Source organism: Narcine bancroftii, chromosome 3 (genome assembly GCF_036971445.1).
Source record: "Narcine bancroftii isolate sNarBan1 chromosome 3, sNarBan1.hap1, whole genome shotgun sequence".
NCBI classification, from domain to species: Eukaryota; Metazoa; Chordata; class Chondrichthyes; order Torpediniformes; family Narcinidae; genus Narcine; species Narcine bancroftii.
In genome coordinates this window covers 253,230,072-253,374,250 of record NC_091471.1, presented here as the reverse complement: position 1 = coordinate 253,374,250, position 144,179 = coordinate 253,230,072, and the positions used below count along the sequence as shown (strand labels likewise).

General features: G+C 36.6%; 1 long non-coding RNA gene across 1 annotated transcript; it reads left to right on the top strand.

Annotated features, from left to right (window-relative positions):
• The first annotated feature begins 64,829 nt into the window (after nucleotides 1-64,829).
• LOC138758552 (uncharacterized) lies at nucleotides 64,830-142,293 on the top strand. Its single transcript, XR_011354333.1, has 3 exons — nucleotides 64,830-64,893; nucleotides 65,216-65,346; nucleotides 141,869-142,293. It is a non-coding gene; the product is annotated as an uncharacterized lncRNA (long non-coding RNA).
• The last annotated feature ends 1,886 nt before the right edge of the window (nucleotides 142,294-144,179 follow it).

Sequence of the window (144,179 nt, the reverse complement as noted above, 5' to 3'; positions counted from 1 at the left end):
TTTATTAGTGGATTTTGCGTCATTAGTAATTCTGGTATTTGATAATTCATTTTTCTTTCTTTCTCAGTGGATCTTCTTCCATGTATTAAGAAAATGATGCAGTATTGCTGAGTTTTTATATTGCACCAGCTTTCATTCCACTTATAAACTAACCTTTCCGGTACATTTTGCCTTATTTATTCTCGTTCTATCTTAGTCCTTTCTGGTTTTTCCCTTTTCTGGTAAAAATTGATAAATACCTTAATTGTGCGGTTCTATAATATTTTCTAAAATGTGGTAACTTTAAACCAGCTTGATTATACTCTCTGCTAATGTATCCAACGCTACCCTTGGATTCCTCCCTTTACTCAAGAATTCCCCAATTATTCTATTTAGTTCCTTAAAGAATTGTTCTGTTAAGGGAATTGGTGATGTTTGAAATAAATATTTTATTCTTTGTAACACGTTCATTTTATGCAGTTTACCCTCCCTATCAACGTTAGCAGTAATTATTTCCAGTGTTCTAAGTCTTGTTGCAATTTCTTTATTAGTGGCTGATAAGTTAGTTTGTATCAGTGGATTAAGTTATTATCTAACCTGATCCCGAGGTATCGGATTGCTTGTGCTTGCCATTTAGATGCTGATTCATCTTAAAAATTCTGTATAGGCTGCATTACTCGTTGGCATCTCTTCACTTTTATTTGCATTGATCATGTACGCAGATATTTCTCCATATTCCTTCAATTTCTTATGTAATCATGTTACTGATACCTCTGGTACGATTAGGTATACTATAATGTAATCTGCAAATAAACTGATATTATACTCCTTCTTTAAAGTAAATCCATTTACTTTTAACTTCGCCAATGGTCCAGTATACAATGCTTTAATCAAATTTAAACATTTTCATGGTAGATTGAACTTCTGTAATATTTTAATTGGTTAATACCACTCTACACTGTCAAAGGCTTTTTCTGCATCTGGAGGAACAGCAACTGTTTGTTTCTTATTTCCTTGAACTGTATCGATTTGATTAATAAGTTTATAGACATTGTCCGCTGTTCGTCTTTTCTTAATAAATCCAGTTTGATCTTGTTTCACTATTTCAGGTAAACAATCGGCTAAGCTGTGCTAATCATTTTGCGATTATCTTATATTCAGAGATAAGAAGAGATACTGGTTTATATGATGCTGGTGTTAATGGATCCTTCCCCACATTTGGTATTACTATAATTATTGCAGTATTACATGAATATGGGAAGATTTGTGTTTCTTCTATCTGGTTCATTACTTCCAGGAGAGGAGGAATTAATAACTCTTAAATGTTTTAAAGTATTGAAAATCCATTTTCTCCTTGTGTTTTATTGTTTAGCAGCTTTTTTCAATACATCCTTTACTTTCCCTATTTCAAATGGTTTTATTAGTTTGTTTTGTTCCTCGCAATTTTGGCAGTTCAATTTAGCTCAAAATTCATCTATTTTATCATATTGCCTCTCGTACTGAGTTTGCTACAATTGTTCATAAAATTCTTTAAAGTACTCAATAATCTCTGATGGATTATATGTAATATGTTTGTCCCTTTCCATTGAAGCCAGTATCGTGCTTTTAGCTTGTTCTGTTTTAAGTTGCCAGGCTAATATTACATGTGTTCTTCCCCAATTTTGTAATACTTTTGCTTTGTTTTCATTATGTTCTTCTCTAACTTGTACGATTGTAATATTTTGTATTTTATCTTAATTTAATTGTAATTCTCTCCTTTTCGTTATGTCATTCCATTTTACTAATTCCTTTTCTCTACTTACTATTTCCCATTCCAACTACTCTGTTTCCTGTTATAATCCTTTTTCATCTGAGTCACATAACATATTAGCTGCCTCTAATGAAGGCTTTCATTGCATCCCGTAATATAAATTTGTCTCTCAATGATCCTGCGCTTATTTCAAAATATATTTTAATTTGGCAATTCCCTGAACTCCCATCTTCTAAGTAGCATGGAGTATAACTATCTATTTGTTCTTGGTGGGATATCCTCCTGTTCTATTGCTAATAATAGGGTGAATGATGTGATAGGGGTCTGGCTTTATACACAGTTTTCCTTCCTGTCCCATTAATATGGGCTGACAAACAAAAACATATCAACTCTTCATTTAAGTTTTTTGCCTATTCAAATAATCTGAACACTTCTTCTCTCTTGGGTGTTGCCTCCTCCATATATCCACAAGTTTCATTTCCTGCATTAATCTTTATTCGTCTTACTTGTTTTTGTCCAGATGTGTCTCACACTGGGTCCCCATACAAACTGATGGAGATAAGGTTCCAATATCACAGACAACTCCATCCTCACCCAACAAGGAAATGTGTGAAATATCTAACATACTACTAATAAATCTTAATTGATATGCTTCATAATAATTTTAAATTTTAGGTAGTTGCAAACCTCCCAAAGCCTACTTCCAGGTCCACTCTTGTTAATGTTACTTTCCATAACAATTCTTAAAATACTTTATTTAAATCTTGAAAAAAGAATTCCAGTAGAGAACAAGGAATCAATTGAAACAAATTTGATGGATGAGCCATCATCTTTATTGAATCTGTATGCATCTAACGTTGACAATGAACAGCTTGTGTCTGAGGCTTTCTTAGCTTTAGGTCAAGATAAGGAGAATATTTTGATTGGGGGAGACTTCAATTGTGTTTTAGACCCATTATTGGATAAATTTCTGAAAGTTTTGAGAAATTTTAAAGCAGCAGTTCAATTGGTTTCTTTGATGAAAGAAGTGAATGCGATAGAGGTCTGGAGAAGATTAAATGCTACTTCGAAATCATTTTCATTTTATTCTTCACGTCATGATTCATGTTCTAGGACTGACTTTTTTAGCCTCAATACATTTGCAAGCAAGTTTCACTCAAGCTGAATATAAGAGTCGTATAATTTCTGAGCATTCTTTGCTTTTTATTTCTTTGGTGGAGCCGGATGTTAATCAATCTATCTTTCACTGGATATTTAAACAAATGATATTGAAAGAAATGGAATTTGTAAAATTTATTAAGGATCAAATTGCTATATATTTAGACTTGAATAAGAATACAGTCCGTAGTAATTTTATTGTATGGGATGATTTCAATGCATTTCCATGTCGTCAAATGAAAGGAAAATGAGAAATTTCTGGGAGAGTTTCAGTTGTTCGATAAACAAATAGCACAGTTGCAAAAGGAATTTCAGAGGAATTCTACAGAATAATAAGTCTCTTTTTGACAAAATTGAAGCTAAAATATAATATATTGCAAACTAACCTATTTGACCATTTGATTGAAAGATCGAAGCAATGTTATTATGAGTTAGGAGACAGAGCGCATAAAGTCTTGGCATGGCACTTGAAAACTGTACAAGATCCAAGGATTATTAAACCTGTGAGGAAGGATAATTCAGTTGATTTAAACCCTCAGGAAATTAATGAACAATTTTGTCATTTTATCAGAAATTAAATACTTGTGAGGGAGTGTGAGACGATGGTTCTATTGAAGAATTTTTGCCAGAGTTAAACTTACCAATAATGAAGGAGGAGGATGTGAGGAAGATGTATTCTCCATACACGGATTTTGAAATAAAGTATGTTATTCAAAAAATGCCTAATGGGAAGTCACCAGGATATGATGGATGTTCTTAATCACGTAACTCAGGAAAAAGCTTTCCCAGACTCATGTTTGAGTGCAATAATAAATGTTATACAAAAAAAAACTGAGAGCCTTTGAAGGTTTCTTCTTCTCTCCCAATTTCTTTATTAAATTCAATTTATTTATTATTTAATATTTATTTTAAAATATTTATTTATTGTGGATTATAAAACAATAGCGAAATTATTAGCAAATAGTGTAGGAAAGTATTTTCCTCAATTAGTACATTCTGACCAGCCTGGTTTTATTAAAGATAGGTATGCTTCGGATAATATTCTTCGAGTCGTTTCATTGAAAAATGCTTCACGTCAGCAACCCAACTTACCAATGATAGTGTCAGTAGTTGCTGAAAAAGCTTTCGATAGGGTCAAATGGAATTTGTTATTTAAAATTTTGTTGAAATATAAATTTGGAACCTAATTAATTGGTTGGGTGAAGGCATTATATAATACTCCTGCAGCAAGGGTGGCGTCAAAATGTGAATCTTCTTTTTTTATATGAGCACGTTCAACTCATCAAGGTTGTTCTTTGTCGCCAGCACTCTTTGCATTGGACATTGAACTGATAGCTCTGGATATCAGACAGAATGAGAATATTACAGGTATAAGGATTGGACAGGATGAATATAAGATTAATTTATTTTCTAATGATTTTTTGATATATTTAAATAATCTGAAACAATCTTTAATTTATTTTCAAAATTGTTTTGAATTATACGGTAAATTTTCTAGACATTAAGTGAATTGGGAGAAAAGCTACCAATTTGTGAAGGAAATTATGATCAATTACGATCAATCTATGCAAATTAGTAAATTTTGATCGACTGATAAAATTGAGTAATTAGGGATTATGATAGATGTAAATTTGCAATCATTCTATAATTTATATTATGTACCATTGATGAGAAAGATTAAAGTGCATTTGATTAAATTGAAAGATTTACCTTTATCTTTAATAGGTCGCTAAATTGTATACAGGTGAATATTTTTCCACGAATTCAATTTTGTTTAATACCTGAATAAAGTTTATGGTATAGAAATCCGCCATGTCTGAAACAAGTATTCGTAAATACTTAACCACATTGCTAGACCATATGAACTAAATATCCAGTTTACATTGTGAAAACTCACCTTGTACTAATTCCATATCTTCAGGTTTATCCCAATTTATTTTACAACCAGAAACTTTTTCATAATCTATCAGTTGATTTCAAAGTCCAGATAATGAGAGTTGTGTCTGAGCCAAACATACAAAAACATCATCTGCAAATAATCTTATTCTCAGTTGATTTATCATAAACACTTTTAACTGTTCATCAATACAAATAAATTGTTCAACAAGTTCTATATTCAATGCACTGTACACGTCTGAAACAAGAATAAATGACTAACTAGCCTACTTGTCCTATGGAACTTAAATGATTTAGATATTTGCCTATTAGTTAATATTTTAGCTTGAGGACTTCTGTAAAGTGCTTTAATCCAATTTACAAAATTAAATCCAACACAAAATTTACCTAAAACTTTAAATAAATAATTTTTTCGAAGATTTCAAAAGCTTTTTATTTCACCTAATACAACTTTAGTCGCCTATTTGTGCCTTAAACAATAATCTTACTATATCCTCAGATGTTTGTCTTGTTTTTAAGAAAACTGTTGATCAATATATATTAAATCACAAACGGAATATTTATTCTATTTTCTGAGATCTTCGCTATAACTTTATAAACAATGTTATACAATAAAATTGGTCGACATTAAGGTGATCTTAAAGGATATCTGACTTTGTTAGGAATAACCATAATTCTCGCCGTTGAAAAGGTTTCTGGAAGAAGGTATGAACTCCACGGAGAAACACCAAGGGGCACCTTTGTTTGCGAAGATGTTGGCACTGAGCTACAATACTAGCATAAATAAAGTAATTATTAAGTCTTTAATTCCTTAACAAACTTCCACAGGAAATCCATGCTCTCATGGAGACGTATGTTCTGTAAACATTTAAGTGCTTTCTTAACTTCTTGTTCACTAAATGGTCTATCAAAATTGTCTTTATCTTGGTCATTCATAAAGTTGCATTAAATTTTGAACAGTGGCGGCTAAAATCCAAGTTTTGTCCAGATAACTGCCGGAAGAAATCACCTCTTTCAAATTCAGGTGCAATCACTTACCCGGGACCCCGAACATAGCCACAATCGGGTAGTAAATCATAATTGTCTGTAACATTGGAGGCAACGATGAAAATGGATAGGCAGTGAGTGGAGCCCTCATCTTGACGATGATGGGGAGTGTGAAAGAGACAGCTCTGTGCAAGAAAGTAGCAGAGAGCGGCGAGATGTACTGCCTTCATCTATCCCAGGATCATCAATAAAAGGTCATTGATATTACCTCCTGAGAAATGAGCGTCGCAGAAACAGAGCCAACATTCTTGTTTGTGCCCAACGATGCAGATGCAAGAATTTAAATGAACCTTTGGGAATAACAAACCGCGGTACAGTCAGCAGAGAGAGAGCACAGCGCCACCCGTTGCCCAATACGTGACGCCCCCTTTCTTTTTCACCCTCGTCCGACCCACCATGTTCATCAAACTTCCGATTATCTCCATGACAATGTTATGATAACCGTTATCAATTCAGGAGGGGACAGTGGAAGGGAAATTCTAAACTCCACTGATTCGCTTCAGCACGAAAACCAAGGTCACAGATTTCCGTCATGTTTCTGCAGTCGGACGCGAACCTCTCCGTCAGTAGTTGCGCTGGATTTTTTATTTTAAAAATTTAATAATTAGGTTTTAAAATAGTGCAATTCAGCACAGTTCAGGCATCCCAGCCCCCACATCAGCGCCGACGCAATGAACAATTGAAACTTCGTATCTTGTCCAAGAGATTTTCCCATTCGCGTGTCCTGCAGACCTGACCATGACCAATATGTAAGTCTTGTCTGCATTAATTGAAATGTGATGCAAAAGTGACTGCGCAGGCACTTGTGATAAGTAGTGAGAATTTAAAAATTATTTGTGATTCTTCATTATCTGTGGGGAGGCGTGAGAGTATCCTGAAAAGCTGTTCCAACAATAGCCCCCGCCCTCTCCCACATCTCTAGTTTTGTGAAGTGCTGCTCAGAAGGACACTTTCTGCACACAGGAGCCCACGAAGTGGCCATTGGATCTACTACAGCATGTTGACACCGACTATCATATCCGGATAGAAATACCATTTATGATTTATATCCCCACCGCTCCACGCCAACCCTCACACCCCGCGAAATATTCGAGGGCCTGTTAAATGTCTCTCGAAATTAACTCGGGGATCTACTTCCACCACCTTTAGCCCACTGACATCCTTTCGCCTCCCATTTCAGATTCGTGATACACTTTCACCCAGTTCTTAAGCAACTCTCCAGAAGTACATTGTTAATGACTTAGCATTGATTTGTAGAGTTTCCACATGCCCACTGGACTACTCAACTCAATCCACATATTAATTAAGCCTAACATCCATGAATCCTCTTCTCGTCTTGGTGGTTTGACATTCCAAATTGCATCACTGCGCACTTATCACGTTCAAATCCATTCATCTAGTTCAGTGCAAGAATTGTTGTGGGAAAAATGGATTGGCATGTGAAATTCTGACAGTGTTAGTATTAGAATGTAGTTTGCTCTTCAGTTTAAATCATGTGATTTTGCAAGCAGAGATAGTAAAACGGGCTTTTCAAAGAGAGAGCGAGATAGACAGAGAAGAATTCTGTTCCACTGTTCATCGGCAGGAGCTGGGACTGGAACATGACAAGCTGGCAAGCTTATAGAAAACCCCATTTTGAAGAAAGGTTGTGAGTTCTTAGTTCTTAGCTCAGTCTAATCCAAGTTTTCTTTGCAAATACAAAAGGAGATGCTACATTTGATATAAGGGAAACAAAATGAACTCTGTCGTGATATGAATGAATGAGGTTATCAACCCTTTAGGGTTATCAACCCTTTATGGGCACGTTTCTTTACAAGACACAGAAGTGGTTCATAGAAAGAAGTCCGTTTGAGTCTAGTGAGAAACAAATCTCTCTGTGAAAAATGTCAACAAACTTCCTGAGTGGCAACTACTGACCTTTTCAGCACCAAAGCCTGGTGAAATTCATAAATGTTCAATTCTGTGCACAGAATAAGAATTCACTGGAAACAGTGAACTTGGCGGAATGAGAAGTGAGATTGGACAGTGAATCAAAGAACCTTTCTGAACTTGTACACACATTATATACCAATCTGTTAGAATTAGAAGATGGCTAAATTGGGATAAGTTACCTTAAGAGTAATAAGATAAATTTGATACTGTTTTCATGTTTAAATACAATTAAAAGCAACTTTTGTTTAAGTATCCATTTGTCTTGGTGAATTTCTATTGCTGCTGGGATGTGGATTCCTCTGGCACATTACGATATCGTTAACGAAATGGTGGTCGGATCGAGTCAAGATCCTGCGTCCGGTCTCTGCAGCTGATACCAACCCCTCAGAGTGTCTCAAGCAGCCCGATTTTTGCAGGTAAAATTATACCATAATTATCCATTCGTAAATGTCGCATGAAGAACAATAAACGCCTTCAATTTAATATATGTGTTTGACAAGAATTAATTTCCATGACCACCTAGTCCCTCAGCATTTCTCCAAGAATCAACATTCAATCTCGTTCAATTAATCAAAATACTGAATTACGGAAGATTTGCTGGATGTTGCCAGGGATGTATCAGCCTAACGTGGGGTCTGAATGTTAACTTCTCGCTCAATGTCACCAATATGAAGGAGCTGCACGATGATTTCCACTATATGGGTAAACTACACTCTTCTGTTACTATCATCGGAAATCAGTGGGTGAGAGTGGACAGCAAAGTTTAAAGGAAAGCATTTATCCAATAAAGTCGCCTTATTGACATAGAAGATTAGGCATGCACACATGCATCTCACCTTCTTCAGTCATGCCAAATTACCCATGTCATCTGTGACAGAATAGCTCGTGCTTTATATGTGCTATTATATATCATAATAGATATGATTTTAGGAGATAAAGTGATCAGATAATAATCTTGCTTTATATTCCATTTTTAACTCTGCCTTGGATCTGTGCCAATAAGAGAAAAAAAGAGAAAACTATCTTGACTTTCTGCTAATTCCTTTTCAATGATTGTTATCTCTTTTTCCAACTGTTCTCCCTCCTGATTATATTCCTTTATAATTTTATCACATACAAACACTTCGAAACTATCTCATTTAAAATACTGGAACTCAGCTAAAGAGACTTAGAAAACAGATTGTTGTTTTGAAAAGCAAACGATGAAAGAAATTGGAGGATTAGGTTTGGACAACTGTCTGTTTGAATGGTAGTTGCTTTTCGAAGAGTGTCCTGAGGTTTTGTAAGCAGGGAGAGTAAAATGGGCTTTTCTCTGACAGACTGGATTCAGTTCTGCAGTTTTCTTACAGTTCAGAAGCAGTAGCTGTCTAGAATAGGACAAGCTGGTAAACTTCTGTAAAACAATTGATGACGGGTTGTGATGTTTCATATTTTAACATTTTTTCTGCCAGATTTCTCTTTTTTTCTCTGTATCTTGACTTTCTGATAATTCCTTTTCAATGATTGTTATCTCTTTTTCCAACTGTTCTCCCTCCTGATTATATTCCTTTATAATTTTATTCATATAGCTAATTCTTTTTACTCTAATAAAAAGCCTTCATGGCATCCCATCAAATCAATTAGTACTTTCCTGATTCCATATTTATCTCGAAGTATATTTTAATTTGCTGTTCAATATATCATTCGAATATTTTTATTCTTACAATGTAGGATTTAGTCTCCATCTACATGTTTTTTTTTTCTCTGGCGCATCCTTTTATTCAATTGTTAATAATAGGTGAGAGTGATCAGATAATAATCTTGCTTTATACTCCATTTTTAAGTCTGCCTTGGATCTGTGCCGATAACAAAAACATGTCTATTCTTGAATAGGTCTATTGTATACTTGAGTTGTGTGAATATTGTCCCTCATTTTGGAGTTGTTTCCTCCACTTATCGATTAGTTTCATATCCTGCATTTCTTTTAGAGTAAATTTAGTTAATGTATTCTTATTGTTAATTGTCTTCCAGTTTTGTCTATCATTGGGTCCAGGTTGAAGTTGCAAGATATGTCCCCATGTATCTGCCATTTTTCTGCAGGTGTGTTGCATATATTGCTGGTCTTCTTTGTTAAAAGCATAGATGTTTAGTAAATTCCAAAATTCAGAATATATCTGGCACTTTGTCATTACATATCTACCTGCTGGATCAGTTATTATTCCTTTTATATTGATTGGTAGATTTTTGTTGAGTAATATAGCTTCTCCCCTGGATTTTGAATTGTATTATTATTCTACTACATGGCCTACACCATCTCTATTCATTGTATTGTGTCCTATCTCCGTTAAGTGTGTTTCATGCACAAAAGCAATCTTGAGTCCAGACGTGTAATCTCGACCTCTCTGACCAGACCTTTAATAACCCGTTTTAAACTCTTTTTTTTCAGGTTTAATTTTTTTAAACTTAGTTTAAAGTATCAAGGAATTGTTATACCTATTAATGGTAAAAATATTAAACATTAAGTTCAGAAGAAACTACATTTTCGGAGTGTTGAAGATTTAGAGCCTTAACATTCTGCTACGACTTCAGATTTTCTTTCTTTCAAGCCTAAACCACAGAGATTGCTTGTGGGAGCTTGAACAATGACCACTACTCACCAGGAGAAGGTCATCGCTGGAATTACCCGTTCTCAGGAGGAAGGTCCGTGCGCCCCCGATGTGGATCCCGATCCTGGCAGCCTGCCGACTTTAACGGAGGGGGCACGCAAGAAGACGATTCCATTGCTTGAAATGCCCCAGGAAGTGTTCCAACCTGAATATCTTGATCTTTTCCGTGAGTTTTGGAAGCAACAACAGGTTGCGGGGGTAGAACAGCGTCGGTCCCCTGAGGAAGTCAGGGTGCCGTCGCTGGAATCCAGACCCGCAGGAAAACTGTTAAACTGCCTGTTGTTGAGATGCAGCAGGAGCTGCAATTACCTGGTTCTGAGACTACGCAAGAGAAAGCAGGGCTGAGCATTTCTGAATTACAATGTAAACAGCTAAGTCTTATCATTCAGCCTATGCTAAATGAAATGTCTCAAAGGCTCAGTTTGGAACTGGATACAGTTAAAATACGTGTGGAAGCATCTTGTGCGGATTTTAAACAATTTCAGGCTTGTCTTTTGAAATGTCAACAGCAAGTGGCTTCTAATACAGAAAAAAGTGTTGAAGGTGGATAAATCCGTTAAAGAATTGCAAGAACTTGAGAGAGAGTTAGAGATGAAAGTAGATTATTTGGAGAATCAAAGTAGAAGGAATAATGTGAAGATTATTGGTTTGCCAGAAGGTATGGAAGAACAAGATACTCTTTGTTTTTTTACCAAATGGATTCCACAAATACTGGGGCAGGAATTATTCTCTGCCGGTCTGGTATTGGAAAGAGCTCATTGAAACTTAAGAAGAAGACTTCTGCCTTCTCACCCACTGAGACCCGTGATAATTCGATGTTTGAATTATTTGGACAGAGAAATGAGACTTATTTTTGCAGTGCAAAATGCGAGACAACGACAAGCTCAATTAATGATTCAGAATAGTAGAGTTTTTTCTATCCTGATTTGAGTCAAGAGGTTATTCAGCATCAGTGTCGATTTAATCCAGTTAAATAAGTTTTGTGGCTTAAAGGTTATAAGTCTACTTTTCGCTATCTGGCAGTGTTGAAAGTGTTTTGTGGGGACATTCAATCTCGGTTTTTTGAGAATGAGTGTGAAGCAATGAGTTTTGCTGATTCGTTGCCAAATGTAAGAGGACAAAGACGTAGTCCACCATTGTCTCCTAAAGAAAATCTGGTTGTTCTGGAAATGGAAGAAACAGCAGAAACGGGAGAAATGGGAATAGAAAGAGTCCATTTCCTTGAAATGGGGTCGCCGAGTCATGAATTTCTTGGATGAATTGAAGAACTTTTTTATTTTTACTTTATTATTATGTCATTATGATATCTTGTTGTTATTCTTTGTTTGGTTGGGGAGGGAGACATTTGCTCTATGTTCTACTAGTCAGCAGTTACTGGTGGCTGATCGACACCCAACTTTTGTTGAGGGATTACGACCTTTTGGTAGTTTTTTTGGGTTTATTTTTCTTTTTATCTTTTTTTATTTTCATTTTACTTTGACTTTAATTTGAGGTTTATTTTTCTCCTATTGGAGGGCCTATTTACGTTGAGCTGAGTCTTTATATATATAAATATTATTAGTTTTTAGTAATATTAGTGGATATATCAAAGTTGAAGTTTGCTACTTTTAAATGTTCAGGGTTTAAACAGTTCGATTACGCGTAAGAGTATTTTTATCAAGTTCGTCTATGGTAAAACATGTGTTTGGTAGAGATATTATTTTACCTGAAATGATAAAATTTGAGACTTTTGGCATAATGAGATGAAATATTGTTTACTAATGGAAAACATTACATATGTTTCGTGAATAACGATAGCTTTTTAAAATTAATATGTGGTTGTTATATTCAGAATATTTACATTTTTATTTATTTTGACTAGATTTTAATATGTATGCTTTACTTTTCTTTATTTTTTTCTCTTTTCTTTATGGCTCTCCTTAGGGGAATTGGCTGAAAGAGGTGGGATTTCTTCCTTTTTTTTCTTTCTTTTTTTTAATATATATATATAAAATATAACTTTCATGCTTTGTTTATTGTTATATATGTTACTTATTATCTGTATTTTGAACGAATAAATAAAGTATAAAAAAAAACAAAAACGATAAACTGGGAAATAGCTTGAAATTCCGAAAAAGTAGCAACTATGAATATTTAATCACAGACACAATGATAATTTAACAAATTATTGCCAACATGTATATCATATTGCAAAAAACGAAGAGGATTAAATAAAGTATAAAACGAAATAATGTTGGTGAAAAAAGATTTTAACACAGAGATAAAGAAGGAAACAAGGGAGACGTTATGTACAGAAACAATGTGAAACACAAAAAAATACTAAATAATGTATAATGCAATATAACTGGCAACGTAGATTATATATTAATCCTCAGAAATTAAAATAATGATACCCAACAGCAACAGATAGATGCTTCCCTTGTGAACAAGAGACTGGATCAACATTACATACAATTTGGACATGTTCAAAAGTTAAAAAATAATATACCAAATAATCCAAAGAACTTCTGTTAACTAATATGAGACAAAGCGTTAGGTCGAAAATTAGACAGATACCAAATAAAATTTATTATGATATCACAACCAGGAGCCAAAAAAATGTATTATGACAACCTGAAAAGTGGATACAATCATTAAAATACAAAAGTGGTATGCAGAACTTAACAAGAGAATTCCATTAGAAAACAAAAATACATACAATCTGAAAGACTGGTGTACATTATGCGAACAAATTTGGAAACCATAAATAAAATGTGTCTGAGAATGCTGACCTCAAACTTCCATCTCTTAAAACAACATAATTATCAGAACAATAGATTTAAATATGTGAAAGGTGTCGGTACTACTTTTTTCTTTTTTTGCTTTTTGTTATTTCTTTGTTTTATGTGTTTTATTATTTATTGATTTTAAAGATGTGTGGGGAAGTGGAGAGGGATGAAGAGGGGAAAAAAGTAGAAATTTCACAATGTATATATTAAAGATGATCATTTGTGAATGTTGTTATTGATATGACACATAATGCAAGAAATAAAAAGAAGACAGGTAGTGAGTGCATTTTTTAGCCTGGGTAAAGCCCTTGTGGCCAATACAAGAGAACAGGACTTGTGGCCTATTGTTTCACTTGAAATAAGAGAAACAAAAAGGAACTCTGTGTTGACCTTAAAAAAATGTTTTAATCTGGAATGCAAAGATTGGAAAAATATGTTCAGCAAGACAATGATATGGCAGATTAGAAGGGTGCAGATTGCATCCATATAACAACAAATCTCTCCCTGAAAACCGACATGAGCCTTCCTGAGTGGTAACCATTTACCTTTCAAGCACCAATGTCTGGTGAAATTCATCAGTATGAGATTCTGTGCACAGTATAAGGATTGCCAGCATCCAGTGAATTTGAGGACTGGTAACGTGAGATCGGACTATGAATTAAACAACTGTTCTAAACTTTTGCACACATACATACATGTCATCTCACAATTAGAAGGGGGTCAAGTCAGGAAGATCAGTTAAATGTTTATACTATTTTCATGTTAAAATATAATTCAAAGCAACTTTTAATAATAACCATTTGTCTGGTTGAATATCGAATGCTTATGGTTTGTTTTGGGTCCTCTGGGCTCGTAACAAACTGTTGTCTTGAGCATCATACAAAGTATCCTATTGGAGGCCATGCTACCTGGTTCAGGAAATATCCACTCAAGACCGAAAGAAAATACAGAAGTTCGAGAAATGAACTGTTATCCTATCTCAGACCTTCCTTTCTATCAATTCCATCCGAAATTACTGCTCCCGCGGAGAAGCAGGGGATATATTAAACGGCTTACCCTACGCTGCTAGCACTTCGCGCAACCTCCATCGTTGGGAAAATAAACCAAACGGTTGCAAGATCACCATCTGATTCAATTACAAATGATTTTCCACCGTAATAAGAATGTTCAAGGAATCACACACTGAAAGAATAGATTTGACTTTGCTCTGTTTCAACTGAAATTTACCAGCCAATACGCATTGCGCTCCGCTTATTTTCTTCCAGCATTCCATGGGATAATAGGTTGGCGTTGGCAGAAAGGAAACTATCTGGTTTAAATGCTGGTGGAATCCGATATCCAGAAAGCCGAACTTATTTTCCTCCAATTAAACATTTCACTAGTATTTTTACCGGATATTTCATCACGTTGATCAGCTCCTCCCTGAATTTAAACTGAGTCGCTGCATAAATGCAAGTATTTGTGAAGTAACTCAGAAGCAAGAGCATGTAACTGGTTTGGTCCGCGATTAACATTGGGTCCTTCGCACTGGTCAGGACAAACTGTTGTGTTATTTGCATCCAGAGGAAAAATATTAAATAGGTCATCCAAAGCAATATGAAGCTTCCTGATACTGCAAAGAATAAGATGATGGACTTCCTTCGACTTTTAACCTCGGAATCATTCTCATCCGCATAATTGTTGCTGCCTCTCAGAACCTTGCGGGCGCTGGTGGCTGCAACAATACGCGCGACCGTCAGAGCATTAAGAAGTGATATCATTAACATTGGGAACAGAGGAGTCAACACTCGATGAATCCACGTGAATAATATCCATCCAGGATGGGTCCAAGCCTGACTTCTAAAAACACAGAACCAATCTGTTTTACTCACAGTAAACATGGGTTCAAATACAAAGAACCAAGGGATGTTTTTACAGACGAACAGCGGACACACTATTGTTATCACTTTGCGGGCTGTTATTTCGGAGCAAACTTTCGTCCTCAGTTTGTGGCAACAAATCATTACATATCGGTCAAATGTAAACGCGAGAGTCAACCACACGGAAATATCCGTGGCGGCTGTCAGAAATAAAACTTCTCACACATGAGTCTCTTTAAAACTGATGACACGACAAGCTTTATTTACAAGTCTGCAGAGTTGGACTCAACTGGTTTCTCACCAGTTAAGCCCCGATACATACAGTGCATTGATTTTTATACCTTTATTATTTGCCCTTCCCCTTCTTATTAATACTGTTTTAATTGGTTAGTATTACAAAAACATTCTAAGTATAACTGCATTATTAATTATCACGTTCGTTACGTACGCTGTGAACTCTACATTCACTGAATTCTGTTTCTCACACTTCTTATCAATCCTTTGTCTCCTGCATGTCTCTCACTATGACCATGAAAAGATAGGTTTAAAAAAACATATTCAGCAGCTCCTTCTGTCCTTGACTGCTAGTAAACTCTCTGTCCATTCTGGCTTCCCTGTTTATGATTAATCATCACATTTTAACTTAAGTCTTTTTAACCTAAATTCTCTATATCACAATCCACCCCTTTCTCTCTTTAAAATGTGTTGAATATATGTATAGATATGAATGGGGATTCTAAGCTAGGGAAGAGAAATGTTTTATGATACATTAATCTCACGCTGAAATAAAAGTCTTACAGGGTCTCCCATCCCCCCTGGTTGCATAGCTTGTTCGACCATGGAAATCACCAGGCTGCGTAGACAGGGAATAATACAGGGCAAAATAAGTAGGAGGAATAAAATACCTCCAATGACCCACAAGAAGGTACGCCACCAGGTTCCTCCAAACCATTTGTCCATCCAATTAAATTGTGGGAAAGGATGCCAGGTTTGAACTGGTACATGGGACAATGTACGAATATTATCAGCGATTTTACGAATGGCTTTGCCATTATCATCAATCTGTAAGCAGCAGTTAGTCAAATTAAGTTTGCCACATACACCTCCTTCCGTGGCTAGGAGATAGTCTAGGGCTAGACGGTTCTGATATATAGCAGAGCGCATTTGACCTTGCTGGGATGCAAGTAATTGCAGGGCTATAGCTGTTTGATTTGTAACAATTTCAAGCACTGCTTGTAAGCGAATTATGCGATTTAACATATATATAGGAGTACGATAACCCCAAGATCCATCTTGAGCCCATGTAGCGGGACCATAATATTGAATTATGCGCTCTGGAGGCCAATCATCTCTCCATTCTCCCAAATGTACCGTGGTAGAGCGGGGTTCACGATGTAATGTATCAAAGACCTTCACGCCTAATTTATGACCGTGATCGTGGGGTAGAAGGAAAAATTCTGGGCGGATTATTCCTAGGAAACAAGTTCCACTCCACTGTGAGGGAAGACGAGTATAAGCTTTATTACCACATACCCAGAATAATCCATTTGGGGATACTCCATACCCCCTTTCCCAAACTCTTTTAAGAACAGGATTTGATTGGTATGGTCCTGTGATGGTGGAAGTGGTACAATTCCAAAACTGAATACTGCTATTAGACAGGGGTAGGCAATTAGTTTTAAAAACAGTGGATAAGAACCAAGTCTGAGGTTTAGGAAACCAAGTGAAAACACCAGGCGAAATGCGAATCCATACAGCCTTGCAGGGACTTTCTCCTACTGGGTATTTGCCGGCTCGTGAGAGACAATAAAAACCAGAGGGGACATTAGAGAGAGACCAGGTTTCTCTTGATCTCGTTCGGTTAGTTGTCCAAATGCGGGAAATCATGGTCAATGAATTGAGAGGTTCTCCCCACCAAGGCCATTGTTCTGACATCCGTGGACCCCCGCAGACCCAACAATTAGTTACATTAAAAGTTCCTGCAATTTTAGTTGCCAGATCTACAAAAAGGTTATCTCCCCCAATTACATTACCGAAACTTACATGGTTATTTGGATGGACTCGAACTAAGTCCGGCTGTCTTAAAGGGACAGGCAATTTCGAGTGTGGAGTGTAACTTCTCATTGGAACAGTACGTTGGTGTATGCAAAACCAGAGTCCATCAGGGCATGGTGGGCTTGAGTCACCTTTCCAACCGTTAAGAGGGAAAGGAGTGGTATTAGGAATCTGTATATAATGACCCATATTATTTCCTTCTTTTTCCACACAAGGGGTATATGGATGTTTGGTGGTATTTTCTGCCCAGCATTTCTCAGGAACTGAGGTATGGGAAATGAAATTACCTTCCTTTCTTCCCCAAATGTGGTCCTGAAACAGGACCACTGTATCTCTGCATTTCTTACATTTCACACCTGATAAAGACATAGGCAAACTAAGAAAAATCAAAGAACATAACAATAACATTGTGAATTAAGTCTTTTTGCGAAATCGTAAGGTAAGAGGTTTTTCTCCAGGAATACAAGTCCAATCTGAGTTCGTATCAGGGTCCTGTGGCGCCTCTACAGGTCCCTTAAATCTGGATGCGTGTGTCCACCCCTTCTCTCTTGTTCGTGCTGCAGCTTCTGTAGTTAAGAGAACTTGGTATGGACCTTCCCACTGGGGCTGGAGTTTTTCAGTCTTCCAGGTCTTGATAAGAATCCAGTCTCCTGGTTCCACTTTGTGTAAAGAAAAGTCTAGAGGCGGTGTTTGTGCCAATAGTCCTCTCTTTCGTAAATCTGTAAGAGAGCGTGACAGTGCCTGTAAATAGTTCCTAACAAATATATCCCCTTCCCCCAAGGTGGGACACCCCTCAACTGTACTCCAGAAGGGAAGCCCAAACATCATTTCATAAGGGGACAGCCCTACATCTTTTCGTGGGGCAGTACGAATTCTCAATAAGGCTAGGGGCAGACATTTTATCCAAGGCATTTTAGTTTCCACCATTAACTTTGTCAATTGGATTTTTAGTGTTCCATTCATACGCTCGACCTTCCCTGAGCTTTGTGGATGCCAAGGGGTATGTAATTTCCAAGAGACCTGTAATGCATCACAAATCAATTGCTGGATTTTTGAAGAAAAATGTGGACCCCTGTCTGAGTCTATAGAATCCATTATACCATATCTGGGGATTATCTGCTCTAGGAGGAGGCGAGCTACTGTAGAGGCTGTAGTATTTATTGTTGGGAAGGCTTCTACCCATCGGGTAAAGTGATCTATTATCACCAACAGATATTTCCATCTTTGAACTTGAGGTAACTCTGTGAAGTCGATCTGGACACGTTGAAAAGGGCGTATGGCTAATGGTTGACCTCCCATGGTCCCTGTCCTCATTATCTTCTTATTAATTTTTGTGCATAGGTAACAATTTTGCACCTCTTGTTGGGCCAAGGTGTAGATTCCCTTACACACATATTCTCGAAGCACTGTGTCACATAAGGCTTGAGTGCCCCAGTGGCTCTGTTGATGCAGGTGTTTTAAAATGTTGCGAGTTATTTCTTTATTTAGAACAGTTCTTCCATCTGGTGTTTTCCATGTTCCATCAGGTAATTGGCTTGCGCCCAGCTGATCCATGTTCTTTTCTTCCTTAGCAGTGAAAATGGGAGCTGTCTTTATGCCTTGCCTTATTGGGATTAAAGTCAGCAAACGGACTTCTTGTTGCATGGCTGCTCTTTTGGCTTCTTCATCAGCCAGTCTGTTTCCAATTGCTGTCGGGTTATCTCCCCTTTGATGGCTTGGTATGTAGACCACTGCTATTTCTTGGGGTAATGTTAAGGCTTCTAAAGTCAGAGTAATCATCTGTTCGTGTGCCAATTCCTTTCCTCTTGATGTAATTAGACCACGCTCCTTCCAGATCTTACCAAAGGTATGCACTACCCCGTATGCGTATTTGGAATCTGTGTAAATCGTTCCAATTTTCTTTGCCAGTATTCTGAGGGCTCTCTGCAAGGCATATAGTTCACAGGATTGTGCTGACCAGCTTCCGGGTAGTCTCGTGGATTCTACTACTTTCCAAGTATTTCCTTCTATTATAGCATACCCATTTCTTCTCATTCCGTCAACACATCTGGCGGAGCCATCAATGTAGAATTCATATCCTTCTCCCAGCGGAGTATCGCAAAGGTCTTCTCGGGTCTTGGTCTGAAGATCTGTCAACTCGACACAGTCATGCTCCACCTCTTTCTCTGTTTCACTGCCGTATAAAAATTGAGCTGGGTTGCAGCTATTAATTTTTGCAAACTGTAAATCTTCTCCAACCATTAAAATGGTTTCATACTTTAATATGCGAGAATCAGTCAGCCATCGATGGGCAGTTTGTGTTAATAAAACACTCACAGAATGGGAGGTGTACACAGTCATCTTTCCTCCAAAAGTAAGTTTACGTGCTTCCTCTACCAACAGAGCAGCAGCCGCTACTCCCTGGAGACACGTCGGCCATCCGCGAGACACTGGGTCCATCATTTTGGAAAGGAAAGCCACTGGGTGTCGCTGACCGCCTTTTTCTTGTGTTAAAACTCCCACAGCTGTTCCTTGGTTATGAGTGACAAATAGCTGGAAGGGCTGTTTTAAAGAGGGCAGAGTGAGCACTGGGGCTCGTGTTAGGCGATGTTTCAAGTCCTCGAACCATCCCTCCTCCTCCTGGGTCCATTTCAATGGATAGTCATTTTCATTTGTCAGTTTATCATACATAAACTTCACCAAAACTGAGTAGTCCTCTATCCATAACCTACAGTATCCTAAGAGTCCCAGGAATTGTCTTATTTCCTTCTTATTACGGGGTAAAGGCATTCTAGTGATTCCCGCAATTCGTTCAGGGGTAATCCGTTTCTGTCCTTTACTTATCTGGTGTCCCAGATATATTACAGTTTTCTCAACAAACTGTAACTTGTTTCTGGACACTCGTAGACCCTTTTTCCCCAGATAATTCAAGAGTCTAATGGTCTCTCTCCTCATTTCTTGTTCCTTGGGTCCTGATAATAGTAAATCATCCACATACTGCATTAGTTGGGAATCATCAGATTGTGGATAGTCCATCAGGATTTGTTCTAGCATTTGTCCAAACAGGTTTGGAGATTCAGTGAACCCTTGGGGCAATACAGTCCACCGAAACTGTCTCCGTCTACCTGTCCATGGATTTTCCCATTCAAACGCAAACATATCTTTACTTTCCTCTTCTAACGGACAAGTCCAGAAGGCATCCTTCAAGTCGATAACACTAAACCACTCATGGTCTGGGGGAATCCGACTCATAATAGTATAGGGCTTAGGTACCACTGGATGGCGGGTCTGAACAATAGCATTCAAACTTCTTAGATCCTGAACTAGGCGATAGGATCCATCTGACTTTTTTACTGGGAGTATAGGGGTGTTATAAGGTGACATGCATTCTTCTAATAGTCCGTCTCGTATTAAAGTCTCAATTACCGGTTGTAGCCCTTTTCTCCCTTCCAAAGAAATAGGATACTGACGTTTCCTTACCGGCTGATGACCTGGTATTAATGTGACATGTAAAGGTGGGATGTCCAGACCTCCTCGATTTCCCTCCTTATACCAGACTCTCTCGTCAATCTGCCGTTCATCCTCTTCCTTTAAAGCGCAGAGGTGGACTCGCACTTCTCCGTCCACAGGGAGAGCACCCAAACCTAGGAGAGCCTGTAAGTCCCTTCCTAGGAGGTTAAATCCAGCTGAAGGTAATTACAAGACGTCTTGTACCCCTTCTCTTTCTTCCAGTTTCACTGTTACTTGGGGAATTATTGATACCATTCTGGGAGCCCCTTCTATCCCAGAAATTGTCAAATTACTTTTTATAGGCTCAGTTCCGATTGGCACAGTTATTACACTACTTCGTTCCGCTCCTGTGTCCACCATAAACACCACCTCTTCTCCCTTGGGACCAATTTTTAGTTTTACCAGGGGTTCCCTCTTATATTTGGTCCCTAACATTTGGAACCCCTGACACCCCTAATCTTCTTCCATAAGTTCGAGGGCACGCAATTCCCTCTTGTATCGGGGGCATTCCCTCTTAAAGTGTCCTTCCTCATTGCAGTAATAGCATTTAACAAATCTCCGGGGTCTTCCCTCTCTTGGATATTTTGGATTGTTTAGAGGAAGGTTTTGTTTTCTTTCCCCTCTGGATTCAGCATTCATCTGTCGGATAGTCTGTACCATAACCTTTGTCGCCTTCTTTTGATCTTCTTCTTCTCTCTGCACATATACTTTTTGTGCCTTTTTTAACAGTTCACTTAGGGGTTTTTCACTCCAGTCCTCCTCCTTTTCTAGTTTCTTTCTAATGTCTTGCCATGATTTGGAAACAAATTCAATTCGAATAAGCTGTTCACCCATTGGTGTACTAGGGTCCACACCAGCATACTGTTGGACATTCTTTCTCACCCTCTCCAAAAAATCAGTAGGGGACTCGTCTTTCCCCTGGTGGTTCCCAAATGCCTTGGTAAAATTGTGACCCTTTGGCACAGCCTCCCGTATCCCTTTAATTGTCCACTCTCTATATTGTCTCATACTTGCCAATCCCTCGGGTGTTCGTTTGTCCCACCTGGGTTCATTTAAGGGATATTTTTGTTCATGGGGTCTAGGGTCCCCAGGTTGTTCATATTCCCACATGAGGAGGGCAGCCCGTCGAATCATCTGCCTCTCCTGGGGTGAAAATAATGTTCCCATTATTGCCTGCATCTCTTCCCACGTATATGTGTTTGGTCCCAAGAATTGGTCAAGCTCTTCAGCCAGTCCTATAGGATCTTCCAATAACTTTTTCATTTCTTTCTTAAATCCCCGCACCTCTGTACTAGTTAGGGGAACATTCACATATCCCGTTCCCCCTCCCGGTCCTCTCATAGGAACTTCTCTCAGGGGATTTAGGTTTATTGAAAACTTTGATGGTCCTGGACCAGTCTGGGATCTTGTCCAGGGTTGGTTTACCGGTGGAAGTTTAGGGTCCGACTCCCTTAATTCATCCTTTTTATCCCGGCCCCCTTCGGGGCAATCAGATTCATCACCTTTCCCCTCCGGTAATAAGCTTTCCTCGGGCGCAGTAGGCACCGGGGGAATATAAGGAGGGGGAAGGTTGTCCAGAGGTTCCCATTTCTTTTCTCCTGCCACTCTCAATTTAAAACATTCTGTTAAGGATCCTGGGCAGGGAACCCAACAAAATGCATATGCTGACTCTTCTTGATTCACCTTTGGTCTCGAATTTACATATATGTTTAATGCTTGTCTAACCCAATCCTCATCAGATCCAAATTTCGGCCACCAGACCGAGGAACCTTTAATAGGTTGTTTTGACCAAAGGAGACAATATTGGACCATCTTTTTCTTGTTTTTGTCCCGATATCTTTTACTATCCCAATTTTCAAACATTCTCCCCAAAGGGCTGTCAAGGGGTACTCCCAGGAATTGTCCTGAATTTTCAGACGAGCCCTTAGATTTTGATCCTCCCATTTTCCCACCTAGATCTGTTTATCGTTGCTGAGGACCCTCTCGCTCTGGACCCTACTCCCTTCCTCTCAAACGCCTCGTCGGAGGGGCTGTCCCTCCTTCGGTTACCGCTGAGGTTTTCCTGGGGTTGACCCCTCTCTTCTCTGCACTTCGTCGGAGGTGCTGTCCCTCCTTCGGTTACCGCCGAGGTTTCCCTGGGGTCTATCCTAGAGTCCCGCAACAGGGTTCTCACACAACGACAAAAGATCTATACTTAATCTATTCCGTTAGGTTTTTATCTAAACAGGTGTATCCCGTTACACCTGTTACCCAATCCCCACACCACAATCGTAAGTCGTCACTTACCGGTGTCTTCCCGGGGATTGAACCGTCACCCTTCTCCTCTCCGTCTTGTCGTGTCACCCTGTCCGGATACCACTCGCTCAAGCCGCCCGAAGCGACGAGCAAGGGACTAGGAGCCGCTGAACTCAGCGGGGTGCACCGCCTCCGATGTCCCTCTTCTCGCCTCCCCTCACGGCCGGAGTGTAGATCCCGGACGAGCCCCCATTTGTCAGAAATAAAACTTCTCACACATGAGTCTCTTTAAAACTGATGACACGACAAGCTTTATTTACAAGTCTGCAGAGTTGGACTCAACTGGTTTCTCACCAGTTAAGCCCCGATACATACAGTGCATTGATTTTTATACCTTTATTATTTGCCCTTCCCCTTCTTATTAATACTGTTTTAATTGGTTAGTATTACAAAAACATTCTAAGTATAACTGCATTATTAATTATCACGTTCGTTACGTACGCTGTGAACTCTACATTCACTGAATTCTGTTTCTCACACTTCTTATCAATCCTTTGTCTCCTGCATGTCTCTCACTATGACCATGAAAAGATAGGTTTAAAAAAACATATTCAGCAGCTCCTTCTGTCCTTGACTGCTAGTCAACTCTCTGTCCATTCTGGCTTCCCTGTTTATGATTAATCATCACATTTTAACTTAAGTCTTTTTAACCTAAATTCTCTATATCACAGCGGCGTGTATCAGTGTAACCTGGAAATCGCACACATGAGTTATGAACAGGAACGTCGTTGGAAAATAATATTCATTCACACGAGACAGTATCACGTCAACGACAAGGAACAACAGATCCCCCGTTGCCATGGCCACGAGGTAGCGAGAGACACACCTGGACAGACCGCAATTCCCCCGCGAAAGGATCACAATGGACATCACGTTAGCTGTTAAATAAGGAAAGTCACGAATGAATAGTCAGTATATATCAATTAAGTCCTTTATTCACGTTCCGAGATTTCTTAGTGTGATGAGTTGAGTATCGGCGTTGACTCTACTGAAGTAAACTTAACTGTGGTAAAATTAACAATTGACCCAACATTTCCCACAGCATTCACATCCGATCTCCAATGTTGCAGAACTGCACTAAAATGTCAAACTTTACAGACCAATCATCCGCCCTCTAAAGTTCCTTTGACAATTTTTGAACCCTGATTTACACTCCACTATCCCCAACCTTGCTAACTTTGCAGATCGTATTAATGATATTATTTCCTCGTTATTTATTAATTTACTAGTTCTGCCCAGCTTTTACAATCTGTAGTAAAATCATGGTAACAGAAATCCAAAAATGTTTAAGGTTTGAACAAGACCAAATAGAATGAAGAAAATTCCATTATCTTCACCACATCTAAAGCATTGCTCGGATATATCTAATTTCCATCTATTCAATTATTGAGTGGCAATATATAATTCTTTTTTAAAATCTTTTACATTGAGTATCATATCAACCAAAATGTGTACAAACGTATCTCATTAAATTTACATACTGGTCTTTTGCCCCTTTATCCCCCCATTTCCCTCCCTTCCCTCCACTCACCCCCTCCAACACCCATAAATATTCAACATATACAATACCATAAAACATTATTTTCACAGAAAGGAAAATAAACAAGAAAAACGTGCCATCTATTTATTACACACTGAATCTAGTCTTTTTGTCTTCTTATCATTTTCATTCTCATTTCAGGGGATGGATTCGTAAGCAAGCTCACTCTGTTATGTTCCATGTATGTTTCGCAAATTTGTTCAAACATTGTGACTTTATTTTTTAAATTATGTTATTTTTCCCAATTGAATACATTTATTCATTTCCATGTACCATTGCTGTATACTCATGCTCTGTTCCATTTTCCAAGTTGACATTATACATTTTTTTGCTATTGCTAAATTTATCATAATGATTTCTTTTCCACTTTATCCAATTTGAGGCCTTATTCTCTACTTCTTATGTTACTTTGAAAAAATCTGGGTTTTTTTTGGTATGCTTTTTTATAATTTTATTTAGTCTCTGATTTAATTCGTTCCCTTATCGTATTTACTTTCAAAGACGCCCATGTTGCAAGTAATGTTGTTCCCATTTTCTTCATATAGTGAAAACAGCTATTCTATAATGTTGAATCACATTTTTTATATTTTAGATGAGTACTATATACCCTGTGAAACCAATTATCATGTATCATGCATAACCTTGTGTTTATTGTCTTCTTGATCGTTAAAGAACATAAATTTTCCCATACTTCATTTTTTTATCTTTATGTTTAGTTCCTTTTCCCACTTCTGCTTAGGTTGATAGTTTATTTCATTTTACTTATCTTGCATCTTAGTGTACATAATGGTTATAAATCTTTTGATTATCATTTCTTCTGTAATAACCCATTCAAAGCTGCTTCCTTCAGGTAATCTCAAGCTGTTTCCAAATTTATCCTTAAAGTAAGCTTTCAATTGATGAGATGCAAAGATTGTACCATGAGTTACTGGATATCTACACTTAAATTGTTCAAATGTTAATAAATTATTTCACAAAAAAACGATTTTCTATTCTTTTGATTAGTGGATTTTGCGTCAATAGTAATTCTGGTATTTGGTCATTCGTTTTTTTTCCTTTCTAAGTGGATCTTCTTCCATGTATTAAGTAAATGATGCAGTACTGCTGAGTTTTTATATTTCACCAGCTTTCATCCCACATATAAAGTATAAGTTCCAGGACTTTTTCCCCTATTTATTCTCGTTCAACTTAGTCCAGTCTGGTTTTCCCCTTTTCTGGTAAAAACTGACAAATACCTTAATTGTGCGGTTCTATAATAATTTCTACGATGTGGTAACTTTAAACCAGCTTGATTATACTCTCTGCTAATTTATCTAATGCTACCCTTGGATTCCTCCCTTCACTCAAGAATTTCCCAATTATTCTCTTTCGTTCTGTAAAGAATTTTGCTGTTACTGGAATTGTTAATGTTTGAAATAATTATTGTATCCTTTGCAATTTACCCTCCCTATCAATGTTAGTGGTAATTCTTTCCAATGTTCTATGTCATCGTGCAATTTCTTCATTAGTGGCTGATAATTTAGTTTGTATAAGTGACTTAAGTTATTATCTAACCTGATCACGAGGTATCGGATTGCTTGTGCTTCCACATAAATGGTGATTCATTTTTATTTAATACCGAATAGTCTGCATTGGCATCTCTTCACTTTTATTTGTGTTGATCATGTAGACAGATATTTCTCCATGTTCCTTCAATTTCTTATGAAATCCTTTTACGGATGTCTCTGGTTCTGTTAGGTATACTATGATGTCATCTGCAATTAAGATGATTTTATACTCCTCCTTTATTTTAATGCGGGGGATAGTGGACATCCCTGTCTTGATGATCTACTTAATTTAAAGTGACTCGATACATATCCATTTACTGTTACCTTCACCAATGGTCCACTATGAAATGCTTTAATCCAATCTATATATTTACATGGTAGATTGAATTTCTGTACTATTTTAAATGGGTAATACAACTCTACTCTGTCAAAAGCTTTTTCTGCATCTAGCGCAACAGCCACTCTTGGTTTCCAATTTCCTAGAACTTCATGGATTTGATTAATAAGTTTACAGGTATTGTCCGCTCTTCATCTTTTCTTCATTAATCCACTTTGATCTTGTTTCACTATTTCAGATACACAATCGGCCAATCTGTTTGATAATGATTTTGCTATTATCTTATAGTCTTAGATAAGTAGAGATACTGGATTATATGATGCTAGTGTTAATGGATCCTTCCCCATCTTTGGTATTACTGCAATTATTGCAGTCTTACATGAATCTGGCAAGTTTTGTGTTTCTTCTATCTGTTTCATTACTTCCACAACATAACATAACAATTGCAGCACAGAAACAGGCCATTAGGCCCTTCTAGTCCACACCGAACCAAACACCCCTTTCTAGTCCCACCTCCCTGCACAATGCCCATAACCCTCCATCTTCTTCTCATCCATATACCTGTCCAACCTTTTCTTAAATAATACAATTGACTCCGCCGCCACTATTTCTCCCGGAAGCTCATTCCACACGGCTACCACTCTCTGAGTAAAGAAGTTCCCCCTCATGTTACCTCTAAACCTCTGCCCCTTAATTCTTAACTCATGTCCTCTTGTTTTAATCTTTCCTCCTCTTAACGGAAATAGTCTATCCACATCCACTCTGTCTATCCCTTTCATAATCTTAAATACTTCTATCAAATCCCCTCTCAACCTTCTACGCTCCAAAGAATAAAGACCTAATCTGCCCAATCTCTCCCTATACTCTAGATTCTTAAACCCAGGTAACATTCTGGTAAACCTTCTCTGCACTCTCTCCACTCTGTTTATATCCTTCCTATAATTAGGCGACAAGAACTGCACACAGAACTCCAAATTAGGCCGCACCAACGTCTTATACAATCTCAACATCACCTCCCAACTCCTATATTCCATGCAATGATTGATAAAGGCCAGCATACTAAAAGCCTTCTTCACCACCCTATTCACGTGAGTTTCTACCTTCAGGGAACGATGTACCGTCACTCCTAAATCTTTCTGCTCTTCTGTATTCCTCAATGCTCTCCCATTTACCACGTATGTCCTATTCTGATTCTTCTTACCAAAATGAAGCACCTCACACTTATCAGCATTAAATTCCATCTGCCATTTTTCAGCCCACTTTTCTAAGCAGCCCAAATCCCTCTGCAATCCTTGAAAACCTTCTTCATTATCTACTATTCCACCTATCTTAGTATCGTCTGCATATTTACTAATCCAATTCACCACCCAATCATCTAGATCATTAATGTATATAACGAACAACAATGGGCCCAATACAGATCCTTGAGGCACACCACTGGTCACCGGTCTCCAACCTGACAGACAATTATCCACTACCACTCTCTGGCCTCTCCCTCTCAGCCAATGTTCAACCCATTTGACTATCTTAAAATTTATACCTAAAGACTGTACCTTCCTAACTAACCTTCCTTTCTTTTTCAATCTTTTTATTATTATTGTAATTTATAAACACATACAGTTCAAAGAGATATAAAAATATACATAGTAAGTAATGAATTAATACAGAGATATTAAACAATAATATTACAGAATAAAAATATATCATATAAAAAAAATTTAGATCAGTTTAGGGTGTGAACTATCTCTAAAAAAAAGATATAATTAATAACAACATATGAAAAAAGAGAAAAAAAAACCCAAAAAAGAAGAAAAAACAAATCTGAATTTAAAAAAACTTTTAAAAAATCCTACAGATATAGCTAAACCACGCCGATCACTCCGATCTCATCTTACAGACCAATTATCATACATAATCATAGAAAGAAAACAGAGCCAGATCAACTCACCACAAATGAAAATACTGAATAAATGGTCGCCAGGTTAACTCATACTTAGAAGGGGATTCATAGACAGAGTTTCTAATTTTCTCTAAATTTAAACATAGTATAGTTTGCAATCTATTTTTCGCTGGATGTTTAACATAATGATATTTAAAAAAATTGAATTTGTAAACTTTATTGAGGATCAAATTGCTATATATTTAGATTTGAATAAGTATACAGTCAAGAGTAATTTTATTCTATAGTATGATTTCAATGCAATTCTATGTCGTCAAATTATTAGTTATGCATCAAAGGAAAAGAAGAAATTTGTGGGAGAGTCTCAGTTTTTGGATAAACAACTAGCAGAGTTGCAAAAGGAATTTCAGAGGAATTCTACAGAAGATAATAAGGCTTTCTGACAAAATAGAAGCTAAAATATACAATATTGCAAACTGCCCTATTTGACTATTTGATTGAAAGATTTAAGCAACATTATTGCGTGTTAGGAGACAGAGCACAAAAAGTCTTGTCATGGCAATTGAAAACTGTACAAGTTTCAAGGATTATTAATGCTGTGAAGAAGGACAATACATTGACTTTTAAACCTCAGGAAATTAATGACCAATTTTTTGTCATTTCATCAGAAATTAAATGCTTGTGAGGGAGTGTGAGACGATGGTTCTATTGAAGCATATTTCCCAGAGTTAAACTTACCAATATTGAAGGAGGAGGATGTGAGAAAGATGGATACTCATTTTAAGGATTTAGAAATGAAGGATGTTATTCAACAAATGTCTAATGGGAAGTCACCAGGATATGATAGGTTTTTTATGCTGATCTGATTCATGTATGTTCTTAATCAGTTAAATCAGGAAAAAGCTTTCCCAGATCCGTGTTTGAATACAATAATAAATATTATACCAAAAAAAAAGGCTTAGAGCCTTTGAAGGTTTCTTCTTATCTCCCAATTTCTTTGTTAAAATAAATTTATTTTTTATTTAATATTTATTTAAAAATATTTATTTAATGTAGATTATAAAACAATAGCGAAATTATTAACAAATAGTTTAGGAAAGTATTTACCTCAATTAGTACATTCTGACCAGCACAGTTTTATTAAAGATAGGTATGCTTTGGATAATACTCTTCGAGTGGTTTTGTTGATCAATGCTTAACGTCAGAAACCCAACCGACCAATGGTAGTATCATTAGATGCTGAAAGAGCTTTTGATAGGGCCGAATGGAACTTTTTATTTAAAATTTTATAGAAATATACATTTGGACACATATTAATTGGTTGGGTGAAAGTTGTCCTTTGTCCCCAGCACTATTTGCATTGGTCATTGATCCGTTAGCTCTGGATATCAGGCAGAATTAAAATATTACACGTATAATGATTGGACAGGATGAATATAAGATTAATTTATGTGCTGATGATCTTTTGATATATTTAAATAATCCGGATCAATCTTTAATTTATTTGGAAAATTTTTTCGAATTCTATGGTAAATTTTCTGGACATTAAGTGAATTGGGAGAAAAGTAAAATGTTACCAATTTCTTCAGAAAATGATATAAATTACGATCAATCTAGGCAAATTATTAAATTTTGATGTACTGATATAATTGAAAAGATAGGGATTATGATTAATGTAAATTTTCAATCGTTGTATAATTTATATTTTGTAGAATTATTGAGAAAGATTAAAGCACATTTGATTAAATAGAAAGATTTACCTTTATCTTTTATCGGTCACTAAATTATATAAAGGTGAATATTTTTCCGCTAATTCAATTTTATTTAATTCGTGAATAAAGTTTTTGTAATAGAAATTGGCCACGTCTGAAAGAAGTATCGAATTCTCAGAAAAAAAATTAATTTAATACAATCAACACCTCCAAATAATGTTTTAGGAAAATGTATCCTTCTTTCAACTCCTCATTTACTTTCTTATGTAATGGAATATAATGTAATTTATATATTGTTCAAGTTATTATCTGTACGTATTTGTAAATAGTTAATCACTTTGCTAAACAATATAAACTAAATATCAAATTGACAATGCGAATAATCACCTTGTACTAATTCCACATTTTTAGTTTTATCCCAATTCATTTTATAACCAGAAATTTTTGATAATCTATTAGTTGCTCTTAAAGTCCAGATAATGAGAGTTGAGTCTGTGCCAAACATATAAAAAATCATAATCTGCAAATAATCTTCTACTCAATTGATTTATCTTTTAACTGTTCATCAAGAGCAATAAATTGTGCAAGATGTTCTATAGCCAATGCAAACAAAGTAGAAATTGGGCACGTCTGAAACAAGGATAAAGGACGAACTTGCCAACATGATCTATTCAAATTAAATGATTTAGATATTTGCCTATTAGTTATTACTTTAGCTTGAGGACTTCTGTAAAGTGTTTTAATTCAATTTACAAAATTAAATCCAACATAAAATTTACCTAAAACTTTAAATAAATTATCTTTTTCGAATATATCAAAAGCTTTTTTTTGCATCTAATACAACATTAGACGCCTCTTTTTGTATTAAACTTAATAATCTTACTGTATATTCACGTATTTTTTTCAGAAAATTTTTATCTATATATATATATTAAATGAAAAAGGGAACGTTTATTCTCTTTGCTAAGATCTTCACTATAACTTTATAATCCATGTTGTACAATTAAATTGGTCGACATTAAGGTGATCATAATAGATATCTGAATTTGTTAAAAATAACCATAATTCTCACCGTTGAAAAGGTTTCTGCAATAGGGTATTCACTCGACGGTGAAACACAAAGGGGCGTATTGGTTTGCGGAGACGTTGCCACTGAGCTCTAATACTAGCATAAATAAAGTAATTATTAAGTCTTTAATTCGTTACCAAACTTCGACAGGAAATCCATGCTCTCATGGAAACTTGTTATTCTGTAAACATTTAAGTGTTTCCTTAACTTCTTATTCACTAAATGGTCTATCCAAATTGTCTTTATCTTGGTCATTCAGAAAGTTGCATTAAATTTTGAACAGTGGCGGCTAAATTCCATGTTTTGTCCAGATAACTGCCGGAAGAAATCAACTCTTTCAAATTCAGGCGCATTCACTTACCCGGGACCCCGAACACAGCCACAATCGGGTAGTAAATCATAATTGTCTGCAACATTGGAGGCAACAAGGAAAATGGATAGATAGTGAGTGGAGCTCGCATCTTGACCATGATGGGGAGTCTGAAAGAGACAGCTCTGTGCAAGAAAGCAGCAGAGAACGGCGAGATGTATAGCCTTCATCTATCCTAGGATCATCAATAAACGGAAATTGATGTTACCTCCAGAGAAATGAGCGTCGCATAAACACAGCGAACATTCTTGTTTGTGCCCAACGATGCAGATGCAAGAATTTAAATGAACCTTTGGGAATATCAAACGGCGGTGCAATCAGCAGAGAGAGAGCACAGCGCCAGACGTTGCCCAATACGTGACGCCGCTTTGTTTTTCACCCTCGTCCGACCCACCATGTTCATAATTCCTTCAATTTTCAGCATCTAAAGTGTTGATTATCTGCATGAAAATGTTTCGATAATCTGTGACCATTACATGAGGAGACAGTGGAAGGGAAATGCCAACTTCCACGGATTCGCTTTTGCACGAAAACCAAGGTCACAGATTTCCGTCAGGTTCCTGCAGTCGGACGCTAACCTCTCGGTCAACAGTAGCGCAGGATCGTTTAATATTGAAAGATTGATCATTAGGTTTTAAAATAGTGGAGTTCAGCACAGGTTCAGGCACCTCAAACCTCACATCAGCGCCGACACAATGAACAGTTGAAACATAGTAACTTGTCCGAGAGGTTTTCCCATCCGCGTGTCCTGCAGACCTGACCATGACCAATATATAAGTCTTGTCTGCATGAACTGCAGTTTGATACTTCAGTGACTGCGAAGGCACTTATGATCAATAGCGAGAATTTGAAAATTATTTGTGATTCTTCATTATCTTGGGGAGGCGGGAGAGTCTCCTGAACAACTGTTCCAACAATAGACCACGTCTTCTCTCTCTCTCTCTCTCTTTCTCTCTCTCTCACACACACACACACACACACACACACATACACATACACACACACACACACACATCTCTAGGTTTGTTACATGCTGCTGAGAAGGACACATTCTGCACAAAGGAGCACAGGAACTGGCCATTGGATCCACTACATTATGTTGACATCGACTATGATATCCAGTTAGAAATACCAAATCTCTCCACATGATTTGTATCCCCATCCCACTATCCTCCCACGCCGCACATTGACGGGCCTCTTAAATGTCTCTGGAAATTCCCTCGTGGATCTACTTCCACCACATACAGCGCACAGGCATCCTCTCGACTCCCAGTTCAGATTCGTGATACCTTTTCACCCAGTTCTTGAGCAACTCTCCAGCCGTCCTTTGTGAATATCTCACCCGCAGTCGTAATCAGCCAGTGGCCTCCGTCGGTTCCTTACCCCGACACACCAAGTCCGCTGAATGTGCGTTTCTTCAGCCGCAGAGCCCTTCATTGGTCCAGTGTCGTGGTCACCAACTCAATTCTCATTTTCAAACGTGTGTTGTTCTTCCACATTTCTGGTGTCCTGTGATATTCTACTGCTTCCATGTCGTCTGCAGCACCCCGGGGCTGCTGCCCAACACATGTGTCACAAAGAACAGAACACTGCACATAAAACTTTATTTTTTATGGCGACACAAACATTTATTCATAAATGCCCAGGACGGATGAAAATACATCCATCTTCCCATTTGATTAGATACTAAAATGCGAAGATAGTATGTCTAAGATTGTGAATGTCTAAGATTGCGCAAATTGGGATTGTTTCTTTTTCTTTGGCTTGGCTTCGCGGACGAAGATTTATGGAGGGGGTAAAAAGTCCACGTCAGCTGCAGGCTCGTTTGTGGCTGACCAGTCCGATGCGGGACAGGCAGACACGATTGCAGCGGTTGCAAGGGAAAATTGGTTGGTTGGGGTTGGGTGTTGGGTTTTTCCTCCTTTGCCTTTTGTCAGTGAGGTGGGCTCTGCGGTCTTCTTCAAAGGAGGCTGCTGCCCGCCAAACTGTGAGGCGCCAAGATGCACGGTTTGAGGCGTTATCAGCCCACTGGCGGTGGTCAATGTGGTAGGCACCAAGAGATTTCTTTAGGCAGTCCTTGTACCTTTTCTTTGGTGCACCTCTGTCGCGGTGGCCAGTGGAGAGCTCGCCATATAATACGATCTTGGGAAGGCGATGGTCCTCCATTCTGGAGACGTGACCCATCCAGCGCAGCTGGATCTTCAGCAGCGTGGACTCGATGCTGTCGACCTCTGCCATCTCGAGTACCTCGACGTTAGGGGTGTGAGCGCTCCAATGGATGTTGAGGATGGAGCGGAGACAACGCTGGTGGAAGCGTTCTAGGAGCCGTAGGTGGTGCCGGTAGAGGACCCATGATTCGGAGCCGAACAGAAGTGTGGGTATGACAACGGCTCTGTATACGCTTATCTTTGTGAGGTTTTTCAGTTGGTTGTTTTTCCAGACTCTTTTGTGTAGTCTTCCAAAGGCACTATTTGCCTTGGCGAGTCTTTTGTCTATCTCATTGTCGATCCTTGCATCTGATGAAATGGTGCAGCCGAGATAGGTAAACTGGTTGACCGTTTTGAGTTTTGTGTGCCCGATGGAGATGTGGGGGGGCTGGTAGTCATGGTGGGGAGCTGGCTGATGGAGGACCTCAGTTTTCTTCAGGCTGACTTCCAGGCCAAACATTTTGGCAGTTTCCGCAAAGCAGGACGTCAAGCGCTGAAGAGCTGGCTCTGAATGGGCAACTAAAGCGGCATCATCTGCAAAGAGTAGTTCACGGACAAGTTTCTCTTGTGTCTTGGTGTGAGCTTGCAGGCGCCTCAGATTGAAGAGACTGCCATCCGTGCGGTACCGGATGTAAACAGCGTCTTCATTGTTGGGGTCTTTCATGGCTTGGTTCAGCATCATGCTGAAGAAGATTGAAAAGAGGGTTGGTGCGAGAACACAGCCTTGCTTCACGCCATTGTTAATGGAGAAGGGTTCAGAGAGCTCATTGCTGTATCTGACCCGACCTTGTTGGTTTTCGTGCAGTTGGATAATCATGTTGAGGAACTTTGGGGGACATCCGATGCGCTCTAGTATTTGCCAAAGTTCTTTCCTGCTCTCGGTGTCGAAGGCTTTGGTGAGGTCGACAAAGGTGATGTAGAGTCCTTTGTTTTGTTCTCTGCACTTTTCTTGGAGCTGTCTGAGGGCAAAGACCATGTCAGTGGTTCCTCTGTTTGCGCGAAAGCCGCACTGTGATTCTGGGAGAATATTCTCAGCGACACTAGGTATTATTCTATTTAGTAGAATCCTAGCGAAGATTTTGCCTGCAATGGAGAGCAACGTGATTCCCCTGTAGTTTGAGCAGTCTGATTTCTCGCCTTTGTTTTTGTACAGGGTGATGATGGTGGCATCACGAAGATCCTGAGGCAGTTTACCTTGGTCCCAACAAAGCTTGAAAAACTCATGCAGTTTGGCATGCAGAGTTTTGCCGCCAGCCTTCCAGACTTCTGGGGGGATTCCATCCATACCTGCTGCTTTGCCACTTTTCAGTTGTTCGATTGCCTTATATGTCTCATCCAGGGTGGGAACCTCATCCAGCTCTAGCCTTAGGGGCTGTTGAGGGAGCTGGAGCAGGGCGGAATCTTGGACTGAGCGGTTGGTACTGAAAAGAGATTGGAAGTGTTCTGACCATCGGTTGAGGATGGAGATCTTGTCGCTGAGGAGGACTTTGCCGTCTGAGCTGCGCAGCGGGCTTTGGACTTGGGGTGAGGGGCCGTACACAGCCTTTAGAGCCTCGTAGAAACCCCTGAAGTCGCCAATGTCCGCGCTGAGCTGTGTTCGTTTGGCGAGGCTAGTCCACCACTCATTTTGGATCTCCCGGAGTTTGCGCTGAAGATGGCTGCATGCGCGACGGAAGGCTTGTTTCTTCTCTGGACAGGACGGCTTTGTAAGGTGAGCCTGGTGGGCAGCTCGCTTCTTTGCCAGCAGCTCCTGGATTTCCTGGCTGTTTTCGTCAAACCAGTCCTTGTTTTTCCTGGAGGAGAAGCCCAGTACCTCTTCAGTGGATTGCAGTATGGTAGTCTTCAACTGATCCCAGATGGTTTCAGGGGACGGGTCCGTGAGGTGGGTTGCAACGTCGAGCTTTGCTTTGAGGTTTGCCTGGAAGTTTCCTCTCGCTTCGTCTGACTGCAGTTTTCCAACATTGAACCTCTTTCTGGGGGCTTTATTGTTCCTGGGCTTTGGCTTGAAGTGAAGGTTGAGCTTGCAGCGAACCAGCCGGTGGTCAGTGTGGCATTCCGCGCTAGGCATGACCCTGGTGTGGAGCACATCTTGTTTGTCACTTTCTCGCACCAGGATGTAGTCCAGGAGGTGCCAGTGTTTGGATCGGGGATGCATCCAGGTGGTCTTAAGGCTGTCCCTCTGCTGAAAAAGGGTGTTTGTAATGACAAGCTGCTGTTCTGCGCAGAGCTCCAACAGGAGGCGCCCATTGTCGTTGCACTTGCCGACGCCATGCTTGCCCAGGATTCCTGGCCAGGTTTCTGAGTCTTTGCCGACACGAGCGTTGAAGTCGCCCAGTCTGCCCTCATTGCACATGAACTCCTCAGACTTGACATCGACATAGCCGCTCTCAGTGAAGTCCGCCTGGCAGATGTAGGCAGCCTCCAAGAACGCGGCGCGGGCTACACACTCTACTGGTCTGGCAAGCCTTCGGATGAACGACGCCTATCTGGTGTAGGCTTCATGGTCAAGAGCTTCATTGCCTCCAAACTCAAAAACCTTCCGACAGGCCTCTCGGACCGAATCATGTCCATGCGACTCCCACTTCAAAACAAGCGTCACATCACCCTCATCAGTGTCTATGCTCCAACCCTCCAGGCGGAACCAGCAGAAAAGAACAAGTTCTACACCGACCTGCGCAACCTCATCCAACGCAAATTGGGATTGTACTCGCTGGAGTTTAGATGTTTGAGAGGGGATCTCATGAAGATATATAAAATTCAGGCAGGACTGGACAGAATAGATGCAGAAGGGGTGTTTCCGATGGTGGGGGAGTCCAGAACCCGGTGCCATGTTCCGAGGATAATAGACAAACCATTTAGAACCGAGATGAGGTGGAATTTCTTTTTCCAAAGGGTGGTAAATCTGTGGAATTCATTGCCACAATGAGCAGTAGAAGCAGATTAATTGAATATATTCAAAAGGGAATTAGATATATTTCTTCAGTATAAGGGTATTAGGGGTTATGGAGAGAAGGCAGAAAAGGGGTACTGGACTTTAAGAACAGCCACGATCTTATTGAAATGCTGGAGCAGGCTCGAAAGGCCGAATGACCTACTCATGCTCCTATCTTCTATGTTCCTACGTTTCTATTCAGATTGATTCATTATAATTTTATTCATCAATTATATTTAACACGGTGAAGAAAGTTTAATATGTCACTTCATATTTTTGTTTTAGATGTCATATGGAAGTAGGAACTTTCTTACGTTTGGTTGGAAATGTGAGACGGTTTAACAGTTTTTGGATAATATTAAAGAACTTTAGAAAGTTATATTTAAATTTGAAATTCAATTTTACCCAATAATATTTTCATTGGATAATACTAAACAATTATGTTTAGAGTTAAAGTTAAACAATTTCATATTGCTAGGAAAGGCCTTGCATTTACATGGAAGAATGATATTGAATTGAATATTCAACGTTGGCATGCAGAGATGAGGTCATGTATTCCATTAGAGAAGATAACATATAATCTAAAAATAATTATCTATGTGTTAATGTTTGGAGCCCGTACATGGATTGAATGTGTTCAAATTGTTAAAATATTTCCCATGAAGGGATAGGGTTTTCCCGAACTGCGACCCATACTGCATGTGATGGTTTAGTTCATGTGCTCAATTATTGATACCATTTATTTTATTTTTTTGTGACGTTTAATTGTAGATTGGGTGGGTTTGGATGAATAGCCATGGGTGTGTGGTTTTTGTGGGAGAAAATAAATATTATATTGTTTGTTTATAAATCATATTTTCAAAAAATGCACTAAATCATTCCTACCTCATAACTCCCTATTTTATATTCATCCATCTATCTATCCAAGTGTCTCCTAAGTGACACAGATGAATCATGCTCTTCCTCAATTCCTGGTAAGTCATTCCATTACAGGCAGCCACAAATCTGTGTACAAACCTACTTGGGATGTCTACCTTCATCTTTCCACCTGTCACTTTCCACATATGTACTCTGGTATTCATTGTCCCTGCTCTGTGATAAAGGCATTCGCAGTCTACCCGCTCTGTGCTTCTCAGAATATTGTAGTCTCATTCATCTATGCTACAAAAAATGAAAAAGTTCCAGATCTGAAAACCTTGCCTCATAAGACTTATTTTTCAAACAATGCAACATGCTGCCAAATCTCCCCTGCCCCGTCCCATAGCATGCACACCATTCATGCAATGAGGTGTCCAGATGGAACACAATACCACGTGTGAACTCAGAATACACTTGTCGAGTTGTCACATTCCCCTTGGACAATTGAACTCAATCCCCATAATAATGAAACCCAACATCCATTAATCCTCTTCTCATCCTTCTGGTTTCACCTTCCAGATTGCATCACCGCCGACTTATCATGTTGAAATCCACATGCCCAACTTTTCTTCTCAACTTTGCATCCTGCCTCTCTCTGTGAACTACGACAACGTTCAACACCATAAAGAAGTCTCCAATATTTATTTCATTTGCATGCATTTCTGGTACATCCTTCCTCCCCTTCATCTCGATCATTTCTCAAAACACAATGACCAGGAGTTCCAGAACAGGTCATTGCAGAAATTCACTAATCACTGTCCTCCAGGCAGAATATAATTCTTCTGCTATCACTATCTACATTCTACAGGCAATACAGATTTCAGACACGCAGCTACGATTTCATGGATCCCCTCCATTATGACATTCTGAACTAATCTCTCAAAGAGGATCTAAATCCATATAAACTACATCAACATGCTTAATGTTATTAATGTTGTTTGTGATCCTCTCAAATGTTATGACTCTTCATTCAGACATACACATTGACTAACCTTCATTCGAAATTTCTTCTCCAAATGCTCATAGATTCTATCCTTACGAATCTTCTCAAATATTTGATACACCTCTGATGCAAGACTCTCTGTTCAAAAATTCCAAGTATTTTCCATATTCTTTTTTTTAAAATAAACAAAGAGTCCACCATTGTAATTCTCAAATCCTCTGGCAATTCCCCTGTTGGCAAATAAGACACAAAGATCATAGCCACGGCTTATGATACCTCCACCCTCACTTACCCCAATAACTTGAGGTAGATCACGTCCAGCCCCAGGAAGTTCTCAATTACTTAGATTTAAGAAGATCCAACACTTCCCCTTCCTTAATAACAACATAATTCAGCACTCATCCTTGCTCTATTCATAACGCAAAATGATCAAGTTCCTTATCACTTGTGAATAATTAAGCAATGTTTCCATTTATGACAATCCTAACATCCTCTACCATTAGGCACGTTTCCTTCTTTATAACTTACCACCCCACAATCTTTGTGGTTGACCCCGCAGTCACATAATATTTAAATAAGTCCACCATCAGCTCCATTCAGTTCTGCAGTTTTATTTTGCAGTGCAGCAGCAGTAGCCGAGGCTGGAATAGGACAAGCTGGCAAGCTTGTGAAAAGCAATTGAAGACAAGATGTGATGTTTCATATCTAAAATGTTTCCCTGCCACATTTCTCTTTTTCTCTGTATCTTCTCTTTCTGCTAATTCCTTTTCTTTGATTGTTATCTCTTTACTGCACTGTTCAACGTCCTGATTATATTTATTTTTTTTTAATTTTAGTCATTTTGCTAATTATTTGTACTCCAATAAAAGTCTTCATTGCATCCCATAAGATTAATTAGTCTTTTACTGATTCCATATTTATCTCAAAGTATACTTTAATTTGCTGTCACATATATCCTTTAAAATCTTTTCTTTTTAACAATGGAGGATTTAGTCGCCATCTACATGTCTTTAGTGATGCATCCCCTTATTCAATTGTCAATAATAGGTGAGAGTGATCAGATAATAATCTTGCTATATGTTCCAATTTTAACTCTCCCTTGGACCTGTGCCGATCTCAAAATAATGTCTATTCTTGAGTATGGCTTCTGTCTATTTGAGCAGTGTGAATATTGTCTCTCTTATTGTTGTTGTCTCCTCCATATATCAATTCGATTCATATCCTGCAATGCTTTTAGTATAAATTTAGTTACTTTATTCTTATTGTTAATTGTCTTCCAGTTTTGACTATCATTGGGTCCAGGTTGAAGTTGAACTCCCCTCCAAGCATGATATGTCCCCATGTTTCTGCTATTTTCTCGGAAGATTGTTTGCATAAATTGCTGGTCTTCTTTGTTAAATGCATAGATGTTTAGTAAATTCCAAAATTCAGAATTTATCTGGCACTTAGTCATTATATATCTACCTGCTGGATCTGTTATTATAACTTTTATATTGATTGTTAGATATTTGTTGACTAATATACCTGCTCCCCAGGTTTTTGAATTGTATTAGGACTCCGCTACGTGGCCTACACAGTCTCCTTTCAATTTACTGTGTCCTATCTCAGTTAAGTGTGTTTATGGCACAGAAGCGATGTCGATTTTTCTTCTTCTAGTTGTCAGCAACTCTTCCTTTTAATTTGATTGAGTTTTCCGTTAATATTTACAGTCATTAAATTTAACGTATCCATCTTTACCTTCTTTTTTTCCAATTCTATCTCATCTCCTGAACTCTTTCATATCTTCTTCCTCAATATTTTTTAAAATAATTTTTGCACATCTTAATACACACCGACACTGTTAGAAAAAGCAACTTATCCTGAAAACCCTACTAAAATTAACAAATAAAATATTCCTACCCAGAATAATGAAAGTCCCGAAACATCCACGTATTGGGTTGTCTATGACTCCTTGTGAGACAACTCCAATTCCCTTATCTATTTGGGTTGAGGTAATAACTGCAAGCATCAACAGATTTTGAAATAGCAGTTATTTTTCTCTCCTTCGCCTTCCCCCAGAGAAACACTATATATTTTCAAAAAATATTACAAAGCGTTTTTCACACTATTTTCTTATCTTTATTTTTGTCCTATTTTTCAAACTTAAACTTTATATTTACATTATTATCTTTACAATTTATTTATATACATTGTTTTGATCGTGGTTTTTGGTTTTAATAAGCCTTTCGTGCCCATGTTCTATGTGCTCTTTCATTTCAATCTTGTCTTGTAGATCTTCTCCCTCCAAGACTTGTGGGATTCATCTTTTTATGAATCCCTTTATGTCTGATCCTTGTACGCATTTTTCTACACCTACTATTTTTATATTGTTCCATTTGCTATAATTCTCTAACAGATCAATATTTTGAATTAACAGATCTCTTTAATTTCTTTGTCTCTATCATTCAGAATTTCTTTTACTTCATTCATTTCTAATTTCACAGCTTTCTGACTTTCTTTCACTTCATTTGTTCGTTTTCATGTATATGCTATGGCCAGCTCTAGTTTTTGCATTATATGTTCTGCTTTATTTGCATTTTTATTTTTATTGTGTTAAATTCAGTTGTAAAAATGTCTTTTAAAGTTTTTATTTCTTCATCAAAATATTCAATGTCTGTTAACTGTTTATCTTTTTTACCTTCCTCATTTCCGTGTGTCATCTTCTTTGTCTTCACTCTCTAGCTCCTTGTCTTCTTTTCAACTCTTATTGCTGCGATGCCATCTCCCCAATTTATCTATCCGTTTAACGTTGTCTCATTGCTGGACTTGCCATCCTTCAGTGTTTTTCTTTTTTGTTATGGGCAGTTGTGCAATATTTTGTGGCTTATTAAGCCAACTTTGTACATAGTTCGAAAGAGGGACTTTGCCAAGTGGTGCGCCCATCAGCTTTAGGGGTCGGATGTAATTTTTAAGGTAAGGCCTACCTCTTTTCTTTCTGCTGTTTTTCTGTCTTCTTATTTATCTGTCTCTCTGGTCTTCTCCTTTTTTGATGCCATCTCTTCGGTATTCGTGATTTCTTTATCTTTCAGGACTTCTGTGATTTTTCTGTCCGGCATTGTTTCTTTTTTTTTTCTTTTCTCTTCGGAGGGCAATTCCTCTGCAGCCACTACTCCATTGGCGTGATATCACCATTAAAATTATGACAGGGTAGCACAGTTAAGGTATTTATCAGACTTGTATCACAGAGAAGAAAAAACAGATTGTACTAAGATAGAATTAGACAATTTGAGAGAAAATATCAAGGAACAAATACTATAAAATGGGATGAAAATTTGGTGCAATGTAACAATTCACATGTACTACAATATATACTTAAATTATGGAAAAGAATACACCTGGAAGAATAAAGGATAAATTATCAAATACCAAAAATAATATTAACAGAAAACTCATTAATCCCCTTTACAATGGATAATTTATTTTTCAAGGAATGGGATAGAAAAGGAATCAAGGAAATTGAAGATTGCATTTTGGCAAATAATTTCTTAACATTTGAACAATTAAAAGATGAATATTGAATAACACAAGGTACAATGTTTCCATATTACAAATTGAAAACTTATTTAAAAAATAATCTAGGAAATACCTTGAGATTATAAAAGGTAGAAATTATGAATATTTAATCATAGACACAATGATAATTTAAAAGATTATGACCAAAATGTATATCAAATTGCAATAAAAGGAAGAGAATGAAATAAAGTATAAAATGAAACAAAGTTGGCAAAAAGATTTTAACACAGTGTTAAAGAATGAAAGATGGGAGAAGTTAAGTATACAAACAATGAAAAACGCGAAAAATACTAGACCATGTATGATACAATATAACTGGCTACATAGATTAGAAATTAATCCTCAGAAATTAAAATAGTGATACTCAACAGCATCAGATATATGCTTCCGTTGTTAACAAGAGACTGGAGCAACATTACATACAATTTGGACATGTTCAAAATTTAAAACTATCTGCAAAGATCTCAACCTAATATTAAACAAAATCACAAAATAAATAAACCAAATAATCCAAAGAATCTCTATTAAGTAATATAAGAGACAAAATTTAGGACTAAAATTAGACAGAGCCCAAATAACATTTATTATAATAGCGCAACCAGTAGCAAAATAAAATTATATTATGACAACCTGGAAAATGGAAACACTCTTTAAAATATAAAAGTGGTATACAAAAATTAGCAAGTGTATTCCATTAGAAAAATCTCCATTCAATCTGAAAGAAAAGTGTATGTTATTCGAACGAATTGAGAACCAGAAATTGAACATGTCGGGGAATGCCGACCAAAAACTTCCATCCCTTAAAACAACATAATTATGAGAACAATAGATTTAAATATGTGAAAGTGGATGATCCTACATTTTTTTCTTTTTTGCTTTTTGTTATTTCTTTGTTTTATGTGTTTTATTATTTTTTGAATTTTGAAGAGGCGTGGGGAAGGGGAGAGGGATGAAAAGGGCGAAGAAGAAGAAATGTCACGATGTATATATTGATGATCATCATTTGTGGATGTTGTTGTTGATATGAAAGTGCAAGAAATTTTTAAAAATTAAAAACCGGTTGTGAGAGCTTATCAAAGCCTGGTTAAAGCCCATGCGACCCACACAAGCGGACAGGACTGGCTGCCTAAGGTTTCACTTGAAATAAGAGAAACAAAAAGGAACTCTTTGGTGAACTTAAAGAAATAAGGGAAATGCTGATGGGGCAAATCTGTTCAGCAAGACACTCACGTGGCTTATTAGAAGAGATCAGTTTGCGTCCAACTAACAGCAAATCTCTCTCTGAAAACCGATATGAAGTTCCTGAGCAGTAACCATTAAACATTCAAGCACAAAAGTCTGGTGAAATACATCAATGTGAGGTGATTCTGTGCACAGTATAAGAATTGCTAGCAACCAGTGAACTTGGAGGAGTGGAAAAGTGAGATTGGACTGTGAATTAAAGTACTATTCTATACTTAAGTACACATACATACACATCCGCTTACAATAAGAAGGGTGTTATGTCAGGGAGATAAACTAAAGTTTTATCCTATTTTGTTGTTTAAAGATAATTAAAAGCAACTTTTTTATAGTAACTATTTGTGTTGGTGAGTATCTGTTGCTACTGGGTTTTGGAGTCCTCAGGGCTCATAACAAACTGTTATCTTGAACTATATTTACAGGGGCATCATAGAAAGTATTCTGTTGGAGGCCATGCTACCTGCTTCAGGAAATCTCCACTCAAGACCGAAAGAAAATGCAGAAGTTCGTGAAATGAATGTTTACCCTATCTCAGATCTTCCTTTCCATCAATTCCATCCGCAATTACTGCACCCTCGGAAAAGCAGGGATATATTGAAAGGCAAACACCACGCCGCTGCTTCGCTCAAACTGCATTGTTCGGAAAATAAACCAAATGGTTGCGAGATCACCACCTGATTCAATAACAAATGATTTCCCACTGTTATAAGAATATTCAGGGAATCTCACACTGAAATAATAGATTTGACTTTGCTCTGTTCCAACTGAAATTTACCGGCAAATACGCACTGCGTTGCGCTTATTTTCTTCCATCTTTCCATGGGATAATAGGTTGGTGTCGGCAGAAGGGAAACTCTTGGGTATTTAATGCTGATGGAATCCAATATCCAGAATCCTAACTTATTTTCCTCCTATTAAACATTTCAATAGTATTTTAACAGATATTTCATCACGTTGATCAGCTCCTCCCTGAATTTGGACAAAAATGCAAGTGTTTGGCAGCAACTCAGAACCAAGACCATGTAACTGGTTTGGTCTGCTTAAAAATTGGGTCCTTCACACTGTTCATGACAAACTGTTGTGTGATTTGCATCCAAAGGAAAAATATTAAATAGGTCATCCAAAGCAATATGAAGTTTCCTGATACTGCAAAGTGTAAGATGATGGACTTCGGCTTTTAGCATCAGAATGATTCTCATCCGCACAATTGTTGCTGCCTCTCAGAACCTTCCACCCTCTGGTGGCTGCAACAATATGCGCGACCGTCAGAGCATGAAGCAGTGATAGCAGAAACATTGGGAACAGAGGTGTTAACACTCGATGAAGCCACGTGAATAATATCCATCTAGGGTGGGCATTTTTGTTTGTAATTTTATTTAGTCTCTGTTTTAATTCTACCCCTAAACGTAATTATTTTCAAACATGCCCAACTTGCATGTAATGTTGTTCCAATTTTCTTATAGCGAGAACACCTATTCGATATTGTTGAATCCCATTTTTTAAATTTTAGACGAGTACTATATATCCTGTGTAACCAGTTATCCTGTATCATGCATAACCTTTTGTTTATTGTCTTGTTGATCGTTCAAGAACATAAATTTTCCCATACTTCATTTTTTCTCTTTATGTTTAGATCCTTTTCCCATTTCTGCTTAGGTTCATAGTTTATTTCATTTTTCTTATCTTGCAGGTTAATATACATTATGGTTACAAATCTTTTGATTATCATTTTGTCTGTAATAACATATTCAAAGCTGCTTCCTTCAGGTAATCTCAAGCTGTTTCTCAATTAATCCTTTAAATAAGCTTTCAATTGATGATATGCAAACATTGTACCATGAATTATTCCAGATTCATACTTCGATTGTTCAAATGTTAATAAATTATCCAACAAAAAATGGTTTTCTATTTTTTTTGATTAGTGGATTTTGCATCAATAATAATTCTAAAATTGATCATTCATTTTTTTTTCTTTCAAAGTGTATCTTCTTCCATGTATTCAGTAAATAATGTGGTACTGCTGAGTTCTTGTATTGCACCAGATTTCATCCCACTTATAAACTATATGTTCCGCTACCTTTTCCCCTATTTATTCTCGTTCTATCTTAGTCCAGTCTGGTTTTTCCATTTTCTGGTAAAAACTGATAAAACCTTAATTGTGTGGTTCTATAATAATTCTAAATTGTGGTAACTTTAAAACAGCTTGATTATACTCTCCGCTAATTTATCTAATGCTACACTTGGAATCCTCCCTTCACTCAAGAATTTCCCAATTATTCTCTTTAGTTCCACAAAGAATTTTGCTGTTACGGGAATTGGTATTGTTTGAAATAATTATTGTATCCTTTGCAACACGTTAATTGTAATGCAATTTACCCTCCCTATCAATGTCAGTGGTAATTCTTTCCAATGTTCTCCGTCATCGTGCAATTTCTTCATTAGTGGCTGATAATTTAGTTTGTATAAGTGAATTAAGTTATTATCTAACCTGAATCCGAGGTATGAGATTGCTTGTGCTTGCACTTAAATGGTGAATCATTTTTATTTAATTCTGAATAGTCTGCATTAACCATTGGCATCTCTTCACATTTATTTCCATTGATCGTGTAGACAGATATTTCGCCATATTCCTTCAATTTCTTATGTAATTCTTTACTGATACCTCTGGTCTGGTTCTGTTAGGTATACTATGATGTCATCTGCAAATAAGATGATTTTATACTCCTTCTCCTTTATTTTAATGAGGGGGATAGTGTACGTCACTGTCTAGATGACCTACTTAATTTAAAGTGACTCAATACATATCCATTTACTGTTACTTTCGCCAATGGTCCATTATATAATACATTAATGCAATTTATATATTTTTTATGGTAGATTGAACTTCTGTAATATTTTAAATGAGTAATACCACTCTACTCTGTCAAAGGCTTTTTCTGTGTCTAGAGCAACAGCAACTCTTGGTTTCTTATTTCCTTGAACTGCTTGGATTTGATTAATACATTTACAGCAATTGTCCGCTGTTCGTCTTTTCTTAATAAATGCAGTTTGATCTTGTTTCACTATTTCAGGTAAACAGTCGGCCAATCTGTTTGCTAATGTTTTCACTATTATCTTATCGTTTGAGATAAGTAGAGATATAAGATGATGGTGTTAATGGATCGCTCCCCATCTGTGGTATTACTGTAATTATTGCTCTCTTACATGAATCTGGCAAGTTTTATGTTTCTTCTATCTGGTTCATTACTTCCAGGAGAGGTGGAATTAATAACTCTTAAATATTTTACTGAATTGGAAATCCATTTTCACCTTGTGTTTTATTCTTTAGCAGCTTTTGTTACAAAATATATCCTTTTCTTCCCCTATTTCAAATTGTTTTATTAGTTTGTTTCGTTCCTCTTCTTGCAATTTTGGCAGTTCAATTGTAGCTCCAAATTCATCTATTTTATCATCTTTCCCCTCGTTTGGAGTTTGCAACAATTGTTCATAAAATTCCTTAAAGTTTTCATTAATCTCTGTTGGATTATATGTAATTTGTTTGTCCCTTTTCCTTAAAGTCAGTATCGTGTTTTTAGGCTGTTCTGTTTTATGTTGCCAGGCTAATATTACATGTGTCTTTCTCCCAGTTCATAATACTTTTGCTTTGTTTGCATTATGTACTTCTCTACTTTGTACGTTTGTAATTTTTTCTATTTTATTTTAATTTAATTGTAATTCTCTCATTTTCGTATATCACTCCTTTTTACTAATTCCTTTTCTCTACTTATTATCTCCCTTTCCAATTGCTCTTTCCTGTTGTACTCCATTTTCATCTGAGTCTCATAACATATTATCTGCTCTCTAATGAAGGCTTTCATTGCATCCCTTAATATAAATTTGTCTTTCACTGATCCTGCAGTTATTTCAAAATTTGTTTTAATTTGTTGTAATTTGGTGTTCAATAAATTCTCTGAATTCCCGTCTTTTATGTAGCATGGAGGTTAACTATATATATATGTTCTTGGTGGGATTTCCTCCAGTTATAATGCTAATAATAGATCTTTATACAGAGTTTTTCTAACTCTCCCTTAAATATGGGCTGACAAACAAAAACATATCAATCCTTGATTAAGTTTGGCCTATCCGAATAATCTGAAGATTCCTTCTGTCCTGGGAGTTGCACCTCTATATATTCATAAGTTTCATTTCCTACATTGATCTAACCATACATATGGCTACTTTATTCGTCTTACTTGTTTTTGTCCAGATGTATTTCACATTGTGTCCAAATTAAGATTAAAATCCCCTCCTATCAATATATTCCCTTCTGTGAGTGCAAACATCAAAAATATTCCTACATAAACTTATGATCCTCCTCGTTAGGTGCATATATATTGAGAAATTTCCAAAATTATGAGTATATCTGACACTTTATCATTTGATACCTCCCTGCTGGAACTATTATTTCCTCCTCTATTTTGATTGGTACATTTTTGTTGACTAGTAGGCTACATCTCTAGATTTGAATTATAGGATGATGCCATTATGTGCCCTACCCACTCTCTCTTTTGTTTGTTATGTTCCACTTCAGTTAAATGCATTTCCTGCACAAATGCTATATCTATTTTTTGTTTCTTCAATAAATTTAGTTGCCTCTTCCATTTAATTTGGTTGTGTATTTCAATAATGTTTATAGTCATATGATTCAACATAACCAACTCAAACCTTGCATAAATCTCTTTTCTAACTCTTTGCCACCTCCATCCCACTTTTCCCCATTTTCATCTTAGTTTTCTCTTATTACACTTAATGTATGACGACACAATTAAGACTTAAAGTGCCCCCGCAGTTCCCTCAATCACTAATACCTGAACCCCAAAAGTTACCCCCTTTCTGAGTTGCCGCATACCATTTGGCGGGCAACCACAACTCTCCTATTCATTTGGATTGCGATCTTGTTCGCAGTGTCAACTGATTTTGCAGTGACTGTTATTCCCCCTCCTCCCAGACCTCACCAGAACACATTATTACCACATATATCAAATCTCTCTTCTTTCCCTTCTTACTCCCTTTCTTCCATTCTCTTTTCCCTCTTTAGATCTTTACATATACATTGTTTTTATATCTTTATATATACTTTATCGCCGTTCTTCATTCTTGTTCCATTTCTTCATCTCTTCTCCTGTCCTGCAAACGTACTGTGAAATCATTAGCTTTCTCTGGATCCAAGAACACTCTGTTTTGCTCCACGGTTATAAATATTGTAAGCACAGCTGGATATCGTCATATGAATTGTTACCTTTTTTCCACAAAGTTGATTTCTCTGTATTAAATTCCCTCCTCCACTTGAAGAGTTCAAAATTTATGTCTGCGTTAAAAATATTTTTGACCATTGTATTCCAATGGTTAATTATCTTCTCTAATTTTACTCCTTACCTGTTACAGTATATTTTCTCTTGCGTGTCTCCAAACCGTTAAGAAGAGGGATCTTGGTATTTTATGTGTCTGTGGTTTCGGAGCTAATGCTCTGTGTGCCCTTTATATTTCCATTTTGTCTTGCATTCCTGTCATTCCCAGGACCTTTGGGATCCATCCTTTTATTAAGTCCTTCATGTCTGTGCCTTTCTCACCCTCCATCAGGCACACTATTTTTAAGTTGTTTTGCCGACTATAATTTTCAAACATATCAATTTTCAAAGATATAAACTCTCGTGTCTCTTTAATTTTTTGTCACTTTCTTCCAATTTTTCTCTTCTCGTTCACTTCCATTTCTCCAGTAGTCTTCTGTTCTTCCATGTTCTCTATTCTTTTCTCTATTTCTGTCATGACCTGTTCTAACCTTTGAATTTTACCTTCTGTTCTTTTCATTTTCTTTTTAATTACATTAATCTCTAATGATGACCATACATTTAGTGATCTAATTTGTATTTCAAAAAAGACTTTATCTATATTCTGTTCATCAGTTTTACCATTTATTTCTCTTTTCCATTCATTTTACCTTCTATTTCTCTGTGAAGATGTTGGTCTTCTTCTTTATCTTCTTCTGTGTCTGTATTTGTGTTTGTGTCTTCTCTTCTTTGTGTCGGTGTCTCTTCTGTTTTTCCTGATGAGCTGCTTGTATTTTTTTTGTTGGGCCTCTTCTTTCTGGGCCTATTGTTGCTGGTCCTCCCCTCCTGGTCTTCTTGTCTGTTGTTCCTTGCCCTCCAGCTGTGCGCCCTGGTGTCGGGTGTCCATCTGCAGCTCACTTTGTGACATCCCGCTCCTGAGCTGAGCACCCTCCTGCCAGTGTCCTCTTTCTCCTTGGACTGTGCACTGCGCATGCAAAGTTGTGCATTTTTGTTTGGCTCCGACAGCCATTTTTGTAGTGCACTGGCTTGTGGGTCATTAATCTGCAAGACAGGCACACTGACCTCTGGGGTTGGGCGCTGCTCATCATCACAGGGTCCTGTTCTTCCTGCAGGTAAGACCTACTTCCTTCTTCTCCCGGACTTATTACTTCATTTTTTCCAATAGTTTTTACTTTCTCCCTCTTGGATGCCATTTACTTTCTATTTATGTATCTTTATCTTCTATTTCTTGTGCTCAATTTTTGTTACGCTTTGCTTTTTTCCTAATGTATTCCCTATTTTCCTGGAGAGGTCTGGTTTTCCCGACCGGCTATTACTCCATCACATAACTGCTAGGCATAATATAGAATTGATGTAAAATATTATTCTGAAGTCATTTATATATTATGTTAATTGTATTAGACAGAGCAGCTTTATATAAATGTTGCGAAATTTCTTCATCTATTGATAAATATAAATCATGTTCCCATCTTTGCTCTGCCCAAATAAACCTAATTTAGGTGTTGTATCTTGTAGTTTCACATCTGATAATGAATTAAACCTCTTGCCAATTCCGTCAGTAACCAATTGTTATAATTCCATACAGTCTTTTCGTACAAATTCTGTTCCTAATATTTCACTCAAATAAGATCACAATTCAAAAGAACAAAAAAGAGTATTATAAGGAATATCATATCTAATTCTCAACTTATCAAATGGAATTACTCTCACACTTACTTTCTTAAAAATTCCTTCACTATGTCATTTGATTATGAAAGGATTCTCATTTGAAAAAGTCATGACAGGATTAACTAATGACATTTTTGGTGACAAAGAACTTCCATCATTTTCTTGTTAAATTTTATTTCAAATATTAATCAAATGTTTCAATATTAACCTTGGCTCCCAATTGTAAATAAATTCTTCAGTTTATTTAACTCAATTTTCATGCATGATGGCTAAATATTTACCAATGTGGAGGCAAGAAACCTGAATTGTAATGCTTTATATAAAATTCTTAAAATTAGGTAATTGTAATCCACCTAATTTATCTTTCCCTGTTAATTTTCCTATCAATATTCTCGCCTTTATATCTTTCCAAAACTATTTCTTAATTTTATTTCATTCCATTTTTTAACTTTATTTAGTTTGTTTTTCCATGAAAATAAACAGACTTCTACAGAATAAGTAGTCAAATAATAAAACAGTAAAACAAACCCATCCACTCCTCCCTCCCACAACAGATCCCTAAAGGGAAGTATTAAAAACAAACATAAACATTTAGTAATTTACAACATTACTCAATTCATATTCTTCATGTATGGTGTCCACATCTTAAAAAAATAATTATAATTATTCTGTAAATTATACGTTATTTCCTCCATATAGATACACAACTTCAACTCATTATGCCATCGAACTACATTTAACTCCACTTCATCTTTCCAAGACATAGCAATACAGTTATGAGCAACTGTAATGTTGGACAAATAAATGCTGTCTGAAACTTATCCAACCCGAAGTCCACTAAGGGTGTAAAATAACATAAAAAGAAATATTGGATCGACAGTAAATTGAATTTTAAACAAACTTTGAAGAAAATTCCTAATTTTAAACAGAAAGGATGAACTTTTCCAAAAAACCAAACAGAATGTATAAATGTTCCAAGACATAATCCACATCTAAAACATAAATCTGTTTTACTAAATCCATGTATTTTTTTCAATTTTTCAGGGGCTAAATATAACTGATGCAAAATATTAGAATTAACAAATTAATTAATTAAGTCAACCCATCATAACACATATATTCCCAATACACCTGAGTCATCTCACATCTTAAATCATGCTCCTATTTAATCATAGAAGTACCTAAAATTTTTAACCACTGTATCTTGTAATACTGCATACATTTCTGATATAAAACATTTATATGAAAAATAAGAAACAATAAATTCAAATTTGCTCAACTTTGAAAATTTCATTTCTCTTAAACAAACAAGAGAATTCTCTAAAATCCCAGATTTCTCTTTAAGCTGTTTTAATGATACGAATTTACCTTCTCGAAAACAATCCTGCAATCTTTTTATTCCTTCAATCCAGAGATCCTCTAAAACTCTATTATTCAAAGAAATACGAGTCACTTTATTATGATATATTGGGGTTTGAATGGGTAAACTACCTTTTAATCTTATTAATATATACCTTTTAGTCCAAATTTCGAATAAATGTTTCATAATTGGTACATTATATTTCTGTCATAAGACAGTTTACATTTAACTATGATGGGCATAAGGATCCAATATTGCAGCCAATTCCATCCTCGCCCAACTAGGAGGGTGAAAAATATCTAAAATACAATTAATAAATCTTAATTGAGCTGCTTCATAATAATTCTAAAAATAAGGTAATTGCAAACCTCCCAAAGCCTACTTCCAGGTGAATTTATCCATTGCTACACTTGTTAATTTTCCTTTCCATAAAAATTCTCAAAATATTTTATTTAAATCTTGAAAAAAGAATTCCGGTAGAGAACAAGTCATCGATTGAAACAAATTTGTTGGCTGAGACATTGTCTTTATTGTATGCGTATGCATCTAATGTTGATGATGAACAGCTTGTGTCTGAGGCTTTCTTAGCTTTAGGTCATGATAAAGAGAATATTTTGATTGGGGGAGATTTCAATTGTGTTTTAGACCCATTATTGGATACATTTATGAAAATTTTGAAAAATTCAAAAGCAGCAGTTCAATTGTTTTTTTTGTTGAAAAAAATGAATTCGATAGAGGACTGGAGAAGATTAAATCCTACTTAGAAAAAAAATTCATTTTATTCTTCAAGTCATGTATCATTTTCTAGGTTTGACTTTTGTAGCATCAGTACATTTGCAAGCAAGTGTCACTCAAACTGAATATAAGAGTTGTATAATTTCTGAGCGTTCTTTGCTGTTTGTTTCTTGGGTGGGGCCGGATGTTAATCAATCTATTATTTGCTGGATGTTTAACATAATGATATTGAAACAAACTGTAATTTGTAAAATTTATTAAGGATCAAATTGCTATATATTTAGATTTGAATAAGAATACAGCCAGGAGTCATTTTATTGAATGGGATGATTTCAATGCATTTCCAAGTGGTCAAATCATTATTATGCAGCAAAGGAAAATGATAAATTTCTGGGTGAGACTTAGTTGTTGGATAAACAAATAGCAGAGTTGAAAATGGAATTTCAGAGGAATTCTACAGAAAATAATAAGGCTCTTTTGAAAACATTGAAGCTAAAATATAATATATTGCAAACTGTTCTATTTGACCATTTGATTGAAAGATCTAAGCAATGTTATTGTGAGTTAGGAGACAGAACATATCAAGTCTTGGCATGGAAATTGAAAACTGTACAAGCTTCAAGCATTATTAATGCTGTGAGGAAGGAAAGTTCAGTAACTTTTAAACCTAAAATTAATGTCGAAGTTTTGTGATTTTATCGGAAGTTAAATGCTTGTGAGGGAGTGTTAGACAATTGTTCTATTGAAGCATTTTTGCCAGAGTGAAACTTACCAATATTGAAGGAGATGAATGTGAGAAAGATGGATTCTCCTTTTATGGATTTAAAAATGAAGGATGTTATTCAACAAATGCCTAATGGGAAATCACCAGGATATGATGGGGTTTTTATGCTGATCTGGCCTCTGTATTCATGGATGTTCTTAGTCAGGAAACTCAGGAAAAAGCTTTACAAGACTCGTGTTTGAGTGTAATAATAAATGTTATACCAAAAAAGAGACTGTGAGCCTTTGAAGGTGTCTTCTTATCTCCCAATTTTTTATTAAAGATAATTTATTTATTATTTAATATTTATTTGAAAATATTTACTATATGTGGATTATACAAAAATAGCAAAATTATTAGCAAATAGTTTATGAAAATATTTACCACAATTAGTACATTCTGACCAGCCTGGCTTTATTAAAGATAGCTATGCTTTGAATAATATTCTTTGAGTGGTTTCATTGATCAATGCTTCACATCAGCAACCCAACCTATTATCTGTAGTATCATTAGATGCTGAAAAAGCTTTTGATAGGGTCAAATGGAATTTGTTATTTAAAATTTTGTAGAAATATAAATTTGGACCCTTATTAATTGGTTGGGTGAATGTATTATATAATACTCCTGTGGCAAGTGTGGCGTCAAATGGTGAACCTTCTTCCTTTTTTTATATTAGCACATTCAACTCATCAAGGTTGTCCTTTGTTGCCAGCACTATTTGCGTTGGTCATTAAACTGTTAGAATTGGATATCGGGCAGAATGACAATACTATAGATATAAGGATTGGACAGGATGAATCTAAGATTAATTCATTTGCTGATGATGTTTTTATATATTTAAGTAATCCCGATCAATCATTAATTTATTTGTAAAATTATTTTGAATTCTATGGTAAATTTTCAGGACATGAAGTGAATTTGGAGAAAAGTGAAATGTTACCAATTTCTGAATAAAATTATATCAATTACTATCAATCTAGGTAAATTAATAAATTTTGATAGAATGATAAAATTGAATAATTAGGGATTATGAGTAATGTAAATTTGCTATCATTGTATAATTTATATTATGTATCATTAATGAGAAAGATTAAACCGCATTTGATTCAATTGAAAGATTTACCTTTATCTTCAATCGGTCACTAAATTCTATAAAGGTAATTTTTTTGCGTAAATTCAATTTTATTTAATTCGTGAATAAGTTTGTGTTATAGAAATTGGCCACATCTAAACCAAGTTAGGAATTCTCGGGAAAAACAAATATTCATTTTAGTACAATCAACACCTCCCAATAATGTTTTAGGAACATGTGTCCTTCTTTCAAGTCCTCATTTACATTCTTATGTAATGGAATATATATATATGTAATATATGTAATTTATATATTTTTCAAGTTATTATCTGTACAAATTCGTAAATACTTAATCACATTACTAGACCAAAAAACTAAATATCTAATCTACGTTTTGAATAATCACCTTGTACTAATTCCATATCTTTAGTTTTATCCCAATTTATTTTATAAACATAATTTTTTTCATAATCTATCAGTTGCTTTAAAAGTCCAGATAATGAGAGTTGTGTCTGAGCCAAACATACAAATATCATCATCTGCAAATAATCTTATGCTCAGTTGATTTATCATAAATCCTTTGAGCTGTTCATCGATACCAATAAATTGTGCAAGTTCTATAGCCAATGAAAGCAAAGTAGAAATTGGGCACGTCTGAAACAAGGATAAATGACGAACTTGCCGACTTGATCTATTCAAATTAAATGATATAGATATTTGCCTATTAGTTATTACTTTAGCTTGAGGACTTCTGTAAAGTGTTTTAATTCAATTTAGAAAATTAAATCCAACACAAAATTTACTTAAAACTTTAAATAATCTTTTTCGAATATATCAAAAGCTTTTTTTGCATCTACTACAACTTTACTAGCCTCTTTTTTGTATCAACCTTAATAATCTTACTATATCTTCACAGATTTTTTTTAAGAACAATGTTGATCTATATACATATATATATATATATATAAAAGGGTTATTTTATTTGCTAAGATCTTCACTATAACTTGATAATCAATGTTATACAATGCAATAGGTCGACATTAAGATGATCATAATGTATATCTGACTTTCTTAGGTAAAAGCATAATTCTCGCCGTTGAAAAGGTTTCTGGAAAAGGGTATGCAAACGACGGTGAAACACATATGGGGTGCCATGGTTTGCGGAGGCGTTGGCACTGAGCTCTAATACTAGCATAAATAGAGTAATTATGAAGTCTTTAATTCTGTACCAAACTTTCACAGGAAATCCATGCTCTCGTGGAAACGTATTATTCTGTAAACTTTTAAGTGCTTCCTTCACTTTTTGTTCACTAAATGGTCTATCCGAATTATCTTTATCTTGGTCATACAGAAGTTCCATTAAGTTTTGAACAGTGACGGCCAAAAATCCATGTTTTGTCCAGATAACTGCCGGAAGAAATCAACTCTTTCAAATTCAGGCGCAATCACTTACCCGGACCCCGAACACAGCCACAATCGGGTAGTAAATCATAATTGTCTGCAACATTGGAGGCAACAAGGAAAATGGAAAGACAGTGAGTGGAACTCTCATCTTGACCATGATGGGCAGTCTGAAAGGGACAGCTCTGTGTAAGAAGGTAGCAGAGAGCGGTGAGATGTATAGCCTTCATCTATCACAGGATCATCAATAAACGGTAATTGATGTTACCTCCAGAGAAATGAGCGTCGCATAAACACAGCTAACATTCTTGTTTGTGCCTAACGATGCAGATGCAGGAATTTAAATGAACCTTTAGGAATAACAAACGGCGGTACAGTCAGCAGAGAGAGAGCACAGCGCCACCCGTTGCCCAATACGTGACGCCCCTTTGTGTTTCACCCTCGTCCGACCCACCATGTTCATCATTCCTTCTAATTTCGGCATCTAAAGTGTTGATTATCTGCATGAAAATGTTATGATCATCCTTGACCATTACATGAGGGGACAGTGAAAGGGAAATGCCAACCTCCACGGATTCGCCTCTGCACGAAAACCAAGGTCACAGATTTCCGTCACCTTTCTGCAGTCGGACGCGAACCTCTCGGTCAGCAGAAGCGCAGGATCGTTTAATTTTGGAAGTTTGATCATTAGGTTTTAAAATAGTGGAGTTCAGCACAGGTTCAGGCACTTCATACCTCACATCAGCGCCGACACATTGAACAGTTGAAACATAGTAACGTCGGAGAGGTTTTCCCATCCGCGTGTACTGCAGACCTGATCATAACCAATGTGTAAGTCTTGTCGGCATGAACTGCAGTTTGATACATAAGTGACTGAGAAGGCGCTTATGGTAAATAGCGAGATTTGAAAAATTGTTTGTGATTCTTCATTATCTGGGGTAGGCGGGAGAGTCTCCTGAACAACTATTCCAACAATAACCCCCATCCTCGCACACACATACATCTCTAGGTTTGTTAAATGCAGCTCAGAAGGGCACATTCTGCACAAGGAGCCCAGTAACTGTAGATCCACTACACTACAGTATGTTGACATCGATTATGATATCCAGTTAGAAATACCAAATTTCTGCACATGATTTATATCCCCATGCCACCACGCTCCCACGCCGCACATTCACGGGCCTCTTAAAAGTCTCTGGAAATTCACTCGTGGATCTATTTCCACCACCTTCAGAGCACTGGCATCCTCTCAACTCCCAGTTCAGATTCGTGATACCTCTTCACCCAGTTCTTGAGCAACTCTCCAGCTGGTCTTTGTGAATACCTCACCCGCAGTCGTCATCAGCCAGTGGCCTCCGTCGGTTCCTTACCTCGACTCACCAAGTCCGCTGAATGTGCATTTCTTCAGCCTTCATTGGTCCAGTGTCGTGGTCATCACTCAATGGGTCATCAACTCAATTCTCATTCTTAAATGTGTGTTGTTCTCCCAATTTTCTGGTGTCCTGTGATAATCCACTGCTTCCCTGCAGTCTGCAGCACCTCGTGGCTGCTGCCTAACACATGTGTTATCAAAGATCACATAAAACTTTCTTTATTATGGCGTCACAAACATTTATTCATAAATGCCCAGGACAGATAAAGATATATCAATCTCCCCAGATGATTAGTTATTAATATGCGAAGATAGTATGTCTAAGAATGTGAATGAGCAATACAGATAGATTCATTATAATTTTTATCATCAAATATAATTAACACAAGTTAAGAAATTTTAACATGTCACTTCATATATTTGCTTTAGATGTCATATGGAAGTAGGATCTTTCTTACATTCGGTTGGAAATGTGAGACGGTTTAACAGTTTTTGGATAATATTGAAGAATTTTAGGAAGTTATATTTAAATTTGAAATTCCCTTTTACCCAATAATATTTTTATTGAATAAAATTAAATCATGATGTTGAGAGTTAAAGTTGAACAAATTTCATATTGCTAGGAAATGCCTTGCAGTTGCATGGAATAATGATATTGAATTGAATATTCAATGTTGGCATGCAGAGAAGAGGTCATGTATTCCATTGGAGAAGATAACATATAATCTAAAAATAATTATCTATTTGTTAAAGTTTGGAGCTCGTAAATGGATTGAATGTGATCAAATTGTTAAAATATTTCCCATGAAGGGATAGGGTTTTCCCCAACCGCGACCCATACCTGAATGTATTGGTTTAGTTCATGTTCTCTATTATTGTTTCCATTTTTCTTTATTTTTTGTGACTTTTAATAGTTGGTTGGGTGGGTTTGGAGGGATAACCATGGGTGTGTGTTTTTTGTGGGATACAATAAATATCGTATTTATTGAATGTATCATTTATTATTGATTATAAATAATGTTTTCAAAAAATGCACTAAATCATTTCTGCCTCAAAACTCTCTATTTTATATTCATCCATCTGTCTTTCCAAGAGTCTCCTAAGTGACACAGATGATTCACACTCCATCTCGATTCCTGGTAAGTCATTCCATTACAGGCAGACACAAATCTGTTTACAAACCTACTTGTGATGCCTACCCACAACCTTCCTCTTTTCACCTTCTACATATCTACTCTGGTATTCGTTATTCCTTATCTGTGATAAAGGAATTGGCTGTCTACCTGTCTGCGCTTCTAAGAATCTTCTAGTCCTCGATTAAGTCTGGTCTCATTCTTCTTTGCTACAAAAAATGAAAAAGACTCAGTTCTGATAACCTTGCCTCATAACACTTATTTTTCATACAAAGCAACATGCTGCAAAATCTCCTCTTCCCCTCGCATGGCTTTCACATCATTCATATAATGAGGTGACCAGATGAAACACAATACGACGTGTGAACTCAGCATACATTTGTCGAGTTCCCTCATGCCCACTGGACAACTGAACTCAATTCCCATATAAATAAAGCCCAACATCCATTAATCCTCTTCTCATCCTTCTGGTTTGACCTTCCAGATTGCATCACGGCCCACGTATCATGTTGAAATCCACATGCCACTATTCTGCTCAACTTTGCATCTTGCCTCTCTCCTTCGTAAACTATGACAATGTTCACCACCATGGAGAAATCTCCAATGTTTGTATAATTTGCATGCATTTCTGCTACATCCTTTCTCCTCTTCATCTCGACCATTTCTAAAACCACAATGTTGTTCACTCAATGGTCTATCCAAATTATCTTTATCATGGTCATACAGAAGTTCAATTAAGTTTGGAACTGTGATGGCTAAAATCCATGTTTTGTTCAGGTAACAGGCGGAAGAGATCAACACTCTCAAAATCGGGTGCAATCACTTACCCGGGAACCCGAAAACAGCCACAATTGGGTAGTAAATCATAAGTGTCTGCAACATTGGAGGAAACAAGGAAAATGGATAGACAGTGAGTGGAACTCTCATCTTCACCATGGTGGGTAGACAGAAAGAGACGGTTTTATGATAGAAAGTAGCAAAGAGGAGCTAGATACACCTCCTTCATATATCTCAGCTGGACTCTGGCCCTGGATCATCAATAAACGGTCATTGATATCACCTCCAGAGAAATGAGCATCGCAGAAACAGAGCCAACATTCTTGTTTGTGCCTAACGATGCAGATGCAGGAATTAAATGAACATTTGGGAATAACAAACAGCGGCACAGTTAGCTGAGAGAGCTCAGCGCCAACTCTTCCTCAAACCGTGACGCCCCATTGTGTTTCACACTCTTCCGACCTACCATGTTCATCAAACTTCCGATTATCTCCATGAAAATATTATGATAATCCATTCTCATTACATAAGGGGACAGTGGAAGGGAAATTCTAAACTCCACGGATTTGCTCCAGCACGAAAACCAAGGTCACAGATTTCCATAATGTTTTGCAGTCGGACGTGAACCTCTCCGTCAGCAGTAGCGCTGGATTGTTTATTTTAAAAATTTAATCATTAGGTTTTAAAATAGTGCAGTTCAGCACAGTTCAGACATCCCAGCCCCCACATTAGCGTCGACACAATAAACAATTGAAACTTCGTATCTTGTCCAAGAGATTTTTCCATCCGCGTGTCATGCAGACCTGACCATGACCAATATGTAAGTCTTGTCTGCATTAATTACAATGTGATGCAAAAGCGACTGCAGAGGCACTTGTGATAAGTAGAGAGAATTTAAAAATTATTTGTGATTCTTCATTATCTGGGGGGAGGCGTGAGAGTATCCTAAAAACAATAGCCCCCGCCCTCTCCCACATCTCTAGTTTTGTGAAATGCAGCTCAGAAGGCAACTTTCTGCACACAGGAGCCCACGAACTGGCCATTGTATCTAACACAGTATGTTGACACCGACTATCGTATACGGATAGAAATGCCATTTATGATTTATATCCCCACCCCTCCACCCCACCCCTCACATGCCGCGAAATTTTCGAGGGCCTGTTAAATGTCTCTCGAAATTAACTCGGGGATCTACTTCCACCACCTTCAGCCCACTGGCATCCTCTCGCCTCCCAGTTCAGATTCGTGATACACCTTCACCCAGTTCTTAAGCAACTCTCCAGAGTACAATGTTAATGACTCAGCATTGATTTGTAGAGTTTCCACATGCCCACTGGACTAATCAACTCAATCCACATATTAATTAAGCCTAACATCCATTAATCCTCTTCTCATCTTGCTGGTTTGACATTCCAAATTGCATCACCGCGCACTTATCACGTTCAATCCCACATGCCACTTTTCTGCTTAACACTGCATTCCGCCTCTCTCCTTTTGTAACCCATGCCAACATTAAGCACCATTCAAAACCCTCCAGCTGTTATGTCATTTGCATGCATTCTAGTACATCCTTCCTCCTCTTCCTCTAGATCATTTCTAAAAGCACAATGACCAGGAATTCCAGCACAGATCATTTCTTCCAATATTATTATCTGCATTCTACAGGCAAGCCAGTTTATTAGATACCCACCTGAGTTTTCATGGATCCCCAGCCTTATGGCATTCTGAACTAATCTCTCAGAGAGGACCATGTCAAATGCTTTATTAAAACCATATAGACCACATCAACAAGAATATCATTATTAATTTGGTTTGTTATCTTCTCAAATGTTATGAGTTTGCATTCGCACATACATGTTGACTATCCTTCAGATGCTCATAGATTCTATCCTTAAGAATCTACTCCAATATTTGATACACCTCTGATGCAAGACTCTCTGGTCAATGATTCCTAGAATTCTCAATATTCATTAAAAAAAAAACGAGGAGTCTTCCATTGCCATTCCTCAATCCTCTGGCACTTCTCCCATTCGCAAAGATGACAAAAAGATCATAGCCACGTCTTAAGGTATCTGCACCTCACAAATCACAACTTGAGGTAGATCACATCCAGCCCCAGGACGTTCTCAATCACATTGCTTTTACAAGATCCAAAACTTCCCCTTCCTTAATAAGAACATAATTCAGCACACGTCCTTGCTCTATTCATAACGCACTATGATCAAGATTTTATCACTTGTGAATAATTAACCAATGTATTCATTTAGGACCGGCCTAACTTCCTCTACAATGAGACACGTTTCCTTCTTTATAATTTAGCAGCCCCACAATCTCAGTCACACAATATTTAAATGAAACCAAATATTTTCCAAATATGTAACAAAGCTTTTGTCACTTTTTTTCTTATCTTTTTTCCTCCTATTTTTCAAACCTAAACTTTATATTTACAATAATATCTTTACAATTTATATCTGTAAATTGTTTTTATAGTCTTTTATAATATTTCTCATTTTGTTGTCTGTTATGCAATTGTTCTGGTGAGTGTTGGGCATCTTTCAGGTCTGAGAACAGTCTATTACTTTGCCCTGGAATGAATATTTTTAATACTGCTGGATGTCGTAGATTTAAATTATTGCCTTTCTTCCATAATGTCTGCTTTGTCAGGTTCAATTCTTTCCTTTCTTTTAAGAGCTCAAAGCTAATGTCTGGATAGAAATTGTTTTGGTCCTTTATATTCCAGTAGTTTATTTTACTTTATCCTTTTCCGCTCTAACATTTTTCTCCCGTTGTGTGACTTTATAACCTTATATTTATGGATCGTGGTTTTTAGTTTAAATAAGGCTTTAGTGCCAATGTTCTATGTGCTCTTTGAATTTCAATTTTGTCTAGTAGATCATCTGCTTCCAAGATTGTTTTTTAGAAGGCAATTAATTCATATTTGAGCAATTAAAAGATAAATATGGAATATTTCAAGGTACAATGTTTACATATTACCAATTGAAAACTTATTTAAAAGATTAACTGGGAAATAGCTTGAGATTCTGAAAAAGTAGCAACTATGAATATTTCATCACAGACACAATGATAATTTAAAAATTTATTACCAACATGTATATCATATTGCAATATGACGAAGAGGATGAAATAAAGTACAAAAAGAAACAAAGCTGGGAAGAAAATATTTTAACACAGAGATAAAGAAGGAAACAAGGAAGAAGTTATGTATAGAAACAATGAGAAACACGACAAATACTAAATAATATATGATACAATATAACTGGCTACATAGATTATTAATTAGTCCACACAAATTAAAATAGTGATACGCAACAGCATGGGATAGATGCTTCCATTGTGAATGAAATGTTCAAAAGTCAAAACTCTCTTAGAAGATCTAAACCTAATAATAAAATAACTCACAAAAAATATATTAAATAATGCAAAGAAATTCTGTTAAATAACATGAGACAAAACATCAGGTCAAAAATTAGACAGAGACCAAATAACATTTATTATGATAGCGCAACCAGTTGCAAAAAACTATATATTATGACAACCTGGAAAATGAAAACAATCCTTAAAATAAAAAAGTGGTATACAGAAATTAACAAGTGTATTCCATTAGAAAAAAAAATACATACAATCTGAAAGATTGTATCCAGAAAGCATAACTTATTTTCCTCCAATTAAACATTTCAATAGAATTTTTAACGGATATTTCCTCACGTTGATCAGCTCCTCCCTGAATTAAGACTGAGTCGCTGCATAAATGCAAGAGTTTGTGCAGCAACTCAGAGCCAAGAGCATGTACATTGTTGGAACAAATTTGGAAACCATAAATAAAATGTGTCTGAGAATGCTGACCACAAACTTTCTTAAAACAACATAATTATTAGAACAATAGATTTAAATATATGTAAGGGGTCGATACTACTTTTTTTCTTTTTTCCGTTTTTTTATCTCTTTGTTTTATTATTTATTGATACTGAAGTGGTGTGAGGAAGTGGAGAGGGATGAAAAGGGGAATAAAGTAGAAATGTTACAATGTATATATTGAAGATGATCATTTTTGAATGTTGTTATTGATATGACACATAATGCAAGAAATAAAATGAAGACAGGTTGTGAGTGCATATTTCAGCCTGGGCAAATCCCTTGTGGCCAATAAAAGAGAACAGGACTGGCTGTCTAATGTTTCTCTTGAAATAAGAGAAACAAAAAGAAACACTGTGGTGACCATACAGAAATAAGTTTTAATCTGGAAAACGAAGATGGGGAAAATATGTTCAGCAAGACAATGATATGGCTGATTAGAATGGATCACATTGCGTCCATTTAACAAGAAATCTCTCTCTGAAAATCGACATGAGCCTTCCTGAGTGGTAACCATTTACCTTTCAAGCACCAAGGTCTGGTGAAATACATCAATGTGAGATTCTGTGCACAGTATAAGAATTGCCAGCAACCAGTCAACTTGGAGGAGTGGAAAAGTGAGATTAGACTGTGAATTAAAGTACTGTTCTAAATTTAAGCACACATACATACATGTGCGCTTACAATAGGAAGGGGGTTAACTCAGGGAGATTAGTAAAAATTTTGTAATATTTTCATGTTTAAAGATAATTAAAAACAACTTTTGATAATAACCATTTGTCTGGTTGAATATCGATTGCTTCTGGGATTTTGGGTCCTCTGGGCTCGTCACAAACTGATGACTTGAACCATATTTACAGGAGCGTCATACAAAGTATCCTATTGGAGGCCATGCAACCTGGATCAGGAAATCTCATTCAAGATGCAAGAAAATGCAGAAGTTCGTGAAATGAACGGTTATCCTACCTGAGACCTTCCCTTCCATTCCATCCGCAATTACTGCTCCCTCAGAGAAGCAGGGGATATATTAAAAGGCTCACCCTACGATGCCGGCACTTTGCTCAACCTCCAACGTTGGGAAAATAAACCAAACGGTTGCGAGATCACCAGCTGATTCAATTTTAAATGATTTTCCACGTTATAAGAATGTTCAGGGAATCACAGACTGTAAGAATTGATTTGACTTGGCTCTGTTTCAACTGAAATTTACCAGCCAATACGCATTGCTCTGCGCTTATTTTCTTCCAGTATTCCATGGATTGGCGTTGGCAGAAGGGAAACTTATCTGGTTTTAAATGCTGGTGGAATCCGATATCCAGAAAGCCGAACTTATTTTACTCCAATTAAACATTTCAATAGTATTTTTACCGGATATTTCATCACGTTGATCAGCTCCTCCCTGAATTTAGACTGAGTCGCTGCATAAATGCAAGTATTTGTGCAGCAACTCAGAAGCAAGAGCATGTAACTGGTTTGGTCCGCGATTAAAATTGGGTCCTTCGCACTGGTAAAGACAAACCGTTGTGTTATTTGCATCCACAGGAAAAATATTAAATAGGTCATCCAAAGCAATATGAAGTTTCCTGATACTGCAAAGAGTAAGATGATGGACTTCCTTCGGCTTTTAACCTCGGAATCATTCTCATCTGCATAATTCTTGCTGCCTCTCAGAACCTTGCGGGCGCTGGTGGCTGCAACAATACGCGCGACCGTCAGAGCATTAAGAAGTGATATCATTAACATTGGGAACAGAGGAGTCAACACTCGATGAATCCACGTGAATAATATCCATCCAGGATGGGTCCAAGCCTGACGTACGGATATACATAACCAATCTGTGTTACCCACAGTAAACATGGGTTCAAATAGAAAGAACCAAGGGATGTTTTTACAGACGAACAGCGGACACACTATTGTTATCACATTGCGCGCTGTTATTTCGGAGCAAACCCTCGTCCTCAGTTTGTGGCAACAAATCATCACATATCGATCAAATGTAAACGCGAGAGTCAACCACACGGAAATATCAGTGGCGGCGTGTATCAGTGTAACCTGGAAAGCGCACACCTGAGTTATGAACAGGAACGTTGTCGGGAAATAATAGTCGTTCACACGATACAGTATCACGTCAACGACAATGACCAACAGATCCGCCGTTGCCATGGCCACGAGGTAGCGAGAGACACACCTGGACAGACCGCAATTCCCCCGCGAAAGGATCACAATGGACATCACGCTAGCTGTTAAATAAGGAAGATCACAAATACATGGTCAGTATATATCAAGTAAGCCCGTTACTTCACGTTCCGAGATTTCTTACTGTGATGGGTTGAGCATCGGCGTTGACCCTACTGAAGAAAACTTAACAGTAGGAAATTTAACAATTGGCCCAACATTTCCCACAGCATTCACATCCGATCTCCAATGTTGCAGAACTCCACTACAATGTCAAACATCCCCGACCAATCATCCACCCTCTACACTTCCTTTGACAATTTTCGAACCCTGATTTACACTCCACTATCCGAAACCTTGCTAACTTTGCAGATCCTATTGATGACAATATTTCCTCACTATGTCTTATCTTACTAGTTCTGCCCGGTGAGCACGGCCACACTTCGACAGGGCTTTGTCTGTACAAGCTGGAATAATTCGATGAAATTGACAGACGAAATTTAATAGAGATAAGTTCGAATTGTTGCATTTTAGAAGGACAAAGCAAGGTAAGATGCACATGGTAAATCGCAAGGCCCTGAAGATTGTGAAAAGAGAGTGAAATCTAGGAATACAGATACATAATTCCCTGAAATCCACACAACGGAATTTCGGGGACAGGAAGGGATATTTTAGTACATTAACCTTCATAAAATAAAATAATGACTTTATGAATTGTCAAAGTTCAGGGATGACGCAAAACCTAGGGTCAATTTGAAAAGGAAAACATTCAATAAATTTCAAAGAGTGTGTAGATTTATTAAGATTTACTAAGATTTTGCCAGAATCCAGGAATTGATTTTATTTATTTAGAATTAATATATATAAAGCAAATAGAAATCATATATCACATTGTTACTTGAACAGAGAGAAAAAGAAAGAAAGTTACAGAATAAAAGCTCATTTATAACACCCTCCGAACACCGGTCCTCTACGTGCCCCAACTATAAACTGTACTAAACTTAAATTACTAATATGCTATCATGAATTATTAAAATATATATATATATGGTTATATCTATATCTAATTATATATACATTAATTTATATTGTTTTAGCAAACATTCGAAAGATTCCTAAAATCATTTCAGACAAACACAATTTATTAAGCGAAGACTTTATTGGTCCAGAGGTTTCAAATGAATTATTTATACATTTAAACCTAATGTCCGAGTGTACGGAATGCAACTCAATTAAAAAACTCTCAAGTGATATGATTTTTTTCTCTCATGGTATACATCTTTGAATTTCTGTTTGCGGACTCCCTAATGTTAAATTGACACCTGATTTCCAACTAACTGCAATGCATTTGCTTGATATCATCAGAGCTAATTAAAAAGAATTCAGATGAAAATCTGATAAATATAATTTAGGAGCTATATTTTCAAAATTCCCCTTCAAATGTAACTCTGGATTCAATGGAAAAATAGCATTCTAAATTTGTTGCAAAAACGTGCTAACAGAAAGCCAAAAATGTTTAACGTTTGAACAAGACCAAATGGAATGATGAAAATTCCAATATCTTCACCACATCTAAAGCATTGCTCGGATATATCTAATTTCCATCTATTAAATTTTTGAGCGATAATGTATAATTCTTTTTTTTTTATTTTTTACATGGTGAATCATATCGATCAAAATATGTACAAACATAACTCATTACACAGATTTATGTAAGATTCATGAATAAATTGGTCTTTCTTCCCTTTATCCCCCATTTCCCTCCTTCCCATCAATTCACCCCCTCCAAACCCATAAATAATCAACATATACAATACCATAAAACCTTAAAACAATATTTTCACACAATTGAAAATAAACATGCTGAATCTAGTCTTTTTGTATTCTTATCATTTTCATTCTCATTTTAGGGGCTGGATTCATAGGCAAGCTCTCTCTGATATGTTCCATGTATGGTTCCCAAATTTGTTCAAACATTGTGACTTTATTTTAAAAATTATATGTTATTTTTTCCAATGGAATACATTTATTCATTTCCATGTAACATTGCTGTATATTCATGCTCCCTTCCATTTTCCAAGATGACATTATGCATTTTTTGCTATCGCTAAATCTATCATAATGATTTCTTTTGCACTTTATCCAATTTGAGGCCTACTCCGCTACTTCTTAAGTTACTAAAAGAAAAAATCTCTGATTTTTTTATTTATTGTTGTAATTTTATTTAGTCTCTGAATTAATTCTTCCCCTAAAGTTATTTACTTTCAAACATGCCCAAGTTGCATATAATGTTGTTCCCATATTCTTCGTATAGTGAAAACACCTATTCGATATTGTTGAATCCCATTTTTAAATTTTAGATGAGTACTATATACCCTGTGTAACCAATTATCCAATAATCCTGTATCATGCATAATGTTGTGATTATTGTCTTCCTGATCGTTCAAGAACATAACTTTTCCCATACTTCATTTTTTTTATCTTTATGTTTAGATCATTTTCCCACTTCTGCTTAGGTTAATAGATTATTTTATTTTATTTATCTTGCATCTTAGTGTACATAATGGTTATCAATCTTTTGATGATCATTTTGTCTGTAATAATGGATTCAAAGCTGTTTCCTTCAGGTAATCTCAAGCTGTTTCCCAATTTATCCTTTAAATAACCTTTCAATTGATGATATGCAAACATTGTACCATGCGTCACTCCATATTTATACTTCAATTGTTCAAAATTTAACAAAGAATTTCACTAAAACGGTTTTCTATTCATTTTATTAGTAGATTTTGCGTCAATAGTAATTCTGGTATTTGATAATTCATTTTTCTTTCTTTCTAAGTGGATCTTCTTCCATGTATTAAGAAAATGATGCAGTACTGCTGAGTTTTTATATTGCACCAGCTTTCATTCCACTTATAAACTAACCTTTCCGGTACCTTTTGCCTTATTTATTCTCGTTCTATCTTAGTCCTTTCTGGTTTTTCCCTTTTCTGGTAAAAACTGATAAATACCTTAATTGTGCGGTTCTATAATATTTTCTAAAATGTGGTAACTTTAAACCAGATTGATTATACTCTCTGCTAATGTATCCAACGCTACCCTTGGATTCCTCCCTTTACTCAAGAATTCCCCAATTATTCTATTTAGTTCCTTAAAGAATTGTTCTGTTAAGGGAATTGGTGATGTTTGAAATAAATATTTTATTCTTTGTAACACGTTCATTTTATGCAGTTTACCCTCCCTATCAACGTTAGCAGTAATTCTTTCCAGTGTTCTAAGTCTTGTTGCAATTTCTTTATTAGTGGCTGATAAGTTAGTTTGTATCATTGGATTAAGTTATTATCTAACCTGATCCCGAGGTATCGGATTGCTTGTGCTTGCCATTTAGATGCTGATTCATCTTAAAAATTCTGTATAGGCTGCATTACTCATTGGCATCTCTTCACTTTTATTTCCGTTGATCATGTACGCAGATATTTCTCCATATTCCTTCAATTTCTTATGTAATCCTGTTACTGATACCTCTGGTACTATTAGGTATACTATAATGTAATCTGCAAATAAACTGATATTATACTCCTTCTTTAAATTAAATCCATTTACTTTTAACTTCGCCAATGGTCCAGCATACAATGCTTTAATCAAATTTATACATTTTCATGGTAGATTGAACTTCTGTAATATTTTAATTGGTTAATACCACTCTACACTGTCAAAGGCTTTTTCTGCTTCTGGAGGAACTGCCACTGTTGGTTTCTTATTTCCTTGAACTGCATCGATTTGATTAATAAGTTTATAGACATTGTCCGCTGTTCGTCTTTTCTTAATAAATCCAGTTTGATCTTGTTTCACTATTTCAGGTAAACAATCGGCTAAGCTGTGCTAATCATTTTGCGATTATCTTATATTCTGAGATAAGAAGAGATACTGGTTTATATGATGCTGGTGTTAATCGATCCTTCCCCACCTTTGGTATTACTATAATTATTGCAGTCTTACATGCATATGGGAAGATTTGTGTTTCTTCTATCTGGTTCATTACTTCCAGGAGAGGAGGAATTAATAACTTAAATGTTTTAAAGTATTGAAAATCCATTTTCTCCTGGTGTTTTATTGTTTAGCAGCTTTTTTCAATACATCCTTTACTTTCCCTATTTCAAATGGTTTTATTAGTTTGTTTTGTTCCTCGCAATTTTGGCAGTTCAATTTAGCTCAAAATTCATCTATTTTATCATATTGCCTCTCGTACTGAGTTTGCTACAATTGTTCATAAAATTCTTTAAAGTTCTCAATAATCTCTGATGGATTATATGTAATATGTTTGTCCCTTTCCCTTGAAGCCAGTATCGTGCTTTTAGCTTGTTCTGTTTTAAGTTGCCAGGCTAATATTACATGTGTTCTTCTCCCATTTTCTAATACTTTTGCTTTGTTTCCATTATGTTCTTCTCTAACTTGTACGATTGTAATATTTTGTATTTTATCTTAAATTAATTGTAATTCTCTCCTTTTCGATATGTCATTCCATTTTACTAATTCCTTTTCTCTACTTACTATTTCCCATTCCAACTACTCTGTTTCCTGTTTTAATCCTTTTTCATCTGAGTCACATAACATATTAGCTGCCCTCTAATGAAGGCTTTCATTGCATCCCGTAATATAAATTTGTCTCTCAATGATCCTGCGCTTATTACAAAATATGTTTTAATTTGGCAATTCCCTGAACTCCCATCTTCTAAGTAGCATGGAGTATAACTATCTATATGTTCTTGGTGGGATATCCTCCTGTTCTATTGCTAATAATAGGGTGAATGATGTGATAGGGGCCTGGCTTTATACTCAGTTTTCCTTCCTGTCCCATTAATATGGGCTGACAAACAAAAACATATCAACTCTTCATTTAAGTTTTTTGCCTATTCTAATAATCTGAACACTTCTTCTCTCTTTGGTGTTGCCTCCTCCATATATCCACAAGTTTCATTTCCTGCATTAATCTTTATTTGTCTTACTTGTTTTTGTCCAGATGTGTCTCACACTGGGTCCCCATACAAACTGATGGAGATAAGGTTCCAATATCACAGACAACTCCATCCTCACCCAACAAGGAAATGTGTGAAATATCTAACATACTACTAATAAATCTTAATTGATATGCTTCATAATAATTTTAAATTTTAGGTAGTTGCAAACCTCCCAAAGCCTACTTCCAGGTCCACTCTTGTTAATGTTACTTTCCATAACAATTCTTAAAATACTTTATTTGAATCTTGAAAAAAGAATTCCAGTAGAGAACAAGGAATCAATTGAAACAAAGTTGATGGATGAGCCATCATCTTTATTGAATCTGTATGCATCTATCGTTGACAATGAACAGCTTGTGTCTGAGGCTTTCTTAGCTTTAGGCGAAGATAAAGAGAATATTTTGATTGGGGGAGACTTCAATTGTGTTTTAGACCCATTATTGGATAAATTTCTGAAAGTGTTGAGAAATTTTAAAGCAGCAGTTCAATTGGTTTCTTTGATGAAAGAAGTGAATGCGATAGAGGTCTGGAGAAGATTAAATCCTACTTCGAAATAATTTTCATTTTATTCTTCACGTCATGATTCATGTTCTAGGACTGACTTTTTTAGCCTCAATACATTTGCAAGCAAGTTTCACTCAAGCTGAATATAAGAGTCATATAATTTATGAGCATTCTTTGCTGTTTATTTCTTTGGTGGAGCCGGATGTTAATCAATCTATCTTTCATTGGATATTTAAACAAATGATATTGAAAGAAATGGAATTTGTAAAATTTATTAAGGATCAAATTGCTATATATTTAGATTTGAATAAGAATACAGTCCGTAGTAATTTTATTGTATGGGATGATTTCAATGCATTTCCATGTCGTCAAATGAAAGGAAAATGAGAAATTTCTGGGAGAGTCTCAGTCGTTGGATAAACAAATAGCACAGTTGCAAAAGAAATTTCAGAGGAATTCTACAGAATAATAAGTCTCTCTTTGACAAAATTGAAGCTAAAATATAATATATTGCAAACTAACCTATATGACCATTTGATTGAAAGATCGAAGCAATGTTATTATGAGTTAGGAGACAGAGCGCATAAAGTCTTGGCATGGCACTTGAAAACTGTACAAGCTCCAAGGATTATTAAACCTGTGAGGAAGGATAATTCAGTTGCTTTAAACCCTCAGGAAATTAATGAACAATTTTGTCATTTTATCAGAAGTTAAATGCTTGTGAGGGAGTGTGAGACGATGGTTCTATTGAAGAATTTTTGCCAGAGTTAAACTTACCAATAATGAAGGAGGAGGATGTGAGGAAGATGTATTCTCCATTTAAGGATTTAGAAATAAAGGATGTTATTCAACAAATGCCTAATGGGAAGTCACCAGGATATGATGGATGTTCTTAATCACGTAACTCAGGAAAAAGCTTTCCCAGACTCATGTTAGAGTGCAATAATAAATGTTATACCAAAATAAAACTGAGAGCCTTTGAAGGTTTCTTCTTCTCTCCCAATTTCTTTATTAAATTAAATTTATTTATTATTTAATATTTATTTTAAAATATTTATTTATTGTGGATTATAAAACAATAGCGAAATTATTAGCAAATAGTGTAGGAAAGTATTTTCCTCAATTAGTACATTCTGACCAGCCTGGTTTTATTAAAGATAGGTATGCTTCGGATAATATTCTTCGAGTGGTTTCATTGAAAAATGCTTCACGTCAGCAACCCAACTTACCAATGATAGTGTCAGTAGTTGCTGAAAAAGCTTTTGATAGGGTCAAATGGAATTTGTTATTTAAAATTTTGTAGAAATATAAATTTGGAACCTTATTAATTGGTTGGGTGAAGGCATTATATAATACTCCTGTAGCAAGGGTGGCGTCAAAATGTGAATCTTCTTCCTTTTTTATATGAGCACGTTCAACTCATCAAGGTTGTTCTTTGTCGCCAGCACTCTTTGCATTGGACATTGAACTGATAGCTCTGGATATCAGACAGAATGAGAATATTACAGGTATAAGGATTGGACAGGATGAATATAAGATTAATTTATTTTCTGATGATTTTTTGATATATTTAAATAATCTGAAACAATCTTTAATTTATTTTCAAAATTGTTTTGAATTATACGGTAAATTTTCTAGACATTAAGTGAACTGGGACAAAAGCTACCAATTTGTGAAGGAAATTATGATCAATTACGATCAATCTAGGCAAATTAGTAAATTTTGATCGACTGATAAAATTGAGTAATTAGGGATTATGATAGATGTAAATTTGCAATCATTCTATAATTTATATTATGTACCATTAATGAGAAAGATTAAAGTGCATTTGATTAAATTGAAAGATTTACCTTTATCTTTAATAGGTCGCTAAATTGTATACAGGTGAATATTTTTCCACGAATTCAATTTTGTTTAATACCTGAATAAAGTTTATGGTATAGAAATCCGCCATGTCTGAAACAAGTATTCGTAAATACTTAACCACATTGCTAGACCATATGAACTAAATATCCAGTTTACATTGTGAATACTCACCTTGTACTAATTCCATATCTTCAGTTTTATCCCAATTTATTTTACAACCAGAAACTTTTTCATAATCTATCAGTTGATTTCAAAGTCCAGATAATGAGAGTTGTGTCTGAGCCAAACATACAAAAACATCATCCGCAAATAATCTTATTCTCAGTTGATTTATCATAAACACTTTTAACTGTTCATCAATACAAATAAATTGTTCAACAAGTTCTATATTCAATGCACTGGCCACGTCTGAAACAAGGATAAATGACTAACTAGCCTACTTGTTCTATGGAACTTAAATGATTTAGATATTTGTCTATTAGTTAATACTTTAGCTTGAGGACTTCTGTAAAGTGCTTTAATCCAATTTACAAAATTAAATCCAACACAAAATTTACCTAAAACTTTAAATAAATAATTTTTTCGAAGATTTCAAAAGCTTTTTATTTCACTTATTACAACTTTAGTCGCCTCTTTGTCCCTTAAACAATAATCTTACTATATCCTCAGATGTTTGTCTTGTTTTTAAGAAAACTGTTGATCAATATATATTAAATCACAAACGGAATATTTATTCTATTTGCTGAGATCTTCGCTATAACTTTATAAACAATGTTATACAATAAAATTGGTCGACATTAAGGTGATCTTAAAGGATATCTGACTTTGTTAGGTATAACCATAATTCTCGCCGTTGAAAAGGTTTCTGGAAGAAGGTATGAACTCCACGGAGAAACACCAAGGGGCACCTCCGTTTGCGAAGATGTTGGCACTGAGCTACAATACTAGCATAAATAAAGTAATTATTAAGTCTTTAATTCCTTAACAAACTTCCACAGGAAATCCATGCTCTCATGGAGACGTACGTTCTGTAAACATTTAAGTGCTTTCTTAACTTCTTGTTCACTAAATGGTCTATCAAAATTGTCTTTATCTTCGTTATTCAGAAAGTTGCATTAAATTTTGAACAGTGGCGGCTAAAATCCAAGTTTTGTCCAGATAACTGCCGGAAGAAATCACCTCTTTCAAATTCAGGTGCAATCACTTACCCGGGACCCCGAACATAGCCACAATCGGGTAGTAAATCATAATTGTCTGAAACATTGGAGGCAACGATGAAAATGGATAGGCAATGAGTGGAGCCCTCATCTTGACGATGATGGGGAGTGTGAAAGAGACAGCTCTGTGCAAGAAAGTAGCAGAGAGCGGCGAGATATACTGCCTTCATCTATCCCAGGATCATCAATAAACGGTCATTGATATTACCTCCTGAGAAATGAGCGTCGCAGAAACACAGCCAACATTCTTGTTTGTGCCCAACGATGCAGATGCAAGAATTTAAATGAACCTTTGGGAATAACAAACCGCGGTACAGTCAGCAGAGAGAGAGCACAGCGCCACCCGTTGCCCAATACGTGACGCCCCCTTTCTTTTTCACCCTCGTCCGACCCACCATGTTCATCAAACTTCCGATTATCTCCATGACAATGTTATGATAACCGTTATCAATTCAGGAGGGGAAAGTGGAAGGGAAATTCTAAACTCCACTGATTCGCTTCAGCACGAAAACCAAGGTGACAGATTTCCGTCATGTTTCTGCAGTCGGACGCGAACCTCTGCGTCAGTAGTTGCGCTGGATTGTTTATTTTAAAAATTTAATCATTAGATTTTAAAATAGTGCAATTCAGCACAGTTCAGGCATCCCAGCCCCCACATCAGCGCCGACGCAATGAACAATTGAAACTTCGTATCTTGTCCAAGAGATTTTCCCATTCGCGTGTCCTGCAGACCTGACCATGACCAATATGTAAGTCTTGTCTGCATTAATTGAAATGTGATGCAAAAGTGACTGCGCAGGCACTTGTGATAAGTATTGAGAATTTAAAAATTATTTGTCATTCTTCATTATCTGTGGGGAGGCGTGAGAGTATCCTGAAAAGCTGTTCCAACAATAGCCCCCGCCCTCTCCCACATCTCTAGTTTTGTGAAGTGCTGCTCAGAAGGACACTTTCTGCACGCAGGAGCCCACGAAGTGGCCATTGGATCTACTACAGTATGTTGACACCGACTATCATATCCGGATAGAAATACCATTTATGATTTATATCCCCACCCCTCCACGCCAACCCTCAAACCCCGCGAAATATTCGAGGGCCTGTTAAATGTCTCTCGAAATTAACTCGGCGATCTACTTCCACCACCTTCAGCCCACTGACATCCTTTCGCCTCCCATTTCAGATTCGTGATACACTTTCACCCAGTTCTTAAGCAACTCTCCAGAAGTACATTGTTAATGACTCAGCATTGATTTGTAGAGTTTCCACATGCCCACTGGACTACTCAACTCAATCCACATATTAATTAAGCCTAACATCCATTAATCCTCTTCTCATCTTGGTGGTTTGACATTCCAAATTGCATCACCGCGCACTTATCACGTTCAAATCCATTCATCTAGTTCAGTGCAAGAATTGTTGTGCGAAAAATGGATTGGCATGTGAAATTCTGACAGTGTTAGTATTAGAATGTAGTTTGCTCTTCAGGTGAAATCATGTGATTTTGCAAGCAGAGATAGTAAAACGGGCTTTTCAAAGAGAGAGCGAGATAGACAGAGAGGAATTCTGTTGCACTGTTCATCGGCAGGAGCTGGGACTGGAACATGACAAGCTGGCAAGCTTATAGAAAACCCCATTTTGAAGAAAGGTTGTGAGTTTTTAGTTCTTAGCTCAGTCTAATCCAAGTTTTCTTTGCAAATACAAAAGGGGATGCTACATTTGATATAAGGGAAACAAAATGAACTCTGTCGTGATGTGAATGAATGAGGTTATCAACCCTTTAGGGTTATCAACCCTTTATGGGCACGTTTCTTTACAAGACACAGAAGTGGTTCATAGAAAGGAGTCCGTTTGAGTCTAGCGACAAACAAATCTCTCTGTGAAAAATGTCAACAAACTTCCTGAGTGGCAACTACTGACCTTTTCAGCACCAAAGCCTGGTGAAATTCATAAATGTTCAATTCTGTGCACAGAATAAGAATTCACTGGAAACAGTGAACTTGGCGGAATGAGAAGTGAGATTGGACAGTGAATCAAAGAACCTTTCTGAACTTGTACACACGTTATATACCAATCTGTTAGAATTAGAAGATGGCTAAATTGGGATAAGTTACCTTAAGAGTAATAAGATAAATTTGATACTGTTTTCATGTTTAAATACAATTAAAAGCAACTTTTGTTTAAGTATCCATTTGTCTTGGTGAATTTCTATTGCTGCTGGGATGTGGATTCCTCTGGCACATAACGATATCGTTAACGAGATGGTGGTCGGATCGAGTCAAGACCCTGCGTCCGGTCTCTGCAGCTGATACCAACCCCTCAGAGTGTCTCAAGCAGCCCGATTTTTGCAGGTGGAATTATACCATAATTATCCATTCGTAAATGTCGCGTGAAGAACAATAAACGCCTTCAATTTAATATATGTGTTTGACAAGAATTAATTTCCATGACCACCTAGTCCCTCAGCATTTCTCCAAGAATCAACATTCAATCTCGTTCAATAAATCAAAATACTGAATTACGGAAGATTTGCTGGATGTTGCCAGGGATGTATCAGCCTAACGTGGGGTCTGAATGTTAACTTCTCGCTCAATGTCACCAATATGAAGGAGCTGCACGATGATTTCCACTAGATGGGTAAACTACACTCTTCTGTTCCTATCATCGGAAATCAGTGGGTGAGAGTGGACAGCAAAGTTTAAAGGAAAGCATTTATCCAATAAAGTCGCCTTATTGACAGAGAAGATTAGGCATGCACACATGCATCTCACCTTCTTCAGTCATGCCAAATTTGCCATGTCAACTGTGACAGAAGAGCTCGTGCTTTATATGTGCTATTATATATCATAATAGATATGATTTTAGGAGATAAAGTGATCAGATAATAATCTTGCTTTATATTCCATTTTTAACTCTGCCGGATCTGTGCCAATAACAAAATCACATACAAACACTTCGAAACTATCTCATTTAAAATACTGGAACTCAGCTAAACCTTGACAGACCTGCTTCGAATTCCTTTCCAAAAAGCTGTGGGGAGTGCCTAAGAGACTTAGAAAACAGATTGTTGTTTTGAAAAGCAAACGATGAAAGAAATTGGAGGATTAGGTTTGGACAACTGTCTGTTTGAGTGGTAGTTGCTTTTCGAAGAGTATCCTGAGGTTTTGTAAGCAGGGAGAGTAAAATGGGCTTTTCTCTGACAGACTGGATTCAGTTCTGCAGTTTTCTTACAGTTCAGAAGCTGTAGCTGTCTAGAATAGGACAAGCTGGTAAACTTCTGTAAAACAGTTGATGACGGGTTGTGATGTTTCATATTTTAACTTTTTCTCTGCCAGTTTTCTCATTTTTTCTCTGTATCTTGACTTTCTGCTAATTCCTTTTCAATGATTGTTATCTCTTTTTCCAACTGTTCTCCCTCATGATTATATTCCTTTATAATTTTATTCATATAGCTAATTCTTTTTACTCTAATAAAAAGCCTTCATGGCATCCCATCAAATCAATTAGTACTTTCCTGATTCCATATTTATCTCGAAGAAAATTTTAATTTGCTTTTCAATATATCATTCGAACTTTTTTTATTCTTACAATGTAGGATTTAGTCTCCATCTACATGTTTTTTTTCTGGCGCATCCTTTTATTCAATTGTTAATAATATGTGAGAGTGATCAGATAATAATCTTGCTTTATACTCCATTTTTAAGTCTGCCTTGGATCTGTGCCGATAACAAAAACATGTCTATTCTTGAATAGGTCTATTGTATACTTGAGTTGTGTGAATATTGTCCCTCATTTTGGAGTTGGTTCCTCCACTTATCGCTTAGTTTCATATCCTGCATTTCTTTTAGTGAAAATTTAGTTAATGTATTCTTATTGTTAATTGTCTTCCAGTTTTGTCTATCATTGGGTCCAGGTTGAAGTTGCAAGATATGTCCCCATGTATCTGCCATTTTTCTGCAGGTGTGTTGCATATATTGCTGATCTTCTTTGTTAAAAGCATAGATGTTTAGTAAATTCCAAAATTCAGAATATATCTGGCACTTTGTCATTACATATCTACCTGCTGGATCAGTTATTATTCCTTTTATATTGATTGGTAGATTTTTGTTGAGTAATATAGCTTCTCCCCTGGATTTTGAATTGTATTATTATTCTACTACATGGCCTACACCATCTCTATTCATTGTATTGTGTCCTATCTCCGTTAAGTTTGTTTCATGCACAAAAGCAATCTAGAGTCCAGACGTGTAATCTCGACCTCTCTGACCAGACCTTTAATAACCCGTTTTAAACTCTTTTTTTCAGGTTTAAATTTTTTTAAACTTAGTTTAAAGTATCAAGGAATTGTTATGCCTATTAATGGTAAAAATATTAAACATTAAGTTCAGAAGAAACTACATTTTCGGAGTGTTGAAGATTTAGAGCCTTAACAGTCTGCTACGACTTCAGGTTTTCTTTCTTTCAAGCCTAAACCACAGAGATTGCCTGTGGGAGCTTGAAAAATGACCACTACTCACCAGGAGAAGGTCATCGCTGGAATTACCCGTTCTCAGGAGGAAGGTCCGTGTGCCCCCGATGTGGATCCCGATCCTGGCAGCCTGCCGACTTTAACGGAGGGGGCACGCAAGAAGACGATTCCATTGCTTGAAATGCCCCAGGAAGTGTTCCAACCTGAATATCTTGATCTTTTCCGTGAGTTTTGGAAGCAACAACAGGTTGCGGGAGTAGAACAGCGTCGGTCCCCTGAGGAAGTCAGGGTGCCGTCGCTGGGAGTCCAAACCCGCAGTAAAACTGTTAAACTGCCTGTTGTTGAGATGCAGCAGGAGCTGCAGTTACCTGGTTCTGAGACTACGCAAGAGAAAGCAGGTCTGAGCATTTCTGAATTACAATGTAAACAGCTAAGTCTTATCATTCAGCCTATGCTAAATGAAATGTCTCAAAGGCTCAGTTTGGAACTGGATACAGTTAAAATACGTGTGGAAGCATCTTGTGCGGATTTTAAACAATTTCAGGCTGGTTTTTTGAAATGTCAACAACAAGTGGCTTCTAATACAGAAAAAATGTTGAAGGTGTTAAAGAATTGCAAGAACTTGAGAGGGAGTTAGAGATGAAAGTAGATTATTTGGAGAATCAAAGTAGAAGGAATAATGTGAAGATTATTGGTTTGCCAGAAGGTATGGAAGAACAAGATCCTCTTTGTTTTTTACCAAATGGATTCCACAAATACTGGGGCAGGAATTTTTCTCTGCAGGTCTGGTATTGGAAAGAGCTCATTGAGCTTAAGAAGAAGACCTCTGCCTCATCAACTACTGAGACCCGTGATAATTCGATGTTTGAATTATTTGGACAGAGAAATGATACTTCGTTTTGCAGTGCAAAATGCGAGACAACGACAAGCCCAATTAATGATTCAGAATAGTAGAGTTTTTTCTATCCTGATTTGACTCAAGACGTTATTGAGCATCAGTGTCGATTTAATCCAGTTAAATAAGTTTTGTGGCATAAAGGTTATACGTCTACTTTTCGCTATCTGGCAGTGTTGAAAGTGTGAATCTGTGGAATGCTCTGCCACAGAGGGTGGTAGAGGCAGATTCGCTGATCATGTTCCAAACAGAGTTAGATAAGACACTAGTGGGCAAAGGAGTTAAGGGTTATGGGGATAAGGCTGAAAATGGGTACTGATGGTAGTGATCATCCATGATCGGTAAAATGGCGGTGCTGGCTCGACGGGCCGAAGGGCCTACTCCAGCTCCTATTGCCTATTGTCTATTGTTTTGTGGAGAAATTCAATCTCGGTTTTGTGAGAATTAGCGTGAAGCAATGAGTTTTGCTGATTCGTTGCCAGATGTAAGAAGACAAAGATGTAGCCGACCATTGTCTCCTAAAGAAAACTCTGGTTGTTCTGGAAATGGAAGAAACAGCAGAAATGGGAGAAATGGGAATAGAAAGAGTCCATTTTCTTGAAATGGGGTCGTCGAGTCTGGAATTTCTTGGATGAATAGAAGAACTTTTTTATTTTTACTTTATTATTATGTCATTATGATATCTTGTTGTTATTCTTTGTTTGGCTGGGGAGGAAGACATTTGCTCTATGTTCAACTAGTCATACACATATATATATATATATATATATATATATTATTAGTTTGTAATATTAGTAGATATATCAAAGTTGAAGTTTGCTACTTTTAATGTTCAGGGTTTAAACAGTTTGATTAAGCATAAGAGTACTTTTATCAAGTTCATCTATGGTAAAACGAACTTTTAGTTTGGTAGAGATATGATTTTACCTGAAATGATAAAATTTGAGACTTTTGGCGCAATGAGATGAAATATTGTTTAATAATGGAAAACATTACATATGTTTCACGAATAACAATAGCTTTTTTAATTTAATATGTGGTTGTTATATTCAGAATATTTACATTTTGATTTATATTGACTAGATTTTAATATGTATGCTTTACTTTATTTTTTTCTCTTTTCTTTATGGCTCTCCTTAGGAGAGTTGGCTGAAAGAGGGGTGGGGTTTCTTCCTTTTTTTTCTTTCTTTTTTTTATATATATATATATATATATATATATATATATATAAAATATAACGTTCATGATTTGTTTATTGTTATATATGTTACTTATTATCTGTATTTTTAATGAATAAATAAAATATAAAAAAACAAAAAAGATAAACTGGGAAATAGCTTGAAATTCCGAAAAAGTAGCAACTATGAATATTTAATCACAGACACAATGATAATTTAAAAAATTATTACCAACATGTATATCATATTGCAATATAACGAAGAGGATTAAATAAAGTATAAAACGAAACAAGGTTGGGAAAAAAATTTTTTAACACAGAGATAAAGAAGGAAACAAGGGAGACGTTATGTACAGAAACAATGTGAAACACGAAAAATACTAAATAATGTATGATGCAATATAACTGGCAACATAGATTATATATTAATGCTCAGATATTAAAATAGTGATACCCAACAGCAACGGATAGATGTTTCCCTTGTGAACAAGAGACTGGATCAACATTACATACAAATTGGACATGTTCAAAAGTTAAAAAATAATATACCAAATAATCCAAAGAACTTCTGTTAACTAATATGAGACAAAGCGTTAGGTCGAAAATTAGACAGATACCGAATAACATTTATTATGATATCACAACCAGGAGCAAAAAAAATGTATTATGACAACCTGAAAAGTGGATACAATCATTAAAATACAAAAGTGGTATGCAGAACTTAACAAGAGAATTCCATTAGAAAACAAAAATACATACAATCTGAAAGACTGGTGTACATTATGCGAACAAATTTGGAAACCATAAATAAAATGTGTCTGAAAATGCTGACCTCAAACTTCCATCTCTTAAAACAACATAATTATCAGAACAATAGATTTAAATATGTGAAAGGTGTCGGTACTACTTTTTTCTTTTTTTGCTTTTTGTTATTTCTTTGTTTTATGTGTTTTATTATTTATTGATTTTCCAGATGTGTGGGGAAGTGGAGAGGGATGAAGAGGGGAAAAAAGTAGAAATTTCACAATGTATATATTGAAGATGATCATTTGTGAATGTTGTTATTGATATGACACATAATGCAAGAAATAAAAAGAAGACAGGTAGTGAGTGCATTTTTTAGCCTGGGTAAAGCCCTTGTGGCCAATACAAGAGAACAGGACTGGCTGCCTACTGTTTCACTTGAAATAAGAGAAACAAAAAGGAACTCTGTGTTGACCTTAAAGAAATGTTTTAATCTGGAACGCAAAGATTGGAAAAATATGTTCAGCAAAACAATAATATGGCAGATTAGAAGGGTGCAGATTGCATCCATATAACAACAAATCTCTCCCTGAAAACCGACATGAGCCTTCCTGAGTGGTAACCATTTACCTTTCAAGCACCAATGTCTGGTGAAATTCATCAATGTGAGATTCTGTGCACAGTATAAGGATTGCCAGCATCCAGTGAACTTGGAGGAGTGGTAAAGTGAGATCGGACTATGAATTAAACAACTGTTCTAAACTTTTGCACACATACATACATGGGGTCTTACAATTAGAAAGGGGTTAAGTCAGGAACATCAGATAAATGTTCATACTATTTTTATGTTAAAATATAATTCAAAGCAACTTTTAATAATAACCATTTATCTGGTTGAATATCGAATGCTTATGGTTTGTTTTGGGTCCTCTGGGCTTGTAACAAACTGTTGTCTTGAACCATACTTACAGGAGCATCATATAAAGTATCCTATTGGAGGCCATGCTACCTGGTTCAGGAAATCTCCACTCAAGACCGAAAGAAAATACAGAAGTTCGAGAAATGAACTGTTATCCTATCTCTGACCTTCCTTTCAATCAAATTACTGCTCCCGCGGAGAAGCAGGGGATATATTAAACGGCTTACACTCCGCTGCTGGCACTTCGCGCAACCTCCATCGTTGGGAAAATAAACCAAACGGTTGCAAGATCACCAACTGATTCAATTACAAATGATTTTCCACTGTAATAAGAATGTTCAAGGAATCACACACTGAAAGAATAGATGTGACTTTGCTCTGTTCCAACTGAAATTTACCAGCAAATACGCATTGCACTGCGCTTATTTTCTTCCAGCATTCCATGGGATAATAGGTTAGCGTTGGCAGAATTGAAACTATCTGGTTTTAAATGCTGGTGCAATCCGATATCCAGAAAGCCGAAATTATTTTCATCCAATTAAACATTTCAATAGTATTTTTAATGGATATTTCATGACGTTGATCAGTTCCTCCCTGAATTTAAACTGAGTCGCTGCATAAATGCAAGTATTTGTGAAGTAACTCAGAACTAAGAGCATGTAACATTTGGGAATAACAAACCGCGACACATATAGCAGAGAGAGAGCACAGCGCCACCCGTTGCCCAAAACGTGACGCCCCTTTGTGTTTCACCCTCGTCCGACCCACCATGTTCATCATTCCTTCCAATTTCGGCATCTAAAGTGTTGATTATCTGAATGAAAATGTTTTGATAATCCGTGACCATTACATGTGGAGACAGTGGAAGGGAAATGCCAACCTCCATGGATTCGCTTTTGCACGAAATCAAAGGACACAGATTTCCGTCAGGTTTCTGCAGTCAGACGCTAACCTGACGGACAGCAGTAGCGCAGGATCGTTTAATTATGAAAGTTTAATCATTAGGTTTTAAAATAGTGGAGTTCAGCACAGGATCAGGCACCTCAAACCTCACATCAGCGTCGACACATTGAACAGTTGAAACATAGAAATTTGTCCAAGAGGTTTTCCCATCCGCGTGTCCTGCAGACCTGACCATGACGAATATATAAGTCTTGTCTGCATGAACTGCAGTTTGATACATAAGTGACTACGAAGACGCTTATGATAAATAGCGAGAATTTGAAAATTATTTGTGATTCTTCATTATCTGGGGGAGGCGGGAGAGTCTCCTGAACAACTGTTCCAACAATAGACCACGTCCTCTCTCTCTCACACACACACACACATCTCTAGGTTTGTTATATGCAGCTGAGAAGGACACATTCTGCACAAAGGAGCTCAGGAACTGGCCATTGGATCCACTACATTGTGTTGACATCGACTATGATATCCAGTTAGAAATACCAAATCTCTCCACATGATTTGTATCCCCATCCCACCATCCTCACTCGCCGCACATTCACGGGCCTGTTAAATGTCTCTGGAAATTCACTCGTGGATCTACTTCCACCACCTACAGCGCACAGGCATCCTCTCGACTCCCAGTTCAGATTCGTGATACCTTTTCACCCAGTTCTTGAGCAACTCTCCAGCTGACCTTTGTGAATACCTGACCCGCAGTCGTAATCAGCCAGTGGCCTCCGTCGGTTCCTTACCACGACTCACCAAGTCCGCTGAATGTGCGTTTCTTCAGCCGCAGAGCCCTTCATTGGTCCAGTGTCGTGGTCAACAACTCAATTCTCATTTTCAAACGTGTGTTGTTCTTCCACATTTCTGGTGTCCTGTGATATTCTACTGCTTCCATGCAGTCTGCAGCACCTCGGGGCTGCTGCCCAATACATGTGTCACAAAGAACATAGAACACTGCACATAAAGCTTACAAACATTTATTCATAAAGGCCCAGGAGAGATGAAAATGTATCCATCTCCCCATTTGATTAGATACTAAAATGCGAAGATAGTGTGTCTAAGATTGTGAATGTCTAAGATTGCGCAAATTGGGATTGTACTCGCTGGAGTTTAGATGTTTGAGAGGGGATCTCATGAAGATATATAAAATTCATGCAGGACTGGACAGAATAGATGCGGAAGGGGTTTTCCGATAGTGGTGGAGTCCAGAACCCGGGGCCATGTTTCGAGGATAATAGGCAAACAATTTAGAACCGAGATGAGGATGAATTTCTTAACCCAAAGGGTGGTAAATCTGTGGAATTCATTGCCACAGTGAGCAGTAGAAGCAGATTCATTGAATATATTTAAAAGGGAATTAGATATATTTCGTCAGTATAAGGGTATTAGGGGTTATGGGGAGAAGGCAGAAAAGGGGTAGTGGACTTCAAGATCGGCCACGATCTTATTGAATGCTGGAGCAGGCTCGAAGGGCCGAATTAACTACTCATGCTCCTATCTTCTATGTTCCTACGTTTCTATACAGATTGATTCATTATAATTTTATTCATCAATTATATTTAACCCCGGTGAAGAAAGTTCAATATGTCACTTCATATTTTTGTTTTAGATGTCATATGGAAGTAGGAACTTTCTTACGTTTGGTTGGAAATGTGAGACAGTTTAACAGTTTTTGGATAATATTAAAGAACTTTAGAAAGTTATATTTAAATTTGAATTTCCATTTTACCCAATAATATTTTCATTGGATAATACTAAGCCATTATGTTTAGAGTTAAAGTTAAACAATTTCATATTGCTATGAAATGCCTTGCAGTTACATGGAAGAATGATATTGAATTGAATATTCAACGTTGGCATGCAGAGATGAGGTCATGTATTCCATTAGAGAAGATAACATATAATCTAAAAATAATTATCTATGTGTTAATGTTTGGAGCCCGTACATGGATTGAATGTGTTCAAATTGTTAAAATATTTCCCATGAAGGGATAGGGTTTTCCCCAACTGCGATCCATACCTGCATGTGTTGGTTTAGTTCATGTGCTCCATTATTGTTTCCATTTTTTTTTATTTTTGTGACGTTTAATAGTGGGTTGGATGGGTTTGGATGGATAGCCATGGGTGTGTGGTTTTTGTGGGATAAAATAAATATTATATTGTTTATATATAAATTATATTTTCAAAAAAATGCACTAAATCATTCCTACCTCATAACTCCCTATTTTATATTTATCCATCTGTCTATCCAAGTGTCTCCTAAGTGACACATACTCTACCTCGATTGCTGGTAAGTCATTTCATTACAGGCAGCCACAAATCTGTGTACAAACCTACTTGTGATGTCTACCTTCAACTTTCCTCCTTTCACTTTCCACATATGTACTCTGGTATTCATTATCCCTGCTCTGTGATAAAGGCATTCGCAGTCTACCCGCTCTGTGCTTCTCAGAATCTTGTAGTCTCATTCATCTATGCTACAAAAAATGAAAAAGTTCCAGATCTGATAACCTTGCCTCATAAGACTTATTTATCAAACAATGCAACATGCTGCCAAATCTCCCCTGCTCCGTCTAATAGGTTGCACACCATTCATATAATGAGGTGTCCAGATGGAACACAATACCCCGTGTGAACTCAGAATACATTTGTAGAGTTGCCACATTCCCCTTGAACAATTGAACGCAATCCCCATAATAATGAAACCCAACATCCATTAATCCTCTTCTCATCCTTTTGGTTTTACCTTCCAGATTGCATCACCGCCGACTTATCATGTTGAAATCCACATGCCACTTTTCTGCTCAACTTTGCATCCTGCCTCTCTCCTTTGTGAACTACGATAATGTTCAGCACCATAAAGAAGTCTCCAATATTTATATCATTTGCATGCATTTCTGGTACATCTTTCCTCCCCTTCATCTCGATCATTTCTCAAGACACAACGACCAGGAGTTCCAGAACAGATCATTGCAGAACTTCACTAATCACTGTCCTCCATGCAGAATATATTGCTTCTGCTATTACTATCTGCATTCTACAGGCAATACAGATTTTAGACACGCAGCTACGATATCATGGATCCCCTCCATTATGACATTCTGAACTAATCTCTCAAAGAGGACTAAAATCCATATAAACTACATCAACAAGCTTATTGTTATTCATGTTGTTTGTTATCCTCTCAAATGTTATGACTCTTCATTCAGACATACACATTGACTAACCTTCATTCGACATTTCTTCTCCAAATGCTCATAGATTCTATCCTTACGAATCTTCTCAAATATTTGATACACCTCTGATGCAAGACTCTCTGTTCAAAAATTCCAAGTATTTTCCATATTCTTTTTTTAAAATAAACAAAGAGTCCACCATTGTAATTCTCAAATCCTCTGGCAATTCCCCTGTTGGCAAATAAGACACAAAGATCATAGCCACGGCTTATGATACCTCCACCCTCACTTACCGCAATAACTTGAGGTAGATCACGTCCAGCCCCAGGAAGTTCTCAATTACTTAGATTTAAGAAGATCCAACACTTCCCCTTCCTTAATAACAACATAATTCAGCACTCATCCTTGCTCTATTCATAACGCAAAATGATCAAGTTCCTTATCACTTGTGAATAATTAAGCAATGTTTTCATTTATGACAATCCTAACATCCTCTACCATTAGGCACATTTCCTTCTTTATAAGTTTGCGCCCCACAATCTTTGTGGTTGACCCTGCAGTCACATAATATTTAAATGAATCCATCATCAGCTCCATTTACGCAGTATCAGGTCTGAATAAAGATGACAGAAGTTTGAATGTGTGATTTAGTCTCCATCTGCATGTCTTTGGTAATGCATCCTGTTATTCAATTGTCAATAATACGTGAGAGTGATTAGATAATAATCTTGCTATATGTTCTAATTTTAACTATCCCTTGGATCTGTGCCAATCACAAAATCAAGTCTATTCTTGAGTATGTCTTCTGTCTATTTGAGCAGTGTGAATATTGTCTCTCTTTTTGTTGTTGCCTCCTCCACATATCAATTCGATTCATATCCTGCAATGCTTTTAGTATAAATTTAGTTACTTTATTCTTATTGTTAATTGTCTTCCTGTTTTGACTATCATTGGGTCCAGGTTGAAGTTGAACTCCCCTCTGAGCATGATATGTCCCCATGTTTCTGCTATTTTCTCTGAAGATTGTTTGCATAAATTGCTGGTCTTCTTTGTTAAATGCATAGATGTTTAGTAAATTCCAAAATTCAGAATTAATCTGGCACTTAGTCATTACATATCTACCTGCTGGATCTGTTATTATAACTTTTATATTAATTGATAGATATTTGTTGACTAATATACCTGCTCCCCAGGATTTTGAACTGTATTAGGACTCCGCCACATGGCCTACACACTCTCCCTTCAATTTATTGTGTCCTATCTCAGTTAAGTGTGTTTAAGGCACAAAAGCAATGTCGATTTTTCTTCTTCTAGTTGTCAGCAACTCTTCCTTTTAATTTGATTGAGTTTTCTGTTAATATTTACAGTCATTAAATTTAATATATCCATCTTTAACTTCTTAATTTTCAATTCTATCTCATCTCCTCAACTCTTTCATATCTTTGTCCTCAATATTTTTTAAATAATTTTTGCACATCTTAATACATGCAGACACTGTTAGAAAAAGAAACTTATCCTTGAAACCCCTATTAAAATTAAAAAATAAAATGTTCCTACCCACAATAATGAAAGTCCCGAAACATCACGTATTGGGTTGTCTATGACTCCTTGTGAGACAACTCCAATTTCGTTATCTATTTGGGTTGAGGTAATAACTGCAAGCATCAACAGATTTTGAAATAGCAGTTATTTTTCTCTCCCTCGCCTCCCCACAGTGAAACACTATATATTTTCAAAAAATGTTACAAAGCGTAATTAACACTTTTTTCTTATCCTTATTTTCATCCTATTTTCCAAACTTAAACTTTATATTTACATTATTATCTTTACAAATTATTTATGTACATTGTTTTGATAGTCTTTTATAATACTTCTCATTTTTTTGTCTCTTTGGCAATTGTTCTGCAACGTGTTGGGCATCTTTCAGGTCTGAGAGCAGTCCATTACTTTGCCCTGGAATGAATATTTGTAATACTGCTGGATGTGTTAGATTAAAATTATAGCCTTCCTTATATAATGTCTGCTTTGTCAGGTTCAATACTTTCCCTTTCTTTAAGAGATCGAAGCTGATGTCTGGATAGAAATTTCGCCCTTTCTTTTCCAGTAGTTGATTATTTTCCTATATTTTATTCTTTGCCCGCTCAAACATTTTTTGCTCTTGTTATGTGTCTTAGTAAATTTATTATTAAGGATCATGGTTTTTGGTTTTAATAAGCCTTTAGTGCCGATGTTCTATGTGCTCTTTCATTTCAATTTTGTCTTGTAGATGTTCTGCCTCCAAGACTGTGGGATTCATCTTTTCATGAATCCCTTTATGTCTGATCCTTCTATGCATTCTCTACACCTACTATTTTTATATTGTTCCATTTGCTATAATTCTCTAACATATCAATATTTTGAATTAACAGATCTCTTTAATTTCTTTGTCTCTATCATTCAGAATTTCTTTTACTTCATTCATTTCTAATTCCACAGCTGTCTGGCTTTCATCCACTTCCTTTGTTCGTTTTCATGGATATGCTATGGCCAGCTCTAGATTTTGCATTTTATCTTCTGCTTTTGTTCCATTTTTATTTTTATTGTGTTAAATTCAGTTGTAAAAATGTCTTTTAAAGTTTTTATTTGTTCATAAAAATATTTAATGTCTGTTAACTGTTTATATTTTTTACCTTCCTCTTTCCCGTGTGTAATCTTCTTTGTCTTCACTCTCTCGCTCCTTGTCTTCTGTTCAACTCTTATTGCTGTGATGCCATCACCCCAATTTATCTATCAGTTTAACATTGTCACATTGCTGGACCTGCCTTCCTTCAGTGTATTATTTTTTGTTATGGGCGGTTGTGTAAAATTTTGTGGCTTATTGAGCCAACTTCGTACATAGTTCGAAAGAGGGATTTTGCCAAGTGGTGCGCCCATCAGCTTTAGGGGTCAGATGTAATTTTTAAGGTAAGGCCTACCTCTTTTCTTTCTGCTCTTTTTCTGTCTTCCTCTTTATCTGTCTCTCTGGTCTTCTCCTTTTTTGATGCTATCTCTTCAGTATTTGTGATTTCTTTATCTTTCAGGACTTCTGTGTTTTTTCTGTCCGGCATTGTTTCTTTTTTATTTAATTTCTCTTCGAAGGGCTATTCTTCTGCAGCCACTACTCCATTGGCGTGATATCACCATTAAAATTATGACAGGGCAGCACAGTTAAGGTATTTATCAGACTTGTATGACAGAGGAGAAAAACCAGATTGTATTAAGATAGAATTAGACAATTTGAGAGAAGATATCAAGGAACATATACTATAAAATGGGATGAAAATTTGGTGCAATATAACAGTTCACATGTACTACAATATACACTTAAATTATGGAAAAGAATACACCTGGAAGAATAAAGGATAAATTATCAAATACCAAAAATAATATTAACAGAAAACTCATTAATCCCCTTTACAATGGATAATTTATTTTTCAAGGAATGGGATAGAAAAGGAATCAAGGAAATTGAAGATTGCATTTTGGCAAATAATTTCTTAACATTTTAGCAATTAAAAGATGAATATTGAATAACACAAGGTACAATGTTTCCATATTACAAATTGAAAACCTATTTAAAAAATAATCTAGGAAATAGCTTGAGATTATAAAAGGTAGAAATTATGAATATTTAATCACAGACACAATGATAATTTAAAAGATTATGACCAACATATCTATCAAATTGCAATATAAGGAAGAGAATGAAATAAAGTATAAAATGAAACAAAGTTGGCAAAAAGATTTTAACACAGAGTTAAAGAATGAAACATGGGAGAAGTTAAGTATACAAACAATGAAAAACGCGATAAATACTAAACTATGTATGATACAATATAACTGGCTACATAGATTAGAAATTATTCCTCAGAAATTAAAATAGTGATACTCAACAGCATCAGATATATGCTTCCGTTGTTAACAAGAGACTGGAGCAACATTACATATATTTTGGACATGTTCAAAATTTAAAACTATCTGCAAAGATCTATTAAACAAAATCACAAAATAAATAAACCAAATAATCCAAAGAATTTCTATTAAATAATATAAGAGACAAAAATTTAGGACTAAAATGAGACAGAGCCCAAATAACATTTATTATAATAGCGTAACCAATAGCAAAATAAAATTATATTATGACAACCTGGAAAATGGAAACACTCTTTAAAATACAAAAGTGGTATACAGAAATTAACAAGTGTATTGCATTAGAAAAATAACCATTCAATCTGAAAGACAAGTGTATGTTATTCGAACAAATCTGAGAACCAGAAATTGAAAAGGTCGGGGAATGCCGACCAAAAACTTCCATCCCTTAAAACAACATAATTATGAGAACAGATTTAAATATGTGAAATTGGAGGATACTACATTATTTTCTTTTTTTTCTTTTTGTTATTTCTTTGTTTTATGTGTATTATTATTTGTTGATTTTTTAAGAGGCGTGTGGAAGGGGAGATAGATGAAAAGGGGGAGAAGAAGAAATGTCACTATGTATATATTGATGATCATCATTTGTGGATGTTGTTATTGATATGCCTCAGTGCAAGAAATTTAAAAAAAGGTTGTGAAAGCTTATTAAAGCCTGGTCAAAGCTGATGTTACCAACACAAGAGGACAGGACTGGCTGCCTAAGATTTCACTTGAAATAAGAGAAACAAAAAGGAACTCTTCGGTGCTCAGTCTCGGAACTCCGGCCAATGTTGTCCAGGTGGAGGGCCCACTGCAGGTGCCAGTGTGACTCCCGCAGCCGCTCGACATCCAACTGGAAGCGGCGGGGGAGTCCCAGCAGCTGGAAGTAATTGAGCGGCTGGTCCAGGTGCTGCAGGGCCCGGCAGGAAGGGCAGAAGAAAGCGAACGGTTCAGGGCTAGCCCCACACTGCCAGCACCCGGTTGCGATGGGAGAGAACGCACAAAGGACGCTCAAAACAATGGCTTGGTACCAGAGCTCGAGGTTTCGGCCCAGGGGCTGGGGACCCGCCCTAGCCGGCCACCTGAGTTATTGAGTGGCCTGGGAACGCTGGCCCATCAGGATGGCCAAGTGGACCGTATGCCTCAAGTGCAATACAAAGACGAAGTTTAACAGAAGTTTGTAGTTTAACTCCAAATATATGGTTTGACCTAAAAGGGGAGGCAGGCCTCTTCAGCCCAGTTAAGCAACGTGCATAGGAGAAGGACACTCCAATATAAAACATACGAGCCAAGGACTTCGTGGCCACATCCCAGCTTGCTTGGCCACGGCACACGAACCACGGGTGTAAAGGGTGAGCCCAGTACTGCGCACTCTGCACTCCGCCTAAAAGCTCCTTTGCACAGGCCCGAGGACATATCCACATCCTCCCCATCAAAAGATGCACACAAACTCAAGCTAGCATGCTGGAACATCAGAACCATGCTAGACAATGCTGACTGCCACTGACCTGAACGTCTGTCTGCCCTCATCGCACATGAACTCCTCAGACTCGACATCGACATAGCCACTCTCAGTGAAATCTGCCTTAGAGATGTAGGCAGTCTCCAAGAATATGGTGCGGGCTACATAACTCTACTGGTCTGGCAAGCCTCAGGCTAAATCACACATATCTGGTGTTGACTTCATGGTCAAGAACGCCATTGCCTCCAAACTCAAAAACCTCGCAACAGGTCACTCTCACCGGGTCATGTCCATGCGACTCCCCCTTCAAAACAAGTGACGCATCACACTCATCAGTGTCTATGCTCCAATCCTTGAAGCGGAATCAGCAGAAAAGGACAAGTTCTACACTGATCTGTGCAACCTCATCCAACGCACCCCTACAGCCAACAAGGTTGTCATCCTCGGTGACGTCAACGCTCGTGTCGGCAAAGAATCAGAAACGTGGACAGGAATCCTTGGCAAGCATGGTGTCAGCAAGTCCAATGACAACGGGTGCCTCCTGTTGGAGTTTGTCATTACTAACACCCTTTTCCAGCTGAGAGACAGCCTGAAGACTAACTGGATGCATCCCTGATCCAAACACTGGCACCTCCTGGACTACATTCTGGAATGAGGAAGAGACAAACGAGATGTGCTCCACTGCAGGCTCATCCCAGCATGGAATGCCACACTAACCAAAGGCTTCTTCACTGCAAGCTCAACCTTCACTTCAAGCCAAAGTTCAAGAACAATGGAGCCCCCAGAAAGAGGTTCAATTTTGGAAACCTGCAGTCAGACGAAGTGAGAGGAAACTTCCAGGCAAACCTCCAAGCAAAGCTCGAGGATACAAACTGCCTCACGGACACGTTGCCTGAAACCCTCTGGGATCAGCTGAAATCTTCCAGACTGCAATCCACTGCAGGCACTGGGCTTCTCCTCCAGGAAAATCAAGGACTGGTTTGACGAAAACAGCGAGGAAATCCAGGAGCTGCTTGCAAAGAAGCGATCTGCCCACCAGGCTCACCTTGCAAAGCCTTCTTGGCCAGAGACGAAATGAGCCTTCCGTTTCGCATGCAGCCATCTTCAGCGCAAACTCCGGGAGATCCAAAATGAGTGGTGGACTTGCCTCGCCAAATGAACCCAGCTTAGCGACGACATTGGCGACTTCAGGGGTTTTTATGAGACACTAAAGGCGGTGTACAGCCCCTTATTCCAAGTCCAAAGCCCTCTGTGCAGCTCAGAAGGCGACGGCCTCCTCAGCGACAAGATCTCCATCCTCAATCGATGGACAGAACACTGGCAATCTCTTTTCAGTGCCAACCACTCAGTCCAAGAATCTGCCGTGCTCCAGCTCTCTCAAGAGCCCTTGAGTCTAGAGCTGGATGAGGTCCTTACCCGGGAAGAGACATATAAGGCAATTGAACAACTGCAAAGTGGCAAAGCAGCAGGTATGGATGGAATACCCCCCTCCCCCAGAGGTCTGGAAGGCCAGCGGCTGAACTCTGCATGCCAAACTGCATGAGTTTTTCATGCTCTGCTGGGACCAAGGAAAGCTGCCTCAGGACCTTCATGATGCCATCATCATCACCCTGTACAAAAACAAAGGCGAGAAATCAGACTGCTCAATCTATAGGGGAATCACGCTGCTCTCCATTGCAGGTAAAATCTTCGCTAGGATTCTCCTTAATGGACCACTACCTAGTGTTGCCGAAAATGTCCTCCCAGAATCGTAATGTGGCTTTCGCGCTAACAGAGGAAATACTGACATGGTCTTTGCCCTCAGACAGCTCCAATAAAAGTGCAGAGAACAAAACAAAGGACTCTACATCACCTTTGTTGACCTCACCAACGTCTTCAACACCATGAGTAGGAAAGGGCTTTGGCAAATACTAGAGTGCCTCAGATGCCCCCCTAAATTCAACTGCACGTGAACCAACAAGGTCGGGTCAGATACAGCAATGAGCTCTCTGAACCCTTCTCCATTGACAACGGCGTGAAGCAAGGCTGTGTCCTCGCACCAACCCTCTTTACTAACTTCTTCAGCATGATGCTGAATGAAGCCATGAAAGACCTCAACAATGAAGACGCTGTTTACATCCAGTACCGCACAGATGTCAGTCTCTTCAATCTGAAGCGCCTGCAAGCTCACACCAAGACTCAATAGCAACTTGTCTGTGAACTACTCTTTGAAGATTATGCCGTTTTAGTTGCCCATTCAGAGCCAGCTCTCCACCGCATGACATCCTGTTTTGCGGAAACTGCCAAAATGTTTGGCCTGGAAGTCGGCATGAAGAAAACTGAGGTCCTCCATCAGCCAGCTCCCCACCATGACTACCGCCACCACCCCCCCACATCTCCATTGGGCACACTGAACTCAAAACGGTCAACCAGTTTACCTACCTCAGCTGCAGCATTTCATCTGATGCAAGGATCAACAACGAGATAGACAACAGACTCGTCAAGGCAAATAGCGCCTTTGGAAGACTACACAAATGAGTCTGGAAAAACAATCACCTGAAGAAAAACACAAAGATTAGCGTGTACATAGCCATTGTCATGCCCACGCTCCTGTTCAGCTCCGAGTCATGGGTCCTCTACCGGCGTCACCTACGGCTCCTAGAACGCTTCCATCAGCGCAGTCTCCACTCCATCCTCAACATTCATTGGAATGACTTCATCACCGACATCGAAGTACTCGAGAAGGCAGAGTCCGCAAGCATTGAATCCATGCTGCTGAAGATCCAACTGCACTGGGTTGGTCACGTCTCCAGAATGGAGGACCATCGCCTTCCGAAGATCATGTTATATGGCGAGCTCTCCACTGGCCACCGAGACATATCGGTCAAATGTAAGAAATGATTTTCCACCGTTATAAGAATGTGCAGGGAATCATACACTGAAATAATAGATTTGACTTTTCTCTGTTCCAACTTAAATTTACCGGCAAATATGCACTTTGTTTCTCCCATCTTTCCATGGGATAACAGGTTGGCGTTGGCAGAAGGGAAACTCTCGGGTATTTAATGCTGATGGTACCTGATATCCAGAATCCGAACATATTTTCCTCCAATTAAGAATTGCAAATAGTATTTTAACGGATATGTCATCACGTTGATCAGCTCCTCCCTGAATTTAAACTGAGTCGCTGCAAAAATGCAAGTGTTTGTGCAGCAACTCAGAACCAAATGCATGTAACTGGTTTGGTCCGCGATTAACATTGGGTCCTTCACACTGTTCATGACAAACCGTTGTGTGATTTGCATCCAGAGGAAAAATATTAAATAGGTCATCCAAAGCAATACGAAGTTTCCTGATACTGCAAAGAGTAAGATGATGGGCTTCCTTCGACTTTTAACCTCGGAATCATTCTCATCCGCATAATTGTTGCTGCCTCTCAGAACCTTGCGGGCTCTGGTGGCTGCAACAATACGCGCGACCGTCAGAGCATTAAGAAGTGATATCATTAACATTGGGAACAGAGGAGTCAACACTCGATGAAGCCACGTGAATAATATCCATCCAGGGTGGGTCCAAGCTTGACGTACGGATATACAGAACCAATCTGTGTTACCAACAGTAAAAATAGTTCAAATAGAAAGAACCAAGGAATGTTTTTACAGACGACACATTATTGTTATCACATTGCGGGCGGTTATTTCGGAGCAAACCTTCGTCCTCAGTTTGTGCCAACAAATCATTACATATCGGTCAAATGTAAACGCGAGAGTCAACCACATGCAAATATCTGTGGCGGCGTGCAATTTAGGAGCTATATTTTCAAAATTCCCCATCTAAAATAACTCAGGATTCAACGGAAAAAATGCATCATCTATTTATTACACACTGAATCTAGTCTTTTTGTCTTCTTATCATTTTCATTCTCATTTTAGGGGATTGATTCATAAGCAAGCTCACTCTGATATGTTCCATATATGGTTCCCAAATTTGTTCAAACATTGTGACTTTATTTTAAAAATTATATGTTCTTTTTTCCAATGGAATACATTTATTCATTTCCATGTACCATTGCTGTATACACATGCTCCTTTCCATTTTCCAATTTGACATTATACATTATTTTGCTATCGCTAAATCTATCATAATGATTTATTTTGCACTTTATCCAATTTGAGACCTACTTCTCTACTTCTTCTGTTACTTAAAAAGTAATCTCTGTTTTTCAGCATATTTGTTTGTAATTTTAATTAGTCTCTGTTTTAATTCTTCTAAACGTAATTATTTTCAAACATGCCCAACTTGCATGTAATGTTGTTCCAATTTTCTTATAGTGAGAACACCTATTCGATATTGTTCAATCCCATTTTTTAAATTTTAGTCGAGTACTATATACCTTGTGTAACCAGTTATACTGTATCATGCATACCCTTCGGTTTATTATATTCTTCATCGTTCAAGAACTAACTTTTCCCATACTTTATTTTTTATCTATATGTTTAGATCCTTTTCCCACTTCTGCTGAGGTTCATAGTTTATATCATTTTACTTACCTTGCAGCTTAGTGTACATAATGGTTACAAATCTTTTGATTATCTGTTTGTCTGTAATAACGTATTCAAAGCTGCTTCCTTCAGGTAATCTCAAGCTGTTTCTCAATTAATCCTTTAAATAAGCTTTCAATTGATGATATGCAAACATTGTACCATGAATTATTCCATATTTATAGTTCCATTGTTCAAATGTTAATAAATTATTTCACAAAAAACGGTTTTCTATTCTTTTGATTCGTGGATTTTGCGTCAATAGTAATTCTAAAATTGATCATTCTTTTTTTTCTTTCTAAGTGTATCTTCTTCCATGTATTCAGTAAATGATGCAGTACTGCTGAGTTTTTATATTGCACCAGCTTATAAACTATATGTTCCGGTACCTTTTCCCCCATTTATTCTCATTCTATCTTAGTCCAGTCTGGTTTTCCCCTTTTCTGCTAAAAACTGATAAATGCCTTATTTGTGCAGTTCTATAATAATTTCTAAAATGTGGTAACTTTAAAACAGCCTGATTATACTCTCTGCTTACTTAGCTAACGCTACACTTGGAATCCACCCTTTACTCAAGAATTTCCCAATTATTCTCTTTAGTTCCTTAAAGAATTTTGCTGTTAAGGGAATTGGTAATTTTAGAAATAAGTATTGTATCCTTTGCAACTCATTCATTTTAATGCAGTTTACCCTCCCTATTAACGTCAGTGGTAATTCTTTCGAATGTTCTTAGTCTTCTTGCAATTTCCTTATTAGTGGCTGATAATTTAGTTTGTACAAGTGGCTTAAGTTATTATCTAACCTGAATCCGAGGTACGTTATTGCTTGTGCTTGCACTTAAATGGCGATTCATTTTTATTTAATTCTGTTTAGTCTGCGTTACTCATTGGCATCTCTTCACTTTTATTTGTGTTGATCGTGTAGACAGATATTTCTCCATATTCCTCCAATTTCTTATGAAATACTTTTACTGATGCCTCTGGTTCTGTTAGGTATACTATGATGTCATCTGCAAATAAGATGATTTTATACTCCTTCTCCTTTATTTCAGTGAAGGGGATAGTGGACGTCCCTGTCTAGATGACCTACTTAATTAAAAGTGACTCAATACATATCCATTTACTGTTACTTTCGCCAATGGTCCATTATACAATGTTTTAATCCAATCTATATATTTTCATGGTAGATTGAACTTCTGTAATATTTTAAATGAGTTATACCACTTTACTCTGTCAAAGGCTTTTTCTGTGTTTAGAGTAACAGCAACTCTTGGTTTCTTATTTCCTTGAACTGCATGGATTTGATTAATACATTTACAGCAATTGTCCGTCATTCGTCTTTTATTAATAAATGCAGTTTGATCTTGTTTCACTATTTTAGGTACACAATCGGCCAATCTGTTTGCAAATGTTTTCGCTATTATCTTATCATTTGAGGTAAGTAGAGATATAAGATGATGGTTGTCACATTTGTGGCCCGAAATGTGAAGTTAATAAAACATTAAACACAAGATTTATCAGGTAAACTTCTCAGTGTCTTTTTATTTTCCCGTTTCCTTTGTTCTTCTGCTTGTGTTCTTATCTCTCTCTTATATCACGTGACTTCCGGTACATCTCATATATATTCATTATCATGACATCCCTCCTTTAATCAAAAATATACTTTACCTTAACTTACCAATATCCCTTGGAAACCTACAAACATCGTAACTAATGGTAATACTATAACTCAACTACATAAAATTTACTTCCTACAGCACGCATACATGCACTTTATGATATAAGATTAAATACTGTCCCAAAGTTCTTATCAAAACTATGGCACAAAGTCTTCATATCATTTGGGCAGTTTCCGGTTTCGTTTCGGCCTGCCTGCGATATTGTCGCCGCTTCTCGGTTGTTCACTCTCAGCGTCGGCAATACTGCTCGCCACGGCTTCGGGTGTTTCTGGCGCTCTAGTCACTTCATCAGGAGTGCTGGTAACTGCCTCTGGAACATCATCAGGTCTCTCAGTTTCAGCATCTCGTATTGGCCTTTCAACCTCTTTGCTCGATGTATCTCTGGACTGGTAGCTTTTTACACCTGATACATTTCTCTTATACAGGACTCCAGTCGGAGACTTGACTGTCACCATACTGCCACTTCTGGATCCGACAGTATAGGGTTGATGGTAATAAGGTGTGTCTAGCTACCACCAGTTTCATGCCTCACTAGAACATTATCTCCTGGCACGATGTCTGAGTACTTGGCTCCATGTTTCGAATCTGTGTACAGCTTTGCTGCAACTTTCTTTTCAGCATCGTGGTCCCTCATCTCCTGATCGTCTCGGATTTCCTTTATTTCTGGCATTTTTGTGCGGATTTTTCTCCCAAAATATGCTTCTGCAGGACTTTTACCAGTGGTTGCATGAGGCGTTGCTCGATAGACAGCCACATAAGATAGCAATGCTTCTCGCCAATTTTGTCCTTCTGCGTGTGCAATCCTCAATCGTTTTTCAATGGACTGATTTTGTCTCTCTACTTCCCCATTGGCTTGCATCCATTTCGGAGTTACTTTATGATGGTGGATACCTGTGGTCCTCATGTATTCCGTAAATGTCTCTGAAATGAATTGTTGACCATTGTCAGAGTATAATGTAACAAGTAATCCATATCTTGCGAATATCTCTGCTAATGCTTGTATTGTTTTTTCAGTGGTTGTGGACTTCAACACCACGTACTCATAGTATCTGCTGTAGTAATCTATCACTACCATAATTGATTCACCCTTCGGTAAAGGTCCAAGAAAATCAACAGCTACATCGATCCATGGTCCTATCGGGAGTTGCGTACTCCGGATCGGTTCTGGCGGATTACTCCTACTTGTGATTTGACATCCGTGACAAGTTTTAACAAATTTCTCTGCATCTTTATCACAACCTGGCCACCATACCTTGATCCTGAGGTTTTGCTTTGTACCAACAATACCTAGGTGTCCTTCATGCGCTAAGGATACGATCTTCGGTCTCAATCTTTGAGGTATCACCAATCTGCAACCTCTTAACACACACTGTCCGATGCAACAAAGTTCGTCTCTAATGTGAATGTAAGCCTTGTGAGTACACTTGTCCCATTGTCCACTCTGTATGCATTCTCTTACTTCCCTGAGTTCTGGATCACGTTCGGATTCTCTCTCGACTTTCTTCATAGTCACAGTTTTCGGTGTCGACTGAATAGCTACGAAGCGTACAAAGCTCTCTGTTTCTGTTCCCAATTCTGACTTGGATTGTGGACCACCATCCTTCACCAATCTGGACAGCGGATCAGCAATGTTTGCTTTCCCTGCTATGTGGATTACTTTATATTTGTAGGGTTGTAGTCTGAGTACCCATCTCTCTATTCTGGCACATGGTTTGGATCTAGGTGCAGAGATCACCTCTAATGGCTTATGATCTGTGATGCGTTCAAATTCAATGCCGTATAAATATGCATGGAACCTTTCACAGGCCCATACAAGTCCGAGTGCTTCTTTCTCTGTCTGAGAATATCTTCTTTCCACATCTGATAACGACCTGCTGGCATAGGCAATGATTCTTGGTCCTCCATCATGCATCTGGACCAACACATCTCCTAAACCAACCGGGCTGACATCCACTATGACTTTGGTTGATGCCTTCCGGATCGTAATATCCAAGAGCTTTTGCATCTGTCAGGCTTTGCTTCATCGCTGTAAACGCTTCCTTCTGCTCAGATCCAAAATGAAATGGTACTCCTTTCCTGGTTAGTTTCCTTAGTGGTTCTGCCACTGTAGCGAAATTAGGAATGAACTTTGCACAAACATTGACCAATCCCAGGAAACTCCTCACCTCCGTTGCGTTCTGAGGTGCACGTGCCTCTGCAAAAGCTTTCACCTTGGCCTCTGCAGGGTTTAGTCCTTCCCATGTAAGTCTGTGCCCCATGAAGTCCATTTCTGACACATCGAACTGGCACTTATTTCCATTCATGGTAAGGCCTGCCTCCTGTAGTCTAGATAGTACACGCCTCAACCGTTTGTCATGCTCTTCCTTCGTTGGTGCATGGACAATGATGTCATCAGAAATGTTGGCAACTCCAGGAATGCCTTGAATCACTCGATGGATTTCATACTTGTAGATCTCCGAAGCTGCATTAATTCCAAATGATAGTCTCTTGTCACGATACAATCCACAGTGAGTCACAAATGTTGTTACATCTGGGAACCTGGATCGAGCTCTAATTGATGATAGCCCCATTTCAGATCAATTTTTGAGAATACCTTGCTGGTAGTTAGTTCTTGAAGTATTTCCTCCACTGTTGGTATAGGGTGTCGTTCTCTAATTATAGCTTCATTGGCCATTCTCATGTCAACACATAGTCTTATGTCACCCTTTGGTTTGGGCACAATCACTACGGGACTGACACATTGTGTCGAATGTTCCACCGGTTCAATAAAGTCTCATTCGATCAATTCTTTAAATTTGGCTTCGACTTTCCCACGAAGTCCAAACGGAGTTCGGCGCATTGGTTGTGCCTTGGGTTTGACCGTTTCATCTACCGCTAGCTTCAATTGTCGACCATTCAGCTTTCCTACTCCTTGGAAGACTGCGGGGAATTCTTGCTTCATATCCTCGTATGACTGAATTGAATTAACACAAGCTCCAATATGAAGTATTGCCAGGTCTTGCACTGTGCTTCTACTCAGCAATGGTTCTCCCCTCTCGTCTATGACCATAAACTCTGCTTCGGTGTACTTATCTCCAGCTTCAACAGTTGCAGTAAAACATCCAATGGTTTGCAATGGCTTGGTTGCTGTGTATGGATACAGTTTCTTGGAACACTTCTTTGAGGTACAGATAATCTTTTTCTTTTTCAACTTCTCCCATAAATTTCGATCAATCATATTACTGTCACTGCCTGAGTCTACAATGACCTGCACTGTCACTCCACCAATGATCACTGGGACCTTCTCATGATGTACTTCATTCAACGTAAATTGGTAACAACTCTGTTCCTCCTGGGTATCATAGTCGTCACCGTCTATCTGGCGAATGGTATCTTTCTTTCCAGGATACTTTCCTTTCCCCCAGGCTTTGCCTTTGGAAGTTGTACTCTTCCTATTCTGGTCTGCATTGGACTTGCTTTTGCACTTCTTTGCAAAGTGGTCCTTACCTCCACACTTTCTGGAAACTTTGCCTTTGGTCGGGCAATATGGGTCTTTTCCAAAGTGACCTCGGTTTCCACATCGATAACACTCCACGTCCTGTGTCAACGTATATCTTGGCTGGTTATGGCGATGTGAGAGCCTCTTAATTTGCTGGCTTGAGTTGTCTTTCAGGGTCATGGTATGAAATTGCCCTTTAACAGCCTCTAATGCAGCAGCAATGGTTAAAGCATCGGTGAGTTCCAACTCACTCCCTCTTTCCAGTAGACGTATTCTGAGTTTATCTGATCTGCAGAGCTATACGACTTGATCCAATAATTGGTTGTCCAAATCAGCTGGCATGTAATTGCATTCAACAGCTAGCTGGCGTAGTCTCGTCACGTACTGAGCAATTGTCTGGCCATCTTCTGGTCTCGTTCTCCAAAACAAATGGCGTTGAAATGTAGCATTCGGTGTCACTACATAGTGTGCATTTAATGCATCTACCGCTTTCCGGTACTCATCCTTTCTTCCAGTATTCAAAAGTGTTTTAAATGTTTCCCGAACAACAGGTCCTGCAGTGAAAAGAAGTAACGCCCTTCTCTGCACTTTTTGTTCAACTGTACCGGTATCTAGAAATAGGCCACGACTGTCCGCGTAGGATTCAAATTCTTCCAGCCATGACTTCCACTTCACACTTACAGTGCTTGCATCACCCGTTGGGTCAAAATGAGCAATTCCACTATGTGTTAGAAAGTCACTGTTTCCACCAGCCATGAGGAAATATTCCAGCCCCAAAAGTACTGAGTCACAGAGGAAATTCTTATCACCTTGAAGTTGTCTGTAATCCTCTGTAATCTTGTTTAGTCTTTAATTTTCTTCAAGCTTATCCCATCCTCGTCACCAATGTCACATTTGTGGCCCGAAATGTGAAGTTAATAAAACATTAAACACAAGATTTATCAGGTAAACTTCTCAGTGTCTTTTTATATTCCCGTTTCCTTTGTTCTCCTGCTTGTATTCTTATCTCTCTCTTATACCACGTGACTTCCGGTACTTCTCATACATATTCATTATCATGACAATGGTGTTAATGGATCGCTCCCCATCTGTGGTATTACTGTAATTATTGCTCACTTACATGAATCTGGCAAGTTTTGTGTTTCTTCTACCTGGTTCGTACTTCCAGGAGAGGAGGAATTAAGAACTTTTAAATGTTTTACTGAATTGGAAATCCATTTTCACCTTGTGTTTTATTGTTTAGCAGCTTTTGTTAAAAATATATCCTTTACTTCCCCTATTTCAAATTGTTTTATTAGTTTGTTTCGTTCCTCTTCTTGCAATTTTGGCACTTCAATTGTAGCTCCAAATTCATCTATTTTATTATCTTTCCCCTCGTTTGGAGTTTGCAACAATTGTTCATAAAATCCCTTAAAGTTTTCATTAATCTCGGTTGGATTATATGAACTTTGTTTGTCCCTTTTCCTTAAAGCCAATATCGTGCTTTGAGCTTGTTCTGTTTTAAGTTGCCAGGCTAATATTACATGTGTCTTTCTCCCAGTTTATAATACTTTTGCTTTGTTTTCATTATGTTCTTCTCTACCTTGTATGTTTGTAATGTTATGTATTTTATTTTAATTTAATTGTAATTCTCTCACTTTCATTATATTACTCCTTTTTACTAATTCCTTTTCTCTACTTATTATCTCCCTTTCCAAATGCTCTTTCCTGTTGTTCTCCATTTTCATCTGAGTCACATAACATATTATCTGCTCTCTAATGAAGGCTTTCATTGCATCCCTTAATATAAATTTGTCTTTCACTGATCCTGCAGTTATTTCAAAATTTGTTTTAATTTGTTGTAATTTGGTGTTCAATAAATTCTCTGAATTCCCGTCTTTTAAATAGCATGGGGTGTAACTACATATATGTTCTTGGTGGGATTTCCTCAAGTTATAATGCTAATAATAGGGCTTTAAACACAGTTTTTCTAACCCTCCCTTGAATATGGGCTGACAAACAAAAACATATCAATGCTTGATTAAGTTTTGTGCCTATTCAAATAATCTGAATGTTCCTTCTCTCCTGGGTGTTGCCTCTTCCACATACCCATAAGTTTCATTTCCTGCATTGATCTAACCATACATATGGCTACCTTATTTGTCTTACTTGTTTTTGTCCAGATGTATCTCACTTTGTTTAAGATTAAAATCCCTTCCTATCAATATATTCCCTTGCGTGAGTGCAAACTTCAAAAATATTCCTACATAAACTTATGATCCTCCTCGTTAAATGCATATATATTGAAGAATTTCCAATATTATGAGTTTTTCTGAAACTTTCTCATTGGATACCTCCAAGCTGGACCTACTATTTCTTCCTCTATTTTGATTGGTGCATTTTTGTTGACTAGTATGTCTACACCTCTAGTTTTTGAATTATAAGATGCTGCCATTATGTGCGCTACCCACTCTCTCTTGAGTTTGTTATGTTCCACTTCAGTTAAATGCATTTGCTGCACAAATGCTATATCTATTTTTTGCTTCTTCAATAAATTTAGTTGCCTCTTCCATTTAATTTGGTTATGTGTTCCATTAATGTTTATAGTCATATGGTTCCACATAGCCAACTCAAACCTTGCATACATCTCTTTTCTAACACTTTGCCACCTCCATCCCACTTTTCCCCATTTTCATCTTAGTTTTCTCTTATTACACTTTATGTATGACAACACAATTAAGACTTAAAGTACCACTGCAGTTCCCACAATCACTAATACCTTAACCCAAAAAGTTACCTCCTTTCTGAGTTGCCTCATACCCTTTGCTGGGCAACCACAACTCTCCTATTCATTTGGATTGCGAACTTATTTGCAGTGTCAACTGATTTTTGCAGTGACGGTTATTCCCCTTCCACCCAGACCTCACCAGAAAACATAATTACAACATATATCAAATCGCTCTCTATTCTTTCCCTTCTTACTCCCTTCCTTCCCTTCTCGTTTCCCTCTTTAGATCTTTACATGTACATTGCTTTTACATCTTTATATATACTTTATCGACGTTCTTCATTATTGTTACATCCCTTCATCTCTTCTCCTGTCCTGCAAACGTACTGCGAAATCATTTGCTTTCTCTGTATCCAAGAACAGGCTGTTTTGCTCCATGGCTATAAATATTTTAAGCACAGCTGGATATCGTCATATGAATTGTTATCATTTTTCCATAAAGTTGATTTCTCTGTATTAAATTCCTTCCTCCACTTGAAGAGTTCAAGATTTATGTCTGGGGGAAACACTATTTTTAAGTTGTTTTGCCTACTATAATTTTCCAACATATCAATTTTCAAAGATAAAATCTCTCGAGTCTCTTAAATTTTTTGTCACTTTCTTCCAATTTTTCTCTTGTCGTTCACTTCCATTTCTCCAGTAGTCTTCTGTTCTTCCATGTTCTCTATTCTTTACTCTATTTCTGTCATGACCTGTTCTAACCTTTGCATTTTACCTTCTGTTCTTTTCATTTACTTTTTAATTACATTAATCTCTAATGAAGACCATACGTTTAGTGATCTAATTTGTATTTCAAAAAAGACTTTATCTATATTCTGTTCATCAGTTTGAACTTTTATTTCTCTTTTCCATCCATTTTACCTTCTATTTCTCTGTGAAGATCTTGGTCTTCATCTTTATCTTCTTCTGTGTCTGTATTTGTGTTTGTGTCTTCTTCTCTTCTTTGTGTCGGTGTCTCTTCTGTTTTTCCTGATGAACTGCTTGTATTTTTTTGTTGGGCCTCTTCTTGCTGGGCTTATTGTTGCTGATCCTCCCCTCCTGGTCTTCACGTCTGTTGTTCCTTGCCCTCCGGCTGTCAACCCTTGTGTCGGGTGTCCATCAGCTGCTCACTCTGTGACATCCACTCTTGAGCTGAGCACCCTCCTGCCAGTGTCCTCTTGATCCTTGGACTGTGCACTGCGCATGCACAGTTGTGCATTTTTGTTTGGCTCCGACAGCCATTTTTGTAGTGCACTGGCTTGTGGGTCATGAATCTGCAGGACAGGCACACTGACCTCTGGGGTTGGGCGCTGCTCATCATCACAGGGTCCTGTTCTTCCTGCAGGTAAGATCTACTTCCTTCTTCTCCGGGACATATAACTTCATTTTTTTCCAGTAGTTTTTACTTTCTCCCTCTTGGAAGCCATATACATTCTATTTATGTATCTTTATCTTCTATTTCTTGTGCTCAATTTTTGTTACGCTTGGCTTTTTTTCCTAACGTATTCCCTATTTTCCTGGGGAGGTCTGGTGTTCCCAATCGGCCTTTACTCCATCACATAACTGCTTGGCATAATATATAAATGATGTAAAATATTATTCTGAAGTCATTTTTATCTTGTGTTAATTGTATTAGACAGAGCAGCTTTATATAAATGTTGCCAAATTTGTTCATCTATTGATAAATATAAATAATGTTCCCATCTTTGCTCTGCCCAAATAAACCTAATTTAGGTGTAGTTTCACATATGCTAATGAAATAAACCTCTTGCCAATTCCGTCAGTAACCAATTGTTCTAATTCCGTACAGTCCTTTCGTACAATTTCTGATCCTAATATTTCACTCAAATATGATCACAATTCAAAAGAACAAAAAAGAGTATTATAAAGAATATCATACCTAATTCTCAATTTATCAAATGGAATGACTCTCACACTCCCTTTCTTAAAAATACCTTCACAATGTCATTTGATTATAAAAAGATTCTCATTTGAAAAAGTCATGACAGGATTAACTAATGGCATTTTTGGTGACAAAGAACTTCCATTATTTTCTTATTAAATTTTATTTCAAATATTAATCAAATGTTTCAATAACGTCAAGATATTAACCTTGGCTCCCAATTGTAAATAAATTCTTCAGTTTATTTAACTCAATTTTCATGCATGATGGTTAAATATTTACCAATGTGGAGGAAAGAAACCTGAATTGTAATGCTTTATATAAAATCCTTAAAATTAGGAAATTGTAATCCACCTAATATATCTTTCCCTGTTAATTTTCCTATCAATATTCTCGCATTTATATCTTTCCAAAACTATTTCTTAATTTTATTTCATTCCATTTTATAACTCTATTTAGTATGTTTTTCAATGAAAATAAACAGACTTCTACAGAATAAGTAGTCAAATAATAAAACAGTAAAACAAACACATCCACTCCTCCCTCCCACAACAGATCCCTAAAGGGAAGTATTAAAAGCAAACATAAACATTTAGTAATTTACAACATTACTCAATTCTTATTCTTCATGTATGGTGTCCACATCTTAAAAAAATAGTTATAATTATTCTGTAAATTATATGTTATTTCCTTCATATAGATGCACAACTTCAACTCATTATGCCATCGAACTACATTTAACTCCACTTCATCTTTCCAAGACATAGCAATACAGTTATGAGCAACTGTAATGTTGGACAAATAAATGCTGTCTGAAACTTATCCAACCCGAAATCCACTAAGGGTGTAAAATAACATAAAAAGAAATATTGGATCGAAAGTAAATTGAATTTTAAACAAACTTTGAAGAAAACTCCTAATTTTAAACAGAAAGGATGAACTTTTCCAAAAAACCAAACAGAATGTATAAATGTTCCAAGACATAATCCACATCTAAAACATAAATCTGTTTTACTAAATCCATGTATTTTTCAATTTTTCAGGGGCTAAATATAACTGATGCAAAATATTATAATTAACAAATTCATTAATGAAGTCAACCCATCATAACACATATATTCCCAATACACCTGAGTCATCTCACATCTTAAATCATGCTCCTATTTAATCATAGAAGTACCTAAAATTTTTAACCACTGTATCTTGTAAACTTTATCTTCAATCGGTCGCTAAATTCTAAAAAGGAACATTTTTTTTACCCGTAAATTAAATTTTATCTAATTCGTGAATAAGTTTGTGTTATAGAAATTGGCCACATCAGAACCAAGTTAGGAATTCTCGGGAAAAACAAATATTCATTTTAATACAATCAACACCTCCCAATAATGTTTTTGGAACATGTTTCCTTCTTTCAAATCCTCATTTACATTCTTATGTAATGGAATATAATGTAATTTATATATTTTTTAAGTTATTATCTGTACGTATTCATAAATACTTAATCACATTACTAGACCATATAAACTAAATATCTAATTTACGTTTTGAATAATCACCTTGTACTAATTCCACATTTTCAGTTTTATCCCAATTCATTTTATAACCAAAAATTTTTGATAATCTATTAGTTGCTGTTAACGTCCAGATAATGAGAGTTGAGTCTGAACCAAACATATAAAAAACAACATCTGCAAATAATCTTCTGCTCAATTGATTTATCTTTTAACTATTCATCAATACCAATAAATTGTGCCAGAAGTTCTATAACCAATGCAAACAAAGTAGAAATTGGGCACGTCTGAAACAAGGATAAAGGACGAACTTGCCGACTTGATCCATTCAAATTATATGATTTAGATATTTGCCTATTAGTTATTACTTTACCTTGAGGACTTCTGTAGATGCTTTAATTCAATTTACAAAATTAAATCCAACACAAAATTTACCTAATACTTTAAATAAATAATCATTTTCGAATGTATCAAAAGCTTTTTTTTTGCATCTAATACAACTTTAGTCGCCTCTCTTTGTATTAAACTTAATAATCTTACTATATCTTCACAAGTTTTTTTAAGAAAATGTTGATCTATCTTCTCTTTCTTTGGCTTCGCTTCGCGGACGAAGATTTATGGAGGGGGTAAAAAGTCCACGTCAGCTGCAGGCTCGTTTGTGGCTGACAAGTCCGATGCGGGACAGGCAGACACGATTGCAGCGGTTGCAAGGGAAAATTGGTTGGTTGGGGTTGGGTGTTGAGTTTTTCCTCCTTTGCCTTTTGTCAGTGAGGTGGGGTCTGCGGTCTTCTTCAAAGGAGGTTGCTGCACGCCAAACTGTGAGGCGCCAAGATGCACGGTTTGAGGCGTTATCAGCCCACTGGCGGTGGTCAATGTGGCAGGCACCAAGAGATTTCTTTAGGCAGTCCTTGTACATTTTCTTTGGTGCACCTCTGTCACGGTGGCCAGTGGAGAGCTCGCCATATAACTCAATCTTGGGAAGGTGATGGTCCTCCATTCTGGAGACGTGACCCATCCAGCGCAGCTGGATCTTCAGCAGCGTGGACTCGATGCTGTCGACCTCTGCCATCTCGAGTACTTCGACGTTAGGGGTGTAAGCGCTCCAATGGATGTTGAGGATGGAGCGGAGACAACGCTGGTAGAAGCGTTCTAGGAGCCGTAGGTGGTGCCTGTAGAGGACCCATGATTCGGAGCCGAACAGGAGTGTGGGTATGACAACGGCTCTGTATACGCTTATCTTTGTGAGGTTTTTCAGTTGGTTGTTTTTCCAGACTCTTTTGTGTAGTCTTCCAAAGGCGCTATTTGCCTTGGTTGATCTATATATATAAATTAAATGAAAAAGGGAACGTTTATTCTCTTTGCTAAGATCTTCACAATAACTTTATAATCAATGTTATACAATTAAATTGGTCGATATTAAGGTGATCATAATGGATATCTGACTTTGTTAGAAATAACCATAATTATCATCTTTGAAAAGGTTTCTGGAATAGGGTATTCACTCGACGGTGAAACATAAAGGGGCGTATTGGTTTGCGGAGACGTTGGCACTGAGCTCTAATACTAGCATAAATAAAGTAATTATTAAGTCTTTAATTCGTTATCAAACTTCGACAGGAAATCTATGCTCTCATGGAAACGTGTTATTCTGTAAACATTTAAGTGTTTCCTTAATTTCTTGTTCACTAAATGCTCTATCCAAATTATCTTTATCTTGGTCATACAGAAGGTCCATGAAGTTTTGAACAGTAACGGCTAAAATCCATGTTTTGTCCAGATAACTGCCGGGAGAAATCAACTCTTTCAAATTCAGGCACAATCACTTACCCGGGACACCGAACACAGCCACAATCGGGTAGTTAATCATAAATGTCTGCAACATTGGAGGCAACAAGGAAAATGGATAGGCAGTGAGTGGTGCTCTCATCTTGACCATGATAGGGAGTCTGAAAGAGACAGCTCTGTGCAAGAAAGCAGCAGAGAACGGCGAGATGTACAGCCTTCATCTATCCCAGGATCATCAATAAACGGTAATTGATGTTACCTCCAGAGAAATGGTCAGCAGTAGCGAAGGATCGTTTAATTTTGAAAGTTTGATCATTAGGTTTTAAAACAGTGGAGTTCAGCACAGGATCAGGCACCTCAAACCTCACATCAGCGCCGACACATTGAACAGTTGAAACATAGAAATTTGTCCAAGAGGTTTTCCAATCCGCGTGTCCTGCAGACCTGACCAAGACCAATAAATAAGTCTTGACTGCATGAACTGCAGTTTGATACATAAGTGACTACGAAGACGCTTATGATAAATAGCGAGAATTTGAAAATTATTTGTGATTCTTCATTATCTGGGGGAGGCGGGAGAGTCTCCTGAACAACTGTTCCAACAATAAACCTCGTCCTCTCTCTCACACACACACATCTCTAGGTTTGTTATATGCAGCTGAGAAGGACACATTCTGCACAAAGGAGCTCAGGAACTGGCCATTGGATCCACTACATTATGTTGACATCGACTATGATATCCAGTTAGAAATACTAAATCTCTCCACATGATTTGTATCCGCATCCCACCATCCTCACACGCCGCACATTCACGGGCCTGTTAAATGTCTCTGGCAATTCACTCGTGGATCTACTTCCACCACCTCCAGCGCACAGGCATCCTCTCGACTCCCAGTTCAGATTCGTGATACCTCTTCACCCAGTTCTTGAGCAACTCTCCAGCCGACCTTTGTGAATACCTGACCCGCAGTCGTAATCAGCCAGTGGCCACCGTCGGTTCCTTACCCCGACTCACCAAGTCAGCTGAATGTTCATTTCTTCAGCCGCAGAGCCCTTCATTGGTTCAGTGTCGTGGTCATCAACTCAATTCTCATTTTCAAATGTGTGTTGTTCTTCCACATTTCTGGTGTCCTGTGATATTCTACTGCTTCCATGCAGTCTACAGTACCTCGGGGCTGCTGCCCAATACATGTGTCACAAAGAACATAGAACACTGCACATAAAGCTTTCTTTATTATGGCGACACAAACATTTATTCATAAATGCCCAGGACAGATGCAAATATATCCATCTCCCCAGATGATTAGATACTAAAATGGGAAGATAGTATGTCTAAGATTGTGAATGTGTAAGATTGCGCAAATTGGGATTGTACTCGCTGGAGTTTAGATATTTGAGAGGGGATCTCATGGAGATTATATATAAAATTCAGGCAGGACTGGACAGAATAGATGCGGAAGGGGTGTTTCCGATGGTGAGGGAGTCCAGAACCCGGGGCCATGTTTCGAGGATAATAGGCAAACCATTTAGAACCGAGATGAGGTGGAATTTCTTTACCCAAAGGGTGGTAAATCTGTGGAATTCATTGCCACAGTGAGCAGTAGAAGCAGATTCATTGAATATATTTAAAAGGGAATTAGATATATTTCTTCAGTATAAAGGTATTAGGGGTTATGGAGAGAAGGCGGAAAAGGGGTACTGGACTTTAAGATCAGCCATGAGCTTATTGAATGCTGGAGCAGGCTCGAAGGGCCGAATGACCTACTCATGCTCCTATCTTCCATGTTCCTACGTTTCTATACAGATTGATTCATTATAATTTTATTCATCAATTATATTTAACCCCGGTGAAGAAAGTTCAATATGTCACATCATATTTTTGTTTTAGATGTCATATGGAAGTAGGAACTTTCTTACGTTTGTTTGGAAATGTGAGATGGTTTAACAGTTTTTGGATAATATTAAAGAACTTTAGGAAGTTATATTTAAATTTGAAATTCAATTTTACCCAATAATATTTTCATTGGATAATACTAAACCATTATGTTTAGAGTTAAAGTTAAACAATTTTATATTGCTAGGAAATGCCTTGCAGTTACATGGAAGAATGATATTGAATGTTCAACGCTGGCATGCAGATATGAGGTCATATATTCCATTAGAGAATATAACATATAATCTAAGAATAATTATCTATGTGTTAATATTTGGAGGCCGTACATGGATTGAATGTGTTCAAATTTTTAAAATATTTCCCATGAAGGGATAGGGTTTTCCCCAACTGCGACCCATACCTGCATGTGTTGGTTTAGTTCATGTTCTACATTATTGTTTCCATTTTATTTTTTGTGACGTTTAATAGTGGGTTGGGTGGGTTTGGATGGATAGCCATGGGTGTGAGGTTCTTGTGGGATAAAATAAATATTGTGTTGTTTGTTGAATGTATCATTTATTATTGATTATAAATAATATTTACAAAAAAAATGCACCAAATCATTCCTACCTCATAACTCCCTATTTTATATTCATCCATCTGTCTATCCAAGTGTCTCCTAAGTGACACAGATGAATCATACTCTTCCTCGATTCCTGGTAAGTCATTCCATTACAGGCAGCCACAAATCTGTGTACAAACCTACTTGTGATGTCTACCTTCAACTTTCCTCCTTTCACTTTCCACATATGTACTCTGGTATTCATTATCCCTGCTCTGTGATAAAGGCATTCGCAGTCTACCCGCTCTGTGCTTCTCAGAATCTTGTAGTCTCAATCATCTATGCTACAAAAGATGAAAAGTCCCAGATCCGATAACCTTGCCTCATACGACTTATTTTTCAAACAATGCAACATGCTGCCAAATCTCCCCTGCTCCGTCCTATAGCTTGCACAGCATTCATTTAATGAGGTGTCCAGATGGAACACAATACCCCGTGTGAACTCAGAATACATTTGTAGAGTTGCCACATTCCCCTTGGACAATTGAACTCAATCCCCATAATAATGAAACCCAACATCCATTAATCCTCTTCTCATCCTTCTGGTTTTACCTTCCAGATTGCATCGCCGCCGACTTATCATGTTCAAATCCACATGCCACTTTTCTGCTCAACTTTGCATTCTGCCTCTCTCTGTGAACTACAATAATGTTCAGCACCATAAAGAAGTCTCCAATATTTATACCATTTGCATGCATTTCTGGTACATCCTTCCTCCCCTTCATCTAGATCATTTCTCAAAACACAATGACCAGGAGTTCCAGAACAGATCATTGAAGAACTTCACTAATCACTGTCCTCCAGGCAGAATATATATCTTCCGCTATTACTATCTGCATTCTACAGGCAATACAGATTTTAGACACGCAGCTACGATTTCATGGATCCCCTCCATTATGACATTCTGAACTAATCTCTCAAAGAGGACTAAAATCCATATAAACTACATCAACAAGCTTATTATTATTAATGTTGTTTGTTATCCTCTCAAATGTTATGACTCTTCATTCAGACATACACATTGACTAACCTTCATTCGACATTTTTCTCCAAATGCTCATCGTTTATATCCTTACGAATCTTCTCAAAGATTTGATACACCTCTGATGCAAGACTCTCTGTTCAAAAATTCCAAGTATTTTCCATATTCTTTTTTTTAAAATAAACAAAGAGTCCACCATTGTAATTCTCAAATCCTCTGGCAATTTCCCTGTTGGCAAATAAGACACAAAGATCATAGCCACGGCTTATGATATCTCCACCCTCACTTACCGCAATAACTTGAGGTAGATCACGTCCAGCCCCAGGAAGTTCTCAATTACTTAGATTTAAGAAGATCCAACACTTCCCCTTCCTTAATAACAACATAATTCAGCACTCATCCTTGCTCTATTCATAACGCAAAATGATCAAGTTCCTTATCACTTGTGAATAATTAAGCAATGTTTTCATTTATGACAATCCTAACATCCTCTACCATTAGGCACATTTCCTTCTTTATAAGTTTGCGCCCCACAATCTTTGTGGTTGACCCTGCAGTCACATAATATTTAAATGAATCCATCATAAGCTCCATTTACGCAGTATCAGGTCAGAATAAAGATGACAGAAGTTCGAATGTGTGATTTAGTCTCCATCTGCATGTCTTTGGTAATGCATCCTGTTATTCAATTGTCAATAATACGTGAGAGTGATCAGATAATAATCTTGTTATATGTTCCAATTTTAACTCTCCCTTGGATCTGTGCCAATCACAAAGTCAAGTCTATTCTTGAGTATGTCTTCTGTCTATTTGAGCAGTGTGAATATTGTATCTCTTTTTCTTGTTGCCTCCTCCACAAATCAATTTGATTCATATCCTGCAATGCTTTTAGTATAAATTTAGTTACTTTATACTTATTCTTAATTGTCTTCCAGTTTTGACTACAATTGGGTCAAGGTTGAAGTTGAACTCCCCTCTGAGCATGATATGTCCCCATGTTTCTGCTATTTTCCCTGAAGATTGTTTGCATAAATTGCTGGTCTTCTTTGTTAAATGCATAGATGTTTAGTAAATTCCAAAATTCAGAATTAATCTGGCACTTAGTCATTACATATCTACCTGCTGGATCTGTTATTATAACTTTTATATTGATTGGTAGATATTTGTTGACTAATATACCTGCTCCCCAGGATTTTAAATTGTATTAGGACTCTGCTACATGGCCTACACAGTCTCCCTTCAATTTACTGTGTCCTATGTCAGTTAAGTGTGTTTATGGCACAAAATCAATGTCGATTTTTCTTCCTCTAGTTGTCAGTAACTCTTCCTTTTAATTTGATTGAGTTTTCCATTAATATTTACAGTCATTAAATTTAATCTATCCATTTTTAACTTCTTAATTTTCAATTCTATCTCATCTCCTCAACTCTTTCATATCTATTTCCTCAATATTTTTTAAAATAATTTTTGCACATCTTAATACACGCAGACACTGTTAGAAAAAAAAAAGCATCCTTGAAACCCCTATTAAAATTAACAAATAAAATATTCCTATCCAGAATAATGAAAGTCCCGAAATTTCAAATATTGGGTTGTCGATGACTCCTTGTTAGACAACTCCAATTCCGTTATCTATATGGGTTGAGGTAATAACTGCAAGCATCAACAGATTTTGAAATAGCAGTTATTTTTCTCTCCCTCGTCTCCCCCCAGAGAAACACGATATATTTTCAAAAAATGTTACAAAGCATTTTTCACACTTTTTTCTTATCTTTATTTTCATCCTATTTTCCAAACTTAAACTTTATATTTACATCATTATCTTTACAATTTATTTATGTACATTGTTTTGATAGTCTTTTATAATACTTCTCATTTTGTTGTCTGTTCAGCAATTGTTCGGCAACGTGTTGGGCATCTTTCAGGTCTGAGAGCAGTCCATTACTTTGAACTGGAATGAATATTTGTAATACTGCTAGATGTCGTAGATTAAAATTATAACCTTTCTTATATAATGTCTGCTTTGTCAGGTTTCCCTTTCCCTTTCTTTAAGAGATCGAAGCTGATGTCTGGATAGAAATTTTGCCCTTTCTATTCCAGTAGTTGATTATTTTCTTTTAATTTATTCTTTGCCCGCTCAAACATTTTTTGCTCTCGTTGTGTGTCTTTGTAAATTTATTATTATGGATCGTGGTTTTTGGTTTTAATAAGCCTTTAGTGCCGATGTTCTATGTGCTCTTTCATTTCAATTTTGTCTTGTCGATCTTCTGCCTCCAAGATTTGTGGGATTCATCTTTTTATTAATCCCTTTATGTCTGATCCTTCTACGCATTCTTCTACACCTACTATTTTTATTTTGTTCCATTTGCTATAATTCTCTAACACATCAATATTTTGAATTAACAGATCTCTTTAATTGCTTTGTCTCTATCATTCAGAATTTCTTTTACTTCATTCATTTCTAATTCCACAGCTGTCTGGCTTTCTTCCACTTCCTTTGTTCGTTTTCATGGATATGCTATGGCCAGCTCTAGTTTTTGCATTATATCTTCTGCGTTTTTTCCACTTTTATTTTTACTGTGTTAAATTCAGTTGTAAAAATGTATTTTAAAGTGTTTATTTGTTCATCAAAATATTCAATGTCTGTTAAATGTTTATCTTTTTACCTTCCTCTTTTCCATGTGTCATCTTCTTTGTCTTCATTCTCTCGCTCCTTGTCTTCTGTTCAACTCTTATTGCTGCGATGCCATCACCCCAATTCATCTATCAATTTAACATTGTCTCATTGCTTGACCTGCCTTCCTTCAGTCTATTTTTTTGTTTTGGGCGGTGGTGCAACATTTTGTGGCTTAGTGAGCCAACTTTGTACATAGTTCAAAAGAGGGACTTTGCCAAGTGGTGCGCTCATCAGCTTTAGGGGTCGGATGTAATTTTTCAGGTAAGGCCTACCTCTTTTCTTACTGCTGTTTTTCTGTCTTCTTCTTTATCTGTCTCTCTGGTCTTCTCCTTTTTTCATGCCATCTCTTCGGTATTTGTGCTTTCTTTATCTTTCAGGATTTCAGTGTTTTTTCTGTCCGGCATTGTTTCTTTTTTTTTCTTTTCTCTTCGGAGGGCTATTCTTCTGCAGCCACTACTCCATCAGCTTGATATCACCATTAACATTATGACAGGGCAGCAACGTTAAGATATTTATCAGACTTGTATCACAGAGGAGAAAAACCAGATTGTACTAAAATAGAATTAGACAATTTGAGAAAAAATATGAACGAACATATACTATAAAATGGGAGGAAAATTTGGTGCAATATAACAATTCACATGTACTACAATTAATACTTAAATTATGGAAAAGAATACACCTGGAAGAATAGAGGATAAATTATCAAATACCAAAAATAATATTAACAGAAAACTCATTAATCCCCTTTACAATGGATAATTTATTTTTCAAGGAATGGGATAGAAAAGGAATCAAAGAAATTGAAGATTGCATTTTGGCAAATAATTTCTTAACATTTTAGCAATTAAAAGATGAAAATTGAATAACACAAGGTACAATGTTTCCATATTACAAATTGAAAACTTATTTAAAAAATAGTCTAGGAAATAGCTTGAGATTATAAAAGGTAGAAATTATGAATATTTAATCACAGACACAATGATAATTTAAAAGATTATGACCAACATATCTATCAAATTGCAATAAAAGGAAGAGAATGAAATAAAGTATAAAATGAAACAAAGTTGGCAAAAGATTTTAACACAGAGTTCAAGAATGAAACATGGGAGAAGTTAAATATACAAACAATGAAAAACGCGACAAATACTAGACTATGTTTGATACAATATAACTGGCTGCATAGATTAGAAATTAATCCTCAGAAATTAAAATAGTGATGCTCAACAGCATCAGATATATGCTTCCATTGTTAAAAAGAGACTGGAGCAACATTACATATATTTTGGACATGTTCAAAATTTAAACCTATCTGCAAAGATCTAAACCTGATACTAAACAAAATCACAAAATAAATATACCAAATAATCCAAAGAATTTCTATTAAATAATATAAGAGTCAAAAATTTAGGACTAAAATTAGAGAGAGCCCAAATGACATTTATTATAATAGCGCAACCAGTAGCAAAATAAAATTATATTATGACAACTTGGAAAATGGAAACACTCTTTAAAATATAAAAGTGGTGCAGAAATTAACAAGTGTATTCCATTAGAAAAATATCCATTCAATCTGAAAGACAAGTGTATGTTATTCGAATGAATTTGAGAACCAGAAATTGAACATGTCGGAGAATGCGGACCAAAAACTTCCATCCCTTAAAACAACATAATTATGAGAACAATAGATTTAAATATGTGAAAGTGGATGATCCTACTTTTTTTTCTTTTTTGCTTTTTGTTATTTCTTTGCTTTATGTGTTTTATTATTTTTTGAATTTTGAAGAGGCGTGGGGAAGTGGAGAGGGATGAAAAGGGGGAGAAGAAGAAATGTCACGATGTATATATTAATGATCATCATTTGTGGATGTTGTTGTTTATGTGGCCTCATAGTGCAAGAAATATAAAAAAAAGGTTGTGAGAGCTTATTAAAGCCTGGTCAAAGGACTGGCTGCCTAAGATTTCACTTGAAATAAGAGTTCTTGAGCGGCCCGGGAATGCCAGCCCATCAGGATGACCAAGCGGACCATACGCCTCAAGCACACTACAAAGACGAAGTTTAACAGAAGTTTGTAGTTTAACTCCAAACATATGGTTCGACCTAAAAGGGGAGGCAGGCCTCTTCAGCCCGGTTAAGCAATGAGTATAGGAGAAGGACACTCCGATATAAAACCTATGAGACAAGGACTTCGATGCCACATCCCAGCTTGCTTGGCCATGGCACACGAACCACGGGTGTAAAGGGTGAGGCCAGTACTGCGCACTCTGCACTCCACCTAAAAGCTCCATTGCAGGCCCGAGGACATATCCACATCCTCCCCATCAAAAGATGACACAAACTCAAACTAGCATGCTGGAACATCAGAACTATGATAGACAATGCTGACTGCCACCGACCTGAACGTCGGTCTGCCCTCATCGCACATGAACTCTTCAGATTCGACATCGACATAGCCACTCTCAGTGAAGTCTGCCGTAGAGATGTAGGCAGCCTCCAAGAATATGGTGCGGGCTACACACTCTACTGGTCTGGCAAGCCTCAGTCTGAACGACACCAATCTGGTGTTGGCTTCATGGTCAAGAAAGCCATTACCTCCAAACTCAAAAACCTCCCAACAGGCCACTCTCACCGGGTCATGTCCATGCGACTCCCCCTTAAAAACGAGCGTCGCATCACTCTCATCAGTGTCTATGCTCTAATCCTTCAAGCGGAATCAGCAGAAAAGGACAAGTTCTACACTGATCTGCGCAAGCTCATCCAACGCACCCCTACAGTTGACAACGTTGTCATCCTTGGTGACGTCAACGCTCGCGTCAGCAAAGACTCAGAAACGTGGACAGGAATCCTTGGCAAGCATGGTGTCAGCAACTGCAAGGACAACGGCGCCTCCTGTTGGAGCTCTTCGCAGAACAGTGGCTTGTCATTACTAACACACTTTTCCAGCAGAGAGACAGACTGAAGTCTACCTGGATGCATCCCTGATCCAAACACTGGCACCTCCTGGACTACATTCTGGTACGAGGAAGAGACAAACGAGATGTGCTCCACACCAGGGTCATGCCCAGCACGGAATGCCACACTATCCACCGGCTTGTTCACTGCAAGCTCAACCTTCACTTCAAGCCAAATTTCAAGAACAATGGAGCCCACAGAAAGAGGTTCAATATTGGAAACTTGCAGTCAGACGAAGTGAGAGGAAACTTCCAGGCAAACCTCCAAGCAAAGCTCGAGGATGCAAACTGCCTCAAGGACACGTCTCCTGAAACCCTCTGGGATCAGCTGAAATCTGCCATACTGCAATCCACTGGAGGTACTGGGCTTCACCTCCAGGAAAAAACAAGGACCGGTTTGACGAAAGCAGCCAATAAATCCAGGAGCTGCTAGCAAAGAAGTGATCTGCCCATCAGGCTCACCTTGCAAAGCCTTTGTGGCGAGGGACGAAACGAGCCTTCTGTCTCGCATGTAGCCATCTTCAATGCAAACTCCGGGAGTTCCAAAATGAGTGGTGGACTAACCTCGCCAAACAAACCCAGCTCAGTGCGGACATTGGCGACTTCAGGGGTTTTTACGAGGCTCTAAAGGCTGTGTACGGCCCCTCACCCCAGGTCCAAAGCCCGCCGCGCAGCTCAGACAGCAACGTCCTCCTCAACGACAAGATTTCTCCTCAACCGATGGTCAGAACACTTCCAATCTCTTTTCAGTGCCAACCATTCAGATCAAGAATCCACCTTGCTCCTGCTCCCTCAACAGCCCTTAAGGCTAGAGCTGGATGAGGACCTCACCCGGGAAGAGACATATAAGGCAATTGAAAAACTGAAAAGTGTCAAAGCAGCAGGTATGGATGGAATACCCCCCTCCCCCAGAGGTCTGGAAGGCTGGCGGCAAAACTCTGCATACCAAACTGCATTAGTTTTTCATGCTCTACTGGGACCAAGGAAAGCTGCCTCAGGACCTTTGTGATTACATCATCATCACACTGTACAAAAACAAAGGCGAGAAATCAGACTGCTCAAACTACAGGGGAATCACACTGCTCTCCATTCCAGGCAAAATTTTCTTTTGTTTAAACTTTATTTAAAGATTTTATCACAGGAATAAAAAGAAAATTTACATTTAAAGAAAAGTTATAAAATAAAATAATATAATTACAATACAACATTAATAACCTAACTTAATTCAACCTAACCCCCCTACATATACAAGAATTAAAAAATATATGTATAAAAAATTAATAATATTATGTATTAAAAAACACAAACAAAGAAAAAGAAAAATATGACAAATAAAAATAATTTAAAAAAGGATTTATCAGATCTAAAATATCACATCTAAGAACATACTTAAATCAAATTTAATTGCATATACTTAGCAAATTGAGTCCACTTCAACTAATAAAAAGACATCTTATCTTGAATTCAAAAAGATATCCTTTCCATAATTAAACAAGACTTCATCTCTCAATACTACCTATCCAAAGTTAGTATATTTCTAACTTTCCAAGTAGATGCTATACATTTCTTAGCCACTGCTAAAGCTAAATAGATAAAAGAAATCTGATAATCATTTAATCCTAAATCAATTAATGATTGCATATTCCCTAATAAAAATATATCAGGATCAAATACAACACAAATATTATATAATCTATTAAATATAGATTGAATACCTTTCCAAAACTGTTGAAATCGATCACAGGACCAGACAGTATGTAAAAAAGTTTTAGCTGTCTGGTCACAACGAAAACAACAGTCTGACTTACTAAGACCAAATTTTTTTAATTTTTCTGGTGTTAAATATAATTGATGTATAAAATTATAATTAATCATCGCTAATCTAGCATTAATCAATTTCCGAATACTATTTTGACAAATTTCCATCCAAGCTTCTTCGGCTATTGTAAAACCTAAATCTTTTTCCCCATTTCAACTTATCTTTATCCCAATCTTTCTTACTTTCATTTTCTTGTAAAATACAATACAAATCAGATATATACCCCTTTTCTGGTATTGAAAGTACGTATTTCTCAAAACTAGTTTCGGGCAATAAAATCATTTGCCGACCACATCCCTGTTTTACAAATGATCTTAACTGATAGTACACAAATACAGAATTTCCACGAATACCAAATTTCTTTTGTAATTCCTCAAAAGAATAAAAATGTCCTTCAAAAAATCAATCAGATAAGTTTTTTATTCCTTTCCTTTCCCATTGTTTCAAAGTGATATTGGAGACCGTAAAAGGAACAGTGATTATTATATAATGGCAATCACCCAGACAATTTATTTTTCAGCCCCATTTTATCAAGTTTACTCGTCCATAGATTCAATAAATGTTTCAATATTGGTACATCATAAGTTCGTAACAAATTTTTATTCCATCGAAACAAAAATTCATGAGGAGGTTTTTCTAAAATAACTGCCAGTTCTAACTTTGCCCAACTGGGCGGGTCCTCCATATTCATTAATGCACTAAGAAATTTAAATTGAGCTGCCTCATAATAATATTGAAAATTAGGTAATCTCAAACCTCCAAATTGAAAGTCCCACATCATTTTTTTCATTGGTACCCTCGGAAATTTTCCCTTCCATAAAAATTCTCTAACTCCTTTATATAAATCCTTAAAAAAACTAAAAAAAAATAAGGAATTGATTGAAATAAATATTGCATCCGAGGAAAAATATTCATTTTTATAGTATTGATCCTCCCCAATAAACCTAAAGGTAAGTCCTTCCACCTAATCAAATCTCATTTAATCTTTTTTTATTAAAGGAAGGTAATTAATTGAATATAAATCTTGATATTCTGTATTGACATTAATTCCCAAATATTTAATTTGTTTTGTCCACTTAAATTTCGTGATATTTTTATAAATCGTATAATCATCTTTACAAATTGACAAAATTTCACTTTTAGCCCAATTTACCTTATAACCAGATAACTGACCATAATTTTCTAAAAATTCTAGAATTGTTGGTAAAGAAATATCACGGTCTACCAGGTATAATAAAACATCATCTGCAAATAAATTAATCTTATATTCCTCATTCAAAACTCTCATACGCTTAACATTTTCATTTTGACGTATTAACTGTGCCAAAGCTTCAATAACTATAGCAAATAAAGCAGGTGACAATGGACATCCTTGTCCAGTAAACCTTGTTAAATCAAAAGATTCTGAAATTTGTCCATTGGTAGCAACTCTAGCCTTCGGACTATTATATAAAGGCTTTATCAATCCAATAAACGAAGAACCAAAACAAAATTTCTCAAGTACTTGAAATAAAAACTTCCATTCCACTCTATCAAAAGCCTTTTCTGCATCTAATGAAAACACTGTTTTATAATTCATTTGAGATTTAAATTTATTTATGAAAGTAATTAGTCACAAAATATTATCAGATGCATATCTGTTTTTTTTATAAATCCTGTTTGATCTTTATGTATTATTTTAGGTAAATATTGAGCCAATCTATTAGACATAACTTTAGCTACAATTTTATAATCTACATTTAACAACGATATTGGTCGATATGAAGAAACCTGTAAAGGAACTTTATCTTTTTTTGGAATAACCGTAATTATTGCATTAGAACAATATTCAAGTTATTGAAAAGTTTTATAAATTTGCTGTATTACATTGTTATAAATAGAAGATACATCAACATAAAAAGTTTTATAAAATTCTATAGAGAACCCGTCTTCACCGGGTGCCTTTCCATTTGGCATATCTCTTATAGCCATTTCAATTTCATTCTCTGTAAAAGATTCATCCAACTCTTCTCTATCTTCTTGATTCAACTGTGGCAAATTAATATTTTTCAAAAAAGAATCTATTGCATCTTCACTTACATCTTTACACTCAGATGTATATAATTTTTTATAAAAATTACAAAATTCCTCATTAAATTCTTTTTGTCTAAAAGTAATACCCGATCTTTTTCTAATTGCTGGTATAATCCTAGATAATTGTTCTTTTTTTCACTGCCAGGATAAAACTTTATGAGCTTTCTCACCCCATTCATAAAACTTATGTTTAGTTCGATTCATTAAACATTCAAATTGATATGTTTGTAATTCATTATACTTTAATTTTCAATTAGTTAACTGGTTCTTTTGCACTTCAGTAGCATTTTTTTAATTATTTTTCACTTACAGTTATTTTTTTCTCTAAATCTTCAATCTCTCTAATTCTCTCTTTCTTTACTTTAGATGCATAGCTAATAATTTGACCTCATAAAAAAGCTTTCATTGCATCCCATAAAACAAAATGACTAGAAACAGAATGAACATTATTCCTAATAAAATCCTCAATTTGTTTTTACTTAAATAACTAATAAATTCTGGTTTTTGTAATAACATAATGTTAAATCTGATATTCTAATAATAATAATGAATGATCTGAGACCAACCTTGCCTTATAATCCACAGATATAACCTTATCCTGCAAATGTTTTGAAATTAAGAAATAACCAATTCTTGAAAAGGAATTATGATGTGAAGAATAAAAAGAAAAATCTTTTTCTGTAGGATTAAATTTTTGCCAAATATCAACTAAATTCAAATCTTTCATCATATTAGTCACTTGTACTGCCATCTTAGATTTCTTAATTACTCTTGGATACTTGTCCAATAAAGGCTCCAATACCACATTTAAATCTCCCCCAATCATCACATTGGAATTTGTTTGTCCAAGTAATAAAGACACATCTACAATAAAAGTTGTATTTTCAACATTTGGAGCATAAACATCAAGCAGAGTCCAAGCCTCATTAAGAATTGTACAATTCAGTTTTAATAATCTTCCTCCATTTTTCTCTTCATTCTGTAACTGAAATGGTAAATTCTTATTCACCAGAATTGCCACTCCTTTCGCCTTTGAATTAAATGAAGAATAGAAAACTTGTCCAACCCATTCACGTTTAAGTTTCAAATGTTCCTTATCAGTTAAATGAGTTTCCTGCAAAAAAGCCACATCTACTTTTAATTTTTTTAAGTAAGCAAGTACTTTCTTACGCTTAATCGGATTATTTAAACCCTGAACATTAAAAGAGGCAAACTTAACTTTAGACATTACTTAAAATAACACAAAGAAAAAGAGAAGGAGAAAAAAAGAAACGTGAAAAAAGAGAAAAAAAAGAAAAACACCCCCTTCCCTTATCTCCTCCTAAAACTAAAAAAAAATTAAAGATAGTAATAAAAAAAAACTTCACTACTTAATCCAAAAATTGATTAAAAAAAAAGAACAGGTAGGAGGTTGCAACCACCTCCTCCTGTCTCAACCGCTCAATGCGGTAACTCCCACAAAATATTGGGTGTAAGATAACTCACACGTAGCTGATGACTTCTGGAAAATGATGCCCACCCAGCTCCCTCTCCCAAATTCAGTTTCACATTAAACTATCATCATTATCTGAAATCTTCTCAGAAAAAAAACTTTAATCAACTTTGTCACTCCGACCACCATTGCTTCCATTTCCTCTTGGAATTCGGTTCCCATCTTGCATCTCCACTCTCCTTGGAGACCGTGGTGGATTACATCCTTCCTGAAATTGCGTAATTGGCAATAATTGAGCAAAGTTCATAGCTTCCTTAGGATTATCAAAAAATTTTAGTTGATAGCCATCTTGAAAAATCTTCAATACTGCAGGGTATCTAAATGTTGCTTTATATCCTTTTTTCCACAACACTTCTTTCACAGGATTAAATTCACGTCATTGAGACATAACTTCTTGACTCAAATCTGGATAAAAAAAACACAATTGTTCTGAACCATCAAGGGAGATCTTCTTTGTTGTGCATTTCTTATAGCCACACGCAAAATTGTCTCTCAATCATAATAATTTAAACAACGAACCAAAAAACAGGTCTTGGATTTTGTCCTGGAAAAGGCTTTCTTCTCAAATCTCTATGGGCACGTTCCAATATTAAGCCTTCTGGAAACTTATCTTGTCCTAACACTTGTGGAATCCATTCAGTGAAGAATTTTCTTGGATCTGATCCTTCCATATCTTCTGGCAAACCAACAATTTTTATATTATTCCATTTTTATTTGGAATTTGTAAAATTTCAATTGTTTTATTTACATCTTGTATTTGGTCTCGTACCTCGACTATGCCTTGGTCACAACCACCAAGTCTTTCACTCGTTTCAAGCTTAAAATCTCCATAATCAATCATCTGTTGAGTATTAATGTCCACCAAAGTATTAAGCTTTGTATTAACCTGAACTAAAGCCTTACCTATTTCTTTTATTGTGGAGGATAACTTAGATTCAAGATTCTTAATAAGCATATCTACTGTAATAGATTCAGGCACAGTAGGATCTTGCTCTTTCTGTATAGCCAAAGGGTCTTCTATTTCCTTTAGTTTAACTGTTTTTCTTATAGTATGACTGCGTGTGGAAACACCTGCCACAACCTCTTCAGCAGTATCTGGAGGCTGATGGCTAGGGTTATCCTTAACCCATGTTATATCAAATGCCTTCATTACATCGATGTCTGTTGAAGTCTTCATTACTGGAGGTGCATTTCGCAGCGCCACCGCTACATCAATGGGTAAGCGTCTTTTCAGAGTCTGGTCTTCAGCTGGCAGCGTCCCAGCTGTTCTAGCTGTCAAAGGTTCACTGACAGCGCTCACAGTGGGCGTTGATTCACGCGCATGCGCCTGGCCAGTCCTTTGTTCCAAGGGGAGCCGGGCGCCATCTTTAAAGAGCCCTGCCGATAAAGAGAAGAGCTCCTTTGCCGAATCTTGTACCTCTCTTCCTGGATCCGTTCCACGCTGAGTCCTGGCTTCTTATAAACAGGTAGGCTGAGATAACCTCGGGAAATGCAGTTTTTTAATGATCTGTTGCCGTTTGTTTTTACTTCTTTTCAGCAATTGTACCATTAGAAACTAATTCAACACCTCTAGCTATTTCTAAACTTATAGACAAAACAATAACAAAGAGTCAGGAGAAAAATGGAAGGCACGTCTGTTCCTTACGCCATCTTGCCACGGCCCCGCAAAATCTTCGTTTTGATTCTCCTTAATAGACTACTCCTAGTGTCGCCAAAAATGTCCTCCCAGAATCACAGTGTGGCTTTCAAGCTAACAGAGGAACTACTGTCATGGTCTTTGCCTCAGACAGCTCCAAGAAAAGTTCAGAGAACAAAACAAAGGACTCTACATCACCTTTGTTGACCTCACCAATGTCTTCAACACCGTGAATAGGAAAGGGCTTTGGCAAATCTAGAGTGCCTCAGATGCCTCCCTAAGTTCCTCAACATGGTTATGCAACTGCACGTGAACCAACAACGTCGGGTCAAATACAGCAATGAGATTGCCGAACCCTTCTCCATTGACAATGGCAGGAAGCAAGGCTGCATCGTCGCACCAACCCTCTTTACTATCTTCTTCAGCATGATGCTGAAACAAGCCATGAAAGACCTCAACAATGAAGATGCTGTTTACATCCGGTACCACACAGATGGCAGTCATTTCAATCTGAGGCATCTCCAAGCTCACACCAAGACACAAGAGCAACTTGACGTGAACTACTCTTTGAAGATGATGCCGCTTTAGTTGCCCATTCAGAGCCAGCTCTCCAGCGCATGACGTCCTGTTTTGCGGAAACTGCCAAAATGTTTGGCCTGGAAGTTGGCCTGAAGAAAACTGAGGTCTTCCATCAGCCAGCTCCCCACCATGACTACCAGCCCGCCCCCCCCCCCCACCGCCCACCCCCACATCTACATCGGGCACACTGAACTCAAAACGGTCAACCAGTTTACCTACCTCAGCTGCACCATTTCATCTGATGCAAGGATCGACAACAAGATAAACAGACTCGCCAAGGCAAATAGCGCCTTTGGAAGACTACACAAAAGAGTCTGGAAAAACAACCACCTGAAGAAACACACAAAGATCAGCATGTACATAGCCGTTGTCATACCCATGCTCCTGTTCGGCTCCGAGTCATGGGTCCTCTACCGGCATCACCTACGGCTCCTAGAAGGCTTCCATCAGCGCAGTCTCCACTCCATCCTCAACATTCATTGGAATGACTTCATCACCAACATCGAAGTACTCGAGAAGGCAGAGTCCGCAAGCATTGAATCCATGCTGCTGAATATCCAACTGCACTGGGTGGGTCAGGTCTCAAGACTTGAGGACCATTGCCTTCCGAAGATCATGTTATATGGCGAGCTCTCCACTGGCCACCGAGACAGAGGTGCACCAAAGAAGAGGTACTAAGGACTGCCTAAAGAAATCTCTTGGAGCCTGCCACATTGACCACCGCCAGAGGGCTGATATCGCCTGCAACCCTGCATCTTCACGCCTCGTAGTTCAGCGGGCAGCAACCTCCTTTGAAGAACACTGCAGAGGCCACCTCACTGACAAAAGACAAAGGAGGAAAAACCCAACACCCAACCCCAACCAACTAATTTTCCCTTGCAACCACTGCAACCGTGCCTGCCTGTCCCGCATTGGACTTGTCAGTCACCAATGAGCCTGCAGCAGGCATGGACCTACCCCTCCATAAATCTTCGTCCACGAAGCCAAGCCAAAGAAAGAAAATTAAATATGTCGGAGAATGCCGGCCACAAACTTCCATGCCTTAAATGAACATAATTAAGAGAACAATAGATTTATATATAGATGAAAGTGGACGATCCTACTTTTTATCTTTTTGCTTTTTGTTATTTATTTGTTTTATTTGTTTTATTATTTGTTGATTTTTGAAGAGGCATGGGGAAGGGGAGAGGGATGAAAATGTCAAAGAAGAAGAAATGTCGCGATGTATATATTGATGATCATCATGTGTGGATGTTGTTATTGATATGATTCATAATGCAAGAAATTTAAAACAAAAACAGGTCGTGAGAGCTTAGTAAAGCCTGGTGAAAGCCCTCGTGACCCACACAAGAGGACAGGACTGGCTGCCTAAGGTTTCACTTGAAATAAGAGAAACAAAAAGGAACTCTTTGATGAACTTAAAGAAATAAGGGAAACGCTGATGGGGCAAATCTGTTCACCAAGACACCCAAGTGGTTTATTAGAAGGGATCAGTTTGCGTCCAGCTAACAGCAAATCTCTTTCTGAAAACCGACATGAACCTTCCTGAGAGGTAACCATTAAACATTCAACCACAAAAGTCTGGTGAAATATATCAGTGTGAGATTCTGTGCACAGTATACAGTATAAGAATTGCCAGCAACCAGTGAACTTGCAGGGATGGAAAAGTGAGATTGGACTGTGAATTAAAGTACTATTCTAAACTTAAGCACACATACATACACGTGCGCTTACAATTGGCAGGGGGTTAAGTCAGGGAGATAAATTAAAGTTTTATCCTATTTTGTTGTTTAAAGATAATTAAAAGCAACTTTTTTATAGTAACCATTTGTTTTGGTGAATATCTGTTGCTGCTGGGTCTTGGAGTTCTCAGGGCTCGTAACAAACTGTTGTCTTGAAGCATATTTACAGGGGCATCATAAAAAGTATCCTATTGGAGGTCATGCTACCTGGTTCAGGAAATCTCCACTCAAGACTGAAAAAAAATGCAGAAGTTCGTGAAATGAATGTTTACCCTATCTCAGATCTTCCTTTCCATCAATTCCATCCACAATTACTGCACCCTCGGAAAAGCAGGGATATATTAAAAGGAAACCCCACGCCGCTGCTTCGCTCAAACTCCATCATTCGGAATATAAACCAAACGGTTGCGCGATCACCACCTGATCAATAAGAAATTATTTTCCAACGTTATGAGAATGTTCAGGGAATCACACACTGAAATAAGAGATTTGACTTTGCTCTGTTCCAACTGAAATTTACCGGCAAATACGCACTGCGTTGCGCTTATTTTCTTCCATCTTTCCATGGGATAATAGGTTGGTGTCGGCAGAAGGGAAACTCTTGGGTATTTAATGCTGATGGAATCCGATATCCAGAATCCTAACTTATTTTCCTCCAATTAAGCATTTCAATAGTATTTTAACAGATATTTCATCGCGTTGATCAGCTCCTCCCTGAAATTACACTGAGTCGCTGCATAAATGCAAGTGTTTGTGCAGCAACTCAGAACCAAATGCATGTAACTGGTTTGGTCCGTGATAAATATTGGGTCCTTCACACTGTTCATGACAAACCGTTGTGTGATTTTCATCCACAGGAAAAATATTAAATACGTCCTCCAAAGCAATATGAAGTTCCTGATTCTGCAAAGTGTAAGATGATGGACTTGCTTCGGCTTTTAACCTCGGAATCATTCTCATCTGCACAATTGTTGCTGCCTCTCAAAACCTTCCGTGCTCTGGTGGCTGCAACAATACGCGCCACTGTCAGAGCATGAAGCAGTGATATCAGTAGCATTGGGAAGAGAGGTGTTAACACTCGATAAAGCCACGTGAATAATATCCATCCAGGGTGGGTCCAAGCCTGACGTACGGATATACAGAACCAATCTGTTTTACCCACAGTAAAAATGGGTTCAAATAGAAAGAACCAAGGAATGTTTTTACAGACGAACAGCGGACACACTATTGTTATCACATTGTGGGCGGTTATTTCGGAGCAAACCCTCATCCTCAGTTTGTGCCAACAAATCATTACATATCGGTCAAACATAACGCGAGAGTCAAACACACGGAAATATCTGCGGCGTGCATCAGCGTAATCTGATAAATATAATTTAGGAGCTATATTTTCAAATTTCTCCATCTAAAATAACTCAGGATTCAACGGAAAAATAACTTTTCTAATCTTAGCAAAAACATGCTAAAAATGTTTAAGGTATGAACAAGACCAAATGCAATTTAGAAAATTCCAATATCTTCACCACTTCGAAAGCATTGCTGGGGTATTTCTAATTTCCATGTATTCCATTTTGGAGGGGTAATGTATAATTCTTTTTTATTTTTTTTAATCTTTTACATTGTGAATCATACCAACCAAAATATGAACGAACGTATCTCATTAAATATACACACTGTTCTTTCTCCCCTTTATCCCCCCACTTTCCTCCCTCCCCTTTACTCACCCCCTCCAAAACCCATAAATATTCAACATATACAATACCATAAAAACATAAAACAATATTTTCACTCAATGGAAAATAAAAAGAAAAATGCATCATCTATTTATTACACACTGAATATAGTCTTTTAGCCTTCTTATCATTTTCATTCTCATTTTAGGAGATGGATTCGTAAGCAAGCTCACTCTGATATGTTCCATGTATGGTTCCCAAATTTGTTCAAACATTGTGACTTTATTTTAAAAATTATATGTTGTTTTTTCCAATGGAATACATTTATTCAGTTCCATGTACCATTGCTGTATACTCATGCTCCCTTCCAATTTCCAAGATTACATTATACATTATTTTTCTATCGCTAAATCCATCAAAATGATCTATTTTGAACTTTATCGAATTTGAGACCTACTTCTCTACTTCTTCTGTTACTTAAAAAATAATCTCTGTTTCTTTGCATTTTTGTTTGTAATTTTAATTAATCAGTTTTAATTCTTCTCCTAAACGTAATTATTTTCAAACATGCCCAAATTGCATATAATTTTGTTCTAATTTTCTTATAGCGAGAACACCTATTAGATATTGTTGAACCCCATTTTTTAAAGTTTAGTCGAGCACTATATACCCTGTATAACCAGTTATCCCGTATCATCCATACACTTCTGTTTATTATATTCTTAATCGTTCAAGAATCAAACTTTTGCCATACTTCATATTTTATATTTAGGTTTAGATCCTTTCCACACTTCTGCTGAGGTTCATAGTTTATATCATTTTACTTATCTTGCATCTTAGTGTACATAATGGTTACAAATCCTTTGATTATCATTTTGGCTGTAATAACGTATTCAAAGCTGCTTCCTTCAGGTAATCTCAAGCTGTTTCTCAATTAATCCTTTTAAATAGGCTTTCAATTGATGATATGCCAACATTGTACCACGAATTATTCCATATTCGTACTTCGATTGTTCAAATGTTAATAAATTACTTCACAAAAAAATGTTTTCAATTCTTTTGATTCGTGGATTTTGCGTCAATAGTAGTTCTGAAATTATCATTTTTTTTTCTTTCTAAGTGTATATTCTTCCATGTATTAAGTAAATGATGCAGTACTGCTGAGTTTTTATATTGCACCAGCTTCATCCCACATAAACTATACATTCCGGTACCTTTTCCCCCATTTATTCTCGTTCTATCTTAGTCCAGTCTGGTTTTCCCCTTTTCTGATAAAAACTGATAAATGCCTTATTTGTGCGGTTCTATAATAATTTCTAAAATGTGGTAACTTTAAAACAGCCTGATTATACTCTCTGCTAACTTATCTAACGCTACACTTGGAATCCACCCTTTACTCAGGAATTTTCCAATTATTCTCTTTAGTTCTTTAAAGAATTTTATTGTTAAGGGAATTGGTAAATTTTGAAATAAATATTGTATCCTTTGCAACTCATTCATTTTAATGCAGTTTACCCACCCTATTAACATCAGCGGTAATTCCTTCCAATGTTCTAAGTCTTCTTGCAATTTCCTTATTAGTGGCTGATAATTTAGTTTGTACAAATGGCTTAAGTTATTATCTAACCTGAATCCGAGGTACGTTATTGCTTGTGCTTGCACTTAAATGGTGAATCATTTTTATTTAATTCTGTTTAGTCTGCGTTACTCATTGGCATCTCTTCACTTTTATTTGTGTTGATCATGTAGACAGATATTTCTCCATATTCCTTCAATTTCTTATGAAATACTTTTACTGATGCCTCTCGTTCTGATAGGAATACTATGATGTCATCTGCAAATAAGATGATTTTATACTCCTTCTCCTTTATTTTAATGAGGGGAATAGTGGACGTCCCTGTCTAGATGACCTACTTAATTTAAAGTTACTCGATACATATCTATTTACTGTTACTTTCACCAAAGGACCATTATATAATACATTAATCCAATTTATATATTTTTATGGTAAATTAAACTTCTGTCAAACGCTTTTTCTGCGTCTAGAGCAACAGCAACTCTTGGTTTCTAATTTCCTTGGATGGATGGATGGATTTGATTAATACATTTACAGAAATTGTCCACTGTTCATCTTTTCTTTTTTTTTTAATTTTTTATTTTTCACACCATAAATCACATTAGCCATGATATACACTTTTTCTTTTTCACACATTTACAGTGACTTTTTCTCCCCCCTCCCTCCATCCTCCCAATCCACCCCCCACCCCCCCCCCCCACCCCATCCATTTTAGGTATACAATCTAGGTTGCATTAATTCAGTCAGACAATGTTGTCATTCAACAAAAATACACCAGAAATTCTACTGAGTCCATTCTTTTCTTTCCTTCTCCTTCCATCAACTTAGGTAATGTTTGTCCCCGTTAGGTTTCTGCTATTGTATTTAATGTAAGGCTCCCATACTTGTTCGAATATTTCCATATTATTTCTTAAACTATATGTTATTTTTTTCTAATGGAATACATTTATTCATTTCTATATACCATTGTTGTATTTTCAAATTATCTTCCAATTTCCAGGTTGACATAATACATTTCTTTGCTACGGCTAGGGCTATCTTAACAAATCTTTTTTGTGCATCCTCCAAATCAATTCCAAATTCTTTGTTTTTTATGTTACTTAGGAGAAAGATCTCTGGATTCTTTGGTATATTGTTTTCTGTTATTTTATTTAATATCTGATTGAGATCATCCCAAAATTTTTCTACTCTCTCACATGTCCAGATTGCATGAATTGTTGTTCCCATTTCTTTTTTACATCGAAAAGATCTATCAGATACTGTTGGGTCCCATTTATTTAACTTTTGCGGTGTAATGTATAGTCTGTATAACCAATTATATTGTATCATATGTAGCCTCGTATTTATTGTATTTCTCATCGCTCCAGAACATAATTTCTCCCATGTTTCCTTTTTTATCTTTACATTTAAATCTTGTTCCCATTTTTGTTTAGTTTTACCATTTGTTTCCTCATTCTCCTTTTCTTGCAGTTTAATACCAGTTTGATCTTGTTTCACTATTTTAGGTACACAATCAGCCAATCTGTTTGCTAATGTTTTCGCTATTATCTTATTGTTTGAGATAACTACAGATATAAGATGATGGTGTTAATGGATCGCTCCCCATCTGTGGTATTACTGTAATTATTGCTCTCTTACATGAATCTGGCAAGTATTGTGCTTCTTCTATCTGGTTCATTACTTCCAGGAGAGGAGGAATTAATAACTCTTCAATGTTTTACTGAATTGGAAATCCATTTTCACCTTGTGTTTTATTGTTTAGCAGCTTTTGTTAAAAATATATCCTTTACTTCCCCTATTTCAAATTGTTTTATTAGTTTGTTTCGTTCCTCTTCTTGCAATTTTGGCATTTCAATTGTAGCTCCAAATTCATCTATTTTATGATTTTTCCCCTCGTTTCGAATTTGCTACAATTGTTCATAAAATTCCTTAAAGTTTTCATTAATCTCTGTTAGATTATATGAAATTTGTTTGTCCCTTTTCCTTAAAGCCAGTATCGTGCTTTTAGCTTCTTCTGTTTTAAGTTGCCGGGCTAATATTACATGTGTCTTTCACCCAATTCACAATACTTTTGCTTTGTTTTCATGATGTTCTTCGCTACCTTGTACGTTTGTAATGTTTTGTATTTTATTTTAATTTAATTGTAATTCTCTCATTTTCATTATATCACACCTTTTTACTAATTCCTTTTCTCTACTTATTATCTCCCTTTCCAATTCTTCTTTCCTGTTGTATTCCATTTTCATCTGAGTCACATAACATATCATCTGCCCTCTAATAAAGGCTTTCATTGCATCCCATAATATAAATTTGTCTTTCACTGATCCTGCGGTTATTTCAAAATTTATTTTAATTTGTTGTAATTTGGTGTTCAATAAATTATCCGAATTCCTGTCTTTTAAGTAGCATGGGGTGTAATTTCATATATGTTCTTGGTGGGATTTCCTCAAGTTATAATGCTAATAATAGGGCTTTATACACAGTTTTTCTAACTCTCCCTTGAATATGGGCTGAGAAACAAAAACATATCAATGCTTGATTAAATTTTGTGCCTATTCAAATAATCTGACCATTCCTTCTCTCCTAGGTGTTGCCTCTTCCACATATCCATAAGTTTCATTTCCTGCATTGATCTAACCATACATATAGCTACTTTATTTGTCTTTCTTGTTTTTGTCCAGATGTATCTCACTTTGGGTCCAAATTAAGATTAAAATCCCCTCCTATCAATATATTCCCTTGTGTGAGTGCAAACTTCAAAAATATTCCAACATAAACTTATGATCCTCCTCGTTAAGTGTATATATATTGAGCAATTTCCAATATTATGAGTATATCTGAAACTTTATCATTGGATACCTCCATGCTGGACCTACTATTTCCTCCTCTATTTTGATTGGTGCATTTTTGTTGACTAGTATGGCTACACCTCTAGCTTTTGAATTATAAGATGCTGCCATTATGTGCCCTACCCACTCTCTCCTTAGATTGTTATGTTCCACTTCAGTTAAATGCGTTTGCTGCACAAATGCTATATCTATTTTTTGCTTCTTCAATAAATTTTGTTGACTCTTCCATTTAATTTGGTTATGTGTTCCATTAATGTTTATATTCATCTGGTTCAACATGGCCAACTCAAACCTTGCATTCATCTGTTTTCTAACTCTTTGCCACCTCCATCCCACTTTTCCCCATTTTCATCTTAGTTTTCTCTTATTACACTTATTGTATGACAACACAATTAAGACTTAAAGTACCCCCACAGTTCCCACAATCACTAATACCTTAACCCAAAAAGTTACCCCCTTTCTGAGTTGCCTCATACCCTTTGCTGGGCAACCACAACTCTCCTATTCATTTGGATTGCGATCATGTTCGCAGTGTCAACTGATTTTGCAGTGACAGTTATTCCCCCTCCAGCCAGACCTCACCGGAAAACATGATTACCACATATATCAAATCTCTGTCTCTCTTCTTTCCCTTCTTACTCCCTTCCTTCCCTTCTCTTTTCCCTCTTTAGATCTTTACATATACATTGCTTTTACATCTTTATTTATACTTTATCAACATTCTTCATTCTTGTTACTTCTCTTCATCTCTTCTCCTGTCCTGCAAACGTACTGCGAAATCATTCGCTTTCTCTGTATCCAAGAACAGTCTGTTTTGCTCCACGGCTATAAATATTTTAAGCACAGCTGGATATCGTCACATGAATTGTTATCATTTTTCCATAAAGTTGATTTCTCTGTATTAAATTCCTTCCTCCACTTGAAGAGTTCAAAATTTATGTCTGGGTGAAAAAATATTTTTAACTATTGTATTCCAATGGTTAATAATCTTCTCTAATTTTACTCCTTACCTGTTACAATATATTTTCTCTTGCATATCTCAAAAATGTTAATAAGATGGATCTTAGTTTTTGATGTGTCTGTGGTTTCGGAGCTAATGCTCTGTGTTCCCTTTATATTTCCATTTTGTCTTGCATTTCTGTCATTCCCAGGACCTTTGGGATCCATCCTTTTATAAAGTCCTTCATGTCTGTGCCTTCTTCACGTTTCATCAGGCCCACTATTTTTAAGTTGTTTTGCCGACTATAATTTTCAAACATATCAATTTTCAAAGATATAAACTCTTGTGTCTCTTTAATTTTTTTCACTTTCTTCCAATTTTTCTCTTGTCGTTCACTTCCATTTCTCCAGTAGTCTTCTGTTCTTCCATGTTCTCTATTCTTTTCTCTATTTCTGTCATGACCTGTTCTAACCTTTGCATTTTACCTTCTGTTCTTTTCATTTTCTTTTTAATTACATTAATCTCTAATGATATATTTCAAAAAGACTTTATCTATATTCTCTTCATCAGATTTACCATTTATTTCTCTTTTCCATTCGTTTTACCTTCTATTTCTCTGTGAAGATGTTGGTCTTCTTCTTTATCTTCTTCTGTGTCTGTATTTGTGTTTGTCTTCTCTTCTTTGTGTCAGTGTCTCTTCTGTTTTTCCTGATGAGCTGCTTGTATTTTTTTGTTGGGCCTCTTCTTTCTGGGCCTATTGTTGCTGGTCCTCCCCTCCTGGTCTTCTTGTCTGTTGTTCCTTGCCCTCTGGCTGTGAGCCCTGGTGTCGGGTGTCCATCAGCTGCTCACTCGGTGACATCCACTCTTGAACTGAGCACCCTCCTGCCAGTGTCCTCTTTCTCCTTGGACTGTGCACTGTGCATGCACAGTTGTGCATTTTTGTTTGGCTCCGACAGCCATTTTTCTAGTGCACCGGCTTGTGGGTCATGAATCTGCAGGACAGGCACACTGACCTCTGGGGTTGGGCGCTGCTCATCATCACAGGGTCCTGTTCTTCCTGCAGGTAAGACCTTCTTCCTTCTTCTCTGGGGACTTTTTTTACTTCATTTTTGCCAGCAGTTTTTACCTTCTCCCTCTTGGAAGCCATATACTTTCTATTTATGTATCTTTATCTTCTATTTCTTATACTCTATTTTTGTTACGCTTTGCTTTTTCCTAATGTTTTCCCTATTTTCCTGGAAAGGTCTGGTTTTCCTGATCGGCCATTACTCCATCACGTGACTCCTAGGCATAATATATAATTGATGTAAAAGATTATTCTGAAGTCATCTATATCTTATGTTAATTGTATTAGACAGAGCAGTTTTATTTAAATGTTGCGAAATTTCTTCATCTATTGATAAATATAAATCATGTTCCCATCTTTGCTCTGCCCAAATAAACCTAATTTAGGTGTTGTATCTTGTAGTTTCACATATGCTAATGAATTAAACCTCTTGCCAATTCCATCAGTAACCAATTGTTATAATTCCATACAGTCTTTTCGTACAAATTCTGATCCTAATATTTCACTCAAATAAGATCACAATTCAAAAGAACAAAAAAGAGTATTTTAAGGAATATCATATCTAATTCTCAATTTATCAAATGGAATTACTCTCACACTCCCTTTCTTAAAAATTCCTTCACTATGTCATTTGATTATGAAAGGATTCTCATTTGAAAAAGTCATGACAGGTTTAGCTAATGGCATTTTTGGTGACAAAGAACTTCCATCATTTTCTTGTTAAATTTTATTTCAAATATTAATCAAATGTTTCAATAATGTCAAGATATTAACCTTGGCTCCCAATTGTAAATAAATTCTTCAGTTTATTTAACTCAGTTTTCACGAATGATGGTTAAATATTTACCAATGTGGAGGCAAGAAACCTGAATTGTAATGCTTTATATAAAATTCTTAAAATTAGGTCATTGTAATCCACCTAATATATCTTTCCCTGTTAATTTTCCTATCAATATTCTCGCCTTTATATCTTTCCAAAAATATTTCTTAATTTTATTTCATTCCATTTTTTAACATTATTTAGTATGTTTTTCCATAAAAATAAAGAGACCTACAGAATAAGTAGTCAAATAATAAAAAAGTAAAACAAACCCATCCACTCCTCCCTCCCACAACAGATCCCGAAAGGGAAGTATTAAAAAGAAACATAAATATTTAGTAATTTACAACATTACTCAATTCATATTCTTCATGTATGGTGTTCACATCTTAAAAAAATAATTATAATTATTCTGTAAATTATATGTTATTTCCTCCATATAGATACACAACTTCAACTCATTATGCCATCGAACTACATTTAACTCCACTTCATCTTTCCAAGACATAGCAATACAGTTATGAGCAACTGTAATGTTGGACAAATAAATGCTGTCTGAAACTTATCCAAACCGAAGTCCACTAAGGGTGTAAAATAACATAAAAAGAAATATTGGATCGAAAGTAAATTGAATTTTAAACAAATTCTGAAGAAAACTCATAATTTTAAACAGAAAGGATGAACTTTTCCAAAAAAAACAATCAGAATGTATAAATGTTCCAAGATATAATCCACATTTAAAACATAAATCTGTATTACTAAATCCATATATTTTTCAATTTTTCAGGAGCTAAATATAACTGATGCAAAATATTATAATTAACCTTAAATTAATTAATTAAGTCAACCCACCATAACACATATATTCCCAATACACCTGAGTCATCTCACATCTTAAATCATGCTCCCATTTAATCATAGAAGTACCTAAAATTTTAACCATTGTATCTTGTAATACTGCATATATTTCTGATATAAAACATTTATCTGAAAAATAAGAAACCATAAATTCAAATTTGATTAGCTTTGAAATTTTCATTTATCTTAAACAAACAGAGAATTCTCTAAAATACCAGATTTATCTTTAAGCTGTTTTAATGATAAGAATTTACCTTCTTGAAAACAATCCTGCAATCTTTTTATTCCTTTAATCCAGAAATCCTCTAAAACTCCATTATTCAAAGAAATACGAATCACTTTATTTTGATATATTGGGGTTTGAATGGGTAAACTACCTTTTAATCCTATTAATAAATTCCTTTTAGACCAAATTTCGAATAAATGTTTCATAATTGGAACATTATATTTCTGTCGTAAGACAGTTTCCATTTAAATAGAAACTGATGGGGATAAAGTTTCAATATCGCAGCCAATTCCATCCTCACCCAACTAGGAAGGTGAAAAATATCTAAAATACAATTAATAAATCTTAATTGAGCTGCTTCATAATAATTTTAAAAATAAGGTATTTGCAAACCTCCCAAAGCCTACTTCCATGTCAATTTATCCATTGCTATTCTTGTCAATTTTCCTTTCCATAAAAATTCTCAAAATATTTTATTTAAATCTTGAAAAAAGAATTCCGGTAGAGAACAAGTCATCGATTGAAACAAATTTGTTGGCTGAGCCATTGTCTTTATTGAATGTGTATGCATCTAATGTTGATGATGAACAGTTTGTGTCTGTGGCTTTCTTAGCTTTAGGTCACGACAAAGAGAATATCTTGATTGGGGAGACTTCAATTCTGTTTTAGACCCATTACTGGATAAATTTATGAAAGTTTTGAAAAAATTGAAAAGCAGCAGTTCAATTGTTTTCTTTGTTGAAAGAAATGAATTCGATTGAGGACTGGAGAAGATTAAATCCTACTTAGAAAGAATTTTAATTTTATTCTTCATGTCATGATCCATTTTCTAGGTTTGACTTTTGTAGCCTCAGTACATTTGCAAGCAAGTGTCACTCAAACTGAATATAAGAGTCGTATAATTTCTGAACATTCTTTGCTGTTTATTTCATGGGTGGAGCCAGATGTTAATCAATCTTTTTTTTGCTGGATGTTTAACGTAATGATATTGAAAGAAACGCTAATTTGTAAAATTTATTAAGGATCAAATTGCTATATATTTAGATTTGAATAAGAATACAGTCAGGAATAATTATATTGAATGCGATGATTTCAATGCATTTCCATGTGGTCAAATCATTATTATGCAGGAAAGGAAAATGATAAATTTCTGGGTGAGTCTTAGTTGCTGGATAAATAAATAGCAGAGTTAAAAAATGAACTTCAGAGGAATTCTACAGAAAATATTAAGGCTCTTTTGACAACATTGAAGCTAAAATATAATATATTGCGAACTGTCTTATTTGACCATTTGATTGAAAGATGTAAGCAACATTGTTGTGAGTTTCGAGACAGAGCACATAAAGACTTGGCATGGCAATTAAAAACTGTACAAGCTTCAAGCATTATTGCTGCTGTGAGGAAGGACAATTCAGTTACTTTTAAACCTAAGAAATTAATGACCAATTTTTGTCATTTTATCAGAAGTTAAATGCTTGTGAGGGAGTGTGAGACAATTGTTCTATTGAAGCATTTTTGCCAGAGTTAAACTTACCAATATTGAAGGAGGAGGATGTGAGAATGATGGATTCTCCTTTTATGGATTTAGAAATAAAGGATGTTATTCAACAAATGCCTAATGGGAAGTCACCAGGATATGATTGGGTTTTTATGGTGATCTGGCCTCTGTATTCATGGATGATCTTAGTCAGGTAACTCAGGAAAAAGCTTTACAAGACTCGTGTTTGAGTGCAATAATAAATGTTATAAATAAAACAGACTGTGAGCATTTGAAGGTTTCTTCCTATCTCCCTATTTTTTAGGAAAGTAAATTTATTTATTATTTATTATTTATTTAATAATATTTACTAAATGTGGATTATACAATAATAGCGAAATTATTAGCAAATATTTTAGGAAAATATTTACCACAATTAGTACATTCTGACCAGCCTGGTTTTATTAAAGATAGGCATGCTTTGAATAATATTCTTTGAGTGGTTTCATTGATCAATGTTTCACGTCAGCAACCCAACCTACCAATGGTAGTATCATTAGATGCTGAAAAAGCTTTTGATAGGGTCGAATGGAATTTTTTATTAAATAATTTGTAGAAATTTATTAAATAATTTGTAGACCCTTATTAATTGGTTGGGTGAAGGTATTATATAATACTACTGTAGCAAATTTGGCGTCAAATGGTGAATCTTCTTCCTTTTTTTATATTAGCACATTCAACTCATCAAGGTTGTCCTTTGTCACCAGCACTATTTCCGTTGGTCATTGAACTGTTAGCATGAATGACAATACTATAGATATAAGCATTCGACAGGATGAATCTAAGATTAATTCATTTGCTGGTGATGTTTTTATATATTTAAATAATACAGATCAATCTTTACTTTATTTGTAAAATTGTTTCGAATTATATGGTAAATTTTCTGGACATGAAGTGAATTTTGAGAAAAGTTCTGAATAAAATTATATCAATTACGATCAATCTAGGCAAATTAGTAAATTTCGATGGACTGATAAAATTGAGTAATTAGGGATTATGATTAATGTAAATTTGCTATCATTGTATAATTTATATTATGTATCATTAATGAGAAAGATTAAACCGCATTTGATTAAATTGAAAGATGTACCTTTATCTTTAATCGGTCACTAAATTCTATAAAGGTAAGTTTTTTTTTCCGTAAATTCAATTTTATTTAATTCATGAATAAAGTTTGTGTTATAGAAATTGGCCACATCTGAAACAAGTAACGAATTTTCGGGAAAAAAAAATTATTCATTTTAATACAATCAACACCTCCAAATAATGTTTTAGGAACATGTGTCCTTCTTTCAAATCCTCATTTACATTCTTATGTAATGGAATATAATGTAATTTATATTTTTTCAAGTTATTATCTGTATGTATTCGTAAATACTTAATCTCATTGCTAGACCATATAAGCTAAATATCTAATTAACGTTTTGAATTGACCTTGTACTAATTCCATATCTTTAGTTTTATCCCAATTTATTTTATAAACAGAATTTTTTTCCTAATCTACCAGTTGCTTTAAAAGTATAGATAATGATAGTTGTGTCTGAGCCAAACATACAAAAAACATCATCTGCAAATAATCTTATGCTCAGTTGATTTATCATAAATCCTTTGAACTGTTCATTAATACCAATAAATTGTGCAAGAAGTTCTATAACATGTATATCAAATTGAAATATAAGGAAGAGAATTAAATAAATTATAAAATGAAACTAAGTTGAGAAAAACATTTAAACACAGAGATAAGAAGGAAACATAGGAGAACTTATGTATATAAACACTGTAAAACAAGAAAAATACTAGACTATGTATGATACAATATAACTGGCAACATAGATTAGATATTAATCATCAGAAATTAAAATAGTGATACCCAATAGCATCGGATAGATGCTTTCATTGTAAACAAGAGTCGGGAACAACATTACATACAATTTGGACATGTTCAAAATTTAAAACTCTCTGGGAAGATCAAACCTAATATTAAACAAAATTACAAAAAATCCAAAGGATGTCTATTAAATAAAATGAGACAAAAACTTAGGACTAAATTTAGACAGAGCCCAAATAACATTTATTATGATAGCGTAACCAGTAGCAAAAGAAATTATATTATGACAAACTAGAAAATGGAAACCATCCTTAAAATACAAAAGTGGTATACAGAAATTAACAAATGTATTCCATTAGATAAAAATACTTACAATCTGAAAGACAAGTGTATGTTATTCAAACGAATTTGGGAAGCATAAATTAAATATGTCGCAGAATGCCGACCACAATCTTCCATTCCTGAAAACAACATAATTATGAAAACAACAGATTTAATTATGTGAACGTGGACGATGCTACCCTTTTTTTTCTTTTTGCTTTTGTTTTCTCTTTGTTTTATATGTTTTATTATTTGTTGATTTTTGAAGAGGCATGGGCAGGGGAGAGGGATGAAAAGGGGGAGAAGAAAAAATGTCACTATGTATATATTGATGATCATCATTTGTGGATGTTGTTATTGATATGAAAGTGCAAGAAATTAAAAACAGGTTGTGAGAGCTTATTAAAGCCTGGTCAAAGCACATGTGACCCACAGAAGAGGACAGGACTGGCTGGCTAAGGTTGTGCATGAAATAAGAGAAACAAAAAGGAACTCTTTGGTGAACTTAAATACATAAATTATAATCAGGAAAACGCTGATGGATCAAATATATTCAGCATGACACGCACATGCCTTATTAGAAGGGATCCGTTTGCGTCCAGCTATCAACAAATCTCTCTTTTAAAACCTACATGTACTTCCTGAGTGGTAACCATTTGCCTTTCAAACACCAAGGCCTGGTGAACTACATCAATGTGAGATTCTATGCACAGCATACGATTTCACAGCAACCAGTGAATTTGGAGGAGTGGAAAAGTGAAATTGGACTGTGAATTAAAGTACTGTTCTAAACTTAAGCACACATACATACACGTGCGCTTATAATTAGAAGGGGGTTAAGTGAGGGAGATAAATTAAAGTTTTATCCTATTTTGTTGTTTAAAGATAATTAAAGCAACTTTTTTATAGTAACCAATTGTCTTGGTGAATATATATTGTTGCCGGGTTTTGTGATCCTCTTGTCTTGAACCATATTTACAGGAGCATCGTTCAAAGTATCCTGTTGGAAGCCATGCAACCTGTTTCAGGAAATCTCTACTCAAGACCGAAAGAAAATGCAGAAGTTCGTCAAATGAATGGTTACCCTATCTCAGACATTCCTTTCCATCAATTCCATCCACAATTATTGCTCCCTCGGAGTAGCAGGTGATATATTGAAGGGCTTATCCAACGCTGTTCGCACTTCACTCACTTTCCATCGTTGGGCAAATAAACATAACGGTTGAGAGATCACCACATGATTCAATAACAAATGATTTTCCACCTTTGTCAGAATGTTCAAAGAATCACACACTGAAAGAATAGATTGAACTTTGCTCTGTTGCAACTGACATGTACCGGCAAATACAACTGTTCTGCGCTTTTTTCTTCCATCTTTCCATCGGATAACAGGTTGGCTTTTGCAGAAGGGAATCTCTCGGGATTTAGATGCTGGTGGAATCAGATATCCGGATCGCCGAATTTATGTTCCTCCCATAAAATATTTCAATAGTATTTCTATCGGATATTTCATCACGTTGATCAGCTCCTTCCTGAATTTAGACTGAGTCGCTGCATAAATGCAAGTGTTTGTGCAGCAACTCAGAACCAAGAGCATGTAACTGGTTTGGTCCGTGATAGATACTGGGTCCTTCACACTGGTCATGAGAAACCGCTGTATAATTTGCATCCACATGAAAAATATTAAATCGGTCATCAAAAGCAATATGAAGTTTCCTGAAAGAACCTCGAGCGCTCTGGTGGCTGCACAAATACGCGAGACCATTTGTTCTTCTCATTTTGTTCGTTTTTGATTGGTCACAGTGTTTGAAGTACCGCAAGAAAACAGACACACGCCGAGAGCACTTCAGTTTATACACATTTTTTATTACAAAATCTTAAGCTGATTTCAAACTACAATATGCAAGCCCATCGCAATTATACTTATCAACGCCTAGACGGGTCCCAACTGCTGAAATGACCACACACTTGTAGTTGGTTGCCCGGGCGGCGGTTGCAGATTCCCCACCTCCCCCTACCTGGACGTTGGTTGGAGTCCAGAAGTTCTTATTCTTGCCGAGAGACTTTTCCACACCTCTCGGAGAGTCTGAAACTTCAGCAGCAAGACTATGGCTTATATTAACCAAAAAGTGCTTACTCAAGCACCTATTCCATCTAGCCTGCATTAATCCTTTCAGAACTGGATATGATATACTGCACAATAAAAAAGATAAGCGAGCATGCCTCGGCATTTATCAAATACCACAACTTTCTAGCTCATCACTTTAAATACAGCGGTTTACTTAGCTTCAAGGTCTCGACCAACAGTCCCATAAATCTCAAACTTCAGCAAGCGGCTAAGAAGCAGGAAGATTAAACGTTCTTGGTACCAGATTTTTTTTGTCCAATAACTGCATCTCTCCGACCCAGAGTGTCTACTGAATCTTACATTATTCGCAAAGTAGGTTACTGATGCTCAGCCTTGCAGAGGCAAATGCATGGTCTTCATCCTCCATTACAGCATGAAGCAGTGATATCAGTAACATTAGGAGCAAATGAGTCAACACTCCATGAATCCACATGAATGATACCCATCCAGGATGGGTCCATGCCTGACTTACGAATATACAGAACTAATCTGTGTTACTCACAGTAAACATGGGTTCAAAGTGAAAGAACCAAGGGATGATTTTAAAGACGAACAGCGGGAACACTATTGCTATCACATTGCGGGCTGTTTTTACCGTACGAAACCTCATCCTCAGTTTGTGGCAACAAATCATCACATATTCGTCAAATGTAAACGCGAGAGTCAACCACATGGAAATATCCGTGGCGGCGTGTATCAGTGTAACCTGGAAAGCGCACACCTGAAATATGAACAGGAACGTTGTTGGAAAATAATAGTCGTTCACACGAAACAGTATCACGTCAAGGAACACGACCAACAGATCTGCAGTTGCCATGGCCACGAGGTAGCGAGAGACACACCTGGACAGACCGCAATTCCCCCGCGAAAGGATCACAATCTTCATCACGTTAGCTGTAAAATAAGAAATATCACAAATGCATGGTCAGTATATATCAATTAAGTCCTTCACTTCACGTTCCGAGATTTCTTACTGTGATGGGTTGAGCATCGGCGTTGACTCTACTGAAGAAAACATAACAGTGGGAAAATTAACCATTGACCCAACATTTCCCACAGCATTCACATCCGATCTCCAATGTTGCAGAACTGCACTAAAATGTCAAACTTCCCCGACCCTCTACACTTCCTTTGACAATTTTTGAACCCTGATTTACACTACAC